The sequence below is a fragment of the Ranitomeya variabilis genome, chromosome 3 (genome assembly GCF_051348905.1).
Source record: "Ranitomeya variabilis isolate aRanVar5 chromosome 3, aRanVar5.hap1, whole genome shotgun sequence".
Taxonomy (NCBI): Eukaryota; Metazoa; Chordata; class Amphibia; order Anura; family Dendrobatidae; genus Ranitomeya; species Ranitomeya variabilis.
The window spans coordinates 398106803-398250981 of NC_135234.1; the positions used below are offsets into that span (position 1 = coordinate 398106803).

At 45.0% G+C, this 144179-nt stretch overlaps 2 protein-coding genes across 4 annotated transcripts in view; one reads left to right on the forward strand and one right to left on the reverse strand.

Moving 5' to 3' along the window:
• Window positions 1-13239: 13239 nt before the first annotated feature.
• GALE (UDP-galactose-4-epimerase) lies at window positions 13240-88873 on the forward strand. 3 transcript variants are annotated; one of them, XM_077296145.1, is made up of 12 exons: window positions 13240-13393; window positions 41335-41421; window positions 57785-57917; window positions 65982-66097; window positions 76649-76762; window positions 77593-77769; window positions 78174-78287; window positions 78383-78449; window positions 85788-85873; window positions 85965-86042; window positions 86186-86300; window positions 88540-88873. In XM_077296145.1, exons 3-12 carry the CDS (start codon window positions 57797-57799, stop codon window positions 88596-88598), a joined length of 1047 nt encoding a protein of 348 aa, XP_077152260.1. In that variant the 5' UTR covers window positions 13240-13393; window positions 41335-41421; window positions 57785-57796; the 3' UTR covers window positions 88599-88873. The 3 variants fall into 3 exon arrangements, with proteins under 3 accessions (XP_077152260.1, XP_077152259.1, XP_077152258.1); XM_077296144.1 differs by lacking the exon at window positions 13240-13393 and adding an exon at window positions 13799-13920; XM_077296143.1 differs by lacking the exons at window positions 13240-13393; window positions 41335-41421 and adding an exon at window positions 45388-45568.
• A 39736-nt stretch (window positions 88874-128609) lies between these two features.
• The window catches only part of LYPLA2 (lysophospholipase 2), a 17360-nt gene continuing 1790 nt past the window's right edge, over window positions 128610-144179 (reverse strand). The window contains exons 6-9 of the mRNA XM_077296147.1: window positions 143177-143250; window positions 141120-141221; window positions 135467-135640; window positions 128610-129268 (exon numbers count right to left, since the gene is read on the reverse strand). Coding sequence (XP_077152262.1) covers window positions 129218-129268; window positions 135467-135640; window positions 141120-141221; window positions 143177-143250 — 401 coding nt within the window. The 3' untranslated portion in view covers window positions 128610-129217. The remainder of the gene's footprint in view (window positions 129269-135466; window positions 135641-141119; window positions 141222-143176; window positions 143251-144179) is intronic.

Here is a 144179-nt window from a genome sequence, read left to right on the forward strand (position 1 = left end):
ACGAACTGGTCTGGCAGGTGGTAGTCCCGAGGCGGGATGCGTCAATGGTCTTGGAAGCGTACCACGATGGAGCAGGACACTTTGGATGGAAGAAGTTAGAGGTTCTGCTTCGTGAAAAATTCTACTGGATTGGCATGAGGAAAGCCATTGAGACGTGGTGCCGAGAATGTGGCCCCGTCAACCTGCACAGGAAAGACTGTAACAGCTAGAGGGCTCTCCAACAGCCCATAGTCACCAAACAGCCGCTTGAACTGGTAGCCTTAGACCATATGAAGCTGACCCCAAGCTGATCAGGCTATGTCTATGCCCTGACCATAGGGGACCATTACTCAAGATTCCTTGTAGTCATGCCTGTCAAGGACCAAAACAGCAAGCACGGCAGCCAAGGCATTTCAACAACACTTTTGTCGACCACATGGTTTCCCTGAAAAGGTGCTCACCACCAAGGCCCAGCCTTTGAGGCAGAAGTGTTCCAGGAGTTCTGTAACCTGTACGGCTGCAAGAAAATCAGGACAACGCTGTATCATCCACAGACAAATGGCATGTGTGAGAAAATGAAGCAGGTGGTAATTGACCTATTGAAGACCTTGCCCCTGGAAGAGAGAAACCAATGGCCAGAGAAGTTGCCGGATTTGGTAGACTTATACAACCATATCCCAGTGAACTCCACCAACTGCACTCCAGCCTACCTAATGAGAGCAAGACCTGGCAAGTTACCTATTGACTGGGACATGGGAGTCTTAACACCTAAGATGACATCACCAGATGCAGACTGGGATACAGAGTGGCAGCAGCAATACCACAAAGTACAAGAATGCGTGGAAAGAAGTTTGTTCCAAGCAAGACAGAGGCAGGAAAGAAACTATAATCAGCACGCCCCTGCAGTTCCCTTGTCACCTGGAGAACAAGTTCTAAAAAGAAAAAGAAGAATGCACAAACTAGATGATCAGTGGGAGGCAGAACCATACACTGTCATGCCCTCAAACTTTGATAACACTAAAGGCCCCGTCTCACATAGCGAGATCGCTAGCGAGATCGCTGCTGAGTCACAAGTTTTGTGACGCAACAGTGACCTCAGTAGCGATCTCGCTATGTGTGACACGTACCAGCGATCAGGCCCCTGCTGTGAGATCGCTGGTCGTGTCAGAATGGCCTGGACCTTTTTTTGGTCGTTGAGGTCCCGCTGACATCGCTGAATCGGTGTGTGTGACACCGATCCAGCGATGTCTTCACTGGTAACCAGGGTAAACATCGGGTTACTAAGCGCAGGGCCGCGCTTAGTAACCCGATGTTTACCCTGGTTACCAGCGTAAATGTAAAAAAAAAAAAACAGTACATACTCGCCTTCTGATGTCCGTCAGGTCCCTTGCCGTCTGCTTCCTGCTCTGACTGAGCGCCGCAAAGTGAAAGCACAGCAGTGACGTCACCGCTGCGCTCTGCTCTCACTGTACGGCGGCTCAGTCAGAGCAGGAAGCAGACGCCAAGGGACCTGACGGGCAACAGATGGTGAGTATGTACTGTTTGTTTTTTTTTACATTTACGCTGGTAACCAGGGTAAACATCGGGTTACTAAGCGCGGCCCTGCGCTTAGTAACCCGATGTTTACCCTGGTTACCCGGGTGCTGCAGGGGGACTTCGGCATCGTTGAAGACAGTTTCAACGATGCCGAAGTCGTTCCCCTGATCGTTGGTCGCTGGAGAGAGCTGTCTGTGTGACAGCTCCCCAGCGACCACACAGCGACCACACAGCGACGCTGCAGCGATCAGCATCGTTGTCTGTATCGCTGCAGCGTCGCTGTGTGAGACGGGGCCTTAAGGTGTGCCTCATCAGTCAAGATGGAGGAGAAACCTCAACAGCAGTGTCAAGAGATCATCTGAAGGTATGCCCTGACTAACTGAGAGACAGAGAGAAAGACCAAGATACCCCTCAACCCACAGAAGAGAAGGAAAAGAGAATCCATACCGTTCTTGGAGACTTTCCCTAGTCATGGACACAAGTAAACCAAGCCATCGTAGTGCCTGTTTTAACCTTTCCCCAGTTGGTAGTGCCAGAAAGAGATGTGACTCAGGATCAACCTGAAGACCAGCGGGTCAAGCAGCAGATGCCACACCAGCAGCAGAGCAAGAAAATCCACCCCCTGCCAACGGTGAATCTGTCATGCCCACAGTGAGCAGGAACAGACGTATAGTTGTGCTATGTAGAATCACCCGTAGAGTAGCTAATAGTGAGCACACTACACCAGTGATAGCAAGTATAGTGAATCCAGTCAGGACACCATCAATACCTTTACTGCGCAGATCTACTCGTAGTACCAGCGGTCAGATCCCAGCTCGGTATAAGGACTAAAATGTAAATATATTGAAAATGTGTAAATAACTTAAAATGTATACATTGCAACAGTTAAAGTATGAGTACCCACAGAGACTACTGTATGAACTTTTAAAAATGCATAAGAATCTGTTAAAGGACAATTGGGCCACAGGACTATGTGTGGCCAGGCCCCTTTGTTTGTACATAGTTACCCCGGTTTGGCCTAGAAAAAAAACAGCTGGTGTGGCCGAAGACACCCAGGGTCGATACATAAGGTGGGTTGGGGCTGTTCCCTCTGAGGAAACTCAACAGTCCAGAGGGTAACACAAATGGACCAGTGTTACCCACAGGAACTTAATTGGCCAATTATTACCGTCTTGTTTTGTTTTTGTAATTTTTTTATGTTTTTGAGAAACCTGTAAACTTTAATAATTGTTCACCTGCTATAATGCTTTCTTTTTGTTTCCTCAGTGCGGGAGTACTGAATTGTACTAGGGGGCAATGTGGCACCCCAGGAGTCCGGTTGCCACAATGGCATTGCCTTCCTCACAGGGGGAGTGATATCATGCCTGGACGCGAGGAGGGATTCCCTAATCAGGTAATACAAACATACAACACCTTCCTAACTCCAGACCAGAAGTGGGAGCTCTAAGCCTGGTTTCAGGGTAGCTTCCCTATAAATTCTGGTCTGGAGATGGGGTTAGTGAGTTGAGTGTGAGACACTGAAGGGAAAGGAAGCAATAGAGAAGAACCTGGGGTCTGTCACTGTGATTGGGCTCACCCCAAGATAAAGCGCAAAGAGACCGGACACCGGAGTCCATGGTGGTGAGAGGATTATATACTCAGCCACCGAATCCAGAGGACAGGAGACTCCAAGTCTCCTGGCCCCAACTGACATCCAGAGGCAACACAGCAAGTCAGGAGCCTGGGGCTGCCAGTGAGAAGGCAGTGCCCAAGACAGGCTCAGGCTGTCAGCCATACGGGTGGGAGTACAGACACTGAGAGGACTTGTGCAGAGCTTCAGGCAGCAAGGGTCAGAGTAAAAAGTGCAGAAGAAAGGCCTCCGAACCCACCTGGTTAGTGGATCCCAAGTTGTTTCCAGGCTGCCCGGACCCCATCACCACCTGCTACCTGTACCCTGGACTGTACCTGCATTTCATTTGTAAAAGGTAAAGGAAACTGCTATCCCTGTGTCCTTCAATTATTTTCTGCGCCCTTAGTCCTGCACCCCATCGTCAATCATCCCTCTCACTTAATGTACCAGTAGCCCTGGGGACTAAGCTCTATTTGTGGGGAGCTATACCAACTCTGCTGCAACTCCATCAGCCCCAGTGGACCCCTTTAAGTAGCGTCGGCCATCCCTGGCCGAATACCACAGGTGGCGTTACGAATTATCCTTTATAGACTTTATTCTCCACTTCCATTCATCCCCTTTTGATGGGACGCCGAACTTTAAGTACCGCCGGACCCGGCCCGAGTACCCCACGGCCCTAGAGGGCGCTCCAGAAACACATGGACCACGAGTCTCCATCCTGCCCCATGATCCTGCCCCATGTCACATGGTGCAGGATGTAGACACATGATTCAGGATCATTCATGGGGCAGGATAGGGACATGGGGCAAGATGGAGACAAGGGGGAGGATAGAAAAAAATGGTGCAGGATGGAAACATATGGTGCAGGATGGAAATATGGGTCAGGATGGAGACAAGGAGCAGGATGGAGACAGATGGGGCAGGATGGAGACAGATGGGCAAGGATGGAGACATGGAGCATAGAATCATAAAATCATAGAATGGTAGAATTGCAAGGGACCTCCTGGGTCATCTGGTCCAACCCCCTGCTCAAAGTAGGATTCACTAAATCATCCAAGACAGATGTCTGTCCAGTCTCTGTTTGAAAACTTCCATGGAAGGAGAACTCACCACCTTTCATGGCAGCCTGTTCCACTCATTGATCACCCTAACTGTCAAAAAAAAATTTCTAAACTGGAGCAGGATGGAGACAGATGGGGAAGGATGGAGACAGATGGTGCAGGATCATGGGGCAGGATGGAAACACATGGGGCAGCATGGAGACACATGGTGCAGGATGGAGAGAGATGGTGCAGGATCATGGGGCAGGATGGAGACATGGGACAGGATGGAGACACATGGTGCAGGATCATGGGGCAGGATGGAGACACATGGTGCAGGATCATTAGGCAGGATGGAGACATGGTGCAGGATGGACACACGGTGCAGGATCATGGGGCAGGATGGATACTGTTATGATCTGGTGACCTTGGAGCAGCATGAAACTTTCTCTGGAGTCGGTGGAACCTGTACTGACCGCAAATCCTGAACTAACACCGCAACTAGAAGTAGCCGTGGGGTGTGCCTAAATACCCTAGACACCTCGACACAGCCGGAGAACTAAATACCCCTAAAGATGGAAATAGGAATGCTACCTTACCTCAGAGCAGACCCCCAAAGGATAGGCAGCCCCCCACGAATAATGACTGTGAGTAGGAGAAGAATAGACACACGCAGGTAGAAAACAGGATTTAGCAAAAGAGGCCACTCTAGCTAAATAGGAAAGGATAGAACAGATTACTAGGCGGCCAGTATTAAAACCCTTCCAAAAATATCCACAGCAGATAATACAAAAAGTTCCACAATCTAACTAAAGACATGGAATGTATATCTGCCACTCCAGAGAATCCAACAAGACTGAGAAAATACTGACACAATCTAAGCTGGACAAGAAAACACAAAGAATAGCACTGAATTGTGAAGCACACCGCATGTGTGCCACAGGAAAAAAAAAACCAGACACTTAACTTTGCTGATTTGGCAGAAAGGCAGGAGGAACCAGGCAGAGGTCCTACACCTCCCAACAACAATTGACAACTGGCAAGGACTAATGAATCCTGCACACCTAAATACCCCAGTCAGAACTGCAATCAGCAGACACACCTGACCAGGACTGCAACCCAGGGACAACTGCATTACCACCTACTACCACCGGAGGGAACCCAAAAGCAGAATTCACAACAGGATACGATGGAGACACATGGGGCAGGATCATGGGGCAGATGGGGCACAATCATGGGACAGATGGGGCAAAATCATGGGACAGATGGGGCAGGATGGGACATCACATGGGGTAGAATGGATACTCATGAGGGCAGGATAGGAAAACATATGGCTAGAGCCAGGATTGAGACACACGGAGGCCAGGACGGGGAATATTAATACCATAAGTGCTAATTAAGGGATATTATTACTTCAGTGATGTATTTATTTTATTTTTTGAGGATACTGTTTTAAAGAGGGGGATGGTCCTGTTACTGTGCAGAGCGACACTAGGTCGCCTTTTTTTCTTCATCTGGTGTAGTGTAGAAGTTGGGAAAAAATTAAGTAATGTGCTCTGCAAGCGGTGCTCTAGAAAACTGTCATTTCCTGGAGAGGCAAGCACTGGCTGGAAGAAGTGATGGTGGTCTGTGCTGGATGAAGATGAAAAACGAAGATGAAGGACTTCACCTAGAGACGTCACTGATGAGTCAGTGTGTTACCTGTACACTGACACTATACACTATATACAGAGGTCCTGTGTACAATGTCACTAGTGATCACTGTACACTGACACTGTATACAGAGCTCATGTGTATAATGTCATTGATCACTGTATAACCTGTATAATATACAGCTCTGGCAAAAATTAAGAGACCACCACATCAAAACCCTGTCATGGGCAGCCCAATCCCCAGACCTTGACTTCTGAACTCTTCCTGAATTTAATTAGGTAATTAGTATTGCTGTTTCTAAATGAATATGAACTTGTTTTCTTTGCATTATTTGAGGTCTGCAAGCACTGTTTGTTTTTTTCATTTTGACCATTTTTCTTTTTCAGAAATAAAATACAAAATTTATTGCTTGGAATTTCGGAGACATGTTGTCAGAAGTTTATAGAATAAAAGAACAATTTACATTTTACTAAAAAATATACCTATAAAGAGAAAAATCAGACAAACTGATCATTTTGCAGTGGTCTCTTAATTTTTGCCAGAGCTGTATACAGTGCTCATGTGTATAATGTCACTGTTAATCACTTTATTACCTGTACACAGACACCGCATACTAAGTGCAGATCTCCTGTGTATAATGGCACTTATGATGATATTAGTATTGTGGTTTTTTTTGTTTATGATCAGTATTGTAGTATTCGGTCACTATGTGGTGGTAATAAGTAGTGTTGAGCGATACCTTCCGATACTTGAAAGTATCGGTATCGGATAGTATCGGCCGATACCCGAAAAATATCGGGTATCGCCGATACCGATACCCGATACCAATACAAGTCAATGGGACACAAGTATCGGAAGCTATCCTGGATGGTTCCCAGGGTCTGAAGGAGAGGAAACTCTCCTTCAGGCCCTGGGATCCATATTCATGTAAGAAATAATGAATTAAAATAAAAATATGGATATACTCACCCGTCCGGCGGCCCCTGGACCTTACCGCTGTAACCGGCAGCCTCCGTTCCTAAGAATGAGGAGTTTAGGACCTTCGATGACGTGGCGGCTTGTGATTGGTCGCGTGACCGCTCACGCGACCAATCACAAGCCGCAACATCGCAGGTCCTAAACTCCTCATTCTTAGGAACGGAGGCTACCGGTTACATCGGTAAGGTCCAGGGGCCTCCGGAGGGGTGAGTATATCCATATTTTTTATTTTAATTCTTTATTTTTTACATGAATATGGATCCCAGGGCCTGAAGGAGAGTCTCCTCTCCTCCAGACCCTGGGAACCATACACTGGGAACTTCCGATTCCGATTTCAGATATTACAAAAATATCGGAACTCGGTATCGGAATTCCGATACCGCAAGTATCGTCCGATACCCGATACTTGCGGTATCGGAATGCTCAACACTAGTAATAAGTCATCTGGCCATGGTGTGGCTGTATTTCTTCCTTGTATGTGGTATTATAAGTGGTCTGTTCATGATGCAGTGGTATTTGTCCCTTGCATTTGATATTATTTGTCATTTTAAAAATTTAAAAATAAATTAAAATATACCAAAATTGTATTGCATATTTTGACAAATGTTTAATAGGCTAGAGTAGAGTAAAAAAAAAAAAAAAAAAAAAAGGCAGCAACACTTACCTGCCCGGATCTTGGAACAAATGCACTGCAGGGTGCAGCCAGCCCATAAAGCAAAATACCAGATCAACAGCCACTCACCACATACCCACTCCTGGAGGGGGTGACTGCCCAGTATACAAGTGCACAATGAAGGCCCACATAGAGCGTTGTTCACACAATGGTACTGCATAGTGTCTGGTTCACAGCCTATTAGTCACGCCCCTACTTTTCGATTAGGCGGGCTGGCCAGCACACTCTCAATCAGGGCCGGCGTCAGCACCCGGCGCACCCGGGCAAGTGCCGGGGCCCTGACAAGACAGGGGGGCCCACTCACGCAGTCATACATCCATCTGGCCGCTTTAACCCTTTCTACCCTTTCAATTTACCCTGCCTGGCACAAGCATCTTCTCAGTCAGTGCAGGGCCAGGCACATAGGGGTTAAGGACACAGCCAGCGTGACATTGTGGGCGGAGAGTTCTCCTGCTCTGCTCCCCTGGCTGTGTGCACTGTGCAGTGCTGAACTAATCAGGCACAGGCAGATTCTGGACTGGAGGAGCTGCTACCGGCACCTGAGTGAGTGCCATGCTATATCGCTGTATATTCTAACAGTCTGGGTGACCTGGGGCGGCCATGGGCTGGGCGGCTGCAGCTGACATTATATATATGTATATATATATATATATATATACATATACTACAGCAGCCGCCCAGCCCAGGCCCCCAGCACAGCCTGTATAGATACAGTGTATATAATATATATACAGGACAGGTGCTGGGGGCCTGGGCTGGGCAGCTGTTGAAGTATATACACCGCACAGTACCTCTCCCCTGTATATAAGTGCAGCGCCCCAGAGTCCTGGTCGTTGCAGTACTGTGGCTCCGCTGCTAAGGGGGGCTATGGTACGTCTGATGGCACTGAAGGAGTTCATCTGACCAGGTATCACAGACACCAATACATTTCACAGTCTGGCCTCCAGGGGGAGCTAAGGGTTCTATTTATTAGGCCACTCCTCACAGTCTGGTAAAACTGGGGGTTAGGCAGGAAGTTAGACAGAAAGCTGACTGGGTTGGAACCAGGCAACACCTTGTGGCAGAGGGTGTTGTAGGGGAAGATTCAGAGGGGTCCCTGTCAGGGGTGGGATCCTGACAGAGGCCTAGCGAACAGAGAGAACGTGACGGGACCGCGCCTGCACGATATAGCGGCAGTACCCCAAGAAAGGATAAGAAGCGAGATTTATTGTGCTGAGTGAGAAACGAGATCAACGCAACAAGGAGAATACCAGTAGGAGTCGTGCTGTAAGACGAGGCAACATCCTATTGAGGCGCATAACCGGTGGCCGGAACGCCGAGGAAGTATAGAGCTCCAAGCCAAACTTCAAACCTACGGCAGGACAGTCAGTTACAGGCGGGCTATCTCACCCAGACCCAGGAAGACACAGGGGGGTAACAACAGGAGTGGGGCGACACAAGAGTCCCGGAAGAGCTCCGAGCCTCCCGTCATACGGGTGCGTCCTAACCGTAAGATCAGGGGGACGTAGAGGGAGAACATCAGAATCGAGTTGTGAGGGAACACGAGAAACAGACACAACAGTTGTGGGGTACTATCCCATAAGCACAGCAGGGGAGGACCACAACACAAGCGCAGGAAGGTAGGCACAGATTTCTACCTGCAAAGGGAACTCTGGAGGTGCCATCGGACCGGCCGGACTTGTGCAGCCCTGTTAACCGTATTCCGGATTGAGGACTCAGAAGCCTTCAGTAAAGAGACTGCAACCTGGTGTCCTCGTTATTTACTGCACCGCACCTCCACCACCATCCACATCTATTATTGTACGCCCCTCAGCAGGGTCACGGACCGGGTCTAGCCACCGTGACAACCCCAGAGCAGAGACTCAGAGGCCCGGTACCGGGTACCCCTCGGCCCTGCGGCAGTGGGGGCGCTACAACTTGGCGTCACGAACAGGATCTACTTAAGCCTGAAGAATCAGGTCATGTGTGCCTTGGAACTGTGATTTATTGTGCTTGGACTGTGACTTATTGCAAAGACTGTGGATTGCCATTTGCCGCCAGAAGTTCCCGCCAAAACCGCCGCCATTACAGCGCTAAGAGGAGCGCAGGAGAAGAAGAAGGGCGTGGAAGTGGGCGTAAACAAGCTGAAGAGCACGAAAGACAATGGCCGCCCAGTCTAAATATTTCTGCCCCTTGAGGACGTGTCCGTCAGCAGCCGAGATCCGCCTCCTGATTCTCAATGGTGGGCGGAGGCAGAGGAAACGAAACCGCCCACGGAGGAGAGAGCGGGAAAAGGACCAGGAAGAAGAAGTCAGTGACATGGAGGACGCCATGGCCAGCCGCCCAGAGCCGAAGCGTGGGGTCAGAGCCGAGGACTCCCCCAGCTACCCGGAGGGGCACCGCAACCAGACCTCCACAGTTGACGCTGACCTCCTGCAGACCGGAGCGGACGAGCTGATCCACCAACTCCTGCAGACGCAGCTGAGCACTGAGGCCGGGTGGAAGAAGACCATCATCGGGAGCCTCGCCAGACGTCTGTCGGCAGCCTCGTCTGGTCCGGAGCAAGAAGGAAGTTACAGCGCTCCAAAGCCAGAAAGCCCGGCCCTGCCGGAAAGCGAGATGCTGCGAGCAGAGATGACAACGTCGCAGCACAAGGCCCCGCAACCAGCGTTCCAGACCCCAGCGGAGGCAGAGCAGACCGGCACCGGAGGGACCGCATCTGAAGCAGGTATGAAGAACGACCCTGCCCCGTCAACAGAGGACCCGCTGATAGGCCCCGTCGCGGCACCCCCTCTCCCTGGGACCTATAGACTTCAGCGCCTTACACCCTGGGATCGGGCCACGGGTATGGAGCACTTCTTAAAGGCCCCGATCTCGCCGATCACCTTGCTGAGCGAGGTCTATGCGGAGCTACGGCCGCCAGAGCGAGAGTAAACCTCGATGCCATGGATATGTAAATAGTTAACTGTTTGTTTCCCTGCTCTTTGCTGCTTTAAACCCGATCAGGGTTAACTCTTAAAGGGATCCCTTTGTTGACCCGGGATCCCTATTGCCTTTTGTTTGTTTTCTATTTTTGCTCCATTATCAAAGGACTGCCAAATCATGGACGGTGAATGATTCAAAAACTGATCTTGTAAATAGTTTGCACCTTCTTAAAGGTGCTCTCTACTGGTTTTATAAGCGAAAGGACTCTTTGCGAAGATACTGGTCGCAGAACCAGCATCGGAGTCCTTACTGCAAACAGACTTGCAGCTTGATAAGTTGCACTACCTCATAGAGACTTGGTCCCCTCTTAAAGGGGATGTTCATCAAAAGCACTTAAAGAATGATGATGTTTTGAAAGAAAGTACTGATAATGCTGATATGTAAAAGTTATATGTAGCTAACTGGTTGATTGTAAGAAATGTTTAATAAATGTAATAGAAGAATGAGGACAGGAAGTGAACCCGTAGGGGTTAGTGGTGAGTCCTCCTAGGAGCCATATAGAGATGGCTCAGTGATCTTGAACTGAAAGAAAAATGATATGTTCTATACTGTGTATAGTAGTGGAAGGACAGTAGGCCCGGGCGGAAAGGGGCGGTCCTGTATAGAAAGGAGAGGCAGTAGGTCTGGAGCAGTTAGGACAGGCGGTCCTGCAGATGTAAAGGAGAATGCATAAAAGTTAATTAGCCTTATATGTGATATAAGAAGGTCTTTAGTGGATTTAGCGAGTACGTCCTTAAAGGCAATGTTAAATTATTGTTCAAAGATTTTGCACTTAGTAGAATACCCGGTTGGGTAAGAAAAGTTATTTAAAGTATTTTAACTATGTTTGTAACGTTCAAGTGTCCTCACCTCCCATAAAGGGAAGCTCTGTTAAAAGTTTACTTGTACTTGCATTTTCAAAATTGTATGTCTTTTTGCTGACATGTATTGTTGTTTTCTTCCCAGTCCAGGAGTACTGGATTTAACCGGGGGGGAGTGCAGCGCCCCAGAGTCCTGGTCGTTGCAGTACTGTGGCTCCGCCGCTAAGGGGGGCTATGGTACGTCTGATGGCACTGAAGGAGTTCATCTGACCAGGTATCACAGACACCAATACATTTCACAGTCTGGCCTCCAGGGGGAGCTAAGGGTTCTATTTATTAGGCCACTCCTCACAGTCTGGTAAAACTGGGGGTTAGGCAGGAAGTTAGACAGAAAGCTGACTGGGTTGGAACCAGGCAACACCTTGTGGCAGAGGGTGTTGTAGGGGAAGATTCAGAGGGGTCCCTGTCAGGGGTGGGATCCTGACAGAGGCCTAGCGAACAGAGAGAACGTGACGGGACCGTGCCTGCACGATATAGCGGCGGTACCCCAAGAAAGGATAAGAAGCGAGATTTATTGTGCTGAGTGAGAAACGAGATCAACGCAACAAGGAGAATACCAGTAGGAGTCGTGCTGTAAGACGAGGCAACATCCTATTGAGGCGCATAACCAGTGGCCGGAACGCCGAGGAAGTATAGAGCTCCAAGCCAAACTTCAAACCGGCAGGACAGTCAGTTACAGGCGGGCTGTCTCACCCAGACCCAGGAAGACACAGGGGGGTAACAACAGGAGTGGGGCGACGCAAGAGTCCCGGAAGAGCTCCGAGCCTCCCGTCATACGGGTGCGTCCTAACCGTAAGATCAGGGGGACGTAGAGGGAGAACATCAGAATCGAGTTGTGAGGGAACACGAGAAACAGACAACAGTTGTGGGGTACTATCCCATAAGCATAGCAGGGGAGGACCACAACACAAGCGCAGGAAGGTAGGCACAGATTTCTACCTGCAAAGGGAACTCTGGAGGTGCCATCGGACCGGCCGGACTTGTGCAGCCCTGTTAACCGTATTCCGGATTGAGGACTCAGAAGCCTTCAGTAAAGAGGTAAAGAGACTGCAACCTGGTGTCCTCGTTATTTACTGCACCGCACCTCCACCACCATCCACATCTATTATTGTACGCCCCTCAGCAGGGTCACGGACCGGGTCTAGCCACCGTGACAACCCCAGAGCAGAGACTCAGAGGCCCGGTACCGGGTACCCCTCGGCCCTGCGGCAGTGGGAGCGCTTTATATACACCGCACAGTACCTCTCCTCCTGTCCTGTATATATACACCACACAGTACCTCTCCCCTGTATATATACACCGCACAGTACCTCTCCGATGTATATATACACTGCACAGTACCACTCCCCTCTATATATACTCTGCACAGTACCTCTCCCCTGTATATATACACCGCACAGTACCACTCCTCCTGTCCTGTATATATACACTGCAGAATTTACAATAGCTATCACTCATGTAAGAAGTGAAATCTGGCATTGTACTCTACCTATATTTCTCTGCTGTATCTGGGCATCATGAATCGTGGTATGTGTTAAAGGGGGGGGGGTGCCCACTGAGACTCTTTCGCCCGGGGCCCTCAAAAACCTGGAGCCAGCCCTGCTCTCAATGCATCCCAGTGTGAACACCCCTCATGCGAGACCGAACGTGTTTGGGCTTGGCTGCACCCCGAAAAATATAGTGCAAAAAATATAAAAAATAGTGAGGTATTGGTTGATATTTTGGCCAAAATACGCAAGCTCGTAACCCGCGCCAAGGGTCCCCACGTTTACGAGTCCTACACTAAACTAAATAGCAAAGCCACTAGAGACTCAAGGTCTACAAAAATTCAATTTTGAACAGCAGAAAAAAAAAAAAAATGACAGCAACACTTAACTGCCCAGATCTTGGTACAAATGCACTGCAGGGTGCAGCCAGCCCATAAAGCAAGATGTTAGCAACACAGGAGCAAAATACCAGATCAACAGCAACTCACCACATACCCACTCCTGGAGGGGGTGACTGCCCAGTATACAAGTGCACAATAAAGGCCTGTGTTGCTAACATTTTGCTTTATGGGCTGGCTGCACCCTGCAGTGCATTTGTTCCAAGATCTGGGCAGGTAAGTGTTGCTGCCTTTTTTTTTTTTCTGCTGTTCAAAATGGAATTTTTGTAGACCTTGAGTCTCTAGTGGCTTTGCTATTTAGTTTAGTGTAGGACTCGTAAGCGTGGGGACCCTTGGCGCGGGTTATGAGCTTGCGAATTTTGGCCAAAAGATCAACCAATACCTCACTATTTTTGTATATTTTTTTGCACTATATTTTTCGGGGTGCAGCCAAGCCCAAACACGTTCGGTCTCGCATGAGGGGTGTTCACACTGGGATGCATTGAGAGTGTGCTGGCCAGCCCGCCTAATCGAAAAGTAGGGGCGTGACTAATAGACTGTGAACCAGACACTATGCAGTACCATTGTGCGAACAACGCCCTATGTGGGCCTTTATTGTGCACTTGTATACTGGACAGTCACCCCCTCCAGGAGTGGGTATGTGGTGAGTGGCTGTTGATCTGGTATTTTGCATCTGTGTTGCTAACATCTTGCTTTATGGGCTGGCTGCACCCTGCAGTGCATTTGTTCCAAGATCTGGGCAGGTAAGTGTTGCTGCCTTTTTTTTTTTTTCTGCTGTTGAAAATTGAATTATTGTAGACCTTGAGTCTCTAGTGGCTTTGCTATTTAGTTTAGAGTAGAGTAAGGCCAGGCCAAAAGAGTCTACCTTGTCATGATGGCAGATTAAAAAATCTTTTGGCTAAGGCTACTTTCACACTAGCGTCGGGAACAACCCGTCGCTGTGCGTCGGGCCGAGGTTCCCGACGCTAGCGTGGTCTCCGCCGCACAACGGGGGCAGCGGATGCATTTTTCCCACGCATCCGCTGCCCCATTGTGAGGTGCGGGGAAGTGCGGGGAGGTGGGGGCGGAGTTCCGGCCGCGCATGCGCGGTCGGAAAAAGCGGACCGTCGGGAGCAAAAAACGTTACATGTAACGTTTTTTTTTCCCGACGGTCCGCTAACACACACCCAAGCGTCGCAAAACGGACGCGACGTTTTGCAATGCGTCGCTAATGCGTCGCTAATGTTAGTCTATGACGAAAAAACGTATCCAGCAAGAACTTTTGCTGGATGCGTATTTTCGGCAAAACGACGCATTTGCGACGTATTGCAGTTAACGCTAGTGTGAAACTAGCCTTAAACAAAAGCTGCTGCATATGTTTGTTATCTGGTGATGGGAACTGTTAATGTGTGATTGGTGAGAAGTGGAGTTTTTCCAAGAGAGCGCGGTGGGACTGTGAAAAGTTCGAGGGGTGGAAGCGGGGCTGTGGTGGAGCCTGGGCAGAGTCTCAAGGAGGCCCCAAAAATGTCACCAGTATGGGCCTCGAAATTCCAAGTGGCAGCCCTGCTCACAGGCATCCTGCTGTGAATACAAGGCACTCCAGTGGGTTTAATAGGTCTCGGTCCGCATCCTGGGGGACATATATCGACCCTCGCATATGATCCCTTTCACTGCCTCACATAATGCATGCTAAGATATATTCAGTATTGACTTAAAGGATATGGACAGTGTAGCGCCCCCACTGCCGTAGGGCCGAGGGGTACCCGGTACCGGGCCTCTGAGTCTCTGTCCTGGGGTTGTCACGGTGGCTAGACCCGGTCCGTGACCCTGCTGAGGGGCGCCCAATGAAAGGTGTGGGTGGTGATGATGTTATGGTGCGGTGCAGATCGCAGTAAATAACGAGGACACCAGGTTGCAGTCTCTTTACCTCTTTACTGAAGGCTTCAGGATCCTCAGTCCGGAATACGGTTAACCGGGCTGCGCAAGTCCGGACAGTCCGATGGCACCTCCAGAGTTCCCTTTGCAGGTGGAAATCTGTGCCTACTTTCTAGTGCTTGTGTGTTGTGGTCCTCCTCTGCTGTGCTTACGGGATAGTCCCCACAACTGTTGTGTCTGTTTCTGAAGTTCCCTCACAACTCGATTATGATGTTCTTCTTCGTCCCCCCAGATGGTATGGCTAGGACGCACCCGTATGACGGGTAGGCTCGGAGCTCTTCCTGGACCCTAGTGTCGCCCCTCTCCTGTTGTTGCCCCCTATGTCTTCTTAGGTGATTTGGGTGAGACAGCCCGCCTATAACTGACTGTCCTGCCGTAGGTTTGAAGTTAGGCCTGGAGCTCTATACTTCCTCGGCGTTCCGGCCACCGGCTGCGCGCCTCAGTAGGATGTTGCCTCGTCTTACAGCACGACTCCTACTGGTGTTTCTCCTTGTTGCGTTGATCTCGTTTCTCACTCAGCACAATAAACCTCGCTTCTTGTCCTTTCTTAGGGTACCGCCGCGATCAGGTGCAGGCGCGGTCCCGTAACGTTCTCTCTGTTCGCTAGGCCTCTGTCAGGATCCCACCCCTGACAGGGACCCCCCTGAATCTTCCCCTGCAACACCCTCTGCCACAGGATGTTGCCTGGTTCCAACCCAGTCAGCTTTCTGTCTAACTTCCTATCCAACCCCCAGTTTTACCAGACTGTGAGGAGTGGCCTAATACATAGCGCCCTTAGCTCCCCCTGGAGGCCAGACTGTGAAGTGTATTGGTGTCTGTGATACCTGGTCAGGTGAACTCCTTCAGTGCTATCAGACATACCATAGCCCCCCTTAGCGGCGGAGCATCAGTACTGCAACGACCAGGACTCTGGGGCGCTGCAGACAGCATTGCTGGTTCCTTTTTTTTTACTTTAATGCATGTATTTTTTGCAATATGGTTTAATTAAAACTTTTGAACAGGTTGCTTCTAGTTCCTCTTTGTATCATAGAGCACAGAATTAATATAAAGTTAAACTAGTCATTGAGCTTTTTCTCAAGATCTCTAATCCCCAGGTATGTTTCACCCTGCCAACATAGTCCAGGTATGGACTGTGACATCATACCAAGGGTGGCGTGTCCGGATGAGTAACTGAGGGGTCGCTGGCAACGCTAGCTCCGTGCTTACAAGGACCACCAGCGTCTCACAGCAGCGTACAACAGGAGGGAAACCCACATAAAAGCCTACCGCAGCCTCAGGCGGGCAGCGATGGGGTGCAGCACCGGGCAGAATCGTGGTCTTTGTACTGGCACCAGGGAAAAATCAAGATGGCCGTCGCAGCACTCACCATGCAGCCGCCGGCACTGTGGAGCGCTCTGTGGGTCTGATCTCCTGACACTAGGTCAGACCTCACCGGAAAGAAGCATTAGCGGTCTGGCGTAGGGAGAGGAGGAGCTGGGCAGAACACCATACAGGAGCCCGGAGAAATAATCAGGCACCAAAACCGCAAGTACTGTATGTGCCCCTGACACCGGCCCCTGAAGAAGCCACCCCAGTGGCGACACGCACTGGGCTCTCATTTGGCCCATCTGACTATGCACCATTAAACTGGTCTTGAGCTATAGGCTCCTAAATGTGGACTTTGTCAATGACATTATTACCGCGGCATTGCGGGTAAGCCTTTCCCAGCCTTGTGTGCCTTATACCAACCGGTTTTTGGGTTTTATAATATTTAACCCTGTTTGATATCGTATTGGCGGTCTATTTTCAATTTAGATCAGGCAGAACAATTTGATTTTTGCTGAGCTCAGGTACCAATATCTGATTTGATTTTGGAGATAGGCTACTGCTGTTATTCAAGGAGCAGGGGACTCTGTGGTTGCATATGGCACACTTTCTTTTCACTAATCTTTACAGTCCATTTCTTGCTTTGATTATTATCAATATGTTTATTTGAGCTATATCTTCTGTATTTGATATTATTGGGTGCATTTTTGTTGTTTGAGCCAACGGTTGGAATGGGTGTATTTCCATCATGTTTTTAAATGTTTTTATGGTTTGGTGTGTTTTGCATACTTCAATAAAATTATTGTTATTTATGCAGTAGTCCCTGAGCCTTTGGCATGTTTCTCTCTTTTTCTCTTTAACTATATGCAACTGACACAGGGCACAGAACACAGGGCACAGCTAAATGACACAGAGCACAGCTCCACTCCCATCACAGAGGCCACACTAAAGTCCTTGCTGGGCGAGCTAAAACAGGCTATACATAGTGATATCACCTCAGCCTTCACTGCACTACAGAAAGACATTAGGCACATAGGGACATAGGGGACAGAACAGCCCACACTGAGGAGAGGCTGGAGGAGTTCACCACAGCCCACAACCACGTAGTGGATGCACACACTGAGGCGGAGCAACGAGACCTCATAATAGACAGAACGCACAGAATCCCCAAACCCAAAAGTGCCCCCTGTCACGCCCTACAGATGGGTCTATCGGGTGGACCCTCTGGACCGCAAATACAGCGGTTGCTGATACCAGGAAGGGAGAGCCAGACCAAGAAAGCAGGTTCAAACGCTTTATTGTAAAGTAATACAAATACTAGGGGAGACACCCCAAAGGAGGGCCACAGGACCACAACACCAGGGTGCCTCTAAGGAGTCCAAGGCTTGGAGTGACCCCTATACAGGGATTTCCCCTTGACCACCAATAGAGGGTCCGATGAAGCAGACACCTGTGTTAAACCGACCTAGGAGGCTGGGAAGAAATGAACTGAAAAAACAGGGCAGAACGTGGAACTAGGAAGCAGGCTGAAGACTGCAGGGAACCGTACAGGATCCAGGACTCAGGATGCCGAGAAGGCCAGACACGATCCTAGGGAAAAAGGAACACAGAGTAAGGCAGGCAAACTGGATTGGTAAGCATAGCAGGACCAGACCTGGAGCAGCAACTTCAGGATAATAGACGTTGCCCAGGCGGAGTCCAGGAGTGACTGAGATCCTTTTATCCCTCCAGCCTGCAGGTGATAGGCCGGGAGGAGGGGCAGTGAGTAGGAACGGGCTGGCCCTTTAAGAAGCCAGAGAGCTGGCCTGCCCGCCCCCTATGCACTCCCTAGGAGAGGGAGAGGAACGAGGAAGTGCAGCAGACATGGGAGCAAGGACCCGGGCAGCATGTCTGCAGGGATGGACCCCGGAGCGCCGGCGGACGACCGGAGCGTGACCCTGCTGGCTCAGGACAGGACCGGAGGAGGTAAGAACAGGCGGGGAAGAGATAGTAGGTGCCCCGGGCCGCGAGGTGGTGACACCCCCACCTCTGCACACAGGGATATAATTGCCCAACTTCACTTTTTCCATTTCAAAGAAACCTTCAGTAAAGTAGCAGCGGGCGGGCCAGAGCTCCCGGAGAGGTATAGGGGCATCCTGTTGTTCATCGACCTCTCCACTGTCACCCGGCACAGAAGGCGGGAGTTCTCCACAGCCATCTAGATCAAACAAGATCATTCAAGATCACTTAGAACCAAACTGTAATTTTGAAACTGTTACAGTTTTTCACAAATTTAAGATTTTTTTTTGTTATTCACCCATTTTACCTAATTGTCTAGTAGCGACATATAGATTTTATCTGTAATTTGTACATGGTTCTTCACATTTCCGGCATCAATGTGAAAGGGTTGAATAGTCCGTTGAAAAGATCACTTCTATGGAAAGAGGCCCAAACTCTAAAAGCTGACGTATTATGTGTTCAGGAAACCCACCTAAATAGCACCGACTCCTCCAGATTACAGAATAGACACTTCCCAAATGTATTTCACTCCCACGCAGTTGACAAAAAAAGAGGAGCAGTAATTGCAATAAATAATACAATCACATTCCAGCTAATCACCAGCATAGTGGAAGATGAGGGCATATACGCCATCCTAGTCTGCAGCATAAATAATAAGACCTACACAATTGTCTCTATTTACGACCCTAAATCTGAGCAGGACTCCCTGGCGGTAGTAGCAAAGGATAAAAAAGGCACCCTTTAGGCTACTGGGACTTTAATATCACCCCTTGCCCCAACATTGACAAATTGGTACACCCTCAAAAGAAAAAAAAAAAACCCGATCACTTTCTAAGACTCTCCTAGCGGAAGAACTCTATGATATCTGGCAGGTTCTGCACGCCTCCGAGCGAGATTACACCTTCTACTCCCACTCACATAGAAACTACAACAGATTCGATCTAATAGTCACAGACAAATGGTTATTACAGGATATCCAAACAGCCACAATAGGGAACATCACCTGGTTGGATCACGCCCCCATCTCCTGCTAAATTAAAGAGGGACTACCCTCTTAGACATCAGCCTAAGAGAGGTGTTTACACTGGTTAGGGACTCATCAGTTTTTGAGGCCACCTTGACGTTGGTTGATGGGCAGACATTATTTGGCCAAATTTTGTGCAAAGCGTTTCAAATATTTTTTTTCTATTATTCACTAGCCATTTTTCTATTCACATTTCATATTGACATGCTTTAACATGATTGAGTGCAACCTTTTTCGTATATTGTACATGTAAGTAGCTGTTTTTGGTATGCACCTACATAGACTAGTTTTGAAGTGCAAGTTAGTTTTCTGTTGTTTAAAAGATTAAAAGCGACATTCTGCGCATGAAGCAGCACAACATGTCCTAGCTAGGAAGAATAGTGTCTGTATAAATGTTCAGAATCCCCCAAAATATTGTACATGTTCCGCAACCTCCCTATCACAGTCCCCATGAAAATACTCAAAGAATTACAAACAATCATATTAAAGTATATATGGCAGGAAAAACAGAAGAGAGTCAAGGGAGACATATTATATATCCCAATAAAAGAAGGAGGACTGGGCTGCCCCTCAGTGGTGAGATATTATAGAGCAGACATATTGGAACAACTAAGGTTAATGTGAGTTGATAAGGGTGAGTTGATAAGGATGACAGACATTGGATAGAAATCGAGAAACATCAAATAAAGTCCCACAATGTTGCGTCGTTTTTTTTATTCACAGATTATTGCCGGGCCTAACCCCAGCAATGATAGGAAATTGTGTCTGCCACAAATGGTGGAAGCGGCGCTGGGAGTGTGGAGCATGTTAATCAATAAACTGCACACTATTAAATTGGTGCTCTCTAAAGCTCCCTTAGAGACTTTGGAGTGGTGTATTCCGGACCTAGAGATCCAAAACTAGGAGTCCTATTGATTGGGGACATGTACGAGGAAGGAATATTGATATCCTTCAATATGATCAGAGCGAAATACCACCTTCCACATAAAGATCATTATAAATATTTACAAATAAGGCTACTTTCACACTAGCGTTGTGCACTGCACGTCGCTATGCGACGTAGCAGCGCACTGACGCTAGCTGTGGAAGCGCCGCACAACGGGGGCAGCGGATGCTGTTTTTCCACGCATCCGCTGCCCCATTGTGAGGTGAGGTGCGGGGAGGCGGGGCGGAGTTCTGGTCGTGCATGCGCGGTCGGAATTGCTGCACACAACGCACAAAAAAAGTTACATGTAACGTTTTTTTGTGCCGACGGTCCGACGCAACCGTCGCACGACTGTTGCGACGTGTGGCATTGCGTCGCACTGCGTCGCTAATGCTAGTCTATGGACAAAAAACGCATCCTGCAAGCACTTTTGCAGGATGCGATTTTTCTGCAAAACGACGCATAGCGACGTGCAGTGCACGACGCTAGTGTGAAAGTAGCCTAAGACATTGTCTACAGGGAAAAAAAGATACAATATTCTCACCATCTTCCAAACTATATACAATGTTCCTCACCCCAGCACGGCACATGAGAGTTCTGTCCGTAAGCTACAACTATGTGCTGGAGAAAACTTCCCCTCTCTGGACACGTATCTCCACAAATGGGAAAGGGATCTACATTGTGGGATCACCCCAGGGCAATGGCGGACATCCTTCTCAATGATAGGGACACACTCTAAGTGAACCAATCACTTGGAGAACGCCAGAAAGTTGCACTACAGGTGGTACTTCACACCATACAGATTGTCCAAGATCTACCACAACTCCCCAGATGTGTGCTGGAGGTGTAGGAATGCTAACACAGATATGGTGAATGTCTGGTGGGATTGCCATAAAGTAAGGCAGCTCTGGAACACAATCTCTCACCTAGTGTCTCAAATTAGCGGCATCCCAATCAAAATTAGGAAAGAGCAGGCAATTCTGGCCTTTGACCTGGATTTAATTCCGGACAGTGATTGTGCACATTCTCATAGCTACTGAAATTAAGATTGCAGGATATTGGAAAAACCGCAAATGTCCGTCATTAGCTGAAATCGTAGCATTGGTAAATGACAATTGTCTATTAGAAAAGATCATTGCTTCATCCACCAATAATACAATATCATATCTCAGGAAATGAGATAGTTGGCTATCATTCAGACTAAATGAGTCGACCGCCAGGGCAATGGTGATACTCGGTACGGAGTCCAGTCGCTCTTAAAGGGGATGTCACGGTAGCTGTGACCCGGTCCGTGGCCCTGGGCGCTCACTTAAAAGGGGGAAAAGTCATTAAAGGGAATTTGGAAATAAAGTCTATTCGTGACACCACCTGTGGTTCTCGGTCAGAGGGACCAATGCTGCTTAAAGGGGTCCTCTGGGGTGATGTTGTTGCAGCAAGATGGTGACGCTTCCCACAGGTGAAGCAGGGTCCCCAGGGCTCCCAAGGTGTATGGCAAGGATGGAGGGTTGCCGGTAATAACGGAAGACACAGAGTTGTAAAGTCTTTACCTAGTTTACTGATGACACAAAAGAGCACAGTGAGGTCAAAAATACTGTTGTAAAAAAATCACAGTAATCCTGCCTGGTTCTCTAGTTTACTGATGGTAGAAGCAGTCCACAGTCAGGACACCAGGCACGGGTGGTGATGTGGTCCGGCCTGGAGGCAAATGTGACCCCAGGTGTGGTCCGTAAGCCTTCCTGCTCGTGCTAGTATGAGAGGTCCCTGCTGCTTATAGCTTGCTGGCAAAGTCCTCTCACTCCTGTCCTAGAACAGGTAACCGTATGATGGGCAGCTTGAGCCGTTTTACAGGATCTCTATCACGACCCGGGCTCTTCAGACCCTGCAGCTCAGTCCTGGCTGCACGGCTCCATAGTCTGCTCTCTGCTCCAGATTTCCTTTCTCCTCAGTGTCTCTCTCCAACTGAACTAACTCCTCCTCCAGACCAGAATACTTCAAGCTGAGGAAAGCTCCCCCGATTCTGGGTCCTGAGCTCCCCTGTTATGACCCCAATGGCAGAGGGTCTCAGGAATAAATACCAAGTCTGCAAACACAAAAAAACAGCTCATAGGGCAGTGGTAACTGGGCTGACCATATATCTAATCCTAGCACCACAAATAGAAGTAGCCGGGGAACGTGCCTACGTTGGTTCTAGACGTCTCGTGCCAGCCAGAGAACTAACTAACCCTAGAAGGGAAAAGAAAGACCTTTCTTGCCTCCAGAGAAAAGACCCCAAAAGTTGGATACAAGCCCCCAACAAATAATAACGGTGAGGTAAGAGGAAAAGACAAACATAAGAATGAGCTAGGTATTTAGCAAAGAGAGGCCCACTAGCTAATAGCAGAATATAGTAAGATGACTTATATGGTCAGCAAAAACCCTATTAAAATATCCACGCTGGATATTCAAGAACCCCCGAACCGTCTAACGGCCGGGGGGAGAACACCAGCCCCCTAGAGCTTCCAGCAAGGTCAGAAATCACATTTAGTACAAGCTGGACAAAAATAGTAGCAAAGCAAGTAACTAAAAAAACAAAGAAGCAAGACTTAGCTTAATTTTGCAAGAGCCAGGACCAGCAGACAGGAGCAACAGAAGGATCTGATTACAACGATGCCAGGCACTGGACTAAGGATCCAGGAAGTTAATATAGCGACACCCCTGGACTAACGACCCAGGTGAGTGCCAAACAGAAAAAAGACAATCCCAGAGTCATATCACTAGTGACCACAAGAGGGAGCCAAAAAGTCTAATTCACAACAGTACCCCCCCCTTAAGGAGGGGTCACCGAACCCTCACCAAGACCACCAGGGCGATCAGGATGAGCAGCGTGAAAGGCACGAACTAAATCGGCCGCATGCACATCAGAGGCAACCACCCAGGAATTATCCTCCTGACCATAGCCCTTCCACTTGACCAGATACTGAAGCCTCCGCCTGGAGAGACGAGAATCCAAGATCTTCTCCACCACGTACTCCAACTCGCCCTCAACCAACACCGGAGCAGGAGGCTCAACAGAAGGAACCACAGGTACAACGTACCGCCGCAACAAAGACCTATGGAACACGTTGTGAATGGCAAACGACACAGGAAGATCCAAGCGAAAGGACACAGGATTAAGGATTTCCAATATCTTGTAAGGACCGATTAAGTGAGGCTTAAATTTAGGAGAGGAGACCTTCATAGGAACAAATCGAGAAGACAGCCATACCAAATCCCCAACACAAAGTCGGGGACCCACACCGCGGCGGCGGTTGGCAAAACGCTGAGCCTTCTCTTGTGACAACTTTAAGTTGTCCACCACATGATTCCAGATCTGCTGCAACCTATCCACTACAGAATCTACCCCAGGACAGTCAGAAGGCTCCACATGTCCCGAGGAAAAACGAGGATGGAAACCAGAGTTGCAGAAAAATGGCGAAACCAATGTAGCGGAACTAGCCCGATTATTAAGGGCAAACTCAGCCAACGGCAAGAAGGTCACCCAATCATCCTGATCCGCAGAAACAAAACACCTCAAATAAGCCTCCAGAGTCTGATTAGTTCGCTCCGTTTGTCCATTAGTCTGAGGATGAAAGGCAGACGAAAACGACAACTCAATGCCCATCCTAGCACAAAAGGATCGCCAGAACCTGGAAACAAACTGGGATCCTCTGTCAGACACAATATTCTCAGGAATGCCGTGTAAACGAACCACATTCTGAAAGAACACAGGAACCAGATCGGAAGAGGAAGGCAGCTTAGGCAAAGGTACCAAATGGACCATCTTAGAAAAGCGATCACATACCACCCAGATGACAGACATGCCCTGAGACACCGGGAGATCTGAAATGAAATCCATGGAAATGTGTGTCCAAGGCCTCTTCGGGACAGGCAAGGGCAAGAGCAACCCGCTGGCACGCGAACAGCAAGGCTTAGCTCGAGCACAAGTCCCACAGGACTGCACAAACGACCGCACATCCCGTGACAAGGAACGCCACCAAAAGGACCTAGCCACCAGATCTCTGGTGCCAAAAATTCCCGGATGCCCTGCCAACACCGAGGAATGAACCTCGGAAATGACTCTGCTGGTCCACTTATCAGGAACAAACAGTCTGTCAGGTGGACAAGAGTCAGGTCTACCAGCCTGAAATCTCTGCAACACACGTCGCAAATCCGGAGAAATGGCTGACAAGATAACTCCCTCTTTAAGAATACCAACTGGTTCTGCGACTCCCGGAGAGTCAGGCACAAAGCTCCTTGAAAGAGCATCAGCCTTCACATTCTTTGAACCTGGTAAATACGAGGCCACAAAGTCAAAACAGGAGAAAAACAATGACCAGCGGGCCTGTCTAGGATTCAGGCGTTTAGCAGACTCGAGATACATCAGATTTTTGTGATCAGTCAAGACCACCACACGATGCTTAGCACCCTTGAGCCAATGACGCCACTCCTCAAATGCCCACTTCATGGCCAACAACTCCCGATTGCCAACATCATAATTCCGCTCAGCAGGCGAAAACTTCCTAGAGAAAAAGGCACAAGGTCTCATCACAGAGCAACCAGGGCCTCTCTGCGACAAAACGGCCCCTGCCCCAATCTCAGAAGCATCCACTTCAACCTGAAAGGGAAGTGAGACATCAGGCTGGCACAAAACAGGCGCCAAAGTAAACCGGCGCTTCAACTCCTGGAAAGCCTCCACGGCTGCAGGAGCCCAGTTAGCAACATCAGAACCTTTCTTGGTCATATCCGTCAAAGGTTTAGCAATGCTAGAAAAATTAGCAATAAAACGACGGTAGAAGTTAGCAAAACCCAAGAACTTCTGAAGACTCTTAACTGACGTGGGTTGAGTCCAATCATGAATAGCACGGACCTTGACTGGGTCCATCTCCACCGCAGAAGGGGAAAAAATAAACCCCAAAAAGGGAACCTTCTGTACTCCAAAGAGACACTTTGAGCCCTTAACAAATAAAGCATTCTCACGCAAAACCTGAAACACCATCCTGACCTGCTCTACATGCGAGTCCCAGTCATCAGAAAAAAACAGAATATCATCCAGATAAACGATCATAAATTTATCCAGATACTTCCGGAAAATATCATGCATAAAGGACTGAAACACTGAAGGAGCATTAGAGAGCCCAAAAGGCATCACCAAGTACTCAAAATGACCTTCGGGCGTATTAAACGCGGTTTTCCATTCATCTCCTCGCTTAATGCGCACAAGGTTGTACGCACCACGAAGATCTATCTTGGTGAACCACTTGGCACCTTTAATTCGGGCAAACAAGTCTGACAACAGAGGCAAAGGATACTGAAATTTAACAGTGATTTTATTCAAAAGCCGATAGTCAATACAAGGTCTCAAAGATCCGTCCTTCTTGGCCACAAAAAAGAATCCCGCACCAAGAGGGGAAGAGGAAGGACGGATATGCCCCTTCTCCAGAGATTCCTTGATATACGAACGCATTGCGGTATGCTCAGGTACAGACAGATTAAATAGTCTTCCCTTAGGAAATTTGCTACCTGGAATCAAATCTATGGCACAGTCACAGTCCCTATGAGGAGGCAGAACACTGGACCTGGACTCGCTGAACACATCCTGATAATCAGACAAATACTCAGGAACTTCCGAAGGAGTAGAGGAAGCAATAGACACCGGCGGGGAATCACCATGAATACCCTGACAGCCCCAACTTGACACAGACATTGCCTTCCAATCCAAGACTGGATTATGAGTCTGTAACCATGGCAACCCCAAAACGACCAAATCATGCATTTTATGCAGAACAAGAAAACAAATCACCTCCCGATGTTCAGGAGTCATGCACATGGTTACCTGTGTCCAAAACTGCGGTTTATTTTCCGCCAATGGCGTAGCATCAATACCCCTCAGAGGGATAGGATTAACCAACGTCTCAAGAACAAAACCACAGCGCTTGGCAAATGACAGATCCATAAGACTCAGGGCAGCACCTGAATCCACAAACGCCATAACAGGGTAGGAGGACAATGAGCAAATTAAAGTCACAGACAAAATAAATTTAGGTTGCAAATTACCAATGGCGACAGGACTAACAACCCTTGTTAGGCGTTTAGAGCATGCTGATATAACATGTGTAGAATCACCACAGTAAAAACACAACCCATTCTGACGTCTATGATTTTTCCGCTCATTTCTGGTCTGAATTCTATCACATTGCATCAAATCAGGTGTTTGTTTAGACAACACCACCAGAGGATTAGCGGTTTTGCGCTCCCGCAAACGCCGGTCAATTTGAATAGCCAGCGCCATGGAATCATTCAGACTTGTAGGAATGGAGAAATCCACCATCACATTCTTAATGGCTTCAGAAAGGCCATTTCTGAAGTTTGCGGCCAGAGCACACTCATTCCACTGAGTAAGCACGGACCATTTCCGAAATTTTTGGCAATACACTTCAGCTTCATCCTGGCCCTGAGAAATAGCCAGCAAGGCTTTTTCTGCCTGAACCTCAAGATTGGGTTCCTCGTAAAGCAATCCGAGCGCCAGAAAAACGCATCAATATTTGCCAATGCCGGATCTCCTGGCGCTAGCGAGAAGGCCCAATCCTGAGGGTCGCCCCGTAAAAAAGAGATAACAATTTTAACTTGCTGAACTGAGTCTCCAGATGAACGGGGTCTCAGGGATAGAAACAATTTACAATTATCCCTGAAATTCCTAAACTTAAATCGGTCTCCAGAAAACAGTTCAGGAATAGGTATTTTAGGTTCAGACATAGGACTACTGGTAACAAAATCTTGTATGCTTTGCACACGAGCAGCAAGCTGGTCCACACTTGTAATCAAGGTCTGGACATTCATGTCTGCAGCAAGCTCAAGCCACTCAGAGGTAAAGGGGAGGAAGAGAGGAAAAAAAAAAAAATTCAGAATTTCCTTTCTTATATCCCACTTCTGCAATGCATTAAACATTCAATGTAGGCCTGGCATACTGTTATGACCCCAATGGCAGAGGGTCTCAGGAATAAATACCAAGTCTGCAAACACAAAAAACCAGCTCATAGGGCAGTGGTAACTGGGCTGACCATACACTCACCGGCCACTTTATTAGGTACACCATGCTAGTAACGGGTTGGACCCCCTTTTGCCTTCAGAACTGCCTCAATTCTTCGTGGCATAGATTCAACAAGGTGCTGGAAGCATTCCTCAGAGATTTTGGTCCATATTGACATGATGGCATCACACAGTTGCCACAGATTTGTCGGCTGCACATCCCAAAGATGCTCCATACAAGGCAGGATGGATCCATGCTTTCATGTTGTTTACGCCAAATTCTGACCCTACCATCCGAATGTCGCAGCAGAAATCGAGACTCATCAGACCAAGCAACGTTTTTCCAATCTTCTACTGTCCAATTTCGATGAGCTTGTACAAATTGTAGCCTCAGTTTCCTGTTCTTAGCTGAAAGGAGTGGTACCCGGTGTGGTCTTCTGCTGCTGTAGCCCATCTGCCTCAAAGTTCGACGCACTGTGCGTTCAGAGATGCTCTTAGGCCTACCTTGGTTGTAACGGGTGGCGATTTGAGTCACTGTTGCTTTTCTATCAGCTCGAACCAGTCTGCCCATTCTCCTCTGACCTCTGGCATCAACAAGGCATTTCCGCCCACAGAACTGCCGCTCACTGGATTTTTTTTCTTTTTCGGACCATTCTCTGTAAACCCTAGAGATGGTTGTGCGTGAAAATCCCAGTAGATCAGCAGTTTCTGAAATACTCAGACCAGCCCTTCTGGCACCAACAACCATGCCACGTTCAAAGGCACTCAAATCACCTTTCTTCCCCATACTGATGCTCGGTTTGAACTGCAGGAGATTGTCTTGACCATGTCTACATGCCTAAATGCACTGAGTTGCCGCCATGTGATTGGCTGATTAGAAATTAAGTGTTAACAAGAAGTTGGACAGGTGTACCTAATAAAGTGGCCAGTGAGTGTATATCTAATCCTAGCACCACAAATAGAAGTAGCCGGGGAACGTGCCTACATTGGTTCTAGACGTCTCGCGCCAGCCGGAGAACTAACTAACCCTAGAAGGGAAAAGAAAGACCTTTCTTGCCTCCAGAGAAAAGACCCCAAAAGTTGGATACAAGCCCCCAACAAATAATAACGGTGAGGTAAGAGGAAAAGACAAACATAAGAATGAGCTAGGTATTTAGCAAAGAGAGGCCCACTAGCTAATAGCAGAATATAGTAAGATGACTTATATGGTCAGCAAAAACCCTATTAAAATATCCACGCTGGATATTCAAGAACCCCCGAACCGTCTAACGGCCGGGGGGAGAACACCAGCCCCCTAGAGCTTCCAGCAAGGTCAGAAATCACATTTAGTACAAGCTGGACAAAAATAGTAGCAAAGCAAGTAACTCAAAAAACAAAGAAGCAAGACTTAGCTTAATTTTGCAAGAGCCAGGACCAGCAGACAGGAGCAACAGAAGGATCGGATTACAACGATGCCAGGCACTGGACTAAGGATCCAGGAAGTTAATATAGCGACACCCCTGGACTAACGACCCAGGTGAGTGCCAAACAGAAAAAAGACAATCCCAGAGTCATACCACTAGTGATCACAAGAGGGAGCCAAAAAGTCTAATTCACAACACTCCCCCTTCTGGCCTGGATTCAGAATGTGTTGTGCGTAGGTGCTTACCTGGTAAAGAGAATCCTCCTTGCCTCCAAGCATGATATCGCCCTCCCCGAAAGGAAGGCAACATCACTGTAACAACCTGGGGTGTTACACTCCCCCCCCCCCCCCCCGTTAACTCCAGTACTCCCAGACTGAGAAAAGAAAAACATAAGCATACAGGTTAAAGACAATTTTTGGACATGCATGTCAACAGGTAAACAAGTGAAAAAGCATCCCTTTATGGGAGGTACGGTTCTTGAAAGTTGCACAAGTGCACACAGGTAAAAGTGCAAACATTTGGATAGCAAGGCACATTGACCAATCCTGATCTCCACTACGCCATGCAGTTCTGCTCCAAGTCTGAAAAGCAGAACAGGTAAGCAATAAGAATACAGTCTTATGCTACCAGTGCACGGCAATATCAATGAGGGGCACCTGAACAGGTGCCAAACTATTTACAATACAGTTCTCAGGTAACACTGTCCATTTAAACTGCAAAGAAAACATCAACATAACATATTCACAATATTACTTTCACGCAGGTGAATGTCTTTTATTATTCTTCCAGAGCAGGTCCTGGTCTTAGTCCAGTCAAAATACGGTTTGACCCGGAACAAATTCCAAGAAAGCGTTTTATGATTTTTTTTTATTGCTATTATATGTGGGGAACAACATATTAAAAGTTTTCCAAAAATTGATCACCACAAAGGTCCTAACTATGACGTCATAAGACGATGACAGCCATCGCACTAAAAATAACGAATATTTCCCTATTTCAAAGCTGTAGCTTTAGGTTACAGAAGAGTTTGTATTTTGTATACTATATATTTTCATATAACAATTTTTATACAAAGTTTTATACTAACTACATGGACAGGCGAGGTCATGACGTCATCAATGACGTCATGACATATATGTACATTTCTAGAAATTATAGAATTAATACACAGTGCATTTTAAGACCTACTTCATCACTGAATAAGCGTGTCAGGTCAATAGTCACCATTTTCATCATCAGACACTGCTTCCTCACTCATATTGTCACAATGTCCTTCTTGACATGGTCCGCATACCCGTGAACAGGTAAGTCCGTGTCTTTTGCAAGTGCACCGAAGTGTACTACAACCACGAGAACAATTGCAGTGAATTATTTTCCGAAGTGTTTCTGGTGCGGGTGAAGTATCCATCATCACTGGAACTAGACTGTTGTTCTGCAATTCCCATCCCCATTCAGTAGTATCCATGGCCTCACCATTGTCCATCCAAAGCATCACTTGGAGGTAACTCCGAAGGGCATGATACTTCATTGCAGAGGAGGTCGGTGGCAGTCGTTCAGGTGTAACAAAGATTTTGGCTGAACCAACTTTCTTGCAGAGAGTAGAATACATCATTGCAGATAGATTGTCTCCAGGTTTGCCCCCGAACAATGCCACCATCGCTTTACACCCAGCGTCTTCAATCTCAGCTCTGTTTTTGTTAGGTGTGGAAAAGATTTTAGCACAGCTATTTAAGACTGAGTCTCCATTCAAAACCTTGTGTAGACCGAGTTTTTTTTCCGATTCCAAAAACCGCAGAAGTGGTATCGCAACCTGTGAATGCATGAAGGAACAGAAGACTGCTGCAGACATGGTTTCCCAGGACCTTCTTCATAACCTTAATGTCGTATACTGTTGCAGGACTCCCTTTATCCAAGTAGAAATAAAGATTTTGCCATCGCTGGTTGACGCGTGATGAAGTAACAACACCAAAAGATCTGTATCTTCGCCAATGAGACCAGTACTTTTGTTGGAAGACATTGACACTGCTGCCTTAACAATCTCCACATCTGCATCCCCCTCTGATTGTATTACGTGGCAACCTCTGTCATTCATGCGCTGTGAAACGAGATTGATAAGAGACTGTGTGTTCTCCACATTCGAAAGGTCCTCTTTTTTCCCGACAAATTTCGTTCCTTCAGCAATGCTCACTTTGTTACTTGTTCGTTTTTTGCGCCGTCGCTGATGGGTAATGTCCTTAGTGTTTGGTCCTCCAATGTAACCATCAAATACTATCGTAGCCTTACCATAGTGCTTTAGTGTGAAAGATGCATAGTCTTCAGCGATTGAACAATATGTCTTTCCTTCTGACCTCTTTAGTCGATGGAGAAGAGAACCTCCATCAAGAACATAATGTTCCACTTCTGGTACATCCTTGAGTACTGCGTCATCTGAACTCTGTTCTTTTATAGCAGCCATCAGTTGTGCTTTGTTTGGTTTGCGTAAAAGATATTTTGCCTCAAAGAGGGATGGTGGGTATGGTGAAAATTCATAGGCCATCACCTCATCAAGGGAAAGATCAGCAGTTTGAGACACCACAAGAAACCTTTGGAACAAAACAGCAGGGTCTATTGTTTTGTCCTTAGCAACGTCAATAGCCTCACTGGATGCCAGGGTCTTGGCTTTCATTGACCGCTTGTACTTAACTGAAAACAGTGATTGACCCTCCATTGTTGCCACTATTTCTCTGCCAATGGTGAACAGGTTATGGACATTCACATCCTTATTTGCATTGACACAGGTGATAATGTTGCGAAGAGACACTTCATCAGAGAAAGGTGAAAAGGTCTTGAGTTTATCTGCAATTTTCTCCAGGTCTTCACGATCTCTTCTCGTCCTTGACATTCTTGCCTACTTGTGTTGTTCACTGGTGACAAAGCTCTGGCGAGGGAAACCCTGCATTGCATCACTGTAGGAAGAGGACACTGGCACAGGCAGAGTCCACAAGGCCCTCTGATGTTCGGATATTCCACTTCCTCTGGTGAGTCCTCCTGCAGTTTTTAGGGAGTGCATCAGAGCTTGCTCGATGACTAGGTCGCAACCCAGGCCTGCCCAGTACTGATCAGTCCGCCTTACAACATGCAAGCCATTCATAAATCTATGGAAGACTGATGGCATATCATTTTCCAGAGTGGTCATAGACTGGAGGTAAAGGTAGTCGGCCTTCACATAGTTCCCATGCCCAGAAGCTGCAAAAATGGGCAAACATTCGGCTACAGCATGAAGGTGCATCAGCCAGGATCCTGTACGATCGGCCTCTATAAGCTCCCTTGCAATTCCAACCATCTGTTGGTAATTCAGCCATAGTTTACTGGTGCGAGAGTGAGCGGATAATCCGTTTCTTTTGGTGGACAAGAGGTGGACAATTTCACTAAGGCAGGTAGAAGTGATGTTGTCACAACTCACCTAGCCACAATCTTTAATCTCTCCCTCTCCTCTGGCATTTTCCCCTCCTCCTTCAAACACTCTATCATATACAATCTCTTGCCCGCTCGTGCCGCTTACACCTAAAGAACATCTCTAGAATCCGCCCTTTTCTTACCATGGAGACAACAAAACCCCTCACTGTCGCTCTGATCCACTCCCGCCTGGACTACTACAATGCTCTATTAATTGGCCTCCCCCTTACTCGACTTTCCCCTCTCCAGTCCATCCTTAATGCAGCAGCCAGGGTTGTCCATCTGGCTAATCGTTACTCAGATGCATTCTCTCTTCACCAGTCATTACACTGGCTGCCCATTCATTACAGGATACAATTCAAAGTTCTTGTTCTCACCCACAAAGCTCTCCACAGTGCGGCACCCCCATACATCTCCTCCCTCATTTCGGCCTAACCGACCACTGCGCTCTGCAAATGACTTTCGACTAACCTCGGCATTAATCCGTACCTCCCACTCCCGACTCCAAGACTTCTCCCGTGCTGCGCCAATCCTCTGGAATGCTCTACCACAAGATATTAGGACCATCCACAACTTGCATAGTTTTAGGCGCTCCCTCAAAACACATTTGTTCAGAGCTGCCTACCACATTAACTAATCAAGGTCATTTTATGTTTGTGTGTGTGTGTAGCCCTTTCACTATCTCCATCTATCCCCCACCCCCTGAAGATGGCTGGACAATCATTGTAAATACTTCATTGTAAATACACACCTGTACTTTGTATCTCCCCCACCTCATTGTAGATTGTAAGCTCTCGCGAGCAGGGTCGTCTTATTTTGCTTTATTATTGTATTGCTAACATTGTTACCTATGATTGTTGTTTGAAACTGTTAAACTGTAAGGGTACTGTCACACATTGGCACTTTGATCGCTACGACGGTACGATCCGTGATGTTCCAGCGATATCCATACGATATCGCTGTGTCTGACACGCAGCAGCGATCAGGGACCCTGCTGAGAATCGTACGTCATAGCAGATCGTTTGGAACTTTCTTTCGTCGCTGGATCTCCCGCTGTCATCGCTGGATCGTTGTGTGTGACAGCGATCCAGCGATGCGTTCGCTTGTAACCAGGGTAAACATCGGGTTACTAAGTGCAGGGCCGCGCTTAGTAACCCGATGTTTACCGTGGTTACCAGCGTAAAAGTAAAAAAAAAACAAAAAAAAACAGTACATACTTACATTCCGGTGTCTGTCCCCCGGCGTTCTGCTGCTCTGCACTGTGAGCGCCGGCCAGCCGGAAAGCGAGCACAGCAGTGACGTCACCTCTGTGCTTTCCGGCTGGCAGACACAGTGCAGAGAAGCACAGTGCCGGGGGACAGACACCGGAATGTAAGTATGTACTGTTTGTTTTTTTACGTTTACGCTGGTAACCACGGTAAACATCGGGTTACTAAGCGCGGCCCTGCGCTTAGTAACCCGATGTTTACCCTGGTTACCCGGGGCCTTCGGCATCGTTGGTCGCTGGAGAGCTGACTGTGTGACAGCTCCCCAGCGACCACACAACCACTTACCAACGATCACGGCCAGGTCGTATCGCTGGTCGTGATCGTTGGTAAATCGTTTAGTGTGACAGTACCCTAAAGCGCTGCGGAATATGTTGGCGCTATATAAATAAAGATTATTATTATTAAGTGATGACTGAATTCAAGTCACTCTCCCCTGTCAGTGTCCGAGCATACAACTGCTCAAGTTCTTGCAACAGGTCTGCAAAACCGGGATGGTCGCAAAGTAATTTGTCTGCAACTTGCTGAGTAAGACACTGATCAAGGAGGAGATGGCCACTAACTGAACGCTGAACTGCCTTTCCAGTCATGATGTGTTGCACAGTATTGTCACCGTAAATTGTTCCCAAGATCTCTTTGATTCCACTCCCATCCATCAATGTTCCTATGGCACCCATAAGATTCATCAATGTGTGGAAGCTCCCGAGCATCAGGACAACATCTCGAACCGGGCTGTCTTCAAGCACCTCGTGTGATTTCTGATGCTTTCCAGTAGAGTGGCTGATCGAATGTAACAACTGCAGCGGATCGATGTTTATCAGCAAGGTTGCACAGATACTCAAGAGTAGAGAAGATGCATGACTTGTCTCCGGAATACATGTCAATGATGGCAGGAAGATTACCGAAGACGACCCTGGATGATCACAGTCTTTATGTAGCATGTTCCAGCTCGGTGCAGGCTGTTTGAAGCGTAAATACATCTCCCCCATAAAAATAATAATAGTAGTAATTGTAAAAGAAATATGATAGACACTGAAAGGCGAGTCGCATTTAACATTTTACAGCTTTGGCGGCCATATTCTTTGAAATCACATTTGGACCCTTTGTGGTAACCCTATCCTGGTAAACTTTTAGTATGTTTTTCCCTACATGTAATACTACAAAAAAAAAACAATAAACACTTTCTTGGAATTTGTTCAGGGTAAAGTATTTTTTTTTGTATTTTGACTGGACTATCTGCACAGCTTCCTGACTAAGGAAGTGTGTGTCACAACTGGTGACTCTGCTGAAAATTGTCCATCATCAGGGGTTTGTGTAGCCTGGGTTTGCGTTCCACCTTCAGTGGCTACACGGGTATGAATATGCTGTCCTGGGCACCTTTTTATATGCAGAGTATAGTATCCCCTTTCGCCATGGTGCCGGGTAAAAGTCACTTTGTCGCCGGGGTACAGATCACGGTCGGGATGTCCCCTTAAGAGGTGTGACTTAATGTCTCTGTGGTTGACAAATAGTTCCTTATGTCCTCCTTGTTCTCTGATAAAGCCCCATCCTCTGTCAAAATTGAAGGTTACTACAGTTCCAGATCTTATTGGTCCTCTATCAGTCAGGTTACAGTCACGAGATCTGGCTTTAGCTAGCATGTTACGTTCCTCCATAGCTTCCCATCTAGCTCTGCTGTGTTTCTCCTCTGTGGCCAGTTTCAATATCTGTTGTCTGCAGTATTTTTCTGTTTCTGCTATGTGGACACTATTAGTTGCAGATTGGGCCTCTATTGGGAATCCCATTAAATCTGTTTTAGAGTGCCTCCAATGTAGAGTCTCTTTTGGCCTGCATACCTTCAGGGGCCATGATTTAGGTGTCATTGGGTCTGTTAAATCGTGTCTTAAGTCTGTCATGTTATCCCAGGTTACAGTAACTGTGACTGAATGGCCAGGTGGTAAAGATGGTGGGGTTGCTAGGGGTCCCACTAAGGTGTCTTCAGCTACCGGGGCAGCTTGCATACCTGTCTCACCGGTGCTGGTGTCTTTTTCCGCCTCCGTTGGGGTCAGGATCGCTGGTTGCAGGGCCTGGTGCTGCGGCGTTGTCATCTCCGTTTGCAGCGTCTCACTTTCCGGCTCTGCTGAGGTCACAGGTGTGGGCTCCGGGTTCTCCGTCGGTGTCGTCATCTTTCTCGGCAGCGGCTTACTTTCTGGCTTCACCAGGGTCAAAGGCTCAGGCTCCGGATCTCCGGTCGGCGACATCTACTGCAGAGTTGCTCCGCTGGGGCTGTGAGCGCTGACGGCGTGGTCCGTGGCTGCACGGTCATCATCTTCTGGATAAGGGACTCCTTCCAGGCGCCCATCGCTGTCATCTGGGTCCGCAGGAGTCGTCGGGTCAATTCCTCCATCTCCATTGCGAGTAGTTCCGGATTCAAGGTAATCTCCATGTTCGGTGTTTCTTGTTGTTCGGGACCGGGGACATCCTTTCTAGTGTCGACAGGTCCCGACGGCACTCCACTGCTGTCCGTCAGTGTATTTACCAGGTCACGTGCATCCATGCTGCTGCCACGCTTTCCCGCATTTCCTCTATCTCCATCCAGCTTTTGTGCCAGTTCTTGAACTCCACCCATGGCAACACATCTTCTTCCTCCTTTATCTGCCTCGTGGTACAATAATGGCGGCCATCAAACAATTTTACACAGTCCATTACTGTTCATGTCGTACATGACCCATTCCATTGGGTCGGTCCATCCTGTTCGTGACGCCAAAAAGATGAGTTGCCCACCAGGGCAATGGGGATACTCGGTACTGGCTCCGGTCACTCTTAAAGGGGATGTCACAGTGACTGTGACCCGGTCCGTGGCCCTGGGCGCTCACTTAAAAGGGGGAAAAGTCTTTAAAGGGAATTTGGTAATAAAGTCTATTCGTGACGCCACCTGTGGTTCTCTGTCAGGGGGACCGATGCTGCTTAAAGGGGTCCTCTGGGGTGATATTGTTGCAGCAAGATGGTGATGCTTCCCACAGGTGAAGCGGGGTCCCCAGGGCTCCCAAGGTGTATGGCAAGGATGGAGGGTTGCCGGTAATAACGGAAGACAGAGTTGTAAAGTCTTTACCTGGTTTACTGATGGTAGAAGCAGTCCACAGTCCAGGATACCAGGCACGGGTGGTGATGTGGTCCGGCCAGCCTGGGGGCAAATGTGACCCCAGGTGTGGTCCGTAAGCCTTCCTGCTCGTGCTAGTATGAGAGGTCCCTGCTGCTTATAGCTTGCCGGCAAAGTCCTCTCACTCCTGTCCTAGAACAGGTACCCGTATGATGGGCAGCTTGAGCCATTTTACCGGGTCTCTATCATGACCCGACCAGGTGCTGCTTCACCTCCTGGTGTGGGCAAATAACATACAGTCCTATGCCCTCTGGTTCTGCTATGTGTCCTAGAGTGCCACAAAAGCCTCAGGCTCCCGCTGCCTGGTTCCTGCACTTTGTCTCTGAGGGTGCCCAGTCACAGTTCCTCTCTGAGCCCTTTTCCATTCCTTTGCTCCTTCCCTCAATGGCTCCACTACATACAACCCCTCGCGTTCTCATCCTTCCATGAAGCTGCAGCTCAGTCCTGGCTGCACGGCTCCGTAGTCTGCTCTCTGCTCCTTTTTCCTCAGTATATCTCTCCAACTGAACTAACTCCTCCTCCAGACAAAAAACACCAGTACACAGGCAGAGATGCTTACCTGTCCAGGGCCTCCAAACAATTGCACTAACCAAGGTGCAGCGGACCCAAATAAAGATGGCAAATACACAGGTGCAATAATACCGATAAGGCAGCCACCCTACAATCAGGAATTGGCCGCTTGGTACACCTGTGCAAACAAATAATCTGTATGTGGCATGTTCACACAGAAATGCAGAGCATATGGCTCCAAGCCTATTAATGACGCCATATAGCGGACTAACCATTGCTGACTGTAATGCATCCTGTGTGAACAGTGGCCACAGTTTACAGAGCCATCTAGGACCCAGCTGCACCCTGAAAAGATATAAAGTGCACAAAAACATAACAATGTATGCAAGGTATTGGTTGATATTATGGCAACAATACTTAAGCCGGCAACCCACTTCAAGGGTCCTTACATATTGCCGGTCCTAATCTAACAAAAAAACACCATAAGAGGAAAAACCTCCACTATTCTAGACAAAAAACACCAGTACAAGGCAGAGATGCTTACCTGTCCAGGGCCTCCAAATAATTGCACTAACCAAGGTGCAGCGGACCCAAATAAAGATGGCAAATACACAGGTACTATAACTGGACAGGTAAGCATCTCTGCCTGTGTACTGGTGTTTTTTGTCTAGAATAGTGGAGGTTTTTGCTCTTATGGTGTTTTTTTTTGTTAGATTAGGACCGGCAATATGTAAGGACCCTTGACGTGGGTTGCCGGCTTAAGTATTGTGGCCATAATATCAACCAATACCTTGCATACATTGTTATGTTTTTGTGCACTTTATATCTTTTCAGGGTGCAGCTGGGCCCTAGATGGCTATGTAAACTGTGGCCACTGTTCACACAGGATACATTACAGTCAGCAATGGTTAGCCCGCTGTATGGCGTCATTAATAGGCTTTGAGCCATATGCTCTGCATCTCTGTGTGAACATGCCACATACAGATTATTTGTTTGCACAGGTGTACCAAGCGGCCAATTCCTGATTGTAGGCTGGCTGCCTTATCGGTATTGTTGCACCTGTGTATTTGCCATCTTTATTTGGATCCGCTGCACCTTGGTTAGTGCAATTGTTTGTAGGCCCTGGACAGGTAAGCATCTCTGCCTGTGTACTGGTGTTTTTTTTTTCTAACTCCTCCTCCAGACCAGAATACTTCAAGCTGAGGGAAGCTCCCTCGAATCCGGGTCCTGAGCTCCCCCTTCTGGCCAGGATTCAGAATGTGTTGTGCGTGCTTACCTGGTAAAGAGAATCCTCCTTGCCTCCAAACATGATATCGCCCTCTCCGATAGGAAGGCAACATCACTGTAACAACCAGTTACCTGGGGTGTTACATAAACTGTAACGAAACTGCAGCACAGAACTAGGAGAGATGGGGGGAAAGCTGACCCTGCACTAAGACTAGGCAGAAACCCTACAATGGAGTGGGCGACCCATTCCTTGCGAATAGACCCACCAACGATCCTAGTCTAAACTCAGCGAAGACCTATAGATAAGGGGAAGGAGGCCCCTAAAAGATCTAAGGACTGGGTACAAAAAACAGGTCACCTCCTAATAGGAAACACAGAGAAGGCTGCAGAAACAAACTGAAAACAGAAACAAAAGATAGCAGAACCAGAGTTCTCAGAACTGCAAAATATCAAACACAGAAAGCTGTCTAAGCACCTAGCCAGAACTCTAGCGGATTAACACTGATACCGAACAAGGAATGGGAGGCAGGTGCTGGGTAATAAAGGGTGATACAATCACCTGACCAAGACAACCCAGCACCAGGGGAAAAAGACCATCAGCCAGAAAACCACAACAAGATGGCAGATGGTCAAAACAAAACAGATTCTAACAAACACTGTGGTCATAGAGATGTAATAGGGCTATTAATGGTAATATGCGGGTTAAATAATCTGATCAACAAATGTCAACACCCCTTTCCTTCCCCCTTCTTTTTCCCATATTTAGTTATGTGTAAAATGAATATTATGTTTAGCTGTCAAATGATTGAGAAAGATATTGTAATGATATACAATGATTGAATGCTAAATTGTTGTAAAGCAAGATTTTATAAAGCAATAAAAAGTTTATGGCTAAAAAAAAAATATGTCACAACCAGTTGAGGATTCTCTGATCCAAACTCAGCAGGAATATGGGTTTTGATCAGGAGGCCCGTGGCTGGTCTGGACATAGTAGTCTCAGTCTGTACTCGAACCATGAATGTTGGATGTGTGAAACTGATCACACAAGTACAATGACAGAAAAAGACCTTTGAGAGAAGTTGAAGATAAATAAATAACACATATGCAAATTGCAAATGAACTGTCACGTGAAAAGGAGTGAAGAAATGACAGAATCCTAACATTGAGTACATTTCATAATGTCCGAATTCTAAATGATAGTCTCTCTCCCTGGCAGTAGCTTTGAAGTGGGCCAAATATGTGACTGATCCAGCAAAGTCTCAAATTGCTATCCTAATCCCAGCAAGTGATCTGGCTCTCTGAAATAAACATTGGCAAACGCCAGCTCTTTGACTATGGGTACCGTCACACAGTACCATTTTCATCGCTACGACGGCACGATCCGTGACGTCGCAGCGTCGTATGATTATCGCTCCAGCATCGTAGACTGCGGTCACACTTTGCAATCACGGCGCTGGAGCGATGCCGAAGTCCCCGGGTAACCAGGGTAAACATCGGGTTACTAAGCGCAGGGCCGCGCTTAGTAACCCGATGTTTACCCTGGTTACCAGCGTAAACGTAAAAAAAACAGACAGTACATACTTACATTCCGGTGTCTGTCCCCCGGCGTTCTGCTTCTCTGCACTGTGTAAGCACCATAGCCGGAAAGCAGAGCGGTGACGTCACCGCTGTGCTCGCTTTCCGGCCGGCAGGCGCTCACAGTGCAGAGAAGCTGAGACGCCGGAGGACAGACACCGGAATGTGAGTATGTACTGTTTGGTTTTTTTACGTTTACGCTGGTAACCAGGGTAAACATCGGGTTACTAAGCGCGGCCCTGCGCTTAGTTACCCGATGTTTACCCTGGTTACAAGCGAACACATCGCTGGATCGCTGTCACACACAACGATCCAGCGATGTCAGCGGGAGATCAAGCGACGAAAGAAAGTTCCAAACGATCTGCTACGACGTACGATTCTCAGCAGGATCCCTGATCGCTGCTGCGTGTCAGCCACTGCGATATCGTAACGATATCGCTAGAACGTCACGAATCGCACCGTCGTAGCGATCAAAATGGCACTGTGTGACGGTACCCTATGACTGACATCTTTACCCTTCCACTGTGTCACACATTTTGGCATTGAAATATTGTGTATTGTGAAATTCTGGAGCAGCTTCTGTCTCTACCGTTGACAATGACTTCAGTGTGATGATCAGCTATGTTAAGTGCCTCCCATGGATTTTTAGACCTCACAGTGGTGGTCTACTTACTTTGATCAGTCTGATATTCAAATGAGCTTTTCATGTGTCTAGCTAAAGAGAAAGGTGCTAGTGATTCTCCATCCACCCAGCTTGACACCTGCAGATTGTATTGAGCAGTGTGAAATGTAAGCTGCTTACCTAACGGGTGCAGAAAATCTGCAATTTCAAAATCTCATCAAAAACTCATTGTGGGAACATAACCTAAAATCCGGCATGTGCACAAAGCCTTCCACTGTTCATGCTAATGCACTTCTGGAAATGATGGAGTTGCTTTGCTGACCACAAGGGGGCACAAGAAATATAATCTGGTGCATTGACTAAGGCAATGCTGACTAAGGCAATGCTGCCAAACATAAATTGTGGAGCTCATGATCCCCCTGTCTTCATTGTCTGTTCTTACTTCCTCCAAATGCTGTACTTGGAAAGTCCTTTAAAGTTGAGCATAACTTGTGTTTTTTTGTTTTTCCACATAACAGACCACTGTTGTGTCTAACTCAATATCTCACGTTAAATGTCTCCTACACTAAAGGTCATTCATCATGATCAGTACAAAGATGAGAAAAGTCACTTGTGCTTTTAAGCCAATATTGTAGTCACAGAAATGGAGCGTAACCCTTTAAAGAAGCCCTCCCAAGAAATGTTGTATTCCCAAAACCTATGTAAATGTGTACCTAATGTATTTTAAATGCAATAATATACTTACTGATCGCTGTCTTTTTCGGTTTCCAGCTCCGCTCCAGTTCTCTGATTACTCACGTGACTGAAATTCCGACAATGGGGTTTATATGTGAACCGGACGTAGCTGCTCCATATACGGTAAGCCTATGGAGCAAGTCTATGGAGTGTCAGAACAAGACTCCAAACATTTAAACTTCCGGCTCACACAAACTCATGTTGATGACCTATCTTTAACTCCATAACGACCGCCGATACGCATTATAACGGTGACCGCTAAGAGGCCTTATTCCTTCACTGCCATTTTAAAACAATGGTAGGGAATAAGAGTATAGCTCCCCCAGAGTTGAAAAATCTCCTGGGTTTCAGCTACTGTGGGTAGCTGAGACCCTGGAGAACATGATCAAGGCCAGGTTTTCTAGTCCCAATCCATGAAAAAAAAAACTCTGCCTGCTGTTAGAATCATTTCTCTCCTGACATGATATACATGTAAAAGGAGAGAGAAATTAGGTCCCCTGATGAAACCCTGTACCTAGGCCATACCCCGGTTCAACCTGCTCCATCCCCCAGCCCTCTGCTTCATCTGCCTTGAAAAAATGGTGGGCGCATGTGCAGTGCACCTCTGAGATCTTCCAGCCAGTACCTGGCAACAATAGGGGATTTTTATCAGTGATCAAAAGAAAAAAAATTGGAAATCAAATACCCCTATGTCACCCACTTATTTAAATGAAAATTATAAAATAAAAAAAATAATACTTTTTCCATTCTTTGCTGTTAAGGTTAGGGTTGTGGTTATGGTTAAGTTACGGTTAGAGTTAGTATTGGGGGTTTTTCAAAAGTAAAAAAAATGATGACAGTATGACGGCAAATGTTGAGCGCTAGTGCTGGCTACTCAAGTTTGCATCGGGTGCTTGGGTATGTAGGGAGTATGGCGGATCTCCGCATGTTTTTGGGGGGATATCTAACAGGGACTTGTCACTCGAGCACTCGCGATACTCGGTGCATACCCAAGCACCCAATGCAAACTGGAGTAGCGAGCACTTGCGCTCAAGACTAATGACGACGTATTCAATATGACGACCTAATGCTATCAAATTCTGTGTTGTACCTGTGGGTTCAAAATGCTCACTATACCCTCGGATAAAATCCTAAAAAAATGGTTTTGTAAATATTGTTGGAAAAATGAGAAATCGATGGTCAATGTTTAACCTTTTAACTTCCTAACAAAAAAAATTATGTTTTAAAAATTGTGCTGATGTAAAGTAGACATGTGGGAAATTTTATTTATTAACTATTTTGTGTGACATACAGGTGCTTCTCACTAAATTAGAATATCATAGAAAAGTTAATTTATTTCAGTTCTTCAATACAAAAAAATGAAACTCACATTATATAGAGTCATTACAGAGTGATCTATTTCAAGTGTTTATTTTTGTTTATGATGCTGATTATGGCTTACAGTCAATGAAAACCCAAAAGTCATTATCTCAGTAAATTAGAATAATTAACAAAAAACACCTGCAAAGGCTTCCTAAGCATTTAAAAAGGTCCCTTAGTCAGTTTCAGTAGGCTCCACAATCATGGGGAAGACTGCTGACTTGACAGATGTTCAGAAGGCAGTCATTGACACACTCCACAAGGAGGGTTAGCCACAAAAGGTCATTGCTATAGCAGCTGGCTGTTCAGAGTGCTGTATCCATGTATATTAATGGAAAGTTGAGTAGAAGGAAAAAGTGTGGTAGAAAAAGGTGCACAAGCAACCGGGATAACCGCAGTCTTGAAATGATTGTTAAGAAAAGGCCATTCAAAAATTTAGGGAGATTCACAAGGAGTGGAGTGCTGCTGGAGTCATTGCTTCAAGAGCCACCACACACAGACATATCCAGGACACGGGCTACAAGCGTCGCATTCCTTGTGTCAAGCCACTTATGACTAATAGACAACGCCAGAAGCGTCTTACATCTGCCAAGGAGAAAAAGATCTGGACTGTTGCTCAGTGGTCCAAGGTGTTGTTTTCAGGTGAAAGTAAATTTTGCATTTAATTTGGGAATCAAGGTCCCAGAGTCTGGAGGAAGAGTGGAGAGGCACACAATCCAAGCTGCGTGAGGTCTAGTGTGAAGTTTCCACAATCAATGATGGTTTGGGGAGCCATATCATCTGCTGGTATAGGTCTACTGTGTTTTATCAAGACCAAAGTCAGCGCAGCCATCTACCAGGAAATTCTAGAGCATTTCATGCTTCCCTCTGCAGACAAGCGTTTTGGAGAATGAAATTTCATTCTCCAGCAGGACTTGGCACCTGTCCACCCTGCCAAAAGTACCAATACCTGGTTTAACCCTACAGAGAATCTATGGGGCATTGTCAAGAGGAAGATGAGACACCAGACCCAACAATGCAGACGAGCTGAAGGCTGCTATCAAAGCAACCTGGGCTTTCATAACATCTCACCTCTAATTTTGAGAGAAGCACCTGTATAAGGCTTCATTCAGACGTCAAATTTTTTCACATGAGAAAATGGACCGAGGTTCATCACTGATTTTCATCAGATTTTGGTCAGTTTCATCAGTTTTATTTTTACTGATGAAAAAAAAATGTCTTTACCTTCTCCTATCAGTTAGAGAAAAATGGACAGATATGGATGGTATCCAAGTGTTGTCTGATCATTTCACTGACCCATGGACTTGCATTGTTGACTGCTGGTCCAATATCGGACAGGTCTCCATGATTCTGAACAGAACACTCAGTCCGAGGAAAAATTCATGTGAATAGCCCCATAGACTACCATAGGTACAAATACTATCAGTGACATATAGAAGTTTACATTGCACCACTTCCTTTTCCCATAATGCAAATGGTGAAATCTAATTTTTTTTTAAAAAAAGTATTCACTATTGCTGCATGCGTAACTGTCCAAGCTAATGAAATTGAAAATTATGTAGCTTGTATGGTGAACCCCAAAATGGGAAAAAGAACCTAAATGACAGAATCTCAGTTTTAATTTTTGATCACGTCAAGCCCCCAAAAATTAAATAAAGAGAACAAAAAGTGATAAAACTACGGGGTCATCTGCGCACTGTGCAGACCCCCATAGGCAGTGGTGACGGCGGCTCTGCACGTCTCCTGGCTGGCAGTGTCAGTCATGGCTGGGTCCTCCCTGGGTATGCGCAATGAATGCCCAGATGAAACCGAGGTGCGTACACCCGGCTTACTGTGCAATGTCAGGGAAGCAGAGCCACCGGCTCATTAGCATACCGGCATTGCAGTAAGGAGAATGCACAAGCCAATAAGCCAAAGGGGCGCGTGGAATAAAGATATGGGGGCGGTTTCAGGGACGGGGGAAGCTGACATTGCGATCTGTGCCGTATGAGGTGAGGTTAGTAGGGCTGTCCGGTCTAAAACGACAAGTCTGCAGTCACTCTGTAGAGTCTTCACGACGTGCGGATTCTCTGGTGGTATTCATGTGACCACCAAGTATGTGATTTGTACGCTCCAGGGGCGCAGTATACGGAGCGGGGCAGTGCCCGCCTAGTCGGACTGTGGCCGGAAATATGCAAATCGCATACTTGTGGTCACATGACTGCCGCTGACACCGGAGAATCCTCGCAGTGTGCAGTGTGCGCATTGTGAGGAGTCCCACACAGTGACTGTAGACTGGTCGGTTTCGCCCGGACATCCCCTTTAAGAGGTTTCTTTCTTCCTCGGCACGCCGTTAGGTTCTGTTCACATCTGCGCGGCGTTTTCTGCTACCAATGATGCCACAACGCTGCCGGAGGTCTGTCACACGATGGCTGCCATGCACCGATAACGCATTGGCCCCGTTTCTGCTCTTTCCTTCCCACTGGCTATGAGGGAATGTGCAGTACAGATTATTATTATTTATTTATATCCAGATGACAGAAGTCATGGCTTCTAAAAATGAGCCCCTTAATCAATTACTCTAAACTTGCGTTTAAGCCTGTAAAATAATAACACTACCGCCAACAAAGCCCACAGCCACATATATCACAACCCACGGAGGGGACGCGTGGAGATGACGCTCCATGACAACGTGTAAGTTCCACGTCGTCAGGCAGGCTGTATGAATGGGAGGCGGGGCTGTCCGTGTGTGGGCGGAGCTCCGCACACCCGGAACTCAGCTTGTGCAGCTAATTCCTGTGTAGCCACGCCCACCCGTGCAGAACCCACCAATGGCCTCGCTCCGGCTCTATTGCTGCACACAGGTTCGGGAAGTTAAAGTCTCCGGAGCGGCAGAGGAGCCGGCACTCGCTTCCGTGGTCACAGCGCACAGGTAAGTGCCGGCACCGGTATACACGTACACGGCCGACATTCACCGGCAAGGACACTGACTGCTACGTGCTTCCCAGCCATCCTTGCCCGTCCTTTCATTTGTCCATGACGTGTTCATTGTCATTTATAAGGAGCTCGCTGTTAGGTGACGTTTTCTTCCTCATCCTTGTTTATTACATTGTGGACCATTCATTTATAATGATTCTAACCCCTTAGTGACCGGGCCACATTTTTTTCACTTTATGTGGTAATAGCTCGGGAGCGCTTCAACATATCCCAGTGATTTTGAGAGGTTTTTTTCACGACACATTATACTTTATGATAATGGTAAATTTATGGTGATTATTTTCTGTGTTTATTCATAAATATCAGAAATTTTACAAAAATGTTTAAAAATGTGCAAACTTTGATTGATTGTCCCTTTAAGGCTGCTTTCACACATCAGTTTTTTTGCCGTCAGTCACAATCCGTCTATTTTGAAAAAAACGGATCCGTCGCAGATTGTGAAAAACTGATGCGACGGATCCATTTTCTTGCTGGATCCGGCTAGCTGATCCAGCTAATTGGATCCTAAGGAAAAAATCGGAGCATGATCAGTTAAAAAAAACAAACTGAATCCGTCGCCGGATTCTGGCATTTGACGGATCCGGCGCCATTGGCTTCCATTCTAGGAAATGACGGACGGCGACAGATCCCTCGCTGTCCGATTTTTCAATGGACACAAAAAACGTTACTATGTCCGTTTTCGCCGGCCGCCGGATCAACAATTTTTGACGGATCTGGCGAAAAATGGATGAAACGTGAGGCCATCCGTCGCTAATACAAGTCTATGAGAAAAAAACGGATCCAGCAGCAATTTTTGCCAGATCCGTTTTTTTTTTTTTTTTTTTCTAAATTCGCCACATTGTGACTGACGGCAAAAAACTGATGTGTGAAAGGGCCCTAATACCGACAAGTCATACCACATAATCATAGTCATACTGTAATACGTATAGGGGATAACTCAGGAGACTCTTTGCGTGGAACAAGACAACTACAGGACACAGTTTTATAAGTGGTAAAGTCTATATTATCACACGGTGATTCAAACAGGTGCAGAGAGAAACTCAAGTCCACAACACTTGGTGCAAATCTCAAATGCAGCTCAGCAGTCTATAGGGAACTTCAGAGGAAAATGCAATCACGCAGAAAGTCTATAAGGCCGGTTTCACACGTCAGTGGCTCCGGTACATGTGGTGACAGTTTTCTCACGTACCGGAGACACTGACTCACGTAGACACATTAAAATCAATGTGTCTCTGCACATGTCAGCGTGTTTTCACAGACCGTGTGTCCGTTTGGAAAACACGGAGACATGTCAGTGTTCGTGGGAGCGCACGAATCACACGGACCCATTAAAGTCAATGGGTCCGTGTAAAACACGTACCGCACACGGATGCTGTCCATGTGCAGTCCGTGTGCCATGCAGGAGACAGCGCTACAGTAAGCGCTGTCCCCCCAGCTTGTGGTGCTGAAGCCGCCATTCATTTCTTCTCTCCAGCAGCGTTCGCTGGAGAGAAGGAATGAAAAATCATTGTTTTTTTCTTTTTTTTGCGGTTGAAATTAAAAGTTCCCCGTAACCAACCCCCTTCACCCCCTGTGCGCCCGCCCGCTGGAAATAAAATACTCAGCTCCCTCGATGCTTCCTCTCAGCGCCGCAGCTTGTCCTGTATGAGCGGTCACGTGGTGCCGCTCATTACAGTGATGAATATGCGGCTCCACCTCCCATAGGAAGCATGAATGGCGGCTTCAGCACCCAAAGCAGGGGACAGCGCTTACTGTAGCTCTGTCTCCTGCACGGTCCGTGTGGTACCCAGTCGGCACACGGCTGCCGCACGTGTGCCACACTGATGTGCCACGTGAGCACACGGACACGGATAACTCCGGTACCGATTTTTCTGGTACCGGAATTATCTGGACGTGTGAGACTGGCCTGAAGCACAATTATTCTTGAGGATACATGACACGAATAAGTCCTTGCTTAGTCCAAAACACAGATATGCTTATAAGGCAGTTCAAATAATATCTTAGCTCAACCAGGGAGGCCTGGGTAATAGTCTCAGGTTCTTGCAGAGCAGCAACAGCTTACATGTCCAGCAAATGCAGATGGAAGTAAACACGAGCAGCAGATGAAGGAGGATTACTGGAACTGGTGTATGCAGCAGGAACTCAGAGCAGAGTAGCAGGATAACCCCACAGGTTCACAGGAGCAGGTGTCATGGTTCTCAATGGCAAGAGACCGTAGTAAAGCATACAAAAGGACTAGCTCTTGGAAGATGGGAACTCGAGCTGACTGTGAGCTAAACCTACCGCACAACTAACAGTGGCCGGGTAGCGTGCCTACGTTTTATCCCTAGACGCCCAGCGCCAGCCGGAGGACTGACTGACCCTAGCAGAGGAAAATACAGACCTGGCTTACCTCTAGAGAAATTTTCCCCAAAAGGCAGACAGTAGCCCCCACATATATTGTCGGTGATTTTAGAGGAAAATGACATACGAAGTATGAAGATAGGTTTAGCAAATTGAGGTCTGCTTACTAGATAGTAGGAAGACAGAAAAGGGAACTTCACAGTCAGCTGAAAACCCTTTCAAAACACCATCCTGAAATTACTTTAAGACTCTAATATCAACTCATGACACCAGAGTGGCAATTTCAGCTCACAAGAGCTTCCAGCCTCAGAAATATTCAAAAACAGAGAACTGGAACAAAAATGCAAAACAATCTTAGGACTACAAGTCCAACTTAGCTGATAGTAGTCTAGGAGCAGGAACATGCAACAGAAAGGCTTCTGGTAACATTGTTGGCCGGCATAGAAATGACTGAGGAGCAAGGCTAAATAGAAACTCCCACATCCTGATGGAAACAGGTGAACAGAGGAGATGAAGCACACAAGTTCAGTACCACCAGTAACCACCGGGGCGAGCCCAGAAACCAAATTCACAACAAGCAGGTATATATCCGGGGAGTCACCAGAGGTCAGGAGCTGGATGCAAGGCAGAATACTCTATCACAAACTGAAGGCTGGGGTGGAGTTTTATAGCAGGAAGACTCAGTGCACATGAGACCAAAGACGCCATCTTGGAAAAGGGCAGTAATGCACAAAAAGGTAATAAAAATGTTCAGAGTCCTGACACATACCTCTCATGCAGGGCCGGTGTTAGGGGCAGGCAGACCAGTCAGTCGCCTAGGGCCCCCGCTCATCCAGGGGTGCAAGCCAGTGATGTGCTGCTAATAGTGGCATACCATGCATCTGCTATGGGGCTCCTGAGTAAAAGGGGCCTGGCGCTGCCAACTCTCAACATCATGTATTCAACTTATCGGCGTCATAGATGCCAATACAGTTGAAAGTAGTAGAGGACAGAGCGTCATGTGACGCTCCATCTACTATCACTCCCCCTTTGCCTCAGCGTGTGCCAGCAGGGGAGCTGATGAGACGCTGAAACGCTCTGCACTGCAGAAGCCAGAGCAGCGAGGGAACGAGGAGGAGAGGTAAGTATTGTGTGTGTGTGTGTGTCTGCTGCACGATACTGAGTGTGTGTTTGTGCAGGGACTGAATTATACTCTGAGCGGGTTGCTTTATACTCTGGGGGTGGCATTATACTGTGTGTGTGGTGGCTGCATTATACTCTGAGGGTGCTGCATTATACTGTCTGTGGTGGCTGCATTATACTCTGAGGGTGCTGCATTATACTGTGTGTGGTGGCTGCATTGTACTCTGAGGGTGCTGCATTATGCTCTGACGGGACTGCACTATACTGTTTGTGTGGGGTGCTGCATTATACTTTGTTATGGGCTGCAATATGCTCTACGAGGTGACTACATTATACTCTGAGAGGGGCTGCAGTATACTCTATCAAGGACCATGGGTAGTGTATTTTACTAAATGGGACCTGCATTATACTGTATTGAGGACTATCTGTACCAATCATTCTTGCTCAGCTGGAGTAAGGGTAGGTGTACACGGTCAGTAAAGGATGCAGGTTGGACACTGCATACTTGTTAAGTGTCCAGATGTTATAGCATAGTGGATGGGATTTTATGAAATCCCATCTCCACTATGTGTGCATCGGCACCCGCGGCTCACCTGTGGAGACAGACAGGCGGCACGTCTTTGCAGACCACAGCACGTAAACTTATCTTGCGGGGAGATGCTCATTCTCCGCAAGATAAATTCCCCCCGTACAATGTATTGGATGCAGTGAATCTGCACAGTTCAATGATCACATGGAGAATCGCCTGCGTATTAAAGCCGGCAGCGCTTTGGACGAAGCAGATATGTGCTGCGTCCATAGAGCTGCCTGTTCCTGACCATGGGCACGTACCCTAAAGAGGCCAGGAAACAAGCGTTGAACGACTTCAATATTGTCGATCACGCTCGTTTACCGGCCTGAACTTAGCACTTGTAAATACAACTGAAATGTTTCTGTGTGATGGTGCGATATGTTAGCATTTGGGGCCCCACTTTAAACTTTTACCCAGGGTCCCACTTTGTCTAAAACCGGCCCTGCCCTCCTGTCTACTTTACATCAGCACCATTTGTAAAATGTTGTTATATTTTGTTAGCATTTTAGAAGGTTTAAAAATGTAGCAGCAATTTTTTTTTTCATTTTTTCAAGGAAATTTGCAAAACTTAATTTTTAGGGATCTATTAAGTTTTGAAGTGACTTTGGGAGTCTTATATAATGGAAATTTCCCCCCCCCCCAAAAAAAAAAAAAAAAAAAGTGATACCATTTTAAAAACTGCATCCCTCAAGGTATTCAAAATTGCTTTATGGTAGTTTAGCTCTTCAGGTGCTTTTTAGGATTGAAAGCAAAATGTCATGACAGGAGTGAAGACCTTTATTTTTAACATCTACATGTTGCTATCTTCTGAACAGGCCACTGTAGCTGGCAGACTTTTAAGGCCATTATTTGGCTGTGAATTGCCATGACAAACATCAGGACCACACGATCAGGATCTCAGGGTGCCGATGGAGTTCTAGAGGAAGTTGCCACGCTGTATTAACCATCTGCATGCTGTAGTCACTATTGACCAGCATTTAAGGGGTTAAGGTACCTTCACACTGACCAACTTTCCAACGATAACGATAGCGATCCGTGACGTTGCAGCATCCTGGATAGCGATATCGTTGTGTTTGACACGCAGCAGCGATCTGGATCCTGCTGTGATATCGTTGGTCGGAGCTAGAAGTCCAGAACTTTATTTGGTCGTCAGATCGGCGTGTATCGTTGTGTTTGACAGCAAAAGCAACGATGCCAGCAATGTTTTACAATGGTAACCAGGGTAAATATCGGGTTACTAAGCGCAGGGCCGCGCTTAGTAACCCGATATTTACCCTGGTTACCATTGTAAAAGTAAAAAAAAAAACACTACATACTCACCGTCTGATGTCTGTCACGTCCCCCGGCGTCCGCGCTGCTGCTCAGAGCTTCCTGCACTGAATGTGTCAGTGCCGGCTGTAAAGCAAAGCACAGCGGTGACGTCACCACTCTGCTTTAGGGCCGGCGTTTACACAGTGCATGGAAGCGGACGTCGGGGGACGCGACAGGCACCGGAATGTAAGTATGTAGTGTTTGGGGTTTTTTTTACATTTACACTGGTAACCAGGGTAAACATCGGGTTACTAAGCGCGGCCCTGCGCTTAGTAACCCGATGTTTACCCTGGTTACCCGGGGACTTCGGCATCGTTGGTCGCTGGAGAGCTGTCTGTGTGACAGCTCTCCAGCGACCACACAACGACGAAACAGCGACGCTGCAGCGATCGGCATCATTGTCTATATCGCTGCAGCGTCGCTTAATGTGACGGTACCTTTAAACTACTATGGTCGGTACCAAGACTGGCCGTGGCTGATGCAGCAAGTTGTCAGCTATAGTGTACAGCTGCTGGACTGTCACCCGTCAGTGGATGCTAGTCTCTAGTGATGAGCGAGTAGGTCCCTTCTAACTCTACCATTCTATGATCATTCCCCCCCCCCCCAAATTGGTATAAAAAAATATATTTAATAAAACTTCCATTAACTTCAAATACTAGGGGGAGCAGCTGCTGAAATTTGCCATGAAAACCTAGTGTACCGTGTTAGGCTAAGTTCACACTGGGCATTTTGCTTTTTTTTTTTATGCTAAATTTTAGCTATGTTTTACAGTACCAGCTATGTTTATGAGATTTCATTAATCTCATGCACACAGCTTGGATTTTTTTGTCATCAGTATTTTGTGCTTTGCATGGTTTTTTGAACATAGAGCATGTCATTTCCCTCAGCATTTTTTTTTTTTTTTTTTTTTTTTTTTTTTCAGCGTTTCTTCCCCCATTGACTTGAATGGGGGATAAAAAAAAAGCTGCAAAACCTATGTTTTTGCCACAGCTTCTTTCCTGCAGGGAAAAAAAGCAACAAAAACACCCAGTGTTAACCTTGCCTAATGACTGCTGTAAATGTCAGCAGTATCTGACCAAATGTGTGAACGTGGCCTTATACTGGCATAGCAGAGTCGGTGTTTAGAGCACAGCATACTGCTGATTACTCTGCTGTGCTCTGAACCCTGCAGTGACGGTGGTGGTCAGTAACCTGACATTGTACAATTGATAGGCTACCGCGCTATTCTCACCGCTGGAAGACCTCTTTGCCGTATACAGTGATTTCACTTCTCCAGCGGTGAGAACAGCGCGTTAGGCTGCTGATCACAGCTCTGATACTCTCCGCATCTCCTGTCAACGCTAGGGCTGAACACTGTGAGCGGTGACGGGTAAACTGTAGTTTGTGGCACAGCTGTATGGTACAATAAAACCCCCAGGGGACATGCCCCGTTCACGGGGAGAGGGTTACCGTATTTGCAGTGTGATAATGTCTTGCTAAGACACTTCCACACCAGCAAATGAAAACTGCAGCCTCTTGTGGCTGCTGAAAAGAAATATTTAAAAATATGAAAACATTACTTAATTTTGTGTTTAAAAATAATAGATTACATAATCAATAATACGAAAATTCATGGCACATTCACTTTTAAGGCCGGCGTCACACTCAGCGTATGGAAATACGGTCCATTTTTTACGGCCGTAATACGCAGTAATTGTCCCAAAACACTGTTCCGTATTCAATGCGAGGATGCAATTTTTACGCACAAATTTATCTGTGTCATCCGTACCGCAATTTTTTTTTTATTTTTTTTTCACGCAGGCTTGCAAAATGGACATATCATGGATCCATGGGCTCAAATATTCGTAAAAACATATATACAGTGTGTGTGTGTGTGTGTGTGTGTGTGTGTGTGTGTGTGTATATATATATATATATATATATATATATACACTCACCGGCCACTTTATTAGGTACACCATGCTAGTAACGGGTTGGACCCCCTTTTGCCTTCAGAACTGCCTCAATTCTTCGTGGCATAGATTCAACAAGGTGCTGGAAGCATTCCTCAGAGATTTTGGTCCATATTGACATGATGGCATCACACAGTTGCCGCAGATTTGTCGGCTGCACATCCCAAAGATGCTCCATACAAGGCAGGATGGATCCATGCTTTCATGTTGTTTACGCCAAATTCTGACCCTACCATCCGAATGTCGCAGCAGAAATCGAGACTCATCAGACCAAGCAACGTTTTTCCAATCTTCTACTGTCCAATTTCGATGAGCTTGTACAAATTGTAGCCTCAGTTTCCTGTTCTTAGCTGAAAGGAGTGGTACCCGGTGTGGTCTTCTGCTGCTGTAGCCCATCTGCCTAAAAGTTCGACGCACTGTGCGTTCAGAGATGCTCTTAGGCCTACCTTGGTTGTAACGGGTGGCGATTTGAGTCACTGTTGCCTTTCTATCAGCTCGAACCAGTCTGCCCATTCTCCTCTGACCTCTGGCATCAACAAGGCATTTCCGCCCACAGAACTGCCGCTCACTGGATTTTTTTTCTTTTTCGGACCATTCTCTGTAAACCCTAGAGATGGTTGTGCGTGAAAATCCCAGTAGATCAGCAGTTTCTGAAATACTCAGACCAGCCCTTCTGGCACCAACAACCATGCCACGTTCAAAGGCAGTCAAATCACCTTTCTTCCCCATACTGATGCTCGGTTTGAACTGCAGGAGATTGTCTTGACCATGTCTACATGCCTAAATGCACTGAGTTGCCGCCATGTGATTGGCTGATTAGAAATTAAGTGTTAACAAGAAGTTGGACAGGTGTACCTAATAAAGTGGCCGGTGAGTGTGTGTATGTATATATATATATATATATTATATTATATTCTCAGAAAAGCCGGTAATTCAATTGCCGGATTTTGCTCTCTCCTTCACAAACCCGACAGGATATGAGACATGGTTTACATACAGTAAACCATCTCGTATCCCTTCTTTTATTACATATTCCTCTTTACTAATGTATCTGTGTAAAATTTGGGGTCTCTAGCTATTAACCTAAAGGGTTAAATCCCGGAAAAAATTGGCGTGGGCTCCCGCACAATTTTCTCCGCCAGAGTGGGAAAGCCAGTGACTGAGGGCAGCTATTAATAGCCTAGAGAGGGACCATGGTTATAGGACTCCTCAAACCCCCCCCCGGCTAAAAACATCTGCCCCCAGCCACCCCAGAAAAAGGCACATCTGGAAGATGCGCCTATTCTGGCACTTAGCCTCTCTCTTCCCACTCCCCTGTAGTGGTGGGATATGGGGTAATGAAGGGTTAATGTCACCTTGCTATTGTAAGTGGAATGCAGGGGAATGTACTGTAGTTACCTCGAGTCGCAGTGCTGCGCCCTCTGCTGGATGAACTCGAGCGTGAGAAAATATTCTGAAAAGTTCCCAGGCTCAAGTTCATATGAGTTCATCCAGCGGGGGGCGCATCACCGCGACTCGAGGTAACTATAGGACATTCCCCTGCATTCCATTCATTCACCAAGTTTTACAGTGAGGAGCACAGCTACATTAGCAGAGCTCCTGGGTGTAAAATGATTTAACCCCTTCAGATGGATTTACAGAGTGGGACAAGACTGTAACGACGGAAGGTATGGAATATTGTTGGTTTGTTTGTTTTTGTTTTTTTTTAACTTTATTTCAGGGTCTTCAGGTGGATTAAGAGTATAATAAAATATTAAAACACCCTGTGTCTTTATTTCATTAAAATACTTTTTTAATAGAGTGTGTGATCAATATAATATATATATATATATATATATATATATATATATATATATACACACACACACACACACACACACACACACACACACACACACACACACACACACACACACACACACACACACACACACACACACACACACACACACACACACACACACACACACATTCTACCTATTCTGTCAGTGTGATTTTACTGTACACCGCACTGAATTGCCAGCTTTTCTAGAGAACACCGGTGACAAGTCACACGCATGGTCCGTGTGTAATCCGTAATTTTCTCGCTCCCATAGACTTTCATTGGCGTATTTTTTGCGCAATACGCTGACAAACGCAGCATGCTGCGATTTTCTACGGCCGTACAAGACCGTATAATACGGATCCGTAAAATACGGCAGATAGGAGCTGGGCCATAGAAAATCATTGTACCGTGTGTAATCTGTATTTTCTGCGCCTCTCATACGTCCGTAAAACTCGCCAGTGTGACGCCGGCCTAAGAGTTCAGACCACCCAAAGCTATTTAGTTTTGCATAAAGGTAGATAGATCAGGCTGGTCTGCCAGTCAGGAGCGTTGATGCCCACATAGTATTCACGCACTCTTGTGGTCATGTTTGCCACTGAGACTGATGGGCAATGGACTGCTGTTGGTCTAGGGTATACATCATCACTATATCTTTATATGTACATATAGGACAAGGACGCTAATTTTATCTGATTGATCGCTTGATACGTTATGTGCAAGATCTATTTTTTTTTTTTTTTTTACTATCTACTCTGACTACTGATTAGCACTTGGGGTGACTGAATGATTTGCCGCATACTGATCAAGGAGTATGCGTAGCTTTATGAATGGGGTCTAGAAAGTGCCCTCTAGTCTGAGTTTTACCTATTGACTCCTACTTGCATATTTACCTTTGGGAACAGATATAAGTTTTTGTGATAACAATTTGTTTAACATATGGCCGTCTCTGCCAACACTGATACAATTGTCATTGTGTCTGTTATCACGTTAGGAGGTGCCTTCCTGGCAGGTGACTTTGTGTTCTGCTAACTTCAGTTTTGTTCAGGACTTAAAGGATTGTCAGAAAATACTAGTTGTTCCAGATAATCAAAAAAGAAGGCAGGGCAGATGAAGTCCACCTTGCTGCCTGTATGACCCCACCCAGTAACTGAAGCCGTCCAGGATATCTGTATGTTATATGTGGGTTAATTACATGCTAATATAGATCTGAGCTATTGTTAAATGATCTCTACTATTAAATGTATAACCCGACAACACTCACTAAAATCTACTGAGGAAGAAGGTGGGGGGGCAAGCTTCTGTAAGAAGAGGGACCGGACCGGGGGTACCTTTCTTGAATCGGGTCCGGAACTGTCGGGACTGTCACCTTTGTTGTCTGGGTGAAAGCTTAGAAACCAGGACCGACCTTTGCACTCGACAGCAGGGGGTGTAGCTAGGCTAAAAAGGGCAGAGCGCGTGAAAAGGCAGAGAGACTTGGTGGGAACACGCAGCGCGGGAAGTTTGGTGCTCCGTCCTCTGAGCACCATGACAGCGCAGACCCATGCTACAGTAAAAGACACCTAAACAATAATGCCCTCTCGGCCAGCTAAGGGCATACCTCTAGGCCAAAACATATAAACCAAAAAAAACCTAAAAAACCATGCTACAGTAACCCTGCTGCCACTTACTGAGACTGTGACCGGAGAACTGCCTCTTGCCCGTTGGCTCCCGCTGCTGAAGGTACCCAACGCTACGGGTCAGTAAATACTGCGCACGTGCCGCCTAAGAAAGACCGGGTGACTCACCGAGAACTGTTCCCTCTCACCCGCATACTGCTGTCAAGCTCCGGCAGTGTTGGAGACTGCAATTCACTCTGCAAACCCGACTCCTTGACCCAGGATCCCACGCAAGATGTCGAGGACTCATCGTCACCGCCAGGAACGAATCCTCATCGCCTGCAGGATGACACCGGATTCATCACGTGCTGACCACACTGACACCATCGTTTGAACCTAGTACACTGCAGTCAGGAAGCCGTCACTCATAACTTAACCCTTAATGAACAGTTGTTATACTTCTTCCCCTCAATACCTCCCTCAGCACACCTATTGTGCTCATATCACCTGCCATACCCCTGCCTCTCCTTTCCCCTCCCTGCATGGAGTATTACCCCGTTCAAGTATAAAATGTAAAGTTAACTCTTGCTCTGCCACCTGTCCGTTACTGCATATCGCAATCTGCTCACACTTCTACAACTTGTTAAATAGCACACAGATGGCAACCAGCGCTCTCCATATTTTTACGATGGACCTGATTTTCAGGGATTTAAAAAAAAACCAATGATAATATTTACAAGCCCATGGGACCTAAATCATATGTTGTGGACCTAAAGTAGGAAAAAAATACTTTGGCATTGGTCTTGTAAGGAAAGGATGGGTCCATGAACTCCACTAGGACTGTGGTCCACTCATGCCCTGCTAGATCTCAGTGACTTCATTCTGCCGTGCGCTGACAGGGAGGAGGCCTACTTGTAAGCAGTGTGCTAACCTTCCTGCTAAGGCAAGGTTCACACTAGTGCCCAGCTATCTGGTTTTTTTTCTGTTATCGGTAAAGAGAAAATTAACTTCTGCAGAGCGGACACTTGTGGTTTTGAGTAAAAATCTTTTACTTTAATAAACCCATGTAAAGTAATTTTCATGATATTTCCTATCTGGTCACAGATGTACTTGGTACCATGGATGTATGGTGAAGATGTGTTGAACTATAAATTTATTCCTGCCACATGTATAATTTGGGCAGGAGGCTGTGCGATCGTGGCCTCGGCGTGTGCGTACACTATTCCTTCTCGTGTGTGGCTGTCGTTTTCCTTCTGCTGCTGATTCCAGGAACACTATCTCCTTTGTGCATTTTACTGCTCCATCCTGAAGCTGAGGGGGTAGAGTCATGTCTTTAATAAACATTAAATCGTAGCCTGCTTGCGAGAGTTCCTAAGTTCTGCAACTTTCTTTTTTACTAAAAGCAGAAATATTCTCTCCCCTTTATTTCCAGATCTGAATAACGATGCCGGAGAAGGTTCTAGTAACAGGAGGTGCTGGCTACATAGGAAGCCACTGCGTCTTGGAGTTGATAGAAGCTGGCTACGAACCCGTAGTTATAGACAATTTCCACAATGCCATTCGAGGTAAGCCAGCAAAAGGAAACCGTGTACAATGTTGTATGTGGTGTCATCTGGTCCTTGGATATGACTTGCCTATGATTGAGGTACGTCATTAATTTCAGCTTGTGGGGACTCCTTGCACCCCAAACCCCCCCCCATTACCAGCTATTATCTGCACTGGTGGTTGCCAGATATATACAATGTAAGATGGGGTGGAATACGGCAGCCCCATGATTTTTTATTTTTTTTTTGCCAAGAACTGCACCAAGTGAGCGGCAGGCAGAAAAAGAGCAGAACTCTACAGCAGCCACTCGGCTTTGTACATGGCCTCTGTGTAATTGCCCATACCGTTCTTAGGCTAGGTTCACATTGTGTTAGGGCAATCCGTTTAGCGCTAGCGGATTGCGCTAACGCAATGTTTATTTAGGGGCCGCGTTCAGGGGTCGCGTTAACGTCCCCGCTCTCGCAGATCCCTGATCTGCGAGAGCGGGGAACGGACCTCGGGCGCGCCGCGGACGCTGCAAGCAGGGTCCGAGGCGCGTCACAGAAGAACGGCACATCACTAGCGCGAGCAGAAAAAGGCACGCGCTAGTGATGCGCTGCAGGCGAATTTAACATTGCTGTCAATGGGTGCGCTAACGGACCCGTTGCACGGCGTTAATTGCGACATTTTCGCCGTGCAACGCTGTCCGTTAGCGACCACCCACTAACGCAATGTGAACTTAGCCTAATATTCAGCACCTGCCATAGCTGATCAGTGGAGGTATTGGGTATTTGATATCGTCAACCTCTTAATAGTTCATTAGTGATGAGGCGTAGCTAGGGTTTTGGTTCAGGGGGGTGAAGCTTCTGAGTGGGCCCCTAACCAGGTAACCTTGATGACAACTTGGTGACGCGCCCGAATACTGGAGGAGAACCTCAGCAAATGACCGCGCTATTACTAAAGATAATCTCTATATAACGACCAACATGGATATTACCGCCATATGGTCAGTGGTAGATACCAGCCCTACAGAACATATAAGAGATTACAGCACAGTTACAGATAATGACTTACCGCTGACATTCTCTCATGGAATCGTTCATTTTTCCCGTCTTTTCCATCTGTCCCAGACCGACATGACAACTTCTTCCAGCCAGGACTCATCTGCATAGAATACAATAAAGACACAATTTCGCTTCTCATATTCCAGTCACATCACCATCTATTCCCAACCTGCACAAACTCCTCATCCTACTGATACCCCAATACTGAGCCGCTGCTGCCCTATGTGTCCCTATTACTGCACCTGATACCCCAGTACTGAGCTGCTGCTGCTGTATGTGTCCCTATTACTGCACCTGATACCCCAATACTGAGCCGCTGCTGCCTTGTGTCTCTATTACTGAGCCACTGCTGCCGTATGTGTCCCTATTACTGCACCTGCTAAAGCACCCCTCTATAATATAGTAATGCCGGGTGCATGTGCCCTAGAAAACAGTGCTCTTATTTTGCCCCCTAGAAAGTAATAATGCCCTGTGTGCCCCTTTGATAGTCACAGTAACCAGAGTTCCCCTATAACAATAAGTGCCCACTTTACATTTAAAGGGAACCTGTCACCCCGTTTTTTCCGTATGAGATAAAAATACTGTTAAATAGGGCCTGAGCTGTGCATTACAATAGTGTATTTTGTGGACCCCGATTCCCCACCTATGCTGCCGAAATACGTTACAAAAGTAGTCGTTTTCGCCTGTCAATCAGTCTGGTCTGGTCAAAAGGGCGTGGTGTCTTCCCCCAGATCTTTCTTAGTTTTCCGTTGGTGGCGTAGTGGTGTGCGCATGCCCAAGGACCCAAATCCACGTCACAGGGGAGTGAAAAGAGCGCGATGTGCTGTATTTCATTGGTGATCGGTGGGCGCGGCCATCTTCCATTGGCCGCGCGTGCGCAGAAGCGGCGCTCTGCTGGCCGCGGCTTCAGGAAAATGGCCGCAGGATGTCGCGCGTGCGCAGATGGAGATCGCGGCGGCCATTTTCCTGAAGCCGAGATGCGAATTCTGCTTCAGGAAAATGGCCGCCGCGATCTCCATCTGCGCACGCGCTGCATCCCGCGGCCATTTTCCTGAAGCCGCGGCCAGCAGAGCGCCGCTTCAGTGTTGCTTCAGTGTTGCCACATAATCTTCTTTTGTCGTGATGCCATCTATTTTGTGAAGTGTACCAGTCCTTCCTGCATCAAAAACAACCCCACAATGTGATGCTGCCACCCCTGTGTTTTACTGTTGGGTTGGTGTTCTTAGGCTTCCAAGCTTCTACCTTTTTTCCTCCAAGCATAACTATGGTCATTTATGCCCCAAAAGTTCAATTTTCTTTTCATCAGACCACAGGACATGTCTCCAAAAATTAAGGTATTTGTTTCTGTGTGCATTTTCAAACCTTAATCTGGCTTTTTTATGTTTCTTTTGGAGTAATGGCTTCTTCCTGGCAGAGTGGCCTTTCAGCCCATGTTGATACAATACTAGTTTCACTGTGGATATTGGCTCAATCTTACTACCTTCCACCATCATCTTCACAAGGTCATCTCTGGTACACAGAACCCATCTCCTTCTTGTCAAGTAAATAAGGCAGCACACTGCAGTGCTAAAACATGCAAACATGAAACATGAAAACTGAACTGCATTACTGCACTAGAAATATGAAAAATGCGAGCGTTTAGCGCATAAAAATGGCCAATTTTATGTGAACCTGGTAGCCACTTTAGGGCATCTCTTGTATACCAGGTTCTACGCTTTCCTTTCCTCGCTGAGAATAAACGTCTCCATCTGAATGGGTACCTGTGAAAACCTCTTCTTAGACTAACAATCTCTCTCTCTGTGGAGGGGTAATGGACCTGTTGCGATTAAAACACCTGTGGCTAGGAGGTGGAGTGCTCGGTCAGAAGGCTAAAGAATACGCTGCAGTGTGCTGCCTTATTTACTTGACTGTATATGAATTGGTTACTCTAGGTTCAACACCTGTTCACACTTAAGGTACCTTCACACGAAACGACTTTGTAACGATATCGCTAGTGATCCGTGACGTTGCAGCGTCCTCGCTAGCGATATCGTTTAGTTTGACACGCAGCAGCGATCAGGATCCTGCTGTGATGTCGCTGGTCGCTGAATAAAGTCCAGAACTTTATTTGGTCGTCCGATCGCCGTGTATCGTTGTGTTTGAAAGCAAAAGCAACGATACCAGCGATGTTTTACACTGGTAACCAGGGTAAACATCGGGTTACCAAGCGCAGGGTGTTTAGCGCATAAAAATGGCCAATTTTATGTGTACCTGGTAGCCACTTTAGGGCATCTCTCGTATACCAGGTCCTACGCTTTCCTTTCCTCGCTGAGAATAAAAGTCTCCATCTGAATGGGTACCTGTGAAAACCTCTTCTTAGACTAACATTCTCTCTCTCTGTGGAGGGGTAATGGACCTGTTGTGATTAAAACACCTGTGGCTAGGAGGCGGAGTGCTCGGTCAGAAGGCTAAAGAATACATTTCAAAAAACTGACCGTCACATCCAAACATAGACTAAAGGTACCTTCACACGAAGCGACGCTGCAGCGATAGCGACAACGATGTCGATCGCTGCAGCGTCGCTGTTTGATCGCTGGGGAGCTGTCACACAGACCGCTCTCCAGCGACCAACGATGCCGAGGTCCCCGGGTAACCAGGGTAAACATCGGGTTGCTAAGCGCAGGGCCGCGCTTAGTAACCCGATGTTTACCCTGGTTACCAGCGTAAAAGTAAAAAAAACAAACAGTACATACTTACCTGCGCATCCCCCAGCGTCTGCTTCCTGACACTTACTGAGCGCAGTGTCAGGAAGCAGACGCTGGGGGACGCGCAGGTGAGCATGTACTGTTTGTTTTTTTTTACTTTTACGCTGGTAACCAGGGTAAACATCGGGTTACTAAGCGCGGCCCTGCGCTTAGCAACCCGATGTTTACCCTGGTTACCCGGGGACCTCGGCATCGTTGGTCGCTGGAGAGCGGTCTGTGTGACAGCTCCCCAGCGATCAAACAGCGACGCTGCAGCGATCGACATCGTTGTCGCTATCGCTGCAGCGTCGCTTCGTGTGAAGGTACCTTTAGTCTATGTTTGGATGTGACGGTCAGTTTTTTGAAATGTATTCTTTAGCCTTCTGACCGAGCACTCCGCCTCCTAGCCACAGGTGTTTTAATCACAACAGGTCCATTACCCCTCCACAGAGAGAGAGAATGTTAGTCTAAGAAGAGGTTTTCACAGGTACCCATTCAGATGGAGACTTTTATTCTCAGCGAGGAAAGGAAAGCGTAGGACCTGGTATACGAGAGATGCCCTAAAGTGGCTACCAGGTACACATAAAATTGGCCATTTTTATGCGCTAAACACTCTCATTTTTCATATTTCTAGTGCAGTAATGCAGTTCAGTTTTCATGTTTCATGTTTCCATCTCCTTCCTGAGCAGTATGATGGCTGAACATTCCCCTCTTGTTTGTTCTTGCATATAATTGTTTGTACAGACGAACGAGGCATCTTCAGGTATCTTGAAATTGTACCCAAGGATGTGTACAGTTTTGGGCTTCAGTGCTCAGGAAGGATATAATGGAACAAAGGAGGGCAACAAAATTAATAAAGGGGATTGGGGAACTACAATACCCAGAGAGATTAGCAAAATTAGGATTATTTAGTCTGGGGAAAAAAGACAACTGAGGGGCGATCTAATAACCATGTACAAGTATATAAGGGGACAATACAAATCTCTCTCCGAGGATGTTTATACCAAGGAAGGTGATGGTCACAAGGGGGCATTCCCTGCGTCTGGAGGAGAGAAGGTTTTTCCACCAACATAGAAAAGGATTCTTTACTGTTAGGGCAGGGAGAATCCGGAATTCCTTATCTGAGGAGGTGGTGATGGCGAACTCAGTCGAGGGGTTCAAGAGAGGCCTGGATGTCTTCCTGGAGCGTAACAATATTGTATCTTAGTTATTCGTTTCTTTAGAAGGACATAGATCTGGGGATTTATTCTGACGGAATATAGGCTGAACTGGATGGACAAATGTCTTTTTTCGGCCTAAGCTAACTATGTTACTATGATGAGCCAGACTTGTCCACAATTCTCTTCCTGATATCTTGTCTGATTTCTTGACTTTCACATGATGCTACACAAAGAAGCAGTGCGTTTCAGGTGTGCATTATAATACATCCACAGGTGTGTCTCAGTTGCTGCCAAAGAAACCCTATCAGAAGCTTCCAAACACATGACCTCATCATGCCATGGGGAGTCCAGAATTGTTTAAAGGCATAGAAACTTTAGTGTATGCAAACTTTTTTGACTTTGCAGTAAGTAATAGAGAATGTTTTAAAGCATTTTTCTCTTGAAAGGTTTATTCTGATTATGTCAGATATTGAGGAAAAACATGCATATGTGTCTTTTTAGTGTATGTAAACTTCTGATTTAACCCCCTTATTGCCATTGGACGAGATGGTACGTCCAATGGCAGTACCCCCGCTTTGATGTGAGACCGCATCAAAGCCGGGACATGTCAGCTGTTTTGAACAGCTGACATGTGCCCGCAATAAGCATGGGCGGAATCACGAGCCTATTAACTAGTTAAATGCCGCTGTCAAACTCTGACAGCGGCATTTAACTTGCGCTTCCGGCCATCGGGCTGGAAATATGTGCATCGCTGACCCCTGTCACGTGAACGGGGGTCATTGGCATAACAACCAGAGGTCTCCTTGAGACCTCCTATGGTTGTTAATGCCGGATTGCTATGAGCACCACACTGTGGTCGGCGCTCATAGCAATGCAGTAATTCTGCTACATAGAGGCAATCTGAGCATCGCCTCTATGTAGCAGAGCCAACCAAGTTGTGGCAGCTTCTAGCCTCCCATGGACACTATTGAAGCGTGCCAAAACTTAAAGAAAAGTAGTTTTAAAAATATTTAAAAAATACGTTTAAATCACCTCCCTTTCGCCTCATTCAAAATAAAACAATAAAAAAAATCAAATCGCGTTCAGAATGGCCCGATATATCAATAAAAAAAGGATTAACCTGATTGCTAAACTGCGTAGTGAGAAAAAAATTGAAACGCCAGTTAAAAAAAAAAAAAAACAACTTGGTTGCCACAACATTGCATTAAAATGCAATAACGGGCGATCAAAAGAACGTATCTGCACAAAAGTGATATCATTAAAAACCCAAAAATAAGCCCTCACCCAACCCGAGATCACAAAAATGGAGACCCTACAGGTATCGGAAAACGGCGCTTTTTTTTTTTTTTTTTTTTAATAGCAAACTTTGGAACTTTTTTTTTCACCACTTCGATAAAAAGAGCCCAGACATGTTTTGGTGTCTGAGCTCCTATTGACCTGGAGAATCATAATAGTAGGTCAGGTTTAGCATTTAGTGAACCTAGCAAAAAAGCCAAACAAAAAACAAGTGTGGGATTGCCCTTTTTTCCAGTTTCACCACACTTGGAATTTTTTTTTTTTCCCGTTTTCGAGTACTGACATGCTAAAACGAATGATGTCGTTCAAAAGTACAACTCGTCCCGCAAAAAATAAGCCCGCGTGGCCATATTGATGGAAAAATAAAGTTATGGCTCTGGGAAGGAGGGGAGTGAAAAACAAGAACGTAAAACAGAAAAAGGCTCCGGTCATGAAGGGGTTAAACTGTATGTAGGTTGTATGAGGAATCCTCATGACTTGAACATTTAGCAGCGAAGGAGCTTTGTACAAGCCTGAGTTCAGGGTACAGTCTACAAGGTGTCAGCCAGGTGTGGTTCACCTCTGTTTGACTATGAAGCAGTGCAAACACTGTGTTCATGCTGGTAGACTGACAAATGCCAGGATGTTGGGGGGGAAAAAACTGAAGAGCAAAAAGCGCAATAGGGTCTTATCATGCTTAAATTTGTCAGCTGCTGTAGTCCTTCGGGTTAAAAAAAACAAAACGTTGAAACGCCTGAAGAAATGCAATAGGTGGGTTGTCCACAATGCTGATTGAGATCCGAAAGAATAGTCCATGATACAAAGTAGACTTGATGCACTTTTATTAAAAATGCATTTCAAAGTCTTCAGACTTCATCAAGATGTAACCACAAAGTTTGTATGAATTCTTGCTAAACATAGTGTATGGTCAAGATAAACTACACATAGTGACATCCAACATCCTCAGTCTAGTCTGACCATACTCTAAGGTGTAGGATATCTGACTGAACGTGAATATTTCATAATGGATGGCCTGTATTACTCAAAGAAAACCCTGATTTTCTTTGTGTGGATGATTCTTTACACTTCTATCGTTTTTACCAAACGTAAGTCCTGAACAATGAGCAGCAATATTAGTTTTGTGTAGGTACATCTTTACTCCTTTTAAGATACTTTCAAAATCCCAAACAGGACATATTAACTAGCTCTAATCTAAGGTACAGGAAACGGGGATTTGCTATTTTATGTGCAAAACATAATCAACATCTTTTCAGCAACTCTGCAGTTCCAGATTAATAGGAAGGATATCCTTTTGCAAGATATTTTCTTTGTATTGCACTTTGGCATGTAAAGAAATCTCTGCTCCGCTGCCTGTTGTTCTCCGTCAGTAGCTGTGCCAACATCCCCCTGACATACCCATGCACTCTTGGTTTGGCTGAGTGTGCATATGCTCACAATAGGAAGAGGGGAATAAGCTGGAGCAGCAGCCTACATCCCTGGGATACTTATGTTTGCATACAGTAGTTGCAGAATACACCAACTGTTAAATTTAAAAGGAATCTGGAGGAATAGAAATATACAGAATGGTCCCAAATATTCTTCTTAGCCCTGTAATCCCCCCACAGACCAATGAGATGGTGGAAATGATCCTCATGTAGAATATTATTATTAGTCTCTTCTACAGATCAGCTTTTATAGACCCCTGTTATACATTAGACATATGGTGACTTATAAATGTGGCTAAGTTCTTCTTACAAAAAAAGGCATACCTGTAAAGGACTATACTCGCATCACAGGGATTAAATACCTATTCTTCAAAGCATTGCCAAAGTGACTTCTTCTTTTTAATAAGTTGTCTAAATAACCGGTATTTTGTCTTAAAGGGGCCAATGGTCTACCAGTAAGTTTGCTGAGAGTGCAGGAAATTGTTGGCAAGAAGATTGAATTTGAAGAAATCGATCTCTTGGATCGGGTTGCACTAAACAGCTTGTTTGATAAGGTACAAACCACTCAAGAACGGAGCTACTGTCTCTGAGAATGTGTGATGTTCAGCCTTCTCGTACTCTTTCTGCATTCGCACAATTACTTTTGAGATAGATCAAGCATGTATCTTTGTATCTACCTTTCTCACGGCCTGGCAAAAAACATCCAGAAGTGTGTGGACTCTGGACAAAATAAAATCGGGACTAAGACTAAACTCTGATTCCCTCCCCCCATCATTCATCGTGACCCCACAAGGACCCTCAAAAGAGGAACGGCTGGCCTTACAACAAGAAATTCTGGGCCTAGTGGAGAAGGCCGTTCTTCAGGAGGTCCCCTCCCCCCCCCCCCTGCCAAGAAAGGAGCAAATGTTTTTACTCCCCTCCTTTCTTAAGGAGAAAGCCAGACGGGACATTCAGGACAATTGTAAACTTAAGAAAGCTAAACAAATGTTTGGAGGTGCAGCCGTTCAAGATGGAAACGATAAAATCAGAGGTGAAAATGCTATTTCCTTCCTGTATCATGACTGTGTTAGACATAAAGGACACATGGGACACATACTATCATGTCCCCCATCCACAAAAGCTATCGCAGATTCCTCAGGGTGGCAGTCACAATACAGGGGGATATAAAACATTATCCGTTCAAAGCCCTGCCATTTGGGTTGGCCATTGCCCCAAGGTTATTCACCAAGATAGTGGCAGGGGTAATAGCACACTTAAAGGGAAACTGTCACAACCCCCCCCCCCCAGGCGTTTGTAACAAAAAGAGCCACCTTGTGCAGCACTAATACTACATTCTGACAAGGTGGCTCTTTTAGTTCGGGTCCCTGGCACTTCTGAAAGAATAGTTTTTGAAATGAGTCCCTCATACCTCGAAATCGCCACAGGGCAGGTCTTTCCCCTCTAATCCAGATGCCTCCCAGCCATCACTCGTGGCCCCTGCATGCCGCCTCCTCTTCTTTCGTTAGCGTCCCCGGTGCCTGCGCTGTAAGTTCGAAGGGCAGCGCAACTGCACATACCCTAAAAAAATAACAGCGCCGGGAACGCTAATGAAGGAAGAGGAGGCGGCGCGCAGAGGCCATGAGCGACGGCTGGGAGACGTCTGGATTAGGGGGAACGACCTGCTCCTGTGGCGATTTCGAGGTATGAGGGACTAATTTCAAAAACGATTCTTTCAGCAGTGCCAGGGACCCGAACTAAAAGAGCCACCTTGTCAGAATACAGTATTAGTGCTGCACAAGGTGGCTCTTTTAGTTACAAACGCCTGGGGGGGGGGGGGGGGTGTGACAGGTTCCCTTTAAGGGAGCAAAATATCTTGATAGTCCGGTGCCTAGATGACTTTCTGTTAAAAGTCAATTCCCCTTGTCACTGCAGAGACCAGCTAAACCGAGTCATGGGATCGTTAACCAACCTAGGCTGGCTTCTAAATTTGCCAAATTCCAGGATCGGGCCGAGTCAGGTACAAGAGTACCTAGGCATCATACTAGACTCTTACAAACAGGAATGTCGTCTCCCAGATCGAAAGGTTCAAAACACTGTAAAACTGGTCTCACTAATAAGGGACAGCCCCTCCACTACCCTGCGGAAGGCAATGTCACTCCTAGGGACAATGACTTTGTGTTTCCCGGCTGTTCGGTGGGCTCAGGCCCATACCAGAAAACTACATTGGGAAATTTTAGCTGCAGAAATTTTTTCTAAAAGTAAATTTAGAGGGGTGGTTAACAATCTCAACAGAGACATTTCTTTCGTTGCAATGGTGGACGAACGCAGACCATTTTTAGTTCGGGCGTTCCCTAGGTTTGGCCAGTCTCACAGGTCTGACTACGGATGCAAGTCCCAGAGGCTGGGGGGCTCACCTGAATGAGCTATTAGCCCAGGGGGTTTGGACAGAGGAGTTGAGATCAGCATCCTCGAACGTGAAACAAGCTATTAGCTGTGAAATTTGCTCTTGTACATTTTCTGAACACTCTACAGTCCCAGCACGTGAGAGGGTTCTCTGACAACCAGGTAGTGGCAGCGTGCATAAATCATCAGGGGGGCACCAGGTCCCGCCCGCTGATGAACGTGGCAGGCTCTATTTTTTTTTTTCAGCTCGCCGAGGACCACTCTTTGTCAGCACTACACATAAAGGGGCAGAGAATCGGACAGCAGATTTTCTAAGCCGAACCCAGCTGAGACAGGGGGAGTTGAAGCAAACGATATTTGATCAAATCGCAGAAAAATGGGGATGTCCAGCCATAGACCTGTTCGCAAACAATCGGAACCAGAAAGTAAATACCTTCTGCTCAATAGATCCCCCTGGGGAACCCAGTTGCTCTAGACGCAATCATGATGCCTTGGAATTACCATCTAGCATACACCTTCCCGCCAATTGCCCTGATTCTGGCATTTCTGAGGAAGGTTCGGGAGGACAGAGCAAGGGTAATTTTGATAGCCCCCCCCCCCCTTCTGGCCAAGAAGAACATGGTTTTCTTGGATGAGGATGTTGTCCATCTCCGACCCTTGGGTTGTCCCGGTCCTTCTTTCCCAAGGGCCGGTGGTGCATCCACAAGTAAAAAAAACACTTACTCTTGACAGCATGGAACTTGAAAGGTCACTTTTGAGCAATAGGGGGTTGTCGCCAAATTTAGTTACCACTCTTTTACAGAGTAGAAAACCTGTAACCACCAAATCTTATGGGAGAATCTGGAAAAAAAAATGTCAGTTTCAGGCGCCAGTTTGTGCGGGGAGGTTCCACTCACGTCCATATTAGAGTTTCTACAAACAGGTCTGGAACAAGGGCTGGCCACAAATACTTTGAAAGTTCAGGTTGCGGTGCTAGGAGCCCTATATAATTTTGACCTGGCGGGGAATCGCTGGATAGCTAGATTTATCAAGGCTGAAAGCAGATCTAGACCCATCCTCTCTCGTGATGCCCCTCCTTGGGACCTGAATTTTGTCCTCTCAGCTCTAACTAAACCCCCTTTTGAACCTCCTATTGGAAGCCTCACTGAAAGTTTTATCACTTAAGACTTTTCTCTTCTCGCAGCACTAACGTCAGCCCATAGTCAGCGATATCCAGGCACTGTCTGCCTACCCGCCTTTCACACAGATTTTAGAGGATACAGTTGTTCTTAACCCCTTAACGACCGCCGATACGCCTTTTAACGGCGGCCGCTAAGGGTACTTAAACCACAGCGCCGTTAATTAACGGCGCTGTGGAAAAAGTGAATAGCGCCCCCCAGAGTCGGATTTTCTCTGGGGTCTCGGTTGCCGGGGGTAGCCGAGACCCCAGAGAACATGATTCGGGTTTTTTTTACCGACCTCCGAGTTGCGATCGCCGGTAATTAACCGTTTACCGGCGGTCGCAACAACAACAAAAAAAACGCGATTTGCCATTTAATTTCTCTGTCCTCCGATGTGATCGCACATCGGAGGACAGAGAAATGTGGTCCCCGATAGCCCCCCAATACTCACCTACCTCCCCCGGTGCTCCTCGTGGCTCCCGATGGGCGCCGCCATCTTTTTCCGGGGAAATAATGGCGGGCGCATGCGCAGTGCGCCTGCCGCCTGGCACCTGGATGTTCTTTGGGGTCTCGGCTGCCGGGGGTAGCCGAGACCCCAAAGAACATGATCGGGGTTGGTTTTTACCGACCCCTGTTTTGCGATCGCCGGTAATTAACTGTTTACCGGCGACCGCAAAAAAAAAAAAAGCGATGTCATTCTCTGTCCTCTGATGTGATCGCACATCAGAGGACAGAGAAATAGGGGGATTCGGGGACCCTGTTATACTTACCGGTGTCCCTGGGTCCTCCTGCTTCTTCTGCTGGCCGCCGGCTTCTTGCTCCGGTAAGAAAATGGCGGGCGCATGCACAGTGCGCCCGCCATGATCTGCCGGCCGGCAGAAGAAAATTCTTCCTCTTTTTTTATTTTGGTCACTGTGAGATCCTATCACAGTGATCAAAATAAAAAAAATAGTAAATAACCCCCCCCCTTTATCACCCCCTTAGTAAGAAAAAAATAATAAAATAAAATTTTTTTATGAAATTCTATTTTCCAAATAGGGTTAGGGGTAGGGGTAGGGTTAGGATATGTGCACACATAGAATGGTTCTCTGCGGATTTTTCCGCAGCGGATTTGATAAATCCGCAGGACCAAAGCGCTGCGTTTTTCCTGCGGATTTATCACGGATGTACCGCGGTTTTTGTGCGGATTCCACTGCGGTTTTACACCTGCGGTTTTCTATTATGGAGCAGGTGTAAAACCGCTGCGGAATCAGCAGAAAGAATTGACATGCTGCGGAATGTAAACCGCTGCGTTTCCGTGTGTTTTTTTCCGCAGCATGGGCACAGCGTTTTATGTTTCCCATAGGTTTACATTGTTCTGTAAACTCATGGGAAACTGCTGCGGACCCACAGCTGCGGAAACGCTGCGGATCCGCAGCAAAATCCGCAACATGTGCACATAGCCTTAGGGTTAGGGTTAGGGCTTGGGTTAGGGTTAGAGCTAGGATTAGGGTTAGAGCTAGGGTTAGGGCTAGGGTTGGGGCTAAAGTTAGGGTTAGGGTTGGGGCTAGGTTTAGGGCTAAAGTTAGGGTTTGGGCTAAAGTTAGGGTTAGGGCTAGGGTTGGGGCTAAAGTTAGGGTTAGAGTTGGGATTAGGATTTGGATTAGGGTTGGCATTAGGGTTACATTTGGGATTAGGGTTAGGTTTGGGATTAAGGTTAAAGGCTAGGGTTGGGATTAAGGATAGGGGTGTATTGGGATTAGGGTTAGGTTTTGAGGTTAGGGTTGAGATTAGGATTAGGGGGGTGTTGGGTTTAGGGTTTTGATTAGGGTTATGGTTAGCTTTGGGATTAGGGTTAGGGGTGTTTTGGGGGTTAGGGTTGTGATTAGGATTATGGATTGGGTTGGGATTAGGGTTAGGGGTGTGTTGGGGTTAGGGTTGGAGTTAGAATTGGGGGGTTTCCACTGTTTAGGTACATCAGGGGGTCTCTAAACGCCACAGCCAATTTTGTGCTCAAAAAGTAAAATGGTGCTCCCTACCTTCTGAGCTCTGCCGTGCGCCCAAACAGTGGTTTACCCCCACATATGGGGCATCAGCGTACTCGGGATAAATTGGACAACAACTTTTGGGGTCCAATTTCTCCTGATACCCTCGTGAAAATAAAAACTTGGGGGCTAAAAAATCTTTTTTTGTGGAAAAAAAAAAATATTTTTTATTTTCACGACTCTGCATTATAAACTTCTGTGAAGCACTTGGGCTTTCAAAGTTCTCACAACACATCTAGATAAGTTCCTTGGGGGGTCTAGTTTCCAAAATGAGGTCACTTGTGGGGGGTTTCTACTGTTTAGGTACATCGGGGGCTCTGCAAACGCAACATAATGCCTGCAGACCATTCTATCAAAGTCTGCATTCCAAAACGGCGCTCCTTCCCTTCTAAGCTCTGCCATGCGCCCAAATAGTGGTTTATCCCCCACATATGGGGTATCAGCCTACTCAGCATAAATTGCACAATAAATTTTGGGGTCCAATTTCTCCTGTTACCCTTTTGAAAGTAAAAATTTGGGGGTGAAAAGATCATTTTTGTGGAAAAAATATGATTTTTTTTATTTTCATGGCTCTACATTATAAACTTCTGTGAAGCAGTTGGGGGTTCCTAGTGCTCACCACACATCTAGATAAGCTCTTTGGGGGGTCTAGTTTCCAAAATGGAGTCACTTGTGGGGGGTTTCTACTGTTTAGGTACATCAGGATCTCTGCAAATGCAACATGACACCTGCAGACCATCCCATCAAAGTCTGCATTCCAAGCGGCGCTCCTTCCCTTCCGAGCCCTGGTGGGTGCCCAAACAGTGCCCTCCCACATATGGGGGTATCAGCGTACTCAAGACAAACTGGTCAACAGATTTTGTGGTCCAATGTCTCCTGTTACCCTTGATAAAATAAAAAATTGCAGGCTAAAAAATCATTTTTGAGTGAAAAAAAAGGATTTTTTATTTTCACGGCTCTACGTTATAAACTTCCGTGAAGCACCTGGGGGTTTAAAGTGCTCACCACACATCTAGATAAGTTCCTTAAGGGGTCTAGTTTCAAAACTGGTGTCACTTGTGGGGGGTTTCCACTGTTTAGGCACATAAGTGGCTCTCCAAACGCGACATGGCATCCGATCTCAATTCCAGCTAATTCTACATTGAAAAAGTAAAACGGCGCTCCTTCTCTTCCAAGCTCTGCAGTGAGCCCGAACAGTGGTTTACCCCCACATATGGGGTATCGACGTATTCAGGAGAAATTGCACAACAACTTTTGTGGTCTAATTTCTCCTGTTACCCTTGTGAAAATAAGAATTTGTGGGCGAAAATATCATTTTTGTGTAAACAAATGCGATTTTTTATTTTCACGGCTCTACGTTATAAACTTCTGTGAAGCACTTGGGGGCTCAAAGTGCTCGCCACACATCTAGTTAAGTTCCTTAAGGGGTCTAGTTTCCAAAATGGTGTCACTTGTGGAGTGTCTCCACTGTTTAGGCACATCAGGGGCTCTCCAAACGCGACATGGCATCCGATCTCAATTCCAGCCAATTCTGTATTGAAAAAGTCAAACGTCGCTCCTTCTCTTCCAAGCTCTGCGGTGCGCCCAAACAGTGGTTTACCCCCACATATGGGGTATCAGCGTATTCAGGAGAAATTACACAACAAAATGTATGGTTAAATTTCTGTTTTTACACTTGTGAAAATAAAAAAATATGGCTCTGAATTAAAGTGTTTGCAAAAAAAGTTAAATGTTCATTTTTTCCTTCCACATTGTTTGAGTTCCTGTGAAGCACTTAAAGGGTTAATAAACTTCTTGAATGTGGTTTTAAGCACCTTGAGGGGTGCAGTTTTTAGAATGGTGTCACACTTGGTTATTTTCTATCATATAGACCCCTCAAAATGACTTCAAATGTGATGTGGTCCCTAAAAAAAAAATGGTGTTGTAAAAATGAGAAATTGCTGGTCAAATTTTAACCCTTATAACTCCCTAACAAAAAAAAATTTTGTTTCCAAAATTGTGCTGATGTAAAGTAGACATGTCGGAAATGTTATTTATTAACTATTTTGTGTGACATATCTCTCTGATTTAAGGGCATAAAAATACAAAATTTGAAAATTGCAAAATTTTAAAAATTTTCACCATATTTCCATTTTTTTCATAAATAATCGCAAGTAATATTGAAGAAATGTTACCACTAGCATGAAGTACAACATGTCACGAAAAAACAATCTCAGAATCAGCAGGATCCGTTAAAGCATTCCAGAGTTATAACCTCATAAAGTGACAGTGGTCAGAAAAATTGGCTCGGTCATTAAGTACCAAATTGGCTCTGTCACTAAGGGGTTAGAACTGACCTGACTTATAACTGTGACTTAAAGCCACAGACAACATGAATAATAATAAATAATAATAAACTGTAAAGCGCTGCGGAATAGGTTGACGCTATATAAAGATTATTAACAGTTTCAAACACAACAGTCATAGGTAACAATGTTAACAATACAATAATAAAGCAAAATAAGATGACCCTGCTCGTGAGAGCTTACAATCTACAATGAGGTGGGGAGATACAAAGTACAGGTGTGTATTTACAATAATGTATTTACAATGATGGTCCAGCCATCTTCAGGGGGTGGGGGATAGATGGAGATAGTGATTGGGCTACACACACACACAAACATAATATGACTTTGATTAGTTAATGTGGTAGGCCGCTCTGAACAAATGTGTTTTGAGCGAGCGCCTAAAACTATGTAAATTGTGGATGGTCCTAATATCTTGGGGTAGAGCATTCCAGAGGATTGGCGCAGCACGGGAAAAGTCTTGGAGTCGGGAGTGGAAGGTACGGATTAGTGCAGAGGTTAGTCGAAAGTCATTTGCAGAGCGCAGTGGTCAGCTAGGCCGATAGACCGAAATGATGGAGATGTATGAGGGTGCCGCATTGTGGAGAGCTTTGTGGGTGAGAACAGTGTCGAAAGGTCGAGAAGAATGAGCAGAGACTGGTCACCGTTACATTTTGCTGTCAGAAGGTCATTGGTCACCTTGATGAGTGCAGTTTCTGTCGAATGTAATGGGCGGAAACCAGACTGTGAAGGGTCTAGGAGGGAGTGAGTGGAGAGGTAACGGGTAAGGCGGGAGTAGATCAGGCGCTCCAAGAGTTTCGAGATGAAGGGGAGATTGGAGACCAGTCTGTAGTTGTTTGTGCAGGATGGGTCGAGGGTGGGTTTTTTTAGTAATGGAGTAATGATAGAGTGTTTGAAGGAGGAGGGGAAAATGCCAGAGGAGAGATTAAAGATTGTAGTTAGGTGAGTTAAGGTACCGTCACACTAGGCGATATCGCCAGCGATCCGTGACGTTGCAGCGACCTGGATAGCGATATCGCTGTATTTGACACGCAGCAGCGATCTGGATCCCGCTGTGAAATTGCTGGTCGCTGCTAGAAGGTCTGCACTTTATTTGGTCGCTAGGTCGCCGTGTATCGCCGTGTTTGACAGCAAAAGCAAGGATACCAGCGATATTTTACACTGGTAACCAGGGTAAACATCGGGTTACTAAGCGCAGGGCCGCGCTTAGTAACCCGATGTTTACCCTGGTTACCAGCGTAAAAGTTAAAAAAACAAACAGCACATACTCACCAGCGCGTCCCCCAGCCTCTGCTTCCTGACACTGACTGAGCGCCGGCCCTAAACTGAAAGTGAAAGCACAGCGGTGACGTCACCGCTGTGCTGTTAGGGCCGGAGCTCAGTCAGTGTCAGGAAGCAGAGGCTGGGGGACGCGCTGGTGAGTATGTGCTGTTTGTTTTTTTAACTTTTACGCTGGTAACCAGGGTAAACATCGGGTTACTAAGCGCGGCCCTGCGCTTAGCAACCCGATGCTTACCCTGGTTACCCGGGGACCTCGGCATCGTTGGTCGCTGGAGAGCGGTCTGTGTGACAGCTCTCCAGCGACCAAACAGCGACGCTGCAGCGATCGGCATCGCTGTCGCTATCGCTGCAGCATCGCTTAATGTGACGGTACCTTTAGAGAAACTGGAGGAGGTGTGAGGGAATGGGGTCGGTGGTGCATGTAGTCGGACGAGAAGAGGAGAGGAGCTTGGAGACTTCTTCTTCTGTGATGGGATCGAATGTGGAGAGTGAGCCAGGGGAGATGCAGGGAGGGATGGGAGTCATTGCACTTGGTGTCTGGGAGCGGATTTCCTGACGGATATTGTCTATATTCTCTATTAAGTGGGAGGCCAGGTCATCAGCACAAATGTCTGTGATAGGGTCTTGTGCTTTTGGCCTGAGGAGGGAGTGAAAGGTGTTAAAAAGTTTCTTGGGGTTGTTGGATAGTGAGGAGATCAGGGTGGTGTAGTAGGTCTGTTTGGCGAGGTGAAGGGCAGAGTTATAGGTTCTTAACATAAATTTGAAGTGTGTGAAGTCTTCTGGTGTGCGTGTTTTCCTCCATAAGCGTTCAGCACTCCTAGAGCATCGCTGGAGAAATCGGGTTTGCGATGTGAGCCAGGGCTGTTTCACTCTGTGTTTGGAGGTTCTGAGGGTGAGGGGAGCTACTTGGTCAAGGGTGCTTCTAAGAGTGTCGTTGTAGTGATATACAGCCAGATCAGGACGTGAAAAAGAAGAGATTGGGGACAATGATGAGTGTAGGGAGTCTGAAAGTGTATGAGGGTTAATGGCATGTAGATTTCTGAATGTGTTGTAGGTAGGAGAGTGCTGGGGTGGGGGAGGAATTGTGAGTGTGAAGGATAGAATGTTGTGGTCAGAGAGGGGAAGCGGTGAGTTATCTAGATAGGAGATTGAACAGAGCCAGACAAAGACCAGGTCCAGGGTATTACCGTCTTTGTGTGTTTCAGAGGTTGAGAGCTGTGAGAGGCCTAGAGAAGTGGTTAGTGATAGAAGCTGGGATGCAGATGTGGAAGTGGGGATGTTGAAGTCTCCCAAGATAAGGGTTGGAAGTTCTGAGAACATGAAGTGCGGCAGCCAGGCTGAGAAGTGGTCCAGGAAATGGGTGGGTGAGCCTGGGGGCCGGTATATGACCGCTACTCTGAGAGAGAAGGGACGAAAGAGCCTAATGATGTGGACCTCAAAAGAAGGGAATGAGAGTGATGGAACTGGGGGTATAACCTGGAACGTGCATTGTGGGGACAGGAGTATGCCGACTCCACCACCAGGTCTGTTTGTGGGTCTCGGGGAATGGGAGAATTGTAAGCCACCATGAGAAATGGCAGCGGGGGAGACAGTGTCAGAATCCTGGATCCAGGTTTCAGTGAGGGCCAACAGATTCAGTGAGTTGTTCATGAAAGACACCATCTATGACATAGCAATGAAGAAAGATCATAAGTAATCCAAAACACGTCGCATTTTTTGTAGTGTCTTTCCTGTTGTCCGTGGATTATTTAATAAAAGCTGACTTTTACTCCATTGGATCGTGGAAGATGGAATTTCTTAGTTTCTTCTGATTGCTACACACAGACCGTGTGATCCATGCATCTTGGGTTGTTACCTGGATTTTTTTCTATACTCTTTGCCTGCTTATTTATTCTGACTTTTTTCTTCCACAGCACAAGTTCTCTGTTGTTATGCACTTTGCTGGCTTGAAGGCTGTTGGGGAGTCTGTGCTGAAACCCCTATCTTATTATAAAGTTAACCTGACTGGCACGATCCAACTTCTGGAGGTAAGAGGTCTTGACTGAATTACTGTATTTTTAATACTATAAGGTGCACCCCAAATTTTCGAAAGGAAAATGGGGGGGAAATGTCAGATGGGGGTCTGTCTTACAGTCCGAATTCAGCTTACCGGGGGTAAATAGGCACAGGTGCAGGAGCGGTCACGGGGGGTGGTTCGTGGTACAGGCAGGTGCGTGGCCTCCAGGAAATCCCAACAAAGGCTGTTGCGGCAGCGGTTGTCTGTGCTGGTTTGGCAGCGGTGCTCCGTCTGCATTTTATCAAAGCCTGGAGGCCCCGCAGCTCCATTGCTGTGATGCGGTGGCCTCCGGGAAAATGTACGCTGGGGGCGGCGCATGCTCAGATTCAAATCTCGGCAACGAGAGCACAGCTGCCGCAGCATTTGTAAGTATATTCCGACTAAGGCGCACCCCCATTTTCCTCCAAAATGTTTTTGGGAAAAAGTGCATCTTACAGTCCGAAAAATACGGTATTTCACAAAAACTTTTCTGACTGCAAAATTGTGACTGCAGCTCTGGCTTATTAGCACAGTATATACATTGGGTAATTACACAACAAGTGATTAGTGACCAACTCTCCACTATGCCCCACTTTATTTTAATATGAAAGGGATTGGAAATCCAGTGAGGCATATGTGGTAAAATTCAGACTTTACTTTAAACTTTAACAAAAATGAATAAAATTCAAAAACCATGATGGAGTCACCAGCAGCACACTGACCATTGCGTTTTAGCTAAGGAGCCTTATTCACACTTTATTTTAATGCTGTTATTGGGAAATGCCATATTCACTTATATAGTTTTTATATTTTTCCTTTTAGGTCATGAATTCTCACAGTGTGAAGAAAATAATATTCAGCAGCTCTGCAACAGTATATGGTGACCCCAAATATGTTCCCTTAGATGAAAAGCACCCAGTTGGGGAATGTACAAACCCCTATGGAAAAACAAAGTATTTCATTGAAGAAATGATTAGGGATCAGTGCAAAGCTGAGGGGGTGAGTAATAAAACTGTTATGAAATGTATTACAGTGCCATATATTGATGTTAATACTTTTCTGCCCAATGATGACAAAGGTATTCTCGGAGTGATACCTTTATTGGCTATCCAGAAAATATATGTTTGCAAGCTTTCAGAGCACAGTTGCTCCTTCTTCAATTTGTAATCTCGCCTGAAGAAGGAGCCGCTGTGCTCTGAAAGCTTGCAAACATATTACCTTTATTGGCTAACCAGAAAATATCACTCTGAGAATATTTATCATCATTGGGCAGAAAAGTATTCACATCAATTTTTCTGGCTAACACTGTACCACAATATAATTTATTGTACATCAGTGCCGTATATTGAAATATATGGGCAAATATTATTCATTCATATATTTATACGTGTTGTCATCTTTAGGAATGGAAAGCCATCTTATTGCGATATTTTAATCCTGTTGGAGCACATGTGTCTGGTCGCTTTGGAGAAGATCCACAAGGAATTCCAAACAACTTGATGCCATATGTTTCTCAGGTTTGTTACTTTATTGCTTTAAATTTATTTACTGTGTTTAAAAAAAAAAAAAAAAAAAAACTACTTTTGAGCCTATTTGCCTTTGTAACTTTTAGGTGGCCATTGGCAGACTGGAATATCTGAATGTATTTGGAAACGATTATAACACACCTGATGGAACTGGTAAGTATTTACATAGTTCAGTGGTCAAACTATTTACCACTGGAGATGGTAAACTGTGCGACACCAATAAGACAGACACGCTTTTCCTAAATCCGGATAAGAGCTGCCCTACTGGGACGCACTTCCACAAATACCTTCTTTAGTCTATCTATTCTATTCTACTTGCATAAGTGAGGTTTTGACAAAGACCGTGCCTGGTCGAAACGTTAACCTTGTCTACAGTCACTATATATCTTTGTTAAAAAAAAAGCACCTGTTGATGTATGTATACATGAATAAAGAAGCAATTTTTTCCATATAAAACTCAACTACCTGAGTGTGGCTGTTTTCTTGTTAATAATGGAGAGGTGTCAATAAGACACCTATCCATTATTAATCCAATAGTATGAAAGGGTTAAAGAAATACACACATTAAGAATAGTCTTTTAAAGAAATAATTAAACACACAGGTTTTCCATCTTTATTACACTCTCAATCCAAGCGAAGCCCTCGTTCTTCTGGAAAAAATCAACAATATCCCATACCTGTCCGCCGTACAGTAGAGTCCCACGCTGCAATCTATCTCAAGGGGTTAAATAGTTTACAACCGGGAGCGGTGCTAATGCTACCGCCCATCTCTAAACCACTGTGCAATGAATGAAAAGCTGCCTGTGCAGCCTCCCTGCCTGACCGGACATGAACTATCTAGCGTGGGAAAGTTTCTGAACTTTTTCCCACGCTGCTGAGTTCACCTCAGGTCAGGCTATGAGTCTGCGCATTCTCAGTAACGTCAGCGGTAGTCACTGAGGCTGCGCAGCTTTTCATTCATTACACAGTGGTTTACAGTGGTATTTAACCACTTGAGATGGATTGCAGCGTGGGACTTGACTGTACGGTGGACAGGTATGGGATATTGATAAAATATATATATATATATATATATATATATATATATAATTTTTTTTGTTTTTTACAGAAGAGCGAGGGCTTTGCTTGGATTGAGTGTTAGAAGGATGGAAAACCTGTGTTTAATTATTTCATTAAAAGATTTATTCTTAATGTGTTTTTTTTTTTTTTTTTTTTAAACTCTTTCATACTATTGGATTAATAATGGATAGGTGTCTTATTGACACCTCTCCAATATTAACCTGGCTTAATGTCACCTTACAATAGCAATAGCTATATTACAGATGCGCCTTTCCTGGGGTGGCTGGGGGCAGATGTTGTTAGCCGAGGGGGGCAATAACAATGGTCCCTTTCTAGGCTATTAATATCTTCCCTCAGTCACTGGCTTTCCCTCTCTGGCGAAGAAAATTGTGCGGGAGCCCACACAAATTTTTTTTCCCTGAATAAATTAAATTTTAACACCTACATAGTACTAACATTATTAGTCAGGGACATATATAAATCTAACTGATATGCAATGGTTTACTGTGTGTAAACCATGTGTCATATCCTGTCGGCTTCTGCAATGATTTTACAGAACCCCACAATTGAATTATTGGCTATTCTGCTGCCTAACTCTATGAAATATAAATATAAATACTTGTGTGTGTGCGTGTCAGAGAGATAGATATTTATTGTAAGCTGTCAGTGTGATTTTACTGTACACCACACTGAATTGTCGGCTTTTCTAAAGGACACCGGTGCGTATTTCTCGCAAGTCACACTGATGGTCCATGTGGTGTGCGAGTTTTTCGCACACCCATAGACTTTCATTGGCGAGTCTCGGCCGTAATACGGTGCAAATCGCAGCATGCTGCAATTTCACCGAGAAATTTGACCGAGGAAAAAAAACGGATGATGGGAGCTGCCCCATAGATTAACATTGGTCCGAGTGCTATGTGATTTTTTAATTTTTTTTTTCCTCGCATAGCACTCGTCCGTATTCCTCTCTAGTGTGACTCCCGCCTTAAACTGATAAATGCAGTTCTAGCTTAATTGAATGGCTAAGATTTAAAGGGGTTATCCAGTCCAAAGTGACTTCAGACTTATGAATCCCCTCAGCGCACGCACTGTGCGCTGCAGGGATTCGACTGTTTCTGAGCCAGGCCAGAGAGCATGAGTTATACATACTCCTGGCCAGAGACCGTACTGTGTGCGCAGCTTTGCTCCATACACTTGTATGGAGCGAGGCCATACTTCCTTAGTCGATCACACCCAATCGCTCTATGCACATGTATGGAGCTAGACTGTGCCCACTGGATGGGCTCTGGCTGGGAGTATGTATAACCCTCTGGTCCCGCTCAGAAAGCGGCAAATCCTCGCAGTGCGTTCACTGGGGGGATTCATAAGTCTGCAGAAAAATGAATTGAAAATTGAATGCAGACTTGGGGTACTGTCACACTCTGCAACTTTCCAACGATCACGACCAGTGATACGACCTGGCCGTGATCGTTGGAAAGTCGTTGTGTGGTCGCTGGAGAGCTGTCACAGACAGCTCTCCAGCGACCAACGATGCCGAGGTCCCGGGTAACCAGGGTAAACATCGGGTTACTAAGCGCAGGGCCGCGCTTAGTAACCCGATGTTTACCCTGGTTACCAGCGTAAAAGTAAAAAAAACAAAAAAAAACAGTACATACTCACATTCCCGTGTCCGTCAGATCCCTTGCCGTCTGCTTCCCGCTCTGACTGAATGCCGCCGTAAAGTGAAAGCAGATCACAGCAGTGACGTCACCGCTGTGATCTGCTCTTACTTTCCGGCCGGCAGTCAGTCAGAGCGGGAAGCAGACGGCAAGGGACCTGAAGGACACCGGAATGTGAGTATGTATGGTTTGTTTTTTTTCACTTTTACGCTGGTAACCAGGGTAAACATCGGGTTACTAAGCGCGGCCCTGCGCTTAGTAACCCGATGTTTACCCTGGTTACAAGCGAACGCATCGCTGGATCGCTGTCACACACACCGATCCAACGATGACAGCGGGAGATCCAGCGACGAAATAAAGTTTCAAACGATCTGCTACGACGTACGATTCTCAGCGGGGTCCCTGATCGCAGTAGCGTGTCAGACACATCGATATCGTATGGATATCGCTGGAACGTCACAGATCGTACCGTCGTAGCGACCAAAGTGCCACTGTGAGACAGTACCCTTATTGTTTTGGACCGGACAACCCATTTAGCATTAAGAGGACAGATAAGCACATCTGACAAGATTCGAATACGCCGAATGGAAACTGCTTTGCAGCACATTCATTCTCTGTGAATTGAATGTCCTTATGGCCTGGAGAGACTCTAGAGCATAGGTGTAAGGCCGGCGTCACACTGGCGAGTTTTACGGACGTATGAGAGGTGCAGAAAATACGGATTGCATATGGTACAATGATTCTCTATGGCCCAGTTCCTATCTGCCGTATTTTACGGATCCGTATTATACGGTCTTGTACGGCCGTAGAAAATCGCAGCATGCTGTTTTCAGCGTATTGCGCAAAAAATACGCCAATTAAAGTCTATGGGGGCGAGAAAAATACGGATTACACACGGACCATGCGTGTAACTTGCGAGAAATACGCACCGGTGTTCTCTAGAAAAGCCGGTAATTCAGTGCGGTGTACAGTAAAATCACACTGACAGAATAGAATAGGTAGAATAAATGTGTACACATAGAATAGGTGTATATATCTAATATATAAAGCTGAATGTGTGTGTGTGTGTGTGTGTGTGTGTGTGTGTGTGTGTGTGTGTGTGTATGTATGTCCGGGATTGGCATCTGCACCGTCGCAGCTACAGCCACAATTTTGCACAGTCACACGTCTGGACCCCGAGAGCGTCATAGGCTATGTTGTGAGGTGAAATTTTAACCCCGCGCGTTCCAATTCACCAAAGAATTTTGCCCCTATCTACATAATGGGGGAAAAAAGTGAAAGGAAAAGTGTTGGAGGCAAATTGACAGCTGCCAGATGTGAACAAGGGGGACTTAAAGAATGAGAGCGATGGCGCCAAAGAGTATATACCATACAGTTGCTAAGGTGGGACCCTGACATAGGATACTCACCACACATGGGGATATGAACACACACACAAAATGCACCACACACTACCACGTGCTTGAACACATATACCACCCTCAGCACACGTTTCACCACACATACACCAACCTCGCCACATAAAAGTCGAAACACAAAAGTCACCGCTCAAAACTCGCCATGTGCAAAACTCACCACTTGCAAAACTAGGCTCACACAAAACTCGCCACATGTGCAAAACTCACCTCATGGAAAACTCGCCACAGGCAAAACTTGCACACGTGGAAAAATTGCCACATGCACAAAAGTAGCAACACATGCAAAAGTTGCCTCACACAAAATTTGGACATACTCAAAACGCACCACACATAAAACTCGCCACGCTCAAAACTCGCCATGCGCAAAACTTGCTGCACACAACTTGCTACACTAACCTGTCGCATGCAACTCGACACACAACAGAAAGTTGCTACACGCATGTCGCCACACAACTCATCTCACAAAAGTCGCTACATGCATGTCGTCGCCACACGCAACTCAACACACACAACTTGACACATGAAACTCACCCTAAAACACACACAAGTCTGGTATTATCCTTCAAAAATAAAAATCTGATTAATAAGCAGACAAACTATAAGAGCAACAAATGTACCATATAGGAAATATGGCAGCTGTCAGTCACATGACCTGTCTAATATGTGTATGCGTGAGCTAATATATACTACCAGGGGGGAGGGCTTCCTGTTGGCTGGGGATTTTTCAGGCTGCCAATTTAGCTTACAAATACTGAGGTAAAAATACTGACCAAATAATGTGTGAACGAGGTCTAATACAGGAGGAGATGACACACAGATATATACTATATACAGGAGGAGATGACATACAGGTACATACTATATACAGGGGAGATGACACACATGTATATACTATATACAGGAGGAGATTACACAGGTATATAATATATACAGGAGGAGATGACATACAGGCATATACTATATACAGGAGATGACATACAGGTATATACTATATGTAGGAGGAGATGACATACAGGTATATACTATATACAGAAGAGATGACATACAGGTATATACAATAGCAACAAAGAAATGAAGAAATAGGACGGCACTAGGGAAATACGAACTCCACTGAATAGGACTGAATAAAGAACAGCCAATTAGCAGGTATCACGACAGCTGTGGGTATGTGGTGCTCTGCATAAAAATAGCAAAAACAGGATCCACGATGCAGTCAAAGAACTAGAAAATATGCGTCACTCACTCAGTAGTAGCTGTGTAATTTGTGAATTTTATTGGAAAAAAGCTTTTACATCCATCAGGACATCAGGTATACAGGAGGGTGCGGTGTTGGAGTACGGACTATAATAATAAATATATATATATATATATATATATATATATATATATATATATATATATATATATATATATATATATATATATATATATAATATATATATTTTTTAAATTCAGCTCTAGATAGCAGAAAAGCCAGTAATTCAATTGCCGGCTTTTCCTCTCTCCTTCACAAACCCGACAGGATATGAGGCATGGTTTACATACAGTAAACCATCTCATATCCCTTCTTTTATTACATATTCTAGCTATTAAATTAAAGGGTTAAATCGCGGAAAAAAGCTGGCGTGGGCTCCCGCGCAATTGAGGGCAGATCTTAATAGCCTAGAGAGGGACCATGGTTATTGGGGCCCCCCGCGGCTAAAAACATCTGCCCCCAGCCACCCCAGAGAAGGCACATCTGTAAAGATGCGCCTATTCTGGCACTTAGCCTCTCTCTTCCCACTCCCCTGTAGAGGTGGGATATGGGGTAATAAAGGGTTAATGTCACCTTGCTATTGTAAGGTGACATTAAGCCAGGTTAATAATGGAGAGGCGTCAATTATGACACCTATCCATTATTAATCCAATAGTACGAAATGGTTAATAAAACACTTTTTAATAATGTGTGTGTATTTTAATGAAATAAAGACACATGGTGTTTTAATATTTTATTATACTCTTAATCCACCTGAAGACTCTTGTCACCTGAAATAAAGTTAAACAAAACAAACAACAATATTCCATACCTTCCGTCGTTACAGTCTTGTCCCACTCTGTAAATCCATCTGAAGGGGTTAAATCATTTTACACCCAGGAGCTCTGCTAATGCAGCTGTGCTCCTGTCTGTAAAACTTGGTGAGTGAATGGAATGCAGGGGAATGTACTGTAGTTACCTCGAGTCGCGGTGATGCGCCCTCTGCTGGATGTACTCATATGATCTCGAGCCTGGGAACTTTTCAGAATATTTTCCCACGCTCGAGTTCATATGAGTTCATCCAGCAGAGGGCTGTATGTAAACCATGTCTCATATGTCGGGTTTGTGAAGGAGATAGGAAAAGCCGGCAATTGAATTACCGGCTTTTCTGCTATCTAGCGCTGAATTAAATATAAATACAGTGTGTGGGTATGTGTGTATATATGTGTGTGTGTGTGTGTGTGTATATGTATATATGTATATGTATGTATATATATATATATATATATATATATATATATATATATATATATATATATATATATATATATATATATATATATTTTAATGAATATTTCAGCACATAAATGCATTAGATGTCGGTTTTGCTAGCCTGTGAGAAAATATTGCAGTACGGATTACATACGGAGGATGACATGCGCAAAATACGCTGCCACACCCTGCCTACGGATGACATACGGATCACTATTTTGGGAACATTTCTGCGTATTACGGCTGTAAAAAACGGACCGTATTTTCATATGCCTAGTGTGACGCCGGCCTAAGGACTCAGTCAGACAGCCGTATTATAAGCGCATCACATCCCAACTCTCAGACTGCCCATCGGCTCTCTGACCTGAGTGTGCCAGCATGTATTTCTATGCAGCTGTCACGCTCCAGGTAAGCAGAGCCAATGGCCAGTCCAAGGATGGTGATGCGATCATCGCACGAGTAATACAGAAGTGTGACTGCACCCTTAGATGTAGAAAAACCAAAGAGCCAATATTTACCTCACCACCTACCTCTCCTGCTCTTGTGTCCAGACCCTATACGGTCCTTAGCGTTTTTTCATGCCGTCACACGCTGACATTTTAACACTAGGCCAGGTCTTCCATCCACAACTAGGCCTGGGATGTTCAAGTCCAAATTAATTCACCCAATTCTAATTATATGCATTTATAGAAGAGATAAAATTCTCAAAAATGACAGAGCTTTGTCTGTCGCATTTGGGTTGTTTGATATTATTATTATTATTATTATTATTATTTTATTTTTATTTTTTTAACATGCCTACTACCTATCCATGTAGTGCTGGTATATATGTATCTTATCTGTATTACAGGTGTTAGAGATTATATTCACATTGTGGATCTGGCCAAAGGTCACATTGCTGCTCTCCAGAAACTGCATGCCGTTAAGGGGTGTAAGGTGAAGATAAGACCTGCCATTCTTGTATATACCTAGTGACCTCCTGCAAACTCCTTACTTATGTGTGGTCTCTTACTGTCCTGAAATGCAGGTATATAACCTTGGAACTGGAGTAGGATATTCGGTGCTTCAGATGGTGGCTGCAATGGAGAAGGCTTCAGGCAAAAAGGTTGACTTGGCAATACTTCAAACAAAATAAGTTTTTTTTTTTTTAATAGAATATACATTGTATGTAAATATTCTGCATCTCATTATTAACTCTGCCTTACGAATTTATAAAACTTGTATCATTTTTTTTTTCTTTTAAATAAGGTTCCTTATAAAATGGCACCAAGGAGAGAAGGCGATGTTGCAACCTGTTACGGAGATCCCACCGTGGCTGCAGCAGAGCTGGGCTGGAAAGCGAAATATGACCTGGACCGAATGTGTAAGGAAGTATAGAGACTTTTAACTATGTCCCCCAATATGATTGAATGGGAACATGTTGGGCACTGTAGGAAAGGCATCTGAAAACTATTTATTGTTGGAATCAGGGTTTTAAGTTAAACGTGGTCTTAAATTTGTTTTAAAAGAAAAAAAAAAATTCCCCTTTTTTCCCTTCAGTTTCAGGAAATCCACTTGTACATTAGCAGCAACAGCTTGGTGTGAGCTATTGCCTATTGTTTTTGGTGGATCCCGCATGATCAGCTGTGTATAGAGGTGTGCAAAACCCTCTGATAAGGAAACTGCTTCTGGCAAGGAAGAAAAGCAATCCGTTTTGGGCTAGTGTGAAAACTGTAAAATATCAAAATTATTAATTACCGTATTTTTTGGATTATAATCAAGAGGTATCATTTCTCCTTGCGGAGACTGACATGCTAAGCATGCCGAGATGAAGAGACTTAAAGCCGCAATGCTCCTCTGGGAAATCTGCTAATTATGCAAATTGCCTCTTCAGTTCTATTTCTCTTCCTCTCTGAAGAGACAATTTGCATAATTTCAGATTATAAGACACACCTTTGTTTCCCCAAATTTTGGGGGAAAGTGAGAGGGTGCGTCTTATAATCCGAATCAGTGTGCTGTGCTGTAGAGGAGGGAGGCGGCTCTGGAGTGGTGTCAGGGGGCTGTGGTGGGCTGGCTGCAGAGACAGCGGGAGGTCATTAGCCTCATGTAATATTCACTGCATCCGCTGTCCATCACCTCGGTGCTGAAGCCGTGCATAGTTGGTTGACAAGGGAGCAGCGCATATTGCATGTGCCTGCACCCCCCAAATCATGGATATGCCCCCCCCGGTCACTCTATATGCCCCTGTGCTGCTGGCAGGCACATGGCCCCCGGTCACTTTATGCTCCCCTGCTGGCACGCACATGATAAAATAACAAACACTTAACTCACCTTCTGATGATGTCTCCGTGCTCCCAGTTCCCCCGTGGCTCTTCCTGTGTCTGTGCCGACATCCGAACATGTAATTGGCACAGCACAGTGATATCATCACGGTGTGCCCAGGTCACATGATCTGATGCCCGGGAAGCAGGAAGCGCAACCAAGGAGCTGGGTGCACAGAGAAATCATCGGAAGGTGAGTTAAGTATTTGTTATTTTATCATGTGCCGGCCAGCAGCACGGAGGGGCATATAGGTGGGGGCCATGTGCCAGCCAGCACCACAAGGGGGGCCATGTGCCAGCCAGCACCACAAGGGGGGCCATGTGCCAGCCAGCACCACAAGGGGGGCCATGTGCCAGCCAGCACCACAAGGGGGGCCATGTGCCAGCCAGCACCACAAGGGGGGCCATGTGCCAGCCAGCACCACAAGGGGGGCCATGTGCCAGCCAGCACCACAAGGGGGGCCATGTGCCAGCACCACAAGGGGGGCCATGTGCCAGCACCACAAGGGGGGGCATGTGCCAGCACAAGGATGGGGGGTTATATAGATGCCAGGATGAGGGACATATATATGATTTGTAAGACTGACATTGGCATGATAAGACAGACCCCCATTTAACATAAAAAATTATATATTTTTTCTCTTTCTTCACCAAATTTGGGGGTGCGTCTTATAAAGCATAAAATATATAATTAAGAAGAAAAATTTATATATATATATATATATATATATATATATATATATATATATATATATATATATATATATATATATATATTCTCAACTCACAACCTTCATAAAAAATTATATAAATTCTTTTTTATAAGTATTGTGGGCTTAAGAAAAAAAAAGTTGCACAAAAATGTAAATGCATGTAAACCTAAAAGCCTGATTTAAACAATAGGTCGTTTTCTGACAGCATGCTGTTTTTTTAAAGGGTACATATCCTGTTCTACTACCTAGACTCTCCAGACATGAGGTTTTGTATTCTCCCTAAGGATATGGTCATTAGAAGCATATTTATTACAGAAGTTGTGAGCATAAAAACAACTTTTCTATTCATCTGAATAAGCAGTTGTTTTGGTAGATTTCTGTAACCCATATTCAGATGAATGAGCGTTTCTAAAACTTCAATAAATCTAGGTTTCATGGTCGGAATGAGAGAATCCTGCCTGTTAATGGATCAGTTCAATATAGAGCGTTGCTATATGGAGTGAGAGAAAATCGTCATTACAGTTTTTGGTTTTTTTTGTTTGTTTTTTTAAATTTTTTGTTTCAAATATCTCCAAATTTCTGTTGACAGGTCAAGATCTGTGGCGGTGGCAATCTTTAAATCCAACAGGGTTTAGTAACGACTCCTGAGAGATCTGGACAAATGTCATTTTATTTTTTTTTCTCCTGTATCTACATTATAATTTATATCCTGGACAAACTTATATAGTATAAGAATATGCAAAGTGTCATGATCCAAAGTAAACTCGGGCTGTCATCCGGTACACTGGTTTACATCAGGGAACCGTCGCTCGAACTCGCATCATGAAAATTCTACATGAAAGTGTGTAAAGATACTGAGATAAGCTTTGCCATTTGCACTCCTTTTAAATAAATGAATGACATGGTTTATATAAGAAAAAAAAAATGTATACATATCAGTTAAATGTACAGGAAGGGGTTTTAAATTATGGAATTTATCTTTCTTTTAAATTTAATGAATTTTTTTTTCCAATAAATTTTTCACCAAGTATCTTCTGTTTGTACTATGTCTTATTATCTAATTGCCTCCAGTGTAAAAGCAAATTTACAGTTTATTCTCATCTAACTTTCTTTAGCTGGTTGAGAAAATAACAGGTATGGAATGTTACTGGAAGGATCCTATAAAGCAAGAACTTCAGCTGTGTTTAGCATCATAAAATTGCCCATTGCACTCCTATAAAAGTTTTTATCCTCTTAAAGGGAACCTGTCACCCCCAAAATCGAAGGTGAGCTAAGCCCACTGGCATCAGAGGCTTATCTACATCATTCTGTAATGCTGTAGATAAGCCCCCGATGTATCCTGAAAGATGGGAAAAAGAGGTTAGATTATACTCACCCAGGAGCGTGAAGACAAGAAGAGGACGTCATCGTAAGAAGATGGGAGGCCCCGGACCGGACCGTGACGCCCATCGGACCAGAACAGAACCGGGACCGCCCCAGGGTGAGTATAATCTAACCTCTTTTTCCCATCTTTCAGGATACACATTTTGCAAAAATGTTAAAATTTTCAAACTTTGAATTTGTATGCCCTTATATCAGAAAGAGATGTCACACAAGATGGTTAATAAATAACATTTCCCACATGTCTACTTTACATCAGTCCAATTTTTTTTTTTTTTTTTAAGAATTTTTTTTTTTTTCTTGTTAGGAAATTATAAGGATTAAAAGTTGACCAGCGATTTTTCTCCTTTTTCAAACAAAATTTACAAAACAATTTTTTATTTTTTTTTATCCTATTTGAAGCGACTTTGAGGGGTCTATATGATAGAAAGTACCCAAAAGTGACATTATAAAAACTGCACCCCTCAAGCTGCTCAAAACAACATTTAAGAAGGTTATTAACCCTTCAGGTGCTTCACATGAATTTTTGGAATGTGGGAAAATGAACATTTTTTCGCAAAAAAATTTCTTTGGATCCAATTTTTTATTTTCGGAAGGGCAACAGTAAAAAATAGATCTCAAAATTTATTCTGCAATTTCTGAGTATGCTGATGGGAGAAAACTACTATTTGGGCACACAGCAGGGCTCGGAAGGGAAGGAGCGTCATTTGACTTTTTGAATGTAAAATTTGCTGGCATGCCTAACGGATGTCATGTCCCTAATGAATGGAAACCCCCCACAAGTGACCCCATTTTGGACACTAGACCCCCAAGGAATGTATTTAGAAGTGTGGTGAGCACCTTGAACCCCCAGGTGCTTTACAGAAGTTTAAAACGTTGATCCGTGAAAATAAAAAATCTAGTTTTCCCCACAATTGTTAGTTTAGCCCCAAATTTTGCATTTTCATAAAGGTAACAAGAGAAATTGCACCATACAGTTTGTTGTGCAATTTATCCGGAGGGTGCCGATACTCCATATGTGGGGGAATACTACTTTTGAGGCACAGTGCAAAGCTCAGAAGGGAAGAGGTGCCATATTGGCGTTCAGATTTTGATGGAATGGTTTGAGGGTGCCATGTCATTGGCAGAGCCTCTGAGGTGCCAGAACAGAAACCCCCACATCCCCAATGTATTCATCCATGGGTGTAGTAATCATATTAATGCCACATGTGCATCACCGAATTTTCTACCATTTTGAGGTAAAAATAATAAATTACATTTTTACCACTAAAATGTCGTTTTAGCCCCAAGTGTTTAATTTTTCTAAGGGCTAATAGGAAATTTTGTTTACAACAAACAGAGATCCATTTTTTTTTTTTCCCTGAGTGCTCCAATAGCCTACATGTAATTGGGAAACCTGTTTTCAGTCACAGTGCAAAGCTCAGAAGGGAAGGAGCACCATACTATGGTTTGCAGGTGCCTTGACACACTGGGAGAGCGCCTGAGTTGCCAGAAGAGCAGAACCCTCATAAGTGACCCCATTTTACAAGCTACACCTCTCAACGAATTCATCTAGGGGTGCAGTGATCATATAGACACTAGAAGTGTGTCACAGAATTTTATACCTTTGGGCTATGAACAAAAAAAGAACTAAATTTTTACCACCAAAATTATGTTTTGGCCCCAGATTTTACATTTTTACAAAGGAAGTGGGTAAAAAAATGGCACCATAATTTATCCCACATTTTCTACTGAACATGGCACTGCTTAGCCATACGGAGAGACTCGCGAGGGGGGCCAAGCACTATGTGCCACCAGGAGCGCAGATTTTCCTAGAATAGTTTGTGGACTCCATATATAGAGACCCTAAATGCTAGAAAAGCAGAATTCCCCCCCCCCCCCCTCAAGTGACCCCTTTGGGAATTTTTCTACAGGTGTAATGATGATTTTGACTCCATGGGTGTTGTCCAGAAACAAGCAGTAGTGGATGTTGCCAAGAGAAAATTGCAAACTGCCATTGTAGTGACCAGGACCTTATGCCCAGCTCATGCTTCTGGATTCACGCACCTGTAAATTAGGCATGCAGTCATCACTACTGAAATGCCAAACATGGACACTATATGAGGTTTAGGCACAATGAGGATATAAGAAGGGAGGGGGCATTTGGATTTTGAAGCACATAATTTACTGAAAGTCTTTTGAGGGGCGAGGAGCCATTTCGCCTTTCCATAGCCTTTGTGCTACCAGTAATGTGGAAGCCCCCCTATGTTTCCATTGACAGATGATGGACCTGAGTGGAAACATTTTGTAGATTGAGTTGAAGCTTTGTTAGAAACATTTTACATAACATTTAAGATCATTTATCTGGCACTCTACGTTGAGCACGCACTTTGGGTTTCCATCTAAAACTCGAAGTGACGTGATTCAGATGAAACCCCTGAGGGATCCATTCACTATAATGAGGCAGCAGTGTTACTCTGGACTCCGTCAGGCCGTTGTTCTTCTTTTCAGAAGTGCACAAAACTGGCCAACGGCACTTTTATGCACGCCTAAAAAAGTGGATACCGCCGGATCACAGGTCCTATGGCATCCAGTGCCTCCATCTGCCTCATTATAAGGAATCTTCATTTTCAGACACGTCATTGTTAGAAAGCGATCAATTTAGATTTTTTGTGAGGCTTAAAGTACAAAAACCAGCAATTTAGGAATTTTTGGGGGTAAGGGTTTTTTTTCTTGTCTTTCCACTTATGGTGAAACTGATAAGGCAGTTCTTTGGGTCAGGACGATAACAGAGATCCCACAGTTATATTGGGGTTTTTTTTTCATGTTTTGGCGCTTTTGCACAATAAAAACTATTTTATGGAGAAAATGTATTTTTTTGCATCTCTTTATGCTGAGAGCTATAACTTTTTTTTTTTTTCCTGCTGTTAGAGCTGTGTGATGGCTTGTTTTTTGCGGCACAAGATGACGTTTTCAGGGGTACCATGTTTATTTATATTTGACTTTTTGATCGTATTTAATTCCTCTTATTTGTTCAGTGGTATGATGACAAAGCATTGTTTTTTGCCTTTTTTTATGGGGTTCACTAAAGGGGTTAGCTAGTGGTATATTTTCATAGGTCAGGTCGTTGCAGACGTGTTTGTGTGTGTGTGTGTGTGTGTGTGTGTATATGTATGTATGTATATATATATATATATATATATATATATATATATATATATATATATATATATATATATATATATATATATATATATATATATATATATACACTCACCGGCCACTTTATTAGGTACACCATGCTAGTAACGGGTTGGACCCCCTTTTGCCTTCAGAACTGCCTCAATTCTTCGTGGCATAGATTCAACAAGGTGCTGGAAGCATTCCTCAGAGATTTTGGTCCATATTGACATGATGGCATCACACAGTTGCCGCAGATTTGTCGGCTGCACATCCCAAAGATGCTCCATACAAGGCAGGATGGATCCATGCTTTCATGTTGTTTACGCCAAATTCTGACCCTACCATCCGAATGTCGCAGCAGAAATCGAGACTCATCAGACCAAGCAACGTTTTTCCAATCTTCTACTGTCCAATTTCGATGAGCTTGTACAAATTGTAGCCTCAGTTTCCTGTTCTTAGCTGAAAGGAGTGGTACCCGGTGTGGTCTTCTGCTGCTGTAGCCCATCTGCCTCAAAGTTCGACGCACTGTGCGTTCAGAGATGCTCTTAGGCCTACCTTGGTTGTAACGGGTGGCGATTTGAGTCACTGTTGCCTTTCTATCAGCTCGAACCAGTCTGCCCATTCTCCTCTGACCTCTGGCATCAACAAGGCATTTCCGCCCACAGAACTGCCGCTCACTGGATTTTTTTTCTTTTTCGGACCATTCTCTGTAAACCCTAGAGATGGTTGTGCGTGAAAATCCCAGTAGATCAGCAGTTTCTGAAATACTCAGACCAGCCCTTCTGGCACCAACAACCATGCCACGTTCAAAGGCACTCAAATCACCTTTCTTCCCCATACTGATGCTCGGTTTGAACTGCAGGAGATTGTCTTGACCATGTCTACATGCCTAAATGCACTGAGTTGCCGCCATGTGATTGGCTGATTAGAAATTAAGTGTTAACAAGAAGTTGGACAGGTGTACCTAATAAAGTGGCCGGTGAGTGTATATGTGTGTAAACTTTTATTTTTTCATATAAATATACAGTATATTTATGGGTACAATATATTTAACTTTTGTATAATTTTTTTTTTTTTTTACCTTGCCCCACTATGGTACTATAATTTTTTATTTTTTTTAAGGCTGATCGCTTGTATAGCATGGGGATGCAGCAGCATCCGTATGCTATGCAAACTTTCAGCGCTGCACAAAGTTGCTTATCATGATCTGAGCATGATCTAGCAACTTTGCTAGCTCTGGCGACTCGGATGTCGTCATGACGACATTGGGTCACCATGGCAACTGTTGGGACCCCGCATGACGTCCGATCCAAGGGCAAAGGGCTGTAATCCCCCTGCCAGCTCCTGACATGCTGCGATCGAGTTTGGGAGTGTCAGGTGTCAGCTGTCAGAATCAGCTGACACCAGGCGACGATCGCGCACGCACAGCCCTTGTGCACACAAAATCACCGGGACGTATCCATACATCCCAGGTCTCAGGGACATATGGATATGTCTAACGTGGGAAAGGGGTTAATAGATTGAAATCATCATATTATACAGCAATGTGTACTTACAATTGCTTATTTTGCCTTTCTACTCAGCTAATTGTTCTTTTCTTTGCTCTATGTAGAAACAGGAAGTCTTTTTCCCTGCATTTATAATTTCCATCTTCACCTCCTGACCCAGCTTCTCCCTCCCACCCCTGCCATGGACTTTTACAGTGACTTGTGACTCATACAGGAAAAATTGACCTCCTGTTTCTACATGGAGCTTAGAAGGATTCAGCTAGTACATTTTTAAGCACATAATGCTATATACCTAATGAAAAACAGAAGAATTAGCTGGGTGAAAAGGCAAAATGAGCAATTGCAAGTACACAGTCCTATATAATGACTGCAATACATCCAAGAGAATACAAATTTTGATGGGAGTACTTCTTTAAATTTGTCACTGTTGTACATTCAGTTTTATAATCCTGTCTAATTTTAATACTGTCTGTTCTAAGTTTATACCACATATTGGTTCGCCTTCTCTGAGAGAAAAAGTGCCATAATTTTGGCACATTGTGTTGCATGTTAAAACAAGCCCCTTTGCTGTAAACCATGCCCATTTTCAGCCAGAATATAATTACATACAAAAATTGAAAAAGGACACAAGTCTATAAAGTTCAAACTTTGGTGACTAATTAGATCATGTATCTTGCTAGATTATTTATAACCCATAATGCCATGTGTTGTGACTAAAGCATCTAGCCCCTTTACCTTATTTTTTTTTTTTATTTAAAAAAAAAAAATCTGCCATTATTACCTCTTGTGGTAGGGCATTCAGAAATCTGACTGTTCTAACTGTAAAAAAAATTCTAATTTAGCTGCAAGGATCACATTTCCTCCACACGTAGTGAATGCCCCCGGTCCTTGAAAGAAGTAAGTTATGTGCCAGTGCTCTGTATTGACTACACATTTACTTCTACATGTAAATGAGATCTCCTCTGAAGCTTTTTTCCTAAGCTAAACAAGTGAAATTTCTCCCATCACTCTCCAAGACAGCACAAGAGGTTACCTCCCTGCCCTAATATGGAAAGGAAACAAAAATAACCCCTCCCTACCTCCTAACCTCAGTGTTTTTCCTGTCCCTAGAGGCATAAAAAGGTAATTCTGGTGGTCCGCAGGCAGCCGATGCTGGAGCGGAAATAATTTCTGGACTTTGCCAAGCAGTGAGGTTGATTGCACTATCTTCCTCATCATCTGCTCCTGTGTCCCAAAGCCTCCGAGCAATGCTGATCAGAGGTGGGCTGGGGCCTCCAGTAGCTCCCCAGGCTCTCTCCTCCTTCCATGCTGGCGTGCAGTGAAAATGCATCGGAAATGAAGCAGGATGCAGGTCCCCTGCAATTCGTGTTACATCTGGTTGTGTTCCACAGCGTTTTCTGGCCCTCAAGGAGGAAAAATAGTGAATCGGTAAGAAGAGGATGCTAACGGCCTTCAAGGAGTCCTCCAGATTGTAATCATCAGGGGATTCTCCAGGAAGGGGAGGAGTCACTGGGACCCTGTCATTTTGCTATAAGTGACCCTGACAAGAAGACACCCCCGTCTTTTGCTCGATATCTGCTGAGCCCAGCTAAAATCCAGGCCCAGTAAGTAATCCTGCGTTGGGTGCCTCATTTTTGGGAGTAGGATATGGTTATTACCACCTACTTCCCTTACAGGGGGAGAAGGATCCTACACCAAAAACAAGCGCTAAATCTACAGGCCGTAGATGTGACATGTGTAATAAGCTCCCATAAAAAAACAATTATGTCAGGAGTGCACAGAAAGATTGTGAAGGATGAAAAAACATCTATAATGAAGTAGTTAAGGAGGATGGTACATCAAAAAATTTACACTTCCTTAGCCACCTTATCGCATTCGGGTTCCCTGGCACCTCCTGTGATGAGAAAGATCCGTTTAGAATAGAGTTCAGACTCCGAAGAATCCCATGCATCCATCCCTGAACATTTCCTGGAGAAAGAAAAATTAAAACTCAACACAAATCGTGGACCAAAGGGTCAATAAAATATTACATTCTTCTGAGGAAATGGTGGTACTTCTGACAGCAGTATGAAATACAATGGACGTTGGGGAAGAAAACAAGACCCGAACAGTTCAAGATTAAGGCTGTGTGCACACGTTGCGGATTTTTCACGTTTTTTTGTGTTTTTTCGCTATAAAAACTCACAAAAAACGCGAAAAAAACGCATGCTGATTTCTTGCAGAAAATGTCCGGTTTTGCTCAGGAAATTTCTGCAAGAAATCCTGAACGTGTGCACATAGCCTTAATGTTTGGGGGATTGAAAGTAAAAAAGATGGTGTTTCCGGTTAATGACAATATCCAGAGTTTTGATTCGATGAATGGGAGTCCCCAGAAAAGCGTTTGGATAGAACTGGCGAACTAAAAGGAAGATTTTTGTGGTGAGAAAAACAACTCTTCCATTTAAGGATTCTTCACAACTTAAAGACTAATGGATTAGAAGATAGATAGCCTTTTGCGGAAAATGTGGGAAGCGCCAGTGGCATCATTAACAACGAATGTAATATCCACCGTTGGGGCAAGATGCATGTTCAGCTGGTTGAATCAACTCAAGAGTCACCTGAGCATGGGCACTCTGAGAAAAGATTTGGTAGGTTCTTTACCTCTTCCAGAAGGCTATGGGGTACCTAGCAGATGCCTCAGCAGAGTCAAGTCAGGATAGCTGCTAGGTCCTCTGTGTTATCACACACAACAAAAGAACATTTTAGCTGATGATGTGGAATGAAGATGTATCCAAAGCCAAACTTTGCCCCATTCACTTTTTGGGTGAATACGTTTTCGGGCCTGCTCTAAACTATTAGAAAAGGCATCCAATAAAAGGAAATCATTACCTGAGCCGAAAGTAGTCAGGCGAAAATTCTTTCATTCACCACAGACCCAAGTGCCACAGTATAGATTGAAGGGGAAGACGGGACGCTGGAGCTACCCCAAAGGAGGACGGGGTAGGTATATTTTTCAAAACCAACAACAAGATAGACAATGACTCAAGGCATGTAGGGGGCAGAATCTCAAATTTCTTTTCCCAGTGGCAGATTTCCTTATACTACAAAATCCTGGAATCCATCAGGGTGGGAGTAAAGCTAGAGTTCTCCTACCCTCCACAAAGTCTAAGAGTAACTTCCCTTACATTTTAGAAGTTACAGAAGGTTCTGATATGGCAAAACTTTATCATCAGGGAACTATGAAATACGAGAATCTGAGGGCAATCTCAGCAGGAAAGACATATAGTCATGGCCAAAAGTGTTGACACCCTTAAAATTGTTTCAGAAAATGAAGTATTTCTCCAGGAAATTATTGTAATTGCACATGTTTTAAATAGTTACATAGTTATGTAGGTTTAAAAAAGACCTAGGTCCATCAAGTTCAACCTTTCTCCACCAAATGTACATTTTGCCAGTAATTTAACAATAACCCGCAATGTTATGTGGACCGAGGAAATCGGCCAGCCCTTTTTTAAAAGCTGTTATAGTGTCTGCCATGACTAACTCTTGTGGTCGGACATTCCACAGTCTTACTGCTCTAACTGTAAAGAACCCTTTCCTATTTTGCTACCGGAATCGCCTTTCTTCTACCTGTAATAAGTGCCCCCCAGTCCTCAATACGGTCTTTGGACGGAATAAGTCATATGCCACTGTTTTGTACTGGCCACACATATGTTTATACATGTAAATTAGATCCTCTCTGAGGCATTTTTTTTCTATGCTAAACAAGCCCAACTTTTCCACCATCTCCTCATATGAGAGGCCTTTCATCCCTTGAAATTATCTACCGTGTTTCCCCGAAAGTAAGGCCCTGTCTTATATTAATTTTACCCCCAAAAGTCCCACCCTGCCTTACTTTCGGGGGAGGCCTTACATTGGAAAAAAAAATGACAATTTTTTTTTTAACAATAAAATTAACATTTATTAACAGGCTGAACAGTATGGTCAAACAAATGTCTCAAGAACATCTTGTTACGTACTAAAGTTCCGTATTATTACGGTATTTTCATGTATAACATGCAAAACAATGAACAGTAACGAACAGTCTCAATGCCGTATGTAACACCGTAACATAAAGCAAGATTTATTCAAGGACAACCATGTCATCCTCTTCTGGAACATCATCATAAACATCCAAGTTTTGAGGTTCCTCTGGAATTGCTTGGGACTCAAGTTCCTGCAGAATCATTGGGCCATATCGCTCATGTGTAGCCACGGCACTGTCCAGAAATGAGCAGGTCTTGTCCAGGTAGCCAGCTCGTAGGGCATTTTGAATGCAAGTGTCCGTGATCTTAGCCCATGAATTCTTGACCCAATTCACGATCTCTGGCAGTCTGGGCTTCACAAAGTTCCCACGCACATTTCTCTCCATTCTGTTCTCAATGTAGTCATTGATCTCGGCACGGAGATTGTCCTTGAAGGGCTTGTTTATGGCGATATCCAGAGTCTGGAGATAAGCCGTCATCCCTGCCGGAATCATGATCTGGTCGATTCGTCGCTCATGAAGAAAGTTCTTCATGTCTTTGGCGCGGTGTGTGCTGGCTGCATCCCAGATCAGCATTCCTCTTTGGGTGCCTCGCATAACAAGCGGCAGCATTAAATCAAGCCACTTCCTTATAACCGCTTGTGTGGCCCAGGCTTTCTCAGTTTCCAGCACATAAATGCCAGACACCCTCTCAATTTTGTCCTTCTTGCCCTTTGCAATGAGTAGCGGTGGGACTTTAGTGCCATCCAGCCGAATTGCCAAAATGCAGGTGACACGTGCACTTTCATACGCAGTGGAGGGAACGTACACGGAGGAGGCACCTCGTTGTTCGATGGTGGTTTGAGCAGCTTGACCCATGAACACTGCGGTTTCATCCATGGCAATCATGTTGGAGAGACTGTACTTTGTGAAGTCAGTGTCATCCACAAACTTTTTGTAGGCAAAAGCACGTTTCACTATTTCTGCATCCTCCAGCCTTAAGAGTGTGGTGGATCTTCTCAGAGACAGGTCATTGCGTTCAAGAAAGTTATCCACCCAGTGCTGTGAGGCCTTGAATTCCTCAGGGGAAATCTCAAACTGTGGTGCACTTGCAAGAGCAAATTCCTGAATCTGAGCCCTGGTCACCACCAATGTCTTCGCTCTCCTGTCAGCAACCCACTCAGAGACCAGGGCTTCCAGCTCAGTAAACATTGGTTGCCGACCACATCCAACCTTACGCATTTTAGCTTTTCCGGTCTCCGCTCGTTCACTGAGGTGATCATAATCAGCTCGCCATTTGCGGACCAAACGTTCAGCCAGCATTTTTTGTTTGCAGAATTCCGCAAGATTCTTGCCCCGAGATTCCTCCACTATCCCTTTTTTGTACTCCACAGAGTAGCTTTTTCTTTTACCGGGACCGGAAGAGCTCATCTGGGGGTAAAAATATACGGTATCAGCATTGTTTCTGGTTCCGTATCTGTTTTACAGTACGGTACTTTACATTACGGTAGACTGTTCAACAAGCAAGCAATCCCTGCAGCCTCCCCATTGTTGTACAGTCCAACATCCCTCCCCATACAGTATCCCTGCAGCCTCCCCATTGTTTTACGGTACAGTACGGCATCCCCTGCAGCCTCCCCATTGTTGTACAGTCCGGCATCCCTCCCCATACAGTATCCCTGCAGCCTACCCATTGTTGTATGGTACAGTACGGCATCCCCTGCAGCCTCCCCATTGTTGTACAGTCCGGCATCCCTCCCCATACAGTATCCCTGCAGCCTCCCCATTGTTGTACAGTCCGGCATCCCACCCCATACAGTATCCCTGCAGCCTACCCATTGTTGTATGGTACAGTACGGCATCCCCTGCAGCCTCCCCATTGTTTCACAGTCCGGCATCCACCCCATCCTCCCCCCTGCAGCCTCCCCATTGTTTCACGGTCCGGCATCTACCCCATCCTCCCCCCTGCAGCATCCTCATTGTTTGAGAGTCCGGCATCCACCCCATCCTCCCCCCTGCAGCCTCCCCATACAGTGGTTCTGCCCCCCACTCTGCCACCACACACACTGACACATACGGTACCGGTACAGCACCACACGGTACCCACACACATATCGTACCGGTACCGTACACACACACACACACTGACACATACAGCCCCATACGGCACCCATACATTCCTTCTGTTTCGATCTCCTCTGCGGTTCCAGGCTGACGATTCGGATGCCGGGGACGCTGGACCAATCGGAGCGAGCCTGCAGGCGGTGACGTCGCAGCTCGAGCTGAGGGCCAGCAGGGAGCCTGTGACGAACAGGCTGATCGGCCAATCAGCATCGAGCAGGAAGGGCGTTGACCCGGGACGCGCAGCAGGCCGGCGAGATTGCGGGGGCCATTCACCGCAGGCGGACCACGGGCGGCACGAGACTGGAGAAGGCCTGGATGGAGCGAGGGAACAGCGGCAAGTTCCTGTACTGTCCCCAGTGACCCCACCCATATGCGGCCTTACATTACGCCGCGACCACCACCCATAGGCGGCCTTACATTCCTGCCCCCCCCCCGCTACCCTGCCTTACAATCGGGGGGTGCCCTACATTGGCGGACCCCCCGAAACCCCCACCCTGCCTTACTTTCGGGGGGGTCCTACTTTCGGGGAAACACGGTAGTTACCTGTCTTTAAACTGATTCTAACTTTGGAATATCTTTTTTCAAATGTGGAACCAAAAACTGGATCCCATATTCTAGATGTGGCCTTCCTGCAATTTATAAAGGGGTAATAATACGTTGGGATCACAGGATTTCATCTCTGTTTTTATACATCCTAAAATCTTGTGTGCTTTTGCGGCTGCTGCTTGACATTGAGTACTGCTGCTCAGTAGTGATGAGCAAGTATACTCGATGCTCGGGTTTTCCAGAGCACGCTTGGGTGGTCTCCGATTATTTGTTAGTGTTCGGAGATTTCGTTTTCATCGCCGCAGCTGATTGATTTACAACTACTAGCCCGCCTGAGTACATGTGGGGATTCCTTAGCAACCAGGCAACCACCACATGTACTTATGCTGGCTAACAGATGAAAATCATTCAGCTGCGGCGATGAAAACTAAATCTCCGAGCAATAAAAAATACTCAGAGATCACCCGAGCGTGCTCGGGAAAACCCGAGCAACGAGTATACTCGCTCATCACTACTGCTCAGCTTACTTGTAACCAGAATACCCAAGTCCTTCTCCTGTTCTGTAGTCCCGAGTATACTCCCAATTAATGCATATACAGCAATAGGATTCCTAGGTGCATTACTTTACATTTATCTACATTAAATCTCATTTGCCAAGTGTTTGCCCATTCGGTCATCCTATTTAGATTGTTTTGCAATATTGTAATGTCAAGGTCAGAATTTTGTATCCTACTTAGTTTGATGTCGGAATACAAAAAATATGGAGCTAAACAACCACCAATTAGATCATAAAAAAGTTTTTTAATGACACAATAGTTTAAAAATGTAAATAAAGATCACATTGCTCACAAAACAATTGTCAGAAAACAGAGAAATTCAAATGAGGTTCAGGTACACCCAGAGAGTGTCACATCAAGAACATGATGACATAGTAATCACAAGGATATAAGAAACTACTTTAAAAAATGTGTGTGTGTGTGTGTGTGTGTGTGTGTGTGTGTGTGTATGTATGTATGTGTATGTATGTATATATATATATATATATATATATATATATATATATATATATATATATATATATATCCATGTAAATTGTCAATGCAATGTTGCATAATATGGGGTAACAAGGTCCCTAATGCTACATACAAGAAATAGGGTATCATGAGTTTAAAAGTCAGTGACTACTAAATCATTGTATGTAGTTAGGGGATTAGTATTTCAGTTCTTGCCCATGTCAGTGTCCATAGATGGAAACACGCGCCCCCTACTTTGCTATAGCTTCTTCGGGGGGCCGATGTACTGTGAATGTCCCCAGTATCTCATTTATATATCCCATAAGCAATCATCTTAATTTGGCGCATGTGTCAGAGCATCCGGACGCCGCTAATCAAATCAGCCCCGGCGCTAAGATGGCGGTGCGGGTCACGGGGAAGTCCCCGATGACGTCAGTGACCCACATATACGTCACTTTATGGCGCCGGAAGTGATGCCGCGGCCATAATCTGCGTCAGAGACATGCGCACTGATGATATACTTACTGCTCAGTGTACAAAGACGCCATGACAAATCAGGGCAGCAGTACCAGTTATTTAAAACACTGCCTACAGAACCGCTTCCTATCTGGTAAGATTAAACAGATATAGCTAACACATCGGTATATTTACAACAATTAAAGTGCTAGTGCAGAAAAAGTGATGGTAAAAATATAAAATAAGTAAATAAATTAAAGCATAAATACAGATATATAAAGAAAGAATTATTAAATATAAGTGACAAAAAATATTATTGCACAACACCTATCTGAGAGGATTTATCTATATCAAATTGAGGTGAATCAAGATGTATACAAAATACAACATTAAGATATGATCAAAGACCATAAAGATATACACTGCTCAAAAAAATAAAGGGAACACTAAAATACCACATCCTAGATATTACTGAATAAAATATTCCAGTTGTAAATCTTTATTCACTACATAGTGGAAAGCGTTGAGAACAATAAAACATAAAAATTATCAATGTAAATCAAAATTAATATCTCACAGAGGCCAGGATTCGGAACGATACTCAAAATCAAAGTGGAAAATCAAATTACAAGCTGATCCAACTTCAGTGGAAATGTCTCAAAACAAGGAAATGATGCTCAGTAGTGTGTGTGGCCTCCACATGCCTGTATGACCTCCATACAATGCCTGGGTATGCTCCTGAATGGCAGTGGATGGTCTCCTGAGGGATCTCCTCCCAGACCAGGACTAAAGCATCCGCCAACTCCTGAACAGTCTGTGGTGCAACGTGACATTGGTGGATGGTGCGAGACATGTCCCAGATGTGTTCAATCGGATTCAGGTCTGGGGAACGGGCGGGCCAGTCCATAGCGATCAATGTGATCTTTTTGTACATTTTTAAACTATTGTGTCATTCAAAACTTTTTTATGATCTAATTGGTGGCTGTTTAGCTCCATGTTTTTTGTATCCTGTCTTAGTGGGAAGCTCCACTGGGTATTACCCATATTGCGTCCAGATTTTTTAGGATGTTATTGTACTATGATACCTGTATCTGAGAGCTTGTTTCTTTTCTTTTTTTTTCTTTTTTTTTAAGTTTGATGTCAGCAAAGTCTACCAGTGTACTCTCAATCCCATCCACAAGGCCATTAATAAAGAGGTTAAAAAGAATTGGTCCTAGCACAAATCTGTGCGGTACCCCACTCAGGGCCGGCGTCAGCACCCGGCGTACCCGGGCAAGTGCCGGGGCCCTGGTGAGACGGGGGCCCAATCAGGGCCGGTGTTAGGGGCAGGCAGCTGCCAGTGCCTAGGGCCCCCGCTCCCCCAGGGGCCCTCAGCTAGCGGCACATCACGCAGCCGCTATGGGGACTCTGTGAGTCATGGGGGCCCGCCTGTCGCAAGCGCCAACTACCCCGTCGTCGCATTGAACTATACCGGCGTCTGCGGGTAAAGTTCAAAGCAAATGATGGAGGAGAGAGCGTCACCTGACGCTCCCTCTCCCATCATTCCCCACTCTGCCTCTGACAATGCCACTGCGGGTGCGCGATGATGTCATCGCGCACTCGCTGTGTGTCAGGCAGTGCAGCGGCAGCCGCCGAGACCGGAGCAGGGATCAGCGCGGGCACGTTGAGAGGTGAGGAGTGTTTTTTTTTTGTTTTTGTTTTTTTTTTTTACTATAACAGTGAGTACTGGACTATGGGGCCATTCTTGGGGGGAGTGTTATGACCCCAATGGCGAGGGTCTCAGAGGAACGTGGAAGTCTGCAGAATACAAAAATCCAGCTCATAGGGCAGTGGTAGCTGGGTTGACCATATATCTACTCCTAACGCCAACACTAGAAGTAGCCGGGGATCATTCCTACGTTGATTCTAGATGACACGCTCCAGCCGGAGAATCTAGCTACCCCTAGTAGAGGAAAACAAAAGACCTTTCTTGCCTCCAGAGAAGGGGACCCCAAAGCTGGATAGAAGCCCCCCACAAATAATAACGGTGAGGTAAGAGGAAATGACAAACACAGAAATGAACCAGGTTTAGCACAGAGAGGCCCGCTAACTGATAGCAGAATAAAGAAAGGTAACTTATATGGTCAACAAAAACCCTATCAAAATCCACACTGGAAATTCAAGAACCCCCGAACCGTCTAACGGTCCGGGGGGAGAACACCAGCCCCCTAGAGCTTCCAGCAAAGGTCAGGATATATATTTGGAACAAGCTGGACAAAAATACAAAACCAAAACAAAATAGCAAAAAGCAAAAAGCGGACTTAGCTGATATAACTGGAACCAGGATCAGTAGACAAGAGCACAGCAGACTAGCTCTGATAACTACGTTGCCAGGCATTGAACTGAAGGTCCAGGGAGCTTAAATAGCAACACCCTTAACTAACGACCCAGGTGCGGATAAAAGGAATGACAGAAAAACCAGAGTCAAAAAACTAGTAACCACTAGAGGGAGCAAAAAGTAAATTCACAACAGTACCCCCCCCTTAGTGAGGGGTCACCGAACCCTCACCACGACCACCAGGGCGATCAGGATGAGCGGCATGAAAGGCACGAACTAAATCGGCCGCATGAACATCAGAGGCGACCACCCAGGAATTATCCTCCTGACCATAGCCCTTCCACTTGACCAGGTACTGAAGCCTCCGCCTGGAGAGGCGAGAATCCAAGATCTTCTCCACCACGTACTCCAACTCGCCCTCAACCAACACCGGAGCAGGAGGCTCAGCAGAAGGAACTATAGGCACAATGTACCGCCGCAACAAGGACCTATGAAATACATTGTGAATAGCAAACGACACAGGAAGATCCAGACGAAAAGATACAGGATTAAGGATTTCCAATATCTTGTAAGGCCCAATAAAACGAGGTTTAAATTTGGGAGAGGAGACCTTCATAGGAACAAAGCGGGAAGAAAGCCATACCAAATCCCCAACGCGTAGTCGGGGACCCACACCGCGGCGGCGGTTGGCAAAGCGCTGAGCCCTCTCCTGTGACAACTTCAAGTTGTCCACCACATGATTCCAGATCCGCTGCAACCTATCCACCACAGAATCCACCCCAGGACAGTCAGAAGGCTCCACATGACCCGAAGAAAAGCGAGGATGGAAACCAGAGTTGCAGAAAAAAGGCGAAACCAAGGTGGCGGAACTAGCCCGATTATTAAGGGCAAACTCAGCCAACGGCAAGAATGTCACCCAATCGTCCTGATCAGCAGAGACAAAACACCTCAAATAAGCCTCCAAAGTCTGATTGGTTCGCTCCGTCTGTCCATTAGTCTGAGGATGGAAAGCAGACGAAAACGACAAATCAATGCCCATCCTACTACAAAAGGATCGCCAGAATCTGGAAACGAACTGGGATCCTCTGTCTGACACAATATTCTCAGGGATGCCGTGCAAACGAACCACGTTCTGGAAAAACACAGGAACCAGATCGGAAGAGGAAGGCAGCTTAGGCAAAGGAACCAAATGGACCATCTTTGAGAAGCGATCACATATCACCCAGATAACGGACATGCCCTGGGATAGCGGAAGATCAGAAATGAAATCCATGGAGATATGTGTCCAAGGTCTCTTCGGGACAGGCAAGGGCAAGAGCAAACCGCTGGCACGAGAACAGCAAGGCTTAGCTCGAGCACAAGTCCCACAGGACTGCACAAATGACCGCACATCCCTTGACAAGGAAGGCCACCAAAAGGACCTGGCCACCAGATCTCTGGTGCCAAAAATTCCCGGGTGACCTGCCAACACCGAGGAATGAACCTCGGAAATGACTCTGCTGGTCCACTTATCCGGGACAAACAGTCTGTCAGGTGGACAAGACTCAGGCCTATCAGCCTGAAATCTCTGCAACACACGTCGCAGATCCGGAGAAATAGCTGACAAGATAACTCCATCTTTAAGAATACCAACAGGATCAGCGACTCCAGGAGCATCAGGCACAAAGCTCCTAGAAAGAGCATCGGCCTTCACATTCTTTGAACCTGGTAAATACGAGACAACAAAATCAAAGCGGGAGAAAAACAATGACCAGCGGGCCTGTCTCGGATTAAGGCGTTTAGCAGACTCGAGATACATCAGATTTTTGTGATCAGTCAAGACCACCACACGATGCTTAGCACCCTCGAGCCAATGACGCCACTCCTCAAATGCCCATTTCATGGCCAACAACTCCCGATTGCCCACATCATAATTTCGCTCGGCAGGCGAAAACTTCCTAGAGAAAAAGGCACAAGGTTTCATAACAGAGCAACCAGGGCCTCTCTGCGACAAAACGGCCCCTGCTCCAATCTCTGAAGCATCCACCTCAACCTGAAAGGGAAGTGAGACATCGGGCTGGCACAAAACAGGCGCCGAAGTAAACCGGCGTTTCAACTCCTGGAAAGCCTCCACGGCAGCAGGAGCCCAGTTAGCTACATCGGAGCCCTTCTTGGTCATATCCGTCAAAGGTTTCACAATGCTAGAAAAATTAGCGATAAAACGACGGTAGAAGTTAGCGAAACCCAAGAACTTCTGTAGACTCTTAACTGACGAGGGCTGAGTCCAATCAAGAATAGCTCGGACCTTGACTGGGTCCATCTCCACAGCAGAAGGGGAAAAAATGAACCCCAAAAAGGGAACCTTCTGTACACCAAAGAGACACTTTGAGCCCTTGACAAACAAAGAATTTTCACGCAAAATTTTAAAGACCAACCTGACCTGCTCCACATGCGAATCCCAATTATCAGAAAAAAACAAAATATCATCCAGATAAACAATCAAAAATTTATCCAGATACTTCCGGAAAATGTCATGCATAAAGGACTGAAAAACTGAAGGCGCATTGGAGAGCCCAAAAGGCATCACCAAGTACTCAAAATGACCTTCGGGCGTATTGAATGCGGTTTTCCATTCATCACCTTGCTTAATGCGCACAAGGTTGTACGCACCACGAAGATCTATCTTGGTGAACCACTTGGCACCTTTAATCCGGGCAAACAAGTCAGACAACAGCGGTAAAGGATACTGAAATTTGACAGTGATCTTATTTAAAAGCCGATAATCAATACAAGGTCTCAAAGATCCGTCCTTTTTTGCCACAAAAAAGAATCCCGCACCAAGAGGGGAAGAAGACGGACGAATATGTCCTTTCTCTAGAGACTCCTTGATATATGAACGCATAGCGGTATGTTCAGGTACCGACAGATTAAACAGTCTTCCCTTAGGAAATTTACTGCCTGGGATCAAATCTATAGCACAGTCACAGTCCCTATGAGGAGGCAGTGCACTGGACTCAGACTCACTGAAGACATCCTGATAATCAGACAAATACTCCGGAACTTCCGAAGGCGTAGAAGAAGCAATAGACACAGGCAGGGAATCCCCATGAATACCACGACAGCCCCAACTTGAGACTGACATAGCCTTCCAGTCCAGGACTGGATTATGGGTCTGTAACCATGGCAGCCCTAAAACAACCAAATCATGCATTTTATGTAAAACCAGGAAACGTATCACCTCGCGGTGTTCAGGAGTCATGCACATGGTAACCTGTGTCCAATACTGCGGTTTATTTGCTGCCAATGGCGTAGCATCAATACCCCTAAGAGGAATAGGATTTTCTAATGGTTCAAGAGTAAAACCACAGTGCTTAGCAAATGACAGATCCATAAGACTCAGGGCAGCACCTGAATCTACAAACGCCATGACAGGAAAAGACGACAGTGAGCAAATCAAAGTTACAGACAGAATAAATTTAGGTTGCAAATTACCAACGGTGACAGGACTAACAACCTTAGCTATACGTTTAGAGCATGCTGAGATAATATGTGTAGAATCACCACAGTAGTAGCACAAGCCATTCCGGCGTCTATGAATTTTCCGCTCATTTCTAGTCAGGATTCTATCACATTGCATTAAATCAGGTGTCTGTTCAGACAACACCATGAGGGAATTTGCGATTTTTCTATCACATTGCACCGAATTAGGTGTCTGTTCAGACAACACCATGAGGGAATTTGCGGTTTTGCGCTCCCGCAACCGCCGGTCAATTTGAATAGCCAGTGCCATAGTATCATTCAGACCTGTGGGAATGGGAAAACCCACCATAACATTCTTAATGGCTTCAGAAAGGCCATTTCTAAAATTAGCGGCCAGTGCACACTCGTTCCAATGTGTCAGCACGGACCATTTCCGAAATTTTTGGCAGTACACTTCAGCCTCGTCCTGCCCCTGAGACATAGCCAGCAAGGCCTTTTCTGCCTGAATCTCAAGATTGGGTTCCTCATAAAGTAAACCGAGCGCCAGAAAAAACGCATTAATATCAGCCAATGCCGGATCTCCTGGCGCCAGCGAAAAAGCCCAATCCTGAGGGTCGCCCCGTAAGAACGAAATAACAATTTTTACTTGCTGAGCAGAGTCTCCAGATGAACAGGGTCTCAGGGACAAAAACAATTTACAATTATTCACAAAATTCCTAAACTTAAACCTGTCTCCGGAAAACAGTTCAGGAATCGGTATTTTAGGTTCTGACCTAGGATTACTGATAACATAGTCTTGTATGCCCTGCACACGAGTAGCCAGCTGGTCCACACTTGTAATCAAGGTCTGGACATTCATGTCTGCAGCAAGCATAGCCACTCTGAGGTAAAGGGGAAGAAGAAAAAAAAAAAAAAAAAACTCAGAATCTTCTTTCTTATAATCCCTCTTCTGCAATGCATTAAACATTTAATACTGGCCTGGCAAACTGTTATGACCCCAATGGCGAGGGTCTCAGAGGAACGTGGAAGTCTGCAGAATACAAAAATCCAGCTCATAGGGCAGTGGTAGCTGGGTTGACCATATATCTACTCCTAACGCCAACACTAGAAGTAGCCGGGGATCATTCCTACGTTGATTCTAGATGACACGCTCCAGCCGGAGAATCTAGCTACCCCTAGTAGAGGAAAACAAAAGACCTTTCTTGCCTCCAGAGAAGGGGACCCCAAAGCTGGATAGAAGCCCCCCACAAATAATAACGGTGAGGTAAGAGGAAATGACAAACACAGAAATGAACCAGGTTTAGCACAGAGAGGCCCGCTTACTGATAGCAGAATAAAGAAAGGTAACTTATATGGTCAACAAAAACCCTATCAAAATCCACACTGGAAATTCAAGAACCCCCGAACCGTCTAACGGTCCGGGGGGAGAACACCAGCCCCCTAGAGCTTCCAGCAAAGGTCAGGATATATATTTGGAACAAGCTGGACAAAAATACAAAACCAAAACAAAATAGCAAAAAGCAAAAAGCGGACTTAGCTGATATAACTGGAACCAGGATCAGTAGACAAGAGCACAGCAGACTAGCTCTGATAACTACGTTGCCAGGCATTGAACTGAAGGTCCAGGGAGCTTAAATAGCAACACCCTTAACTAACGACCCAGGTGCGGATAAAAGGAATGACAGAAAAACCAGAGTCAAAAAACTAGTAACCACTAGAGGGAGCAAAAAGTAAATTCACAACAGGGGAGGGGGGCTGTGCTGTATACTACATGTCTGTGCTATATACTACATGGCTGTTCTATATACTACGTGGGCCGTGTTATATACTATGTGGCTGTGCTATATACTATATGGGCTGTTATATGCTACGTGGGCTGTGCTATATACTACATGGCTGTTCTATATAATACGTGGGCTGTTATATGCTACGTGGGCTGTGCTATATACTACATGGCTGTTCTATATACTACGTGGGCCGTGTTATATACTACGTGGGCTGTTATATACTACGTTGGCTGTACTATATACTACGTGGCTGCTTTATATGCTACATGGGCTGTTATATACTACATGGCTGTGTTATATGCTATGTGGCTGTGTTATATTCTACGTGGGCTGTGTTATATACTACATGGCTGTGTTATATGCGATCATGAACCGTGGTATGTGTTAAAGGGGGGGCCCACTGAGACTCATTCGCCCGGGGCCTTCAGAAACCTGGAGCCAGCCCTGACCCCACTGCTGACTATATCCCATTTAGAGAATGTAACATTTATGACAACTCTTTGCTTCCTGTCATTTAGCCAATTCCTTACCATCTGCAATATAGTTTCCCCCAGTCCTTCTGTAGCTTCACTATAAGGTTATTATGTGGAACTGTCAAATGCCTTTGCAAAATCCAAATAAATTACATCAGCCGCATTACCTACATCCAGATTTGCACTTACTTCCTCATAGAAACCAAACATGTTAGTTAGACACAACTTATTCTTCATGAATACATGCTGGCTGTCAGGTATTATATTATTATCTACAATATATTTCTGCGGGTCTGTTTTGCCAAGTATTTAAAGGGGTCGGATACGGCTTTAACCCCTTAACCCGCAAGGGTGGTTTGCATGTTAATGACTGGGCCAATTTTTACAATTCTGACCACTGTCCTTTTATGAGGTTATAACTCAGGAATGCTTTAACAGATCCTGATGATTCTGACATTGTTTTCTCGTGACATATTGTACTTCATGATAGTGGTAAAATTTCTTCGCTATTAATTGCGTTTATTTGTGAAAAAAACGGAAATTTGGCGGAAATTTTGCAATTTTCCAACTTTGAATTTTTATGCCCTTAAATCACAGAGATATGTCACACAAAATACTTAATAAGTAACATTTTCCACATGTCTACTTTACATCAGCACAATTATGGAACCAAAATTTTTTTTTTGTTAGGGAGTTATAAGGGTTAAAAGTTGACCAGCAAATTCTCATTTTTACAACACCATTTTTTTTAGGGACCACATCACATTTGAAGTCACTTTGAGAGGTCTATATGATAGAAAATAACCAAGTGTGACACCATTCTAAAAACTGCACCCCTCAAGGTGCTCAAAACCACATTCAAGAAGTTTATTAACCCTTCAGGTGTTTCACAGGAATTTTTGGAATGTTTAAAAAAAAATAAACATTTTACTTTTTTTCACAAAAATTTACTTCAGCTCCAATTTTGTTTTATTTTACCAAGGGTAACAGGAGAAATTGGACCCCAAAAGTTGTTGTACAATTTGTCCTGAATACACCGATACCCCATATGTACGGGTAAACCACTGTTTGGGCGCATGACAGAGCTCGGAAGGGAAGGAGCGCCATTTGACTTTTCAATGCAAAATTGACTGGAATTCAGATCGGATGCCATGTCGCGTTTGGAGAGCCCCTGATGTGCCTAAACATTGAAACCCCCCACAAGTGACACCATTTTGGAAAGTAGACCCCCTAAGGAACTTATCTAGCTGTGTGGTGAGCACTTTGACCCACTAAGTGCTCCACAGAAGTTTATAATGTAGAGCCGTAAAAATAAAAAATCATATTTTTTCACAAAAATGAACTTTTGCCCCCAATTTTTTATTTTCTCAAGGGTACCAGAAGAAATTGGACCCCAAAAGTTGTTGTGCAATTTGTCCTGAATACGTCGATACCTCATATGTGGGGGTAAACCACTGTTTGGGCGCATGGCAGAGCTTGGAAGGGAAGGAGCGCCATCTGACTTTTCAATGCAAAATTGACTGGAATTGAGATGGGACGCCATGTCGCGTTTGGAGAGCCCCTGATGTGCCTAAACTTTGAAACCCCCCACAAGTGACATTATTTTGGAAAGTAGACCCCCTAAGGAACTTATCTAGATGTGTTGTGAGAACTGTGAACCCCCAAGTGTTTCACTACAGTTTATAACGTAGAGCTGTGAAAATAAAAAATCTTTTTTTTTTCCACAAAAATTATTTTTTAGCCCTCAGTTTTGTATTTTCCCAAGGGTAAGAGGAGAAATTGGATCCCAAAAGTTGTTGTCCAATTTGTCCTGAGTACGCTAATACCCGTTTGGGCACATGGGAGAGCTCGGAAGGGAAGGAGCACTGTTTTACTTTTTCAAAGCAGAATTGGCTGGAATTGAGATCGGACGCCATAACGCATTTGGAGAGCCCCTGATGTGCCTAAACAGTGGAAACCCCCGAATTCTAACTGAAACCCTAACCCAAACACACCCCTAACCCTAATCCCAACCCTAACCATAACCCTAACCACACCCCTAACCCGAACATGCCCCTAGCCCTAATCCCAACCACATTCCTAACCCCAACACACCCATAACCCCAACACACCCCTAACCCTAATCCCAACCCTAACCACACCCCTAACTCCAACACACCCCTAACCTTAATCCCAACCATAACCCTAATCCCAACCCTAATTCCAACCGTAAATGTAATCCAAACCCTAACTTTAGTCCCAACCCTAACCCTAACTGTAGCCCCAATCCTAACTTTAGCCCTAACCCTAACTTTAGCCCCAACCCTAACCCTAACTTTAGCCCCAACCCTAACTTTAGCCATAACCCTAACTTTAGCCCCAACCCTAACTTTAGCCCCAACCCTAACCCTAAACTTAGCCCCAACCCTAACTTTAGCCTCAACCCTAACCCTAACTGTAGCCCCAACCCTAACTGTAGCCCCAACCCTAACTGTAGCCCTAACCCTAACTTTAGCCCCAACCCTAACTTTAGCCCCAACCCTACCCCTAACCCTAATGGGAAAATGGAAATAAATGCATTTTTTAAAATTTTATTATTTTTCCCTAACTAAGGGGGTGATAAAGGGGGTTTGATTTATTTTTATAGCAGGTTTTTTAGCAGATATTTATGATTGGCAGCCGTCACACACTAAAAGACGCTTTTTATTGCAAAAAATAGTTTTTGTGTCTCCACATTGAGAGCTATAATTTTTCCATATTTTGGTCCACAGAGTCATGTGAGGTCTTGTTTTTGCGGGATGAGTTGACGTTTTTATTGGTATCATTTTTTCGGGCACATGACATTTTTTTATCGCTTTTTATTCCGATTTTTGTGAGGCAGAATGACCAAAAACCAGCTATTCATGAATTTATTTTGGGGGGGGCGTTTATACCGTTCCACGTTTGGTAAAATTGATAAAGAAGTACTTTTCTTTGGGTCAGAACGATTACAGCGATACCTCATTTATATCATTTTTTTATGTTTTGGCGCTTTTATACGATAAAAACTTTTATATAAAAAATTATTATTTTTGCACCGGTTTATTCTGAGGACTATAACTTTTATATTTTTTCGCTGATGATGCTGTATGGCGGCTCGTTTTTTGCGGGACAAGATGACGTTTTCAGTGGTACCATGGTTATTTATATCCGTCTTCTTGATCACGTGTTATTCCACTTTTTCAATGACAAATGTTTCCAAGCATTTAGAGTGGTGTAGAAACCTCCAGAATTGGTCCCTCGAGCAGTGGAAACATGTGATATTCTCAGACGAATCATCGTTTACCCTATTTCCGACCTCCGGCTGAGTGTAAGTTTGGAGACAGCCGAAAGAAGCATTCCATCCAGACTGCCTTCTCCCAACCGTAAAACATGGCGGAGGTTCTGTGATGATCTGTGGTGCTATTTCGTGGAGATCCACCGGGCCAATTATTTCCCTTCATGGAAGAATTAACAGCCGAGATTATTTAGGCATTTTGGGCGACCAAGTGCATCCAATGGTTCAAGCACTGTTCCCGGAAGGGAACGCCATCTTTCAGGATGATAATGCACCAATTCATACAGCAAGAATCGTTAAAGCATGGCACGAGGAACATTCTAATGAAGTTGAGCATCTCATCTGGCCCCCACAATCCCCAGACCTCAACATTATTGAGCATTTATGGTCGATTTTAGAGATTCAAGCTAGACGTCGATTTCCGTCGCCATCGCCGCTCAAAGAACTGGAGAGTGTTTTAACTGCAGAATGGGCTAAAATTCCTTTGGAAACAATTCATACCTTGTATGAATCCATACCTCGGAGAATTGAGGCTGTAATCACCGCAAAAGGTGGACCTACACCAGATTAAACTAACTTTTGTTGATGTACCCAGGTGTTTCCATTATTTTGTCCAACCCCTGTATATCTATATCTATATATATAATTGTCTAAGGGTTTTTCCATCTGTCTGTCTGTCTGTCTGTCTGTCTGTCTGTCTGTCCTGGAAATCCCGCGTCTCTGGCGGCCTCGACCAATCAGCGACGGGCACAGCATGGCGACAATGATGTCATAATGGAAATCCCGCGTCTCTGATTGGTCGAGGCCGCCAGGCCTCGACCAATCAGCGACGGGCACAGTATCGACGTAGATGTCATAACGGTTGCCATGGCGACGATGATGTCATAAAGGTTGCCTCGACCAATCAGCGACAGGCACAGTCTGCCGCGAATTCTGAAAACATCATTGTCCATATACTACGGGGACATGCATATTCTAGAATACCCGATGCATTAGAATCGGGCCACAATCTAGTGTATATATATATATATATATATATATATATATATATATATATATATATATATATATATATATCAGTGAGACACATATATTTCATACAGCGCAAGATAGCAGAAAAGCCGGTAATTCAATTGCCGGCTTTTGCTATCTTCTTCCCAAACCCGACATGATATGAGACATGGTTTACATACAGTAAACCATTTCAAATCCCTTTTTTTTTTTTTTTTTTGCATATTCCTCACTAATAATTTTAGTAGAGTCTGTGTGCAAAATTTGGGGGCTCTGTTAAAATAAAGGGTTAAATCGCGGAAAAAACTGGTGTGGGCTCCCGCGCAATTTTCTCTGCCAGAGTGGGAAAGCCAGTGACTGAGGGCAGATATTAATAGCCTAGAGAAGGACCATGGTTATTGCCCCCCCCCCCGGCTAAAAACATCTGCCCCCAGCCACCCCAGAAAAGGCACATCTGTAAAAGATGTGCCTATTCTGGCACTTAGCCTCTCTCTTCCCACTCTCATGTAGCGGTGGGATATGGGGTAATAAAGGGTTAATTCCTCCTTGCTATTGTAAAGTGACATTAAGCCTGGTTAATAATGGAGAGGTGTCAATAAGACACCTATCCATTATTAATCCAATAGTAGTAAATGGTTAATAAAACACACACACATTAGGAAAAAAGTATTTTATTGAAATAAAGACACAGGGTGTTGTAATAGTTTATTATACTCTTAATCCAAATGACGTTCTGTAAAAGAAAAAAAAGAAAAAAGCAACAATATCCCATACCTTTCTGGTGCTCAGTCACTTTAAATCCATCTGAAGGGGTTAAAAAATTTTACAGCCAGGAGCCTGCTAATGCAGCTGTGCACCTGACTGTAAAATCTGGGGAATGAATGGAATGCAGGGGAACGTAGCAACATAGACTTGCGGTGCTGCGCCCCCTGCTGGTATAAATACATATGAACTCTAGCGTGAGAAAATATTCATAAAAATTCCCACGCTAGAGTTCATATGAGTTTATACCAGCAGGGGTAGTCCATAGACTTTCATTGGCGGATTTTTTGCGCAATACGCTGACAAACGCAGCATGCTGCAATTTTCTCAACCCCTTTAATATACCGGCTGAGAAATATACTGCAGATAGGAGCTGCCCCATAGAGAATCATTGGTCCGTGTGCAATGCGTAGTTTTTGCGCCTCTCATACGTCCGTAAAACTCTCTAGTGTGACGCCGGCCTTAGATGTACTTCATTTTGTGTTAAACTAGTTATATCAGATTGTGAATTTAGATTTTTGCCTCGTTGAATGATCCCGGTAACACAGTTCATTGGTGAACACAGATGAAAAGCGCCTGTTTAATATCTCAGCTTTTTCTTTATCCTCTGTGATTATCTTATTGTTGTCATCTTTTAAGGCACCGACACCATCAATTTTTTTTTTGTTTGGCATTGATGTATTTCTAAAAAAAATTAGGGATTTATTTTAATGTCGTTGGCGATTTGTTTCTCTGTAGATAACTTTGCTAGCTTAATTTCTTTTTTACATTTCTTATTTAGATCTTTATACTCCTGAAATGCTATTTCAGTATTCTCAGCTTTCAAGATTTTGAATGTCCTTTGTTTTTGTCATATTGAACTTTGTACTGTATTCATCCATAATGGGATTTTTATTCCTTGACACTTTATAACCAGAGGGTATAAATTTTCTGCAGGATTCTAGTAGTATTTTCTTATATATGCCCCATTTATGTTCAGTACCCCAGTTACCATGACGTTGTCCCAGTCTATACGATTAAGCTCTTCCCTTAATTTGTTGATATCAGCTTTCTAAAAGTTCCAGGTTTTTGCATTTCCTATTGAATCTTACCATGTTATGGTCACTGCTTCCCAAATGCTCCCAGACCTGTAGATCTGAAATTGTATCTGGCCTATTTGACAGAACCAGATCCAGCAGATTACCTCCCCTGGTCGATTCATCTACCAGCGGAGAGAGGTAATTGTCCTGAACTGTGGATAAGAAATTGTAGCTTTTAGTGCAACCAGAAGATTTTATGTCACATTGAATGTTTGGATAGTTAAAATCCTCTATTATTAGAACCCTATTACTGTTTGCTACCTTTTTAGTTTGCTGCAGCATTTCATCCTCTACCTGTTCAGCTATATTAGGACTCGAGGCTTGTAGCAAATTCCAATTAGCAGCTTTCCATTGTTGCCATCCCCATGTACATTTACCTATAGTGACTCTACATTGCTGTTACTCCTCCCAATGTCTTCATTGAGCACTAGTGTTGAGCATTCCGATACCGCAAGTATCGGGTATCGGCCGATATTTGCTGTATCGGAATTCCGATACCGAGATCCGATACTTTTGTGGTATCGGGAATCGGAAGTTCCCAGTGTATGGTTCCCAGGGTCTGAAGGAGAGGAAACTCTCCTTCAGGCCCTGGGATCCATATTAATGTGTAAAATAAAGAATTAAAATAAAAAATATTGATATACTCACCTCTTCGGAGGCCCCTGGACATCACCGCTGGTAACCGGCAGCCTTCTTTGCTTAAAATGAGTGCGTTCAGCACCTTCCATGACGTCACGGCTTCTGATTGGTCGCGTGCCGCTCATGTGACCGCCACGCGACCAATCACAAGCCGCGACGTCATCCCTCAGGTCCTAAATTCCCTTCTAAGTATCGCTCAACACTATTGAGCACAGGTTTTAATGTGGATTTTACGAAGATGCACATCCCTCCACCTTTTTATCTTTCATTTCCTTTCTAAATGTAGTATAATTATCTACGTTTGTTACCCAATCATGGCTCTCGTCAAGCCAGGTTTCCGTAATGCCCACCACATCGTATTTTGTGACCGTCTTAAGAGTCTCCAGTTCATTCATTTTGCTTGCTAGACTTCTTGCATTTGCATCAGACATTTAATATTATTAGCACATTTGTTACTCCTACTCAGCTCTCTACTTTCCTTGCATATCCCAGCCCCCCTAAATCATCATCTACCCCTACTGCCTCCCTCTCTGTCTATCTATCCCCTTATTAGCACAACTACCCTCCCTCCCCCAGATCCTAATTTAAAAGCTCCTCCATCAGTCTTACCATTTTTTCCCCAAGCACAGCTGCACCCTCCCCATTTAGATGCAGCCTGTCCTTACTGTAGAGCCTATAGCCAACAGAGAAGTCAGCCCAGTTCTCCATGAACCCAAACCCTTCCTTCCTGCACCACTTTCTAAGCCACTTATTTATCTCCCTAAGCTACCGCTGCCTATCTAGTGACACTCAAGGAGCTGGCAGTATTTCTGAAAACACCACCTTGGAGGTCCTGGCCTTCAGCTTCTCTCCTAGTTCCCTGTAATCATTCTTAAGGACCTTCCACTTCCCTCTAACTTTGTCAATTATACCGATATGTACTATGACCACTGGGTTTTCCCCAGCCCCAACCAGCAATCTGTCTATCCGATCCGCAATATGTCGAACCCGAGCACTTGGCAGACAACATGCTGTTCGGCATTCACGGTCTCATCGGCCGATGACCCTGTCTGTCTGCCTAATTATACTGTAGAGTCCCCTTCCCCCAACATCTGTCTGGCCTTTGCTGCACTCCTATTTCTCTCCTTCCTACAGCAGTCGTTTTCCTGGTTTCTAAGAGCAACGTCCTGCTGTAGTGATTCCAGTCCTGGGTTTGCATTCCTAATATCAGCCAAACAGGCATATTTACTAGGTTGTGCCAGATCAGGACTGGGCTCTCTGGCACTTTTCCCCCTACCCCTTGTAACATTTACCCAGCTGCGTACTTCTCTGTCCTGATCTTCCCCACATCCACCCTCCTCCATATCACTAGCACCAGCCAGTGCAAGCTCAGTGAGTTCTGAACTCCTCTCCAGGTTTGCAATGCTCTTGAGTGTTGCAAACTGCACATTTAGATTCATTACCTGGGCTTCCAAACATGTAACTCGCTTGCGTCGAGTACAGATATATTCACCCTCAAACGGCTGTTCAAGGCATGCATACATCTCACAAGATGCACACTTGGTGGCATTGTCCATGGAGCACATATTTAATGGAAATAACTATACAGATAAAAGCAGAAAATAAAATAAACAATTGAAGCTAGTAAGGAAAACATCAAGCTATGCTCTTGTGTTAAACTATGAAATTGCGTTTAACTATGGACTTATCTGCAACCACGGACTTAATGACCGCACAGATGTTTCTGCTGGAAAGTTCTGGAACAAACACCTCACAGATGCCCGATCACATGCACCAATCACAGCCTTCCTCTTTTTTTTTTTTACCTTTAAACAAGCATTAACCCTCCCCCAGACAGACAAACAAAGCTAATTCCCCAACAATACCAGTTACACAGTTATCACAACTATGAAATTGCATTTAACTATGGACATATCTGCAGCCATGGACTTAATGACAGCCCTCACTCTGCTATGCGGTCCTCGCTTAGAGCTTTGTTATACATATGTTTATTTCCTTTGTATGCATTAGAACAACACAAAACTAACAGAGAAAAAAGGCAAATTAGACATAATTTCATATGAAACCCCCAAATTGGGCCGGATAAAATTGTTGGCACCCTCAACTTAGTACTTTGTTGCACACCCTTTCTAATAAATAACTGCAATCAGTCGCTTCTTATAACCATCAACAAGCTTCTTACACCTCTCAACTGGAATTTTGGACCACTCTTCTTTTGTAAACTGCTCCAGGCCTCTCATATTTGAAGGGTGCCTTCTCCCAACAGCAGTTTTAAATTCTCTCCACAGGTGTACAATGGTATTTAGATTCAGAATCATTGCTGGCCACTTCCAAAGAACTGTCCAGCGCTCTCTTTCCATGCATTTTTGGGTGGTTCTTGAAGTATTTATATATAAAATATTTATTTTTATTAATTCTTGTTTGGACTTGTACTCTTTTCTTAGTGTAGGATTTATGGTCACTTTGGAGTGTCCAGAGTTATCTAATAGGTTTATTAAATTGGTATATAGCCCTTTGAGATTTTGTGATATGACTCAGTGGATTCTTTTTCTATTAGTCTTGTTATATATACATTACAGACCAAAAGTTTGGACACACCTTCACATTTAAAGAATTTTCTGTATTTTCATGACTATGAAAATTGTAAATTCACACTGAAGGCATCAAGACTATGAATTAATGCTACGTTCACATTTGCGTTGTGCGCCGCAGCGTCGTCGCCGCAACAAAACGCATGCGTCGTGCGGCCCTATCTTTAACATTGGGGCCGCATGGCGCCGCATGTACATGCGTTGTCATGCGTTTTGGTGCGTTGTACGCCGCATGCGGCGTTAGGGCGCACCTGTCAGGGCGCGGCAAACGCAACATGTTGCATTTTTTGGGCGGCGCAGACTTTTTAAAAAACGCATGCGTCGTGTTTGCGTCGTCGATGCGCCTTTTTTCCCATTGACTTGTATTGACAACGCAGACGACGCAAGTAGTTGCGTCGTGGTGCGTTGTACGACGCATGCGTTTTCCAATAAAAAATGCAAAACATTGTCTAGACTTTGGGGGGGGGGGGGATGAAGAATGACTCAATGCAAAAAAAACCGCATGCGGCGCAAAACGCTGCGTTTTTTGTTCAAAGCGCAACTGCGTTTTTGTTTGCGTTGTGCGTTGCGGCGACGACGCTGCGGCGCACAACGCAAATGTGAACGTAGCCTAACACATGTGGAATTATATACTTAACAAAAAAGTGTGAAACAACTGAAATTATGTCTTATATTCTGGTTCTTCAAAGTAGCCGCGACCAATCAGCGACAGGCTTAGTCCAGCTGCGAATTGGCCCCTCCCTACTCCCCTCCAGTCAGCGCCAGTGTGTCGCCTCATCCCGCAGCAACTTTTTACTATTGATGCTGCCTATGCAGCATCGATAGTAAAAAGATATGTTAAAAATAATTTAACAAAATAAAAAATTGTGCTATTCTCACCTTCCGACGTCCACCGATGCGCGCGATGCTGCCGCCAGCTTCCGTTCCCAGTGATGCATTGCGAACGGAAGCTGGTGGCAGCATCGCACGCATCGGCACAGCTTCGTTGGACGCCGGAGGGTGAGTATATAACTGTTTTATTTAAAAAAAATTTTTTTTAACAGGGATATGGTGCCCACACTGCTATGTACTACGTGGGCTGTTATATACTGCATGGGCTGTGTTATATACTACGTGGTCTGTATTATATACTGCGCGGGCTGTGCTATATATTACGTGGGCTGTTATATACTATGTGGCTGCTATATACTACGTGGCTGTTACGTGGGCTGTGTTATATACCTCATGGGCAGTGTTATATACTATGTGGCCTGTATTATATACTGCTTGGGCTGTGCTATATATTACGTGGCTGTTACGTGGGCTGTGCTATATACTATGTGGCTGCTATATACTGCGTGGCTGTGCTATATACGTGGCTGTCTGTTACGTGGGCTGTGCTAATATACTAGGTGGCTGCTATATACTAGGTGGCTGTGCTATATACTACGTGGCCGTGCTATATACGATGTGGCTGTGCTAAGCGTAACGTACATACACATATATTCTAGAATACCCGATGCATTAGAATCGGGCCACCATCTAGTGTGTATATATATATATATATATATATATATATATATATATATATATATATATATATATATATATATATACACACACACACATACACACACACATATATATTCACACACACACATATATACAAGCAAAAGGGCACAAGGTCAAGGGGTCCCATGACAGGACCTGGCAATATAATGTCTTTAGTGGAAGAAAATGTAAGATCACTATCCGCAAGTTATCTTAAAAGGAGAGGAGAACACTGAGGCAGATTATCTCAGTCGTCATACGGTAGATCAGGATGAGTAGTCCCTAAACCCGGGGATATTTAAAAAAAATAGTCCGACACTGGGGGGAACCTCAGACTTGTTCACAATCAAGTCAAACAAAACACTGATCCCTGATCCCAAAAGTTGGAAAATTTGGTCAGATCAAGCCGAAGCTATATTAATAGCCCCCTTCTTGCCCAGAAGAACCTGGTCCACCTGGCTATGTCGTCTGACAGTAGGAACACCACGAGTACTACCCGAAATCCCAGATCTCTTATTCCAATGGACCATATTACATCCCATAGTCATGGATATCCACTTGACAGCATGGCGCTTGAGCAGAGGCTTCTAGCTGCTAGAGGATGCTCAGAGGGGTGAATCTCCACCCTGATGAAGTCAAGAAAAAATTACATCAGACATCTACTCTAGAACATGGGGAAAATTCCTAACCTTTTTAGGGGTAGACCCGTTAAAAAAACCAGCCAGTTCCCCTGGATCCCTATTCTAGAATTTTTGCAGAAAGGGTGGGAGACGGGGCTGAAAAAGAGTACCCTTAAAGTCCACACTGCAGCACTGGGTGCCCTCCAACAAAAAAATTGTACATCACCCTCCAATAATAAAAATGTTTAATCCAGTCAGTCGCTCAGGAATAGTCTTTCAGCCTTGATTTGTCCCTCGGAATCTAAACCTAAGCGCTGCCGCACCGCCACCCCACATAGCCCAGTCACCCCTCAGAGCACCGCCACCGCACAGAACACCGGCACTGCAGCCTGGAATGGGATTTCCCGGAGGCCTCCGCACCAGCCTGGACCATCGAACAACCCGTGACTAGGGTTGAGCGACTTTGACTTTTTTAGGGTCGAGTCGTGTTTCGCGAAACCCGACTATCTGAAAAGTCGAGTCGGGCGAAATCGGCCGATTACTGCGAAAAGTCAGGGATCGGCCGGAACACGAAACCCAGTTCACGTCAATGGGGAAAAAAAAATCTCTCTCTCTCCCCTCCGTCCCAGCACGGAAAATCTCGTGTTACACATTGCAAATCCCTACTGCGCACAAGCGATAAAATGACGATAGGCGTGCACGCCCCTAACCCCTATGTCATCACTCTGCCCACGCTCCTTCATTGGCTGAAAAAAATGGCGCTAAACGCGTCATACAAAACGCGACTTTGGCGCCAAGATCGCGTTCCGCATGGCCGATCCCACACTGGGATCGGGTCAGGTTTCATGAAACCCGACTTAGCCAAAAGTCGTCGACTTTTGAATTTGTCCGATTCGTTTTGCTCAACCCTACCTGTGACCACTCCTTCACCTGTGCCGATCCCTTCCATGGTAAGCTGAATTCGGACTGAAGACAAACCCCCATTTGACACATTTTTTCCCCTATTTTCCTTCTCAAAATTTGGGCTGCGTCTTATGGTCCAGTGCGTCTTATAGTCTGAAAAATACGGTAGTTTTTATTGTGTAAAAGCACCAAAACATAAAAGATATAAATGAGGTATCACTGACCCGAAGAATAAAGCAGTCTTACCAATTTTACCACACGCGCGAATGGTATGTACATATATATATATATATATATATATATATATATATATATATATATATATACACACACACATACACACACAGTGGGGCAAAAAAGTATTTAGTCAGTCAGCAATAGTGCAAGTTCCACCACTTAAAAAGATGAGAGGCGTCTGTAATTTACATCATAGGTAGACCTCAACTATGGGAGACAAACTGAGAAAAAAAAATCCAGAAAATCACATTGTCTGTTTTTTATCATTTTATTTGCATATTCTGGTGGAAAATAAGTATTTGGTCAGAAACAAACAATCAAGATTTCTGGCTCTCACAGACCTGTAACTTCTTCTTTAAGAGTCTCCTCTTTCCTCCACTCATTACCTGTAGTAATGGCACCTGTTTAAACTTGTTATCAGTATAAAAAGACACCTGTGCACACCCTCAAACAGTCTGACTCCAAACTCCACTATGGTGAAGACCAAAGAGCTGTCAAAGGACACCAGAAACAAAATTGTAGCCCTGCACCAGGCTGGGAAGACTGAATCTGTAATAGCCAACCAGCTTGGAGTGAAGAAATCAACAGTGGGAGCAATAATTAGAAAATGGAAGACATTCAAGACCACTGATAATCTCCCTCGATCTGGGGCTCCACGCAAAACCCCACCCCGTGGGGTCAGAATGATCACAAGAACGGTGAGCAAAAATCCCAGAACCATGCGGGGGGACCTAGTGAATGAACTGCAGAGAGCTGGGACCAATGTAACAAGGCCTACCATAAGTAACACACTACGCCACCATGGACTCAGATCCTGCAGTGGCAGACGTGTCCCACTGCTTAAGCCAGTACATGTCCGGGCCCGTCTGAAGTTTGCTAGAGAGCATTTGGATGATCCAGAGGAGTTTTGGGAGAATGTCCTATGGTCTGATGAAACCAAACTGGAACTGTTTGGTAGAAACACAACTTGTCGTGTTTGGAGGAAAAAGAATACTGAGTTGCATCCATCAAACACCATACCTACTGTAAAGCATGGTGGTGGAAACATCATGCTTTGGGGCTGTTTCTCTGCAAAGGGGCCAGGACGACTGATCCGGGTACATGAAAGAATGAATGGGGCCATGTGTCGTGAGATTTTGAGTGCAAACCTCCTTCCATCAGCAAGGGCACTGAAGATGAAACGTGGCTGGGTCTTTCAACATGACAATGATCCAAAGCACACCGCCAGGGCAACGAAGGAGTGGCTTCCTTAGAAGCATTTCAAGGTCCTGGAGTGGCCTAGCCAGTCTCCAGATCTCAACCCTATAGAAAACCTTTGGAGGGAGTTGAAAGTCTGTTGCCAAGCGAAAAGCCAAAAACATCACTGCTCTAGAGGAGATCTGCATGGAGGAATGGGCCAACATACCAACAACAGTGTGTGGCAACCTTGTGAAGACTTACAGAAAACGTTTGACCTGTCATTGCCAACAAAGGATATATTACAAAGTATTGAGATGAAATTTTGTTTCTGACCAAATACTTATTTTCCACCATAATATGCAAATAAAATGATAAAAAAACAGAATGTGATTTTCTGGATTTTTTTTTCTCAGTTTGTCTCCCATAGTTGAGGTCTACCTATGATGTAAATTACAGACGCCTCTCATCTTTTTAAGTGGTGGAACTTGCACTATTGCTGACTAAATACTTTTTTGCCCCACTGTGTATATGTATATATATATATATATATATATATATATATATATATATATATATATATATATATATATATATATATATATATATATTTCCTGATTTGCTGGTTTTCGCTCATTCTGTCTCCCAAAATCAGAATAGAAGGCGATCAAAAAATGTCATGTGCCCAAAAATGGTACCAATAAATGTCAGATCGTCCTGCAAAAAACAAGCTGTCTCATGACTGTCGGCCGAAATATGAAAAAATTGTAGCTCTCAAAATATGGTCATGCAAAAGCTAGTTTTCGCAGTAAAAAGCATATTTTAGTGTGTGACAGCAGCCAAAGATAGAAACCCGACATAAATCTGGTATTGCTGTAATCGCACCAACCCGAAAAATAAAGTCACCTAATCACTTATACCGAAAGAGGACTGGCGTGAAAAATAAATAAAACCAATTCTTCACATGCTGTGGATTTTTTTCATTCTGCCTCCCTGGTATATGGGGCTCGATGAGCAGAGGGGGCTCGCATCGGGCCCCATCTCTTCTGCTCACCGGGCCCCAGCAGCAGGATTCAACCTGTGTTCGAGGAGCGGGTTCAGTTAAACTCTACTGCCGTGAGGGCTCGCACAGAAATAGTTAGTTAAAAGCCGCCAGCTAATCAGAGGCTGGCAGCCGACGTCAGAGTGTAAGTTGCCAGGATATGACGTCAGTCATTCGCCGGTGAGTCCACGCTTGAAATGAGTGGAGGAAACATCGCCGCTGGACTGCTGCCAGGCAAGGAGAAAATGTTTATATTTTTACTGAAATAAGCAAGCCGCAATGTTTCGGCAGCAGGATAGAAACACATGGACCATGTGTCTCCATTCTGCCCCATGATCCTGCACCATGTGACATGGGGCAGGATGTAGACACATGGTGTAGGATCATTCATGGGCAGGATGGAGACACGGTGCAGGATGGAGAGAGATTATGCAGGATCATGGGGCAGGATGAAGACATGGGACAGGATGGAGACAGATGGTGCAGGATCATGGGGCAGAATGGATACTCATGAGGGCAAGATGGGAGAACGTGGCTGAAGCCAGGAATGAGACACACGGGGACCAAGATTGGGGATATTACTACAATAAGGGCTAATGAAGGGATATTATTACTGCAGTGATGCAATTTATTTTTTGAGGATACTGTTTGAAATGGGGGGGTCCTGTTACTGTGGAGAGCGACACGGTCGCCTTTTTTTAATCTGATGTAATGTAGAAGTTGGGAAAAAAATTAAGTAATGTGCTCTGCAAGCGGTGCTCTAGATAAGTTATTTCCTGCTGAGACAAGCCCTGGAAGAAGTGATGGAGGTCTGTGCTGGATGAAGATGAAAAGCGAAGATGAAGGACTTTACCTAGAAACGTCACTGGTGAGTCAGTGTGTTACCTCTACACTGACACTATATACTGTATACTATATACATAGGTCCTGTGTACAGTGTCACTAGTGACACGATATACAGAGCCCGTGTATGTTACTGGTGATCCCTGTATTACCTGTACACTATATACAGAGCACTTGTGTATAATGGTTATCACTGTACTACATGTACACTGACACTACAACCCATGGCAAAAATTATGGAATCACCGGCCTTGGAGGATGTTCATTCAGTTGTTTAATTTTGTATAAAAAAAAAAAAAAGCAGATCACAGAAATAGCACAAAACTAAAGTCATTTCAAATGGCAACGTTCTGGTTTTAAGAAACACTAAAAGAAATCAAGAACAAAAAATGTGGTAGTCAGGAATGGTTACTTTTTTTTAACCAAGCATAGGGGGAAAATTATGGAATCACTCAATTATGAGGAAAAAATTATGGAATCATGAAAAACAAAACAACACTCCAGAACATCATTAGTATTTTGTTGCACCACCTCTGGCTTTTATAACAGCTTGCAGTCTCCGAGGCATGGACTTAATGAGTGTCAAACAGTACTCTTCATTAGTGTTGAGCATTCCGATACCGCAAGTATCGGGTATCGGCCGATACTTGCGGGTATCGGAATTCCGATACCGAGATCCGATACTTTTGTGGGATCGGGTATCGGTATCGAAACATTAATGTGTAAAATACAACATTAATGTGTAAAATAAAGAATTAAAATAAAAAATATTGCTATACTCACCTCTCCGACGCAGCCTGGACCTCAGCGAGGGAACCGGCAGCGTTCTTTGCTTAAAATGCGCGCTTTTCCTTCCTTCTGTGACGTCACGGCTTCTGATTGGTCGCGTGCCGCCCATGTGGCCGCGACGCGACCAATCACAGCAAGCCGTGACGTAATTTTCAGGTCCTTCTAGGCATTCAGTATTTTAAAATTACGTTCCGGCTTTGTGATTGGTCGCGTCGCGGTCACATGGGCGACGCGACCAATCACAAGCCGTGACGTCACGGGAGGCAGGAGACGCGCGCATTTTTAAAATTACGTCACGGCTTGTGATTGGTTGCGTGCCGCCCATGTGACCGCGACGCGACCAATCACAGTAAGCCGTGACGTAATTTCAGGTCCTGAATGCAGAAATAGGCATCAGGACCTGAAATTACTGATTGGTCGCGTCGCGGTCACATGGGCGGCACGCAACCAATCACAAGCCGTGACGTAATTTTAAAAATGCGCGTGTCTCCTGCCTCCCGTGACGTCACGGCTTGTGATTGGTCGCGTCGCCCATGTGACCGCGACGCGACCAATCACAAAGCCGGAACGTAATTTTAAAATACTGAATGCCTAGAAGGACCTGAAAATTACGTCACGGCTTGCTGTGATTGGTCGCGTCGCGGCCACATGGGCGGCACGCGACCAATCAGAAGCCGTGACGTCACGGAAGGAAGGAAAAGCGCGCATTTTAAGCAAAGAACGCTGCCGGTTCCCTCGGTGAGGTCCAGGCTGCGTCGGAGAGGTGAGTATAGCAATATTTTTTATTTTAATTCTTTATTTTACACATTAATATGGTTCTCAGGGCCTGAAGGAGAGTTTCCTCTCCTTCAGACCCTGGGAACCATCAGGGATACCGTCCGATACTTGAGTCCCATTGACTTGTATTGGTATCGGGTATCAGTATCGGATTAGATCCGATACTTTGCCGGTATCGGCCGATACTTTCCGATACCGATACTTTCAAGTATCGGACGGTATCGCTCAACACTACTCTTCATCAATCTGGCTCCCAACTTTCTTTGATGTTTCAAGATCAGCTTTGCAGGTTGGAGCCTTGTCATGGACCATTTTCTTCAACTTCCAATAAAGATTTTCAATTGGATTGAGTTCCGGACTATTTGCAGGCCATGACATTGACCTTATGTGTCTTTTATTAAAGAATGTTTGCACAGTTTTTGCTCTATGGCAGGATGCATTCCCATGTTTGTATTTGGTCCAGATTTTAGACACAGCTGACTGTAAACAACCAACATCTTTTGCAACATTGCGTGATGATTTACCCTCTTTTAAGAGTTTGATAATCCCCTCCTTTGTTTCAATTGACATCTCTCGTGTTGGAGCCATGATTCATATCAGTCCACTTGGTGCAACAGCTCTCCAAGGTGTGATCACTCCTTTTTAGATGGTGACGACTAACAAGCAGATCTAATTTGATGCAGGTGTTTTTATGGGGTATGAAAATTTACAGGGTGATTCCATAATTTTTCCCCTATGCTTGGTTAAAAAAAAGTAACCATTCCTGACTACCACATTTTTTGTTCTTGATTTCTTTTAGTGTTTCTTAAAGCCAGAAAGTTGCCATTTGAAATGACTTTAGTTTTGTGCTATGTCTGTGATCTGCTTTTTTTCTACAAAATTAAACAACTGAATGAACATCCTCCAAGGCCGGTGATTACATAGTTTTTGCCAGGGGTTGTAATATAACAGGCTTTATACCACAGTCCCAACCCTCAAAAGGCAAAATTGGAAAAAAAACCTCAAGAATCCCACAACTGCAGTCTGTCAGGTCCAAGGTCTACAACCTACATGTCAATGCTATGTTCTCATGGTTCTCCATCGCCGAGCTATGCCAAGGCCAATCGATCAGCGTGTATGTAATCTAGGAATTAAAAGTGTAAAAGGAAAAGACCAAGAAAGGGTAGAAGGCTTTTATTGTGAATAAAAAAAACAAATATGACAGAAATGCTGCTGAAGTAGGTACACTGCTCTCTTCCCAGTGCATGCTGAGCCTTACAAGTACACAATCTGAGCTCAGAGAACATGGATGCAAGGCCTGAAGCATAACAACATCTGTCTGGAGCTGGGACAGACTACTGAAAATACCTAGATAGGGGCACAGTACCAGCTGTAATGGGCCTGAGCTCTGCTCCTGAAAGGACGGAGTGTTTAAGGTACATTCTCATCTCAATACTCAGCTGCTCCTCTGAGGTATATGGTGGCCTCCCGCTGCTACTAGACCTGTAACAGCAGAACTGAAATGTAACACTACAAGGATCGGAAAAAGCAGCAGCAATGATGGCAGAACCGGCCTTTCTTATTCTGCAGGGATTGTGGAATGAGTGTAGGAGCAGCAACCCCCACCCTGTACCTTAAACAGCTCCAATCACGTCTGGCAGGACAGATAATACTTTTATCATAACCCAGCAGAGTGGGGGTGGGTGGGTAATAGGACACGGGCTCAGGGAAGAAACACTGGAGGTCAGGTGGACAGCCATTTTTCCTGCAGTGGAACCATTTGGGAGTTACACTTTTGGGATTACTTTCTCCAAGAAATCTTTCACTGCCATCATTTCCTGAAAAAAAAAAATAAAATAAAATGTTATGGGACCATTCACATAACTAAAGGGGTTGTCCACCACCTGTACAATCCATGTTTAAATAAAGTAGTCCCCCTCGTAAAATGAAATACTTTTGGGCTAAGAGCACAGAAGCCCAATAGCAGGTACTGACTGGCTGCAGGGCTCACGTGGCACAATGTCATGCAAACCCAGGTACACAACGACCCCAGTGCAGGCTGTGAGCAACTTATTTTTATTTTACAAGATGGACCATTTAATTTAAATTGGGGTTCACTAGGTAGTGGAGAACCCCATTAAAACCTACAGACAATTAGCAAATATGGTGTACACTGAATTGAAGTATATGTGTGTCATAATGTGCAACTGTGTTCTCCCATAGAAGTCATGCTTCCCGATTAGAATACCTTTCCGAGGCATGTCCATTGCATGTGTGTCATATGTGGAAGACTAGTGTGTGAAGTCATTAGTGTCTGTGCATTACACGGACAACCCGAGGACTGTGGAAGGCTGTGCTCACACAGTTTTGCAGCAACAAAATTGGTCATTTTTTTATCCATTATAATTTCTCCTTCCTTTTCTGACGATAGAAAAAAAAAAAAAAAAAAACATTGTGTGAACCATTCCCAACATTTGAAGGGATCTTCCACTACTCTTAATATGGATGATCTAACCTCAGGATAGCTCATCAATATCAGATTCCCGGGGCCCAGCACCAATCACCCGCTCGATCAGCTGTTTTCAGCTATGGCAGCGGCTCGATGTAAACAATATGGAGGGTAACAGCACAGCACAATGAATAAGAGCTGTGTGGCAGTTCTCAGCACCAGGCACAACACAATTGTAGTGGTGCCTCTGTTCAGTACACTGTTTACACCCGGCTGTTGCCAGAGCTGAAATAATAAAAAAAAACAACATTTGATCAGTGGTGTGTTGGGAGTCAGACCACCACCGATCTAATATTGATAATTATCCAATCGAAGTGTCAATAGCATAGAAGCATAGAAATGGACAATCATTTTAAAATATTCTTTGCAGTGGTGCAAACTTGCTGCCTGGCTCCCACATATTACAACTGACTGCTGGTTAAGCCAGTGAAGCTCACTGCTGGTGGACCTACCTAACAAAATTGTGTATAATTAACTATTGAAGGGAATCTGTCAGCAGGTTTTTGCCACCTAATCTGAGAGAAGCATGATGTAGGAAGAGAGCCTGAAGCAAACAATATGTAACTTTGTTTACTGGGTGCAGCCGTTCTTAGACGTAATATGAAGCAGTGCTGAGAAAGCTAACCCCGCCCACACCAGACTCTGTATTGTACATTGTCCATTGACAGCGAGCTGCTCATCACAGGAGGGGGCGGAGTTGGACTAGGAGTTGTGTGCACATTAGACCTGCAAGAATAATGTCTTAGCAATAAAACCATCAGTGTAAGTAAACAGCATACGGCTTGATAAGTGACACATTGAATTCAGTGTTTTAACTCCTACCTCATGCTGTCCTCAGATTACATAGCAAAAACCTGCTGACAGATTCTTTTTAATTATAAACTAAAATACAAAATAAATGTATGGGCACATGAATCTCTCAATAAAGCAGAATGAAAAAGAATGTCATTAACCCCTTCCCGACATGTGACGGAATAGTACGTCACATGTCGGGACCCCCGCTTTGATGTGCGCTCCGGCGGTGAGCGCACATCAAAGTCGCGACATGTCAGCTGTTTTTTACAGCTGACATGTGCGCGCAATAGCGGCAGGTGAAATCGCGATCACCCGCCGCTATTAACTAGTTAAATGCCGCTGTCAAACGCAGACAGCGGCATTTAACTACCGCATCCGGCCGTGCGGCCGGATATGAGCGCATCGCCGACCCCCGTCACATGATCGGGGGTCGGCGATGCTCCTCCATTGTAACCATAGAGGTCCTTGAGACCTCTATGGTTACTGATTGCCGGTGGCTGTGAGCGCCCCCCTGTGGTCGGCGCTCACAGCACACCGGCATTTCAGCTACATAACAGCGATCTGATGATCGCTGTTATGTAGCAGAGCCGATCGGGCTGTGCCTGCTTCTAGCCTCCAATGGAGGCTATAGAAGCATGGCAAAAGTGAAAAAAAAAAAGTTTTTAAAAATGTGAAAAAAATAAAAAAAAATATAAAAGTTTAAATCACCCCCCTTTTGCCCCAATCAAAATAAATCAATAAAAAAAACCCCCAACCTACACATATTTGGTATCGCCGCGTTCAGAATCGCCCGATCAATAAAAAAAAGCATTAACCTGATCGCTAAATGGCGTAATGAGAAAAAAATTCGAAACGCCAGATTTACGTTTTTTTGGTCGCCACGACATTGCATTAAAATGCAATAACGGGCGATCAAAAGAACGTATCTACACCAAAATGCTATCATTAAAAACGCCAGCTCGGCACGCAAAAAATAAGCCCTCACCTGACCCCAGATCACGAAAAATGGAGACGCTACGAGTATCGGAAAATGGCGCAATTTTGTTTTGTTTTTTGCAAAGTTTGGAATTTTTTTTCACCACTTAGGTGAAAAATAACCTAGTCATGTTAGGTGTCTATGAACTCGTAGTGACCTGGAGAATCATAATGGCAGGTCAGTTTTAGCATTTAGGGAACCTAGCAAAATAGGCAAGCAAAAAACAAGTGTGGGATTGCACTTTTTTTTGCAATTTCACTGCACTTGGAATTTTTTTCCCATTTTCTAGTACACGACATGCTAAAACCAATGATGTCGTTCAAAAGTACAACTCGTCCCGCAAAAAATAAGCCCTCACATGGCCAAATTGACGGAAAAATAAAAAAGTTATGGCTCTGGGAAGGAGGGGAGCGAAAAACGAAAACGGAAAAAGCTCCGGGGGTGAAGGGGTTAAAGAAGTTGTCCGGTCTAAAAGGACAAGTCTGCAGTCACGTGGAGAATCCGACAAGACTGTTTCCTGTGTGCACAATACACGTGTATTGCGCAAGGCCAATAACAGTCTAGTCGTCATGTTCTAGCTGGGAGTATGCCCATCACATACTAGTGGTCACGTGACTGCAGACACTGGCAAATCTTCGCAACGTGCATTGCATGGGAGAAGGATACACAAATCTGAAATCTCAGAGTGACTGCAGACTGCAGCCATTTTAGACCGGCCAACCCCTTTAACCCCTTCATGACCCAGCCTATTTTGACCTTCATTTTTTGCAATTCTGACCAGTATCCCTTTATGAGGTAATAACTCAGGAACGCTTCAACGGATTATTTTGTGACATATTGGGCTTCATGTTAGTGGTAAATTTAGGTCGATATTTTTTGCGTTTATTGGTGAAAAAAAATGGAAATTTGGCATTTTTCAAATTTTTAATTTCTATTCTGTTAAACCAGAGAGTTATGTGACACAAAATAGTTAATAAATAACATTACCCACATGTCTACTTTACATCAGCACAATTTTGGAAACAACATTTTTTTTTGCTAGGAAGTTATAAGGGTTAAAAGTTGACCAGCGATTTCTAATTTTTACAGCAAAATTTACAAAACCATTTTATTTTATGGACCATCTCACATTTGAAGTCAGTTTGAGGGGTCTATATGGCTGAAAATACCCAAATGTGACATTCTAAAAACTGCACCCCTCAAGGTGCTCAAAACCACATTCAAGAAGTTTATTAACCCTTCAGGTGCTTCACAGCAGCAGAAGCAACATGGAAGGAAAAAATGAACATTTCACTTTTTAGTCACAAAAATGATCTTTAAGCAACACTTTTTTTATTTTCCCAAGGGTAAAAAGAGAAACTGGACCCCAAAAGTTATTGTACAATTTGTCCCGAGTACGCTGACAACCCATATGTGGGGGGAACCACTGTTTGGGCGCACGGCAGGGCTCGGAAGGGAAGGAGCACCATTTGACTTTTTGAATGAAAAATTGGCTCCAATCTTTAGTGGACACCATGTCACGTTTGGAGACCCCCCGTGTGCCTAAACATTGGAGCTCCCCCACAAGTGACCCCATTTTGGAAACTAGACCTCCCAAGGAACTAATCTAGATGTGCGGTGACCACTTTAAACCATAAGAACTTCACATAAGTTTATAACGCAGAGCCGTGAAAATAAAAAATCATTTTTCTTTCCTCAAAAATTATTTTTTAGCAAGCATTTTTTAATCTCACAAGGGTGACAGGAGAAACTGGACCCCAAAAGTTGTTGTCCACTTTGTCCCGAGTACGCTGATACCCCATATGTGGGGGGGGGGGGAACCACTGTATGGGCACACGTAGGGGCTAGGAAGGGAAGTAGTGACGTTTTGGAGTGCAGACATTGATGGAATGGTCTGCGGGCATCATGTTACGTTTGCAGAGGCCCTGATGTGCCTAAACAGTAGAAACCCCCCACAAGTGACCCCATTTTGGAAACTAGACACACCAAGGAACTTATCTAGATGTGTGGTGAGCACTTTGAAACCCCCAGTGCTTCACAGTATTTTATAACGCACAGCCGTGAAAATAAAAAATCATTTTTTTCCCTCCAAAAATAATTTTTTAGCCCCCATTTTTTTTTATATTCTCAAGAGTAACAGGAGAAATTAGACCCCCAAAGTTGTTGTGCAATTTTTCCTGAGTACGCTTATGCCCCATATGTTTGGGTAAACCACTGTTTGGGCGCACTTCGGGGTTCGTAAGGGAGGGAGCACCATTTGACGTTTTGAACACAAGGTTGGCTGGAATCAATGGTGGTGCCATGTCGCATTTGGAGACCCCTGATGTGCCTAAACAGTGGAAACCCCTCAATTCTAACTCCAACATACCCCTAATCCCAACTCTAGCCATAACCCTAATCACAACCCTAACCAACACACCCAACCACAACCCTAACCCTAACCACAAGCCTAATCCAAACCCCAACACACCCCTAACCCTAATCTTAACCCTATTTTCAAAGCTAACCCTAATTCCAACCCTAACCCTAAGGCTATGTGCCCACGTTGCGGATTCGTGTGAGGATTTTTCAGCACAGTTTTTGAAAAATCCACATGTAAAAGGCTCTGAGTTTTACCTGCGGATTTACCGCAGATTTCCAGTGTTTTTTTGTGTGGATTTCACCTGCGGAATCCTAATAAGGAACAGGTGTAAAACGCTGCGGAATCGGCACAAAGAATTGACATGCTGCGAAAAATACAACGCAGCGTTTTCGAGCGGTATTTTCCGCACCATGGGCACAGCGGATTTGGTTTTGGTGATGGAAAACTGCTACGAATCTACAGCAGCCAATCCGCTGCGGATCCGCAGCCAAATCTGCACCGTGTGCACATAGCCTAATTCTAACCCTACCCCTAATTGCAACCCTAATTCTAACCTAATTGCAACCCTAATTCTAAACCTAATTGCAACCCTAACCCTAATTGCAACCCTAACCCCAATTCTAACCCTAATTGCAACCCTAATTCTAGCCCTAACCCTAATTGCAACCCTAACCTCAGTTCTAACCCTAACCCTAGTGGAAAAATAAAAGTAAATATATTTTCTTTATTTTATTATTGTCCCTACCTATGGGGGTGATAAGGGGTGGTTTATTTACTATTTTTTTTATTTTGATCTCTGTGATAGAACCTATCACAGTGATCAAAATGTACCTGGAATGAATCCGCCTGCAGATTCAGCGGGCGCACTGCGCATGCGCCGGCCATTTTGGAAGATGGCGGTGCCTATGGAGACGACGGACAGACAGCGGGAGGGACCCCGGAGCTCGGTAAGTATGGGGGGTGAGATCAGAGCACGGGGGAGAAAACAGGAGGATGGAGGGGAGGAGATTAGTGGCGGTGATGGGGGCAGATCGTGGTCTCCAGCCATGGCCGATGATATTGCAGCATCGGCCATGGCTGAATTGTAATATTTCACCAATTTTCATTGGTAAAATATTATGAGTGCTCTGATTGAAAGTGAAAGAGAAACAGTCAATCAGGGCGATCGTAGCCACCCCACCTGGGCTGAAGTACCACTCCACCTGTCCCTGCAAGTCGGGTACAATTACAGTTAACCCTTTCACCCGACCTGCAGGAACCCGATCATTCTGTGACACAGCATATGCGTCACAGGTCGGATTGGCACCGACTTTCATGACGCATATGCTGTGTCACAGGTCGGGAAGGGGTTAAAGAGTAAAATAACTTTACTGCGGGGGGCACACAATTCTTACCTCCTGACTGGTGTTGTGCATAACTCCAGGATATGATTTGAACTGAACCTTTGTTGGGGTCACCACAGTTTTCAGCTTTTCGGAGGTGAGCGTTCCAAAGCGAACTGGAATCATGGGATCAGCTTCCCCGTGACATTGCAGGATGGAGATGTCCTTATTTACACCACATGAGGCCTACAATTAAGGAAAAAAAACACTAAGTATTACGACAGTAAAAGAACCATAACAGACATTCCAGCTTTCTTGCAAAATTCAGTCTCCTTCTTTTGCCCACTTTATTATGGAGTGATATTTTCTGCATATTAAAACAATAGAAGCCTAAATTCTTAAATCTGATCCTTACTGAAGTCTGTGGTCTTAATATAGTAGCCTTACTTTTAATTTTGCCTTAAAGGGATTGCCACAACTAACAACAGACTGGTGGGGTGTGCTGCGCAGCACTACCACTGATAGGCGGTTATCCGCTCTGACGACGAATGGTTGTAAACAGTGTACGGAGCTGGAACAGCATAGCCGCGGTCACTTCTGAGTTCTGCAGCACTTAAAGGGAATTGCTCAGCAGGTTTTTGCTACTTTATCTGAAATCAGAATAATATAAAGAGACCCTGATTTCTGTGATCTATCACTTAATTTATTGGGTGCAGCACTTGTGATACAATCAGAGTTTTTAGATTTAGCGCTCATCAATTCAGGAAGCTGCATTGTCTGCAGTCCAAGGTGAGGGGGGCATGCAGGGATGTAGCCAGTCCCCTGGCTTCTAGTAGCAGCCAGTCCACTGATAATGTCTCCTTTACTGCAAGGCTACTAGCAGGAAGTAGGCCATGCCCCCCCCCCCGGATTGAAGACACTATAGTGGGGCTGGTGTGACAGGAGACGTTTTTCACTGCGCTGCTCACCCCTCCGTCTGGGACATTACAGCAGTGTGTGCAGCTCCATGTTGTTCGGGATATGGGGCTGTGTAAAGTGCCCTGAGCTATGTTTTTACTGACACTATTTTTGGATATATACAATGTTTTGATCACCTTTTATTGCAAGGTTTCAGCGGCCAAGCAAAAAAGTAATTCTGGAGTTAATTATTTTTTTGTTACACTGTTTACAGATTGGATTAATTCATTTTATATTTTGATAGACCGGACATTTCTGAACGCAGCAATATCAAATATGTATTTTTTAATGCTTTTATTTTCAATGGGGCAAAAGGTGGTGATTTAAACTGTTTTCTTTTTTCAGATTTTTTAAAACTTTATTTTTACTGTATTAAATAATCCCCTTAGGGGACTTGGAAACTGTGATCGTCTGATCGCTAGAGCTATACATAGCAATGCAACAACACTGCCATATATAGCAGAAATCGCAATCTAGGAACGCCGGCCACAGACCGGCATTCACAGCAGAATCATAATGAAAGGCATGTGGATCATCAGCAGACGTCACGGTCTGACAGCGTGATTTAACAGGTTAACCCCTTAACGACCGCCGATACGCCTTTTAACGGCGGCAGTTAAGGGTACTTAAACCACAGCGCCGTTAATTAACGGCGCTGTGGAATAAGTGAATAGCGCCCCCCCAGAGTCAGATTTTCTCTGGGGTCTCGGTTACTGGGGATAGCCGAGACCACAGAGAACATGATTAGGGTTTTTTACCGACCCCCGGGTTGCGATCGCCGGTAATTAACCGTTTACCGGCGGTCGCAAAAAAAAACAAAAAAAACGCGATTTTCCATTTAATTTCTCTGTCCTCCGATGTGATCGCACATCAGAGGACAGAGAAATGGGGTCCCTGATCGCCCCCCCGATACTCACCTGTCTCCCCCGGTGCTCCCGATGGGCGCCGCCATCTTGTTCCGGCCAAAAAAATGGCGGGCGACTGCGCAGTGCGCCCGCCGGCCAGCACCCGGAAGATCTTTGGGGTCTCGGCTGCCGGGGGTAGCCGAGACCCCAAAGAACATGATCAGGGTCGGTTTTTACCGACCCTTGTTTTGCGATTGCCGGTAATTAACTGTTTACCGGCGACCGCAAAAAAAAAAAAAAAGCCGTGTGTCATTCTCTGTCCTCTGATGTGATCGCACATCAGAGGACAGAGAAATAGGGGGATTTGGGGACCCTGTTATACTTACCGGTGTCCCTGGGTCCTCCTGCGTCCCCTCCTGCCCGCCGGCTTCTTCATCCGGTAAGAAAATGGCGGGCGCATGCGCAGTGCTCCCGCCATGATCTGCCGGCCGGCAGCTGGAAGAGTTGGGGCTCAATTTAGGGTTAGGGCTAGGGTTAGGCTTCTTTCACACTTGCGTCGGTACGGGTCCATCGCAATGCGTTGGCCCGACGTACTGATGCACGTTGTGAAAATTGTGCACAATGTGGGCAGCGGATGCAGTTTTTCAACACATCCGCTGCCCAGTCTATGTCCTGGGGAGGAGGGGGCGGAGTTATGGCCGCACATGCGCGGTTGGAAATGGCAGCCGCGACATACAAAAAAACGTTACATTGAACTTTTTTTGTGACGACAGTCCACCAAAACACAACAGATCCAGTGCAGGATGGACGCGACGTGTGGCCATCTATCGCGATCCGTCGGCAATACAAGTCTATGGGCAAAAAACGCATCCTGCGGGCACATTTGCAGGATCCGTTTTTTGTCCAAAACGACGGATTGCGACAGATGCCACACGACGCAAGTGTGAAAGTAGCCTTAGGGCTAGGGTTAGGTTTGGGGCTAAAGTTAGAGCTAGGGTTGGGGCTAAAGTTAGGGTTAGAGTTGGGATTAGGGTTAGGGTTACGTTTGGGATTAGGGTTAGGTTTGGGTTGAGATTAGGATTAGGCGTGTGTTGGATTTAGGGTTTTGATTAGGGTTATGGTTAGGGCTGGGATTAGGGTTGTTTTGGGGTTAGGGTTGTGATTATCGTTAGGGTTGTGATTAGGATTATGGATCGGGTTGGGATTAGGGTTAGGGGTGTGTTGGGATTAGGGTTGGAGTTAGAATTGGGGGGGTTTCCACTGTTTAGGTACATCAGGGGGTCTCTAAACGCCACAGCCAATTTTGCGCTCAAATGGTGCTCCCTCCCTTCTGAGCTCTGCCGTGCGCCCAAACAGTGGTTTACCCCCACATATGGGGCATCAGCATACTCGGAATAAATTGGACAACAACTTTTGGGGTCCAATTTCTCCTGTTACCCTTGTGAAAATAAAAAATTGGGGGCTAAAAAAAATATTTTTTGTGGAAAAAAAAATATTTTTTATTTTCACGACTCTGCATTATAAACTTCTGTGAAGCACTAAGGAATTCAAAGTTCTCAACACACATCTAGATAAGTTCCTTGGGGGGCCTAGTTTCCAAAATGGGGTCACTTGTGGGGGGTTTCTACTGATTAGGTACATCGGGGGCTCTGCAAACGCAACATAACGCCCGCAGACCATTCTATCAAAGTCTGCATTCCAAAACGGTGCTCCTTCCCTTCCGAGCTCTGCCATGCGCCCAAACAGTGGTTTACCCCCACATATGGGGTATCAGCCTACTCAGCATAAATTGCACAATAAATTTTGGGGTCCAATTTCTCCTGTTACCCTTGTGAAGGTAAAAATTTTGGGGTAAAAAGATCATTTTTGTGGAAAAAATATTTTTTTTTATTTTCATGGCTCTACATTATAAACTTCTGTGAAGCAGTTGGGGGTTCATAGTGCTCACCACACATCTAGATAACCTCTTTGGGGGGCCTAGTTTCCAAAATGGGGTCACTTGCGGGGGGTTTCTACTGTTTAGGTACATCAGTTGCTCTGCAAATGCAACGACGCCCGCAGACCATCCTATCAAAGTCTGCATTCCAAGCGGCGCTCCTTCCCTTCCGAGCCCCGATGGGTGCCCAAACAGTGGCCCCCACACACACACACACATACATACGGGGTATCAGCGTACTCAGGACAAACTGGTCAACAGATTTTGGGGTCCAATGTCTCCTGTTACCCTTGAGAGAATAAAAAATTGCAGGCTAAAAAAATCATTTTTGAAGACAAAAAAAGGATTTTTTATTTTCACGGCTCTACTTTATAAATTTCTGTGAAGCACTTGGGGGTTTAAAGTGCTCACCACACATCTAGATAAGTTCCTTAAGGGGTCTAGTTTCCAAAATGGTGTCACTTGTGGGGGTTTCCACTGTTTAGGCACATCAGGGGCTCTCCAAACGCGACATGGCGTCCGATCTCAATTCCAGCCAATTCTACACTGAAAAAGTAAAACGGCACTCCTTCTCTTCCAAGCTCTGCGGTGCGCCCAAACAGTGGTTTACCCCCACATATGGGGTATTGACGTACTCAGGAGAAATTGCACAACAACTTTTGTGGTCTAATTTCTCCTGTTACCCTCGTGAAAATAAGAATTTGAGGGCGAAAAGATCATTTTTGTGTAAACAAATGCGATTTTTTATTTTCACGGCTCTACGTTATAAACTTCTGTGAAGCACTTGGGGGCTCAAAGTGCTCACCACACATCTAGATAAGTTCCTTAAGGGGTCTAGTTTCCAAAATAGTGTCATTTGTGGAGCGTCTCCACTGTTTAGGCACATCAGGGGCTCTCTAAACGTGACATGGCATCCGATCTCAATTCCAGCCAATTCTGCATTGAAAAAGTCAAACGGCGCTCCTTCTCTTCCAAGCTCTGCGGTGCGCCCAAACAGTGGTTTACCCCCACATATGGCGTATTCAGGAAGAATTGCACAACAAAATTGATGGTTACATTTCTGTTTTTACACTTGTGAAAATAAAAAAAAAATGGTTCTGAAGTAAAATGTTTGCAAAAAAAAGGTAAATGTTCATTTTTTCCTTCCACATTGTTTCAGTTACTGTGACGCACGTAAAGGGTTAATAAACTTCTTGAATGTGGTTTTGAGCACCTTGAGGGGTGCAGTTTTTAGAATGGTGTCACACTTGGTTATTTTCTATCATATGGGAAATATTATTTATTAACTATTTTTTGTGACATATCTCTCTGATTTAAGGGCATAAAAATACAAAGTTTGAAAATTGCAAACATTTTAAAAATTTTCGCCATATTTCCATTTTTTTCATAAATAATCGCAAGTAATATCGAAGAAATGTTACCACTAACATGAAGTACAATATGTCACGAAAAAACAATCTCAGAATTAGCAGGTATATGTTAAAGTGATCCAGAGTTATAACCTCATAACCTGACAGTGGTCAGAATTGTAAAAATTGGCTCGGTCATTAAGTACCAAATAGGCTCTGTCACTAAGGGGTTAACGGAGCTCCAATCCACCCACAGATGTTAGAGGCACATGATGGCTTTCTAAATCAGCCATCATGTGTGGGGAAAGACGTGGGCTCCACATGCAAGCCCACATCAAAGACAAGGACATGACACATGATGTAAATATACTTCATATATTGTGAAAACCGTTTACCACCACAGTACTGGTTACCATTCTGAGGACTGGGGGAAGGGGGGGGGGGGGGGTGATTATCGTTAATAGCTATTCTGAAAGAACTGCCTAGATCATGAAGTCATAAAAATGTGTTTGTATGTATAGAGCATAGTCTATGGCTATGATGGAGGTTGCTCTTGGTATCGTATAATACACCAAAGCAAATGAAAAAGGACCTTTCAATAAATATTAGATTTCACTATAGGTTTACTCAAATTTTACCTGAGGGAAAGACTTGTGTAGCGGCAGCCAGCAGCTAAGTCCCACAATTCCAGCAAGTTTGTGTTGACAGGTCAGGGCAGTATACAAGGACAGGGCACCTCCCTGGAAAAGAACAAGAACGGATGTGGAAATCTTCATTATTATATATGCAAACGATCAAAATATAAACCAGACAATAGATTAGTGTCAGCACTTTGCGCAAACCTCCCTTAACTAGTGTGGCTGCCAGACACCATGAAATTTGGAAGCCCGGACCAGTTTTAATGTTGACATTCACAAATAAAACCAAAAAGAGAAATAAAAACTTATCACGAAAGAGAGAGTAGTGGTCACATGGCTTCGAGTATGCAGAGCACAGATGGAGCAGTCACGTGACGTCTGCTGGAACTGTGAGCAAAGTACTAACAGTGTGTGTATGTCACCCACCATTGGGATTCCCCGTATCAGACCCTCTCCCTAATTATATACCTGGCCCAGAAAATGAAACCACAGGTATGAGCTGACCAATTTAAAGTGAGCCTGTCAGGTGAAAAATGCTATTAACCTGCACATATGGGGTTAATCTGAAGGTTAATAGCACTCTGAAGCCATGTGGCTGCCGTTCTTTATGACTGGAAGCCCTGTGGCTGCCGGGAATATTAGAGGCGTGGTTTCAGTCACCGCTCAGTACATAGCGAGCAGCGGCTGTAACCGCGCACTGACAACCGGCTCTACAGTGCATCAGTGCTAAGCCGACTGTCAGTCACAGCCACCGCTGACTCTGTGCTTAGTCACTGACACCACGCCATACAGTCCTCTGACTGAAAGCAGGAGGCTGCAGGGAGGAATCAAGCTCATTTCTTCCCAGTAGCCAGGCTCTCAGTGTGCTGGCCACATGGTTACAGAACGTTATTAACCTGCAGATTAACCCCATATGTTAATAGTGGTTTTTTTCTTTCAAATGAATGATTATCTTTAAGAATTATATTTAGAATTTCACATCCTGCTAGAAGAACTCTTACCCAAATCTATAATGACAGGCCCCCTACTCCAATGTGTAAACTACCAATCATGTACATTTTTTGTGAAACTAGCTGGAAACAGTCTATTTCAGTCGGTGAAGAATGGCAGACATTCTCTAGCGATAATGACGATCACTATGACTGTACCATTATTGCTCGAGTAGTGTGTTTTCCGCTATATCGGCTACGTGAAAGATAAAAACAGTGTCAATTGTAGAAACTTTAGAAACTGTGTTTTGCAACTTATCTAAAACGGACGTATGGACACAGGCAGTTTGATGCCTCCATGACCCAAATACTAGCCAAATTGGGCAGAGCAGGGCTATTAGATAAGCAATTGTTCATCTTCTCAGTACTTTAAAGGGGTTGTCCACCGGGTAAGGGTGTTACTTCATGTTAAAGGAAAATGTATTAATCTGCTTTGAACTTTTTTTTTATCTGCCTGGAGTTTGTGTCAGACTGTTATAATCTGGGTATATGCTTTAATAAAAAGTACTTGATTTAAAAAAAGGGGGGGGTCTATTCATAAGCTAGAAGTCTGCAGTCCCTCTATGTGTCACTATGTGACTGCAGACTTTTGAATCCTCACTTAGCGAAACACTGAGGATCCTCCGATGCGGTGATCAGTGGTCATGTGACCACAAATATGTGATGTGCATACTCCCAGCCACATTCCGACTAGATGGGGGCGGCCTCACTCACTGCAAGTGTACAAGGGTGGAAACAGTCTAGTCGGAATGTGGCCGGGAGTACACACATCGCATTACCACCTTTCACAGCACCAAAGAATCCTCACAAAGCGCAGTGCACACAATGTAAGGATTCACAAGTCTGCAGTCACAGAGTGACTGAAGACTTGTAGCTTAAGACCAGACAATCCCATTAGTGGTGAAAAACTACCATCTCCAAGCAAATATATGTTCTGCTTTATAAAGGGGGATGTGCAGCCGCCAAACACCACTGATGGGGCAGACAGAGCACTAATATGCATCCAATAAGTGAAAATGAAGTGTAATTAAGCTGCAGATCTGTAATTTTTGCATGGTAGGTAGGTACCTGTGAAAATCCACCAAGAACAATCCTATTAGCTGGAATTCCATTCTTCACCTCGTGTTCAATTATGCTTTTAACTGAAAGGACAAGAAAAGTAAAGTAGAAAACCAAGAAATGGGCAGATACCACATATGCACCCTTTACAGATGCTGACTAACTACTTTCCCTGTACTCGGTTGGAGGAAAGCAGACTATTCCAGCACCATGTCCCACTTATGTGCCGAGGGCTCAAGAACTGTGCCCACACAATATACAGCATGTCTGGGCTGCAACAACCAAGGATGGCGTATGCCACTGTCAATCGCTAAAGCGGGACCTAATGTTTTTATTTTACTCACTTATATAGCGCCATTAACGCCACAGCGCTTTACAGACATCATCATTACTGTCCCCATTGGAGTGTGGGAGGAAAATGAAAAACCTGAAGCAAAACCACGGGAAGAACATATAAATTACTTGCAGATGTTGTCCTTAGTGGGATTTGTACCTGCTGCAAAGGAGTAGTGCTAACAACCGAGGTGCCCATAATACTAAAGCGGTCTTTACAGGAGGAGAGAGCTCCATCTATAAACCCATTGCCAGTGAACCCACATTACAATCCTGGAGTTTCCATGGCAAGCAGGGCTAACATACACCCCCAGGTCTGCCATGTAAGTAAGCCCTATTAGGCCTTCGCTAATGCAAGACTACGAGGATGCTTGTCAGTAACACAATCGGCCATACTAAACTGCACTACAACAGTTTTCCAATGGGTCAATGTAAGAAAAACACTTTGATTCCACTCTGCAACCACTACTGCATGCATCCAACAGCCAAAATGCCCTATGGAGATTTGTAGGCAGTTTGCTGAACCACTTTTATGCTACTTGGGGTCAACAATAGCCAGTCTGAGAGACTTTTTATTTCACCTTTAACTGGGTCTCATTTATGGCTCTTAAAGGGGTTGGATGAGACTAAAACAATTTTTTTTTTTTTTAAGGCATGATAAACTGGCATAATCACTTTT

Coding starts and splice junctions, on each gene's coding strand:
- GALE (XM_077296145.1), top strand. CDS start 57,797: ATGCCGGAGAAGGTTCTAGTAACAGGAGGTGCTGGCTACATAGGAAGC. Junction 57,918..65,981: donor TTTCCACAATGCCATTCGAG/GTAAGCCAGCAA, acceptor TTTGTCTTAAAG/GGGCCAATGGTCTACCAGTA. Junction 86,301..88,539: donor ATATGACCTGGACCGAATGT/GTAAGGAAGTAT, acceptor TTCTGTTGACAG/GTCAAGATCTGTGGCGGTGG.